Here is a 144179-nt window from a genome sequence, read left to right as displayed (position 1 = left end):
CTTACGGTCGATAATACCCGGAAGTGGTCGATAATACCCTGCGTATATTATTGAATAACACCGAAGGTTATCTCAAGGTCATAACACGTCTGTGCATCCAGTTGGTCAATTAATATGGCTCGTCAATGAGGCTATCGGATCATCGATGTTTGAGCAGTATGTGACAGTGCAACTCTCGGATGCAGTGAATTTACCCTTAAACGGTCGATAATACCCCAGTGTGCTCTAGTTAAGGAAAATCAAACGCATTATGTAATAAATATCTTTGTTTTCAACTCCAGCAGGATTAGCTGCGATAACGTTGCTCTGGACGACGGACGGACATTTTCTGACAGATGGTCGTCAGAGAGCAGTGTGGCAGGGTATGAATATTCGTTCTACATTAGGATTTGATCATTATAGGATCCTGCTTATATATCTTGATTTGTGATTTGATAAACATGAAACCATTTGTGGAAAAAAAATACCCATAGCAATAAAATATTCCACACATTTATAAAAAAGTATATGAGCTGCACTTCTCTTCGTTGCGTGTGTTGTGATTATTTCACTCATTTTTATTTCCTTAAACCAGACAAAAAAGAATGTTTGGTGCGAAAATGGTCTTACATTATTTTGATGGGTACACAGATGCAATTTTTGATGTTCAAACAACAGTAAAAAAGAAACACTGTCTGTAAATTATATGATTGTACTGATATAGCACATTACTCTGTAACAACTTTAAAAAAATAATAAGCTTTCATCAATGTTTGAATATGATTTCATCTTTTTTATGAAAACCAACTTTAATCAAGAAATGTAATTTTTGCTGAACACCAAAGAATGCTTCTTAATAATATTTGGCGATTTATTTAATCTAATAAGTGTCTTTGAATACATGTACTTGACATTCTATATAGAGTGCTTTATGAATATCTGACACATAATGATTATATATGTTGAATTGAAAGGACGGACTTCCATGGCTATGAGAGTATAGCCTCATTTATCGTTCTCGATCAAAGACAAGGGTCAATAAAAGTTAGTACTGTAACAATTGATTTTAAAATATTTATTGCTAAACTAACAACTTATTTATTTCTTCTCTCGATAAACATATATAATAGAAGATTAGAAATACAATGAAAACATACATATCTCTATAATAATACAATATGTGTCGCTATCCAAATCTGTTGCTGGAATTAATAAACGTTCGCAAATATCTAACGATGAAGGTCCACGGTAAGATGCAGGTTTCAAAGCAAAATTGTTTCTAAATTGAATTCACCAGTAAGAAGTTAAAATTTTGCATAAGACTATCTATTCATTTATAAAAAGATGACAATATACAAAGTAGAGATAGACATCGTGTATACTTACGAAATGTTAAAATTGTGAATAAAATGGTTGAGAAGGATCATAGGATGAACCCAAACAAAAAATACAACAAAAATCAAGAACATAATTATATTGATATTTAGTATCTCACTTCATTTTCATATTGTTACCAAAGTTTATAAATGAAAATCATTCAAAAATAACTTGTTATTTACACTTTGAATATCTACGCCCCTGATGTAATGTAACCAGCATCGGCATCATTTTTTTACGCTTGCAACCAAAACTCAAAAATATGTTACTAGGAGGAAGAGAATTTTTATATCATATATCAAAACATTGAAATTTTACAATAGGTACAAACAGCAATGATTAAGAAATAAAAAAAAACAGGTAATTGTTCCAAGAAAAATGAGTCTTTAGAAAGTCAATAATCCTGTTTTCTCATGTCCCTGTATTGTTTTATGTTTTACCACATATAAAATGACTACCTGGTAATTTGAGATCCCACTTTCGCTATATCTTACCCTACAACAATGTACATGCATCTATTGTTGATACATTATAGAGCCAACAACATTAAACCATAATAAATCAAAACCAAATGCAATATGCCATATGATATATCGGACAAGACCAATTAGTGCTTTTGTTTGTTTTTGTTTAACGTCCTATTAACAGCCAGGGTCATTTAAGGATGTGCCAGGTTTTGGAGGTGGAGGAAAGCCAGAGTACCCGGAGAAAAACCACCGGCCTACAGTCAGTACCTGGCAACTGCCCCACGTAGGTTTCGAACTCGCAACCCAGAGGTGGAGGTCTAGTGTTAAAGTGTCGGGACACCTTAACCACTCGGCCACTGCGGCCCCTCACCAATTAGCGCAGAAGTCACACATTGTACATGTCAATCAAAACATAGACAGGAATTCTCTACATAATACCACTACATATATATGTATATACAAACACTTATTACCAAAATATGAATGGAATGTTTAAGATATAAAAAAAAATGGTTATTCACAAAAAAAGAGATTAATATTTAAAGATAATGAGATAAATTACGTATGTGGTATATACAGTAACAAAAAAACATTATCACAATAAAAAATGAGTGGCAAAATAGTATACGATATGTGAACATTCTTTTATAATGAAGTCTTAAATAAATATATGTTCCTAGAGAATATGAGGGTAAAAGATATGTAATAATATAAACATATAAGCATATACATGTATGTACAAAATAAAATGAATTATAATTTATAGTCCAAAGAAAATACAGTGGTGTCCCCATCACTGGGACAATATGACACAAATTCTTAACCCACAGTACATATAATAGTTATATGATTAGGAATTAGTAAGTCCCTGTGATAACTTTGTATTCATTTAAGCATTGAGGTTGATTTTTTTTTTATTTTCATCGGGGTATATGAAAAGAATTTTTTTTGCAAACTTTGTAAGAATCCGCGTCAATGCTTATAATTAATTTCAGTTGATTGATTTTTTCTAATTCAAAACATGTTTTATGTACAATTTTAAGGGTTTTATTTGGGATTCTTTTTCTCAGATCAATACGCAACGTCAATTGTCGTATTGTGACGTCACATTTTTCACGCCATTCTCAGAATTTCTTTCATAGAAGAATGAAAAGAATTTTTCGACCAATCACATTTGAATATTTACCATGAAAACAAAGAAAAATTAATTATAACATGATGCTTACAGGTTACAAGTTTGATAACTAGGTGGTACCAGGTAAACTCTGCTGGTAGACTGAACGTCCCCTAAAGTTACTGTTATCCTGGATGCCACTTTGAAATTTTAAAAAATAATGGCACAACGGTTCAGAATATCTACATAATCTCATGATCTATTGGTCTCTTTATGATTTCCCAGACCTTCCATGTGGATTTTGTCCCCTATTACATCACTTAAACGTCCTAGAAGGAGAAAAAAACATATGTATGTTGTATTTCTATAATCTCATATGTTAACAACTTTACACAATAATCGACATGTGTTATCAGAGATCTTGCAATTGGATAGTATATGATAACAAACATACAAATTTAGAGGTATTCCAACGAACTGTCACAAGATCATATATTTCTTCATGATACAAGGCATTTAAATAAATGCTGAGACAAACCGTATTTGAACACAATGTTTGTTGTGAAAATAAATCTATTGCTACTTTTCGGTCCATCATAAAAGCAAAAAGGATTCTCTATTTTAATCCTTATACAATGCCGAAAAATCACAATATTTAGAAAATGGTTGAATCTAAACACTTAACACTTTCAGTTTCCACAGAAAAAATACCGTGAATATCTAAACAACATAGTGCCTACGGGTAAATAAAACATTGTTATGATAGGCATGAAGTGATTTTACTAACAAAAGAAATAAAATTTCAACAAGAATACTGGGAATTGCTAAAGCAATACATATCCACTGCTGCATTTCTTGCATACAAACGTACAAGATGGACGGAGAGGAAACATATCGTTCCCCTAATTTCTCCAGTAGGGGATTAATAAAACAAAACATGAAAAAAAGTTAAAAACAAAACAAAACAAAACAGCCAGATAGAGAAGCACTAATTTAGCTGTTGTTGTCCCTTTTCATAGCAATACATTCTGTTTTCTAAAAATAGATTGATGAAAGGTATGTCAGGCAAAGCAAGACACTAAAGATATCACTTTTGTGACAGAATAACACCAGCATACTACAATCAGTAACTACCATCGGTAACTGCCATCGGTAACTGCCATCAATAACTGCCATCGGTAACTACCATAGGTAACTGCCATCGGTAACTACCATCGGTAACTACCATCGGTAACTGACATCAGTAACTACCATCGGTAACTGCCATCAGAGATTGATGTATTGTTGATCGTCCAATACTATTTGCAGATTCTTAATTTGTTTAGAGTTTTGTGTCATCCAAAGCAAACCTGAACTGTGCAATTGTAAGAAGGTTTGTAATCTTCAGGGTATCTGTGATCACCTTGTAGAAAAAATCAGGCGACTGGAAATGAAAATAAAATTAAACAATTACATTTCTTCGCTGAGATCAATGTAATATCGTAATGACAAAATACAATATTGGTAGATGAATCTAGGATAAGTTTGTATCATTCATCTTGATAATAATTTTGAAAGAGTTTAACAAAATTTTAGCAGACTTTCATGAGATACAATATACTGTATAGTCAGTAATATTTGTGGGACATTTAATTTCGCTATGTCTGCTGTCATTAAATATAGCCTGAAAATAAATACACAGCCAATATCTATATGCATTGAAAGGTATAGAAGTGTTTACTGAATAATGTTTACAAGGTATGATTGTGTGAAATTTAATGCCTGAAGACTAGATCCAACAGGGACAGCCATGAAACATAATTAGCACCGTGAAATTTAATACACAGTGAACATTGACATATACAAAAGCATACAGGATAAACACTTTTGAGCAAAGACAAGGTTAATCAAGTTCTGATAGTAGACTAAATTTCCATCACATTTATAAATAGTTATTAGTTCAATATTATCAAAAATAAAATGCCCGAAACATTGTTATTGTCTTCAAGATAATATGTCTATTCTGAATAATAAATCAAGCTTTAAAAGGTAAATCTGCTGGACTTACTTAAGTCATAAATAACTTTTGTTCTTGTCTTTAAGTGTTCATTGCCTGTGAGTGTTCATTGCCTGTGAGTGTTCATTGCCTGTGAGTATTCATTGTCTGTAAGTGTTCATTGTCTGTCAGTGTTCATTGTCTTTAAGTAGTCATTGTCTTTAAGTATTCATTGCCTGTCAGTTTCATTGTCTTTAAGTAGTCATTGTCTTTAAGTATTCATTGCCTGTGAGTAGTCATTGTCTGTAAGTGTTCATTGTCTGTCAGTGTTCATTGTCTGTCAGTATTCATTGTCTTTAAGTGTTCATTGTCTTTAAGTATTCATTGTCTGTGAGTGTTCATTGTCTGTAAGTGTTCATTGCCTGTTAGTGTTCATTACCTGTGAGTGTTCATTGTCTTTAAGTATTCATTGTCTTTAAGTGTTCATTATCTTTAAGTGTTCATTGTCTGTAAGTGTTCATTGTCTGTAAGTGTTCATTGTCTGTAAGTGTTCATTGTCTGTAATTATAAGTGTTCATTGTCTTTAAGTGTTCATTATCTTTAAGTGTTCATTGCCTGTGAGTATTCTTGTCTATAAGTGTTCATTATCTAACAGTTCATGATACACAAGGAAGGTTTATAAACTTGCAAATGTTCATTCATTGAAAGTCAGTCATTGAAAATATCGTGAAAGTAGTATTGGCCTACTGTATAAATTTAAATCAAATTTAATCTGAAGTCAGTCATTTGAAGTATAGTGAAAGCAGTACATGGCTAATCTGAAGTCAGTCATTGAAAGTATAGTAAAGGTAGTATATGGGGCTACTGTATAAAAGATCAAATTTAATCTGAAGTCAGTTATTGAAAATATAGTAAAAGTAGTATGGGGCTACTGTATAAATTCAGATCAATCTAATTGGTTAACTATATGATGTCAAAATGTTAGTAATCCTAACATTACTTTGTTAATCAGTGGAAGTATTTCCATTGTAGACATTACCTACCTCAGATTTGAGTAACATCATGAACGCTATTTCTACACCCGTCATCTTTTTCAATTGCTGCCTGTAAAAATCAAAATTACATATATGGATGAATCGACTAAGTACCATACATATTTTTCTCTGTAAATATTAAATATTTAGGTGTACAAGTATTTACAGAAAGCTGATCACATCCATTAATATTAAAGTTCCTGATATTTCAGGATATGGCCCAGTGACAAATGTTTTGTGAATTCACGAAAGAATAACAATTTTAGGCCCATTTTGATTCTACTGACTTCCCTTCCACACTTTTGACTCCAGTAGCATCAATGATGAGACCTAGAAGGAAAGACACTTCCATTTGCACTTTTCCAGAATAAAACAATTACTGCATCTATGAATACATTAATTTGTAAAGGTGCTTATCTCTTTCATGTCTTTTGAACAATTCTTATCTTAGATATACAACCTGTCACCCTTGTTGTACAGTATATCATCACTAATGGCAGAATTAATGATGAACAATTGCATTTACATGTGTATGAAAGCATTGTATTCATGCATCAGGGGGGCAACATGAAATTGATCATTTTAGGTAGATATATACCATCAAACCTGTTATAAAGGACACCTCTATATAAAGGACATTTGTTTATAAAGTACAGACTTATCAGACCCATTCCATGCAATTTACCATATGATTTACCTCTGTATAAAGGACACTTGTCTATAAAAACACTTTTTATCTGTCCCTTAGGTGTCCTTTATATACAGGTTTGACACTAGCATGATACATGACTATGAATATGTTTTGTGAACAATTTTACTCACAAAATTTTTATTGAAATTATTTTTTTTTTATATAAAACATTTTTTTTTGTTTTAATTATTCATTTCACATTTATTAATAGGAATATGGCAACAGACTACTCTTATGTAAGCTTTCTCCTTGTAAAATTGTATATTATAAAGGCCTCTCTGTCGGGCTATATTTGAATGTAAAATTTAAACAAGACAGAAATTTTAAAGATCATAACTGGCATTCCATCATAGGATCTCCAAACTCTAGACGGAATCTCTATAACCACCCGGGCTACCACAAGGACATCGGAAATAAACTGCAACTTCAATCAAGTTTATTACATTTTCTTACATCATTTTAGCTAATTTGAATCAATTCAGCAATAACTTCAATCCAAATACTAATGATTTGCTATGGTTACGCCAACAATGTTATAGAATTTCATGGCGAGACACTTGATGGGGGGGGGGCCTGGTAACCTCAAGGTCAGTTGGACATCACAACAAATGATAAACAAGAGACCTATAGCTAGCTAAAGTAGGCATGGTTAATTATTTTATCAAAGTCAGCTTGGTGGGGAAAACAATTCAGCATCAGTGGTCCTTCAAGCAAGTTTGGATAAGTACTTCCCCAAAGGTGAACCATAGTGGTCCAATTAAACTGATTAAGTATAGTGTACTCTTTACCCTTTCACCCCTACTGACCATATTGGACTTCAAATGATGAATGAATGGCAGAGTCCACTAAAGTGTTTTAGGGTTGAAAGGGTAAAATTACTCAGCAAATGGTAAAAATTATGAGAATTTTGCACTTGCCAAACAGGCCATGGAGGTTGTCACCAATATTCACTTGCCCAAAACCAAACCCTGGCCCTGGGTTTTTTCTTGCCTGGTCAGTAATCCTCAGTAGTTTCATTATACAATGTATGTCTCTTCACTCATAAAAAGCAACATATGTTACCAACAATCACATCTTATCAATACAAGGTCATTAAAGGTCGGTGTCTACATGGATGGGTCAAACTTAAGGTCTATTTTATGGTGACATTTCACTGAAGTCATATTTCAGGCACTTCTCTCTCTATCTATCAGGTATACTAACACATGCTATAGCAAGATTTTTTTTCAAATGTGCATCCCTTTCACTGCTGAGCATTAAGCCGAGAGCATCAAGTACTGATTTTAATGGTAGTAACCATAACCATTATAACTCATAGGGGCAAACGCTCAACTCAAAGGCCAAAAGGCAAAGCAGTACCATGGGAGACATTAGGAAGAAAGAAGTTTTTTTTAGATAGATAAGATAAAAAAAAATTCAGTCACCTCCCACTAATCATGCAATGGGGATAACAGGTACAATTGGTTTCCTGTTACAATGGAAATAGCTGTGATGTCACACTTTAATGTTGATGTACATTCTTTGCATATTTGTCACACCAGCAAGAACTTACGGAGATAGGCTGTGCTTTGCCATCCATTTTTCAACATCTTGTTCTTTCCACTTTTTTACCAACTCTACTGTTGTCATGGAGACTTGACTGCCACCAGCTGGCGGCGATGTGCTATACACAGGTTCAACCACGAGATCCTGGGCAACCTGAAGAGGTCAATAGGTCAAAGAATTAATTAGATTATGAATAAAGGGGACTGACAGATTCACAAGACCATATAGATAAGGCCATATTTCAATACATATTAAAACAGCTTTTTTTCTGATGGCTTTCTGGGCCTTTAATGGGCCCCATTCCCATATTTAAGCCAAATTACCAATCTACATTTTACTCCTAAAATAGTCTTTCCTAATTCACTAATTTTCATCCCACCAATGCATGATCTTTATAGGTTCCATGTCAGATTGATCTTTTCTCTACTTTTCCCTTCCTCTAAGTCTTACTAATCTGTGTAAATTCAGAAACAGCCCTCTAGTACTTTTCAAACAAGGGGAACCTATATATAAAATTTAAGATTAAGTGATAATGGCTGTCTGTTGTTTTCGGATTGGTCCCAAAATGCAACACCAGGGACCAAGGGGAACCTACATATGAAATTTGAGAAAGATCTCTTCAGTACCTTCTGTAAAATAGCGATAACAAACATCAATTGTCAAAATACAAGATGGCTGCCTGTCGGGCAGGTTGTTTTCTTATTGGTCTCAAAATCCAATATGCATAACTATGGGCACCAAGGGGAACCTACATATGAAATTTGCAGAAAGATCCCTTCAGTACCTTCTGTAAAATAGCGATAACAAACTTCAATTGTCAAAATCCAAGATGGCTGCCTGTCGGCCATGTTGTTTTCCGATTGGTCTCAAAATGCAATATGCATAACTAGGCACCAAGGGGAACCTACATGTGGAATTTGAGAAAGATCCCTTCAGCACTTTCTTAGAAATAGCGATAACAAGTTTCAATTGTCAAAATCTAAGATGGCTGCCTGTCGGCCATGTTTTTTTACGATTAGTCTCAAAATGCAATATGCATAACTAGGCACCAAGGGGAACCTACATATGAAAATTTGAGAAAGATCCCTTCATTACTTTCTGAGAAATAGCGATAACAAACTTCAATTGTCAAAATCCAAGATGGCTGCCTGTCGGCCATGTTGTTTTCCGATTGGTCTCAAAATGCAATATGCATAACTAGGCACCGAGGGGAACCTACCAATGAATTTGAGAAAGATCCCTTCATTACTTTCTGAGAAATGGCGATAACAAACTTCAATTGTCAAAATCCAAGATGGCTGCCTGTCGGCCATGTTGTTTTCCGATTGGTCTCAAAATGCAATATGCATAACTAGGCACCAAGGGAAACCTACATATGAACTTGCAGAAAGATCCCTTCATAACTTTATGAGAAATAGCGATAACAAACTTCAATTGTCAAAATCCAAGATGGCTGCCTGTCGGCCATGTTGTTTTCCGATTGGTCTCAAAATGCAATATGCATAAGTAGGCACAGAGGAAAACCTACATATGAACTTGCAGAAAGATCCCTTCATTACTTTCTGAGAAATGGCGATAACAAACTTCAATTGTCAAAATCCAAGATGGCTGCCTGTCGGCCATGTTGTTTTCCGATTGGTCTCAAAATGCAATATGCATAACTAGGCACCAAGGGAAACATATATATGAAATTTGCAGAAAGATCCCTTCAGTACTTTCTGAGAAATAGTGATAACAAACTTCAATTGTCAAAATACAAGATGGCTGCCTGTCGGCCATGTTGTTTTCCGATTGGTCTCAAAATGCAATATGCATAACTAGGCACCAAGGGGAACCCACATCTGAATTTGCAGAAAGATCCCTTCTGTATTTTCTGAGAAATAGCGATAACAAGTTTCAATTGTCAAAATCTAAGATGGCTGCCTGTCGGCCATGTTTTTTTACGATTAGTCTCAAAATGCAATATGCATAACTAGGCACCAAGGGGAACCTACATATGAAAATTTGAGAAAGATCCCTTCATTACTTTCTGAGAAATAGCGATAACAAACTTCAATTGTCAAAATCCAAGATGGCTGCCTGTCGGCCATGTTGTTTTCCGATTGGTCTCAAAATGCAATATGCATAACTAGGCACCGAGGGGAACCTACCAATGAATTTGAGAAAGATCCCTTCATTACTTTCTGAGAAATGGCGATAACAAACTTCAATTGTCAAAATCCAAGATGGCTGCCTGTCGGCCATGTTGTTTTCCGATTGGTCTCAAAATGCAATATGCATAACTAGGCACCAAGGGAAACCTATATATGAAATTTGCAGAAAGATCCCTTCAGTACTTTCTGAGAAATAGTGATAACAAACTTCAATTGTCAAAATACAAGATGGCTGCCTGTCGGCCATGTTGTTTTCCGATTGGTCTCAAAATGCAATATGCATAACTAGGCACCAAAGGGAACCGACATATGAATTTGCAGAAAGATCCCTTCTGTATTTTCTGAGAAATAGCGATAACAAGTTTCAATTGTCAAAATCTAAGATGGCTGCCTGTCGGCCATGTTTTTTTACGATTAGTCTCAAAATGCAATATGCATAACTAGGCACCAAGGGGAACCTACATATGAAAATTTGAGAAAGATCCCTTCAGTACTTTCTGAGAAATAGTGATAACAAACTTCAATTGTCAAAATACAAGATGGCTGCCTGTCGGCCATGTTGTTTTCCGATTGGTCTCAAAATGCAATATGCATAACTAGGCACCAAGGGGAACCGACATATGAATTTGCAGAAAGATCCCTTCTGTATTTTCTGAGAAATAGCGATAACAAGTTTCAATTGTCAAAATCCAAGATGGCTGCCTGTCGGCCATGTTGTTTTCCGATTGGTCTCAAAATGCAATATGCATAACTAGGCACCAAGGGGAACCTGTATATGAAATTTGAGAAAGATCCCTTCATTACTTTCTGAGATATAGCGATAACAAGAATTGTTTATGGACGGAGGGACGGACGGATGGAGTGACGGACGGACGGACGGACGGACGGACGGACGGAGGGAGGGAGGGACGGACGGACGGACCACGGACCACGGACCACGGACGCAGGGCGATATGAATAGCCCACCATCTGATGATTGTGGGCTAAAAAAAATGGATATATATGTATTATATACTTACAGGAGCACTGGCAACAACTGAGGCTGACTCTGGGATGATAACACTATCAACCATATCCTTGCTTAGCTTCGATGAGATTTCTTTCACTAGACCCTCCATGCGGGACTCAAACGAATACTTTCCCCCAAAATCAAAGAAAAGCTTGGCACCACAGATGAACCCCAGCCAGCCATCTGGTTTGTAGTTAAGTTCCATTTTAAGCGGAATCACCTTTTTCTTCTTTTGAAAAGCATATTCAGCCTCTGAAAAATTAAACATCAGTAAAAATGCTATACCGCACTAACAACAACACATTTTAAGAGTTGTCCCCCTTTATATGAATCACTACCTCGCTATCTCTGACCATCAGCGTCTAGAGCGCTGCATCTCTAACTGTCATTGTCTCAGAGCCTCTAGATCATTGTGTCTCCGACTGTCGGTGTCTCAGAGCCTCTAGATCACTGTGTCTCCGACTGTCAGCGTCTCAGAGCCTCTAGATCATTGTGTCTCTGACTGTCGGTGTCTCAGAGTCTCTAGATCACTGTGTCTCTGACTGTCAGTGTCTTAGGGCCTCTAGATCACTGTGTCTCTGACTGTCAGTGTCTTAGAGTCTCTAGATCAACGTGTCTCTGACCGTCAGTGTCTTAGAGTCTCTAGATCACTGTGTCTCTGACTGTCAGTGTCTTAGGGCCTCTAGATCACTGTGTCTCTAACGGTCAGTGTCTTAGAGTCTCTAAATCACTGTGTCTCTGACTGTCAGTGTCTTAGGGCCTTTAGATCAACGTGTCTCTGACCGTCAGTGTCTTAGAGCCTCTAGATCACTGTGTCTCTGACCGTCAGTGTCTTAGGGCCTTTAGATCATTGTGTCTCTGACTGTCAGTGTCTTAGGGCCTTTAGATCATTGTGTCTCTGACCGTCAGTGTCTTAGGGCCTTTAGATCATTGTGTCTCTGACCGTCAGTGTCTTAGGGCCTCTTGATCAGTGTGTCTCTGACCGTCAGTGTCTTAGAGCCTCTAGACCAGTGTGTCTCTGACCGTCAGTGTCTTAGAGCCTCTAGACCACTGTGTCTCTGACCGTCAGTGTCTTAGAGTCTCTAGATCAACGTGTCTCTGACCGTCAGTGTCTTAGAGTCTCTAGATCAACGTGTCTCTGACCGTCAGTGTCTTAGAGTCTCTAGATCACTTTGTCTTGGACCGTCAGTGTCATTCTGGTCCAACATTTACTCTTCTTCTGTGGACCTGTCAGACTGTTTAGCAACTTACAATTGTAATATAATTAACTGAATTCAAATTAGATATTCTGTATTCTGAGAAAAACAACAATTCTGCCGATTCTGATACAAATTTGTTCAATGTGAACATACCAGCTCTACAGTTGTCACTGTCTTTGTATTTCTGTGAGTAGCAAACAAGGACAATCTCAGCATTTTCCACAGCACGAGCCATAGCATCTAGTGTGGACCCCTCCATGTCATCAATGTCCATCCATACTTTGAATCCGTTAACTCGTAGACCATCACGGACCTTTTTCAACATGTTCTGGTGACCCCACTGGTAACTGATCATAATGTGGCCTTCAGATTTCACTTCTTGGAGACCATTTGTAGGAACATGGACAGGACTTTGCTTGGGTGACATTAGTTTTATACCTGTGGACATCACAAACAGGATTGGTTAAAAAATAATCTTACTTAACGTTCCGATATTTTTGTAGCATGTTCAGTCTCTCAAATTTGTAACATTCTGATTCAATTTACATGTTTTCAACAGATACCTTTCTGAAACAAAGCTAAATTTGGTTTGTTTGTTTTTGTTTAACGTCCTATTAACAGCCAGGGTCATTTAAGGACGTGCCAGGTTTCGGAGGTGGAGAAAAGCCAGAGTACCCGGAGAAAAACCACCGGCCTACGGTTAGTACCTGGCAACTGCCCCATGTAGGTTTCGAACTCGCAACCCAGAGGTGGAGGGCTAGTGATAAAGTGTCGGGACACCTTAACCACTCTGCCACCACGGCCCCTTGTAAAAAAACAAAGCTAAAATACTGGCAATATATATTTGAGAAATAATTATGGCTGTGAAACATGTATGCTCTAAACCCTGCTTTGTTGTTTGGTTGATCACCCCATGAATAGCAAGGTTAATATTGAGGAAGTGTCTGCTTGTAGTAGTTGGTGACTACCTCACTAAACAACATATGGGAGACCCAACGTAGCAATTAGGGTAAGGTGTCTTGCCAAGGGACACAACCAGGACAGCACAGACCAACCCATTTCTCAGTTTTCTGAGAAACAAACACTACCCTTGGTAAGGAGTGTGGAAAGGCCACCTCAGATCTTCACCTGAGATTATGTGGTCAGTGCTCTAACTGACTAAGCCATCATTGCCCCCAGCTGTTTTAACAACAAGAGGCCCAATGGGCCTTAACGGTCACCTGATATTTCAGTTAATCTGATTGACCCTTTTTGGCCCCACCCATCAGGCCAAGGGGTCAGTTAAGCCAACATGTACATATCATTAAGCTGTCATCCCATGCCATTGTCAAAAATGCAATTTCCCTATATAAACTATAGCAAAGTTTACCCTCTCCCAAGGGGCAAACGTGCGACCCCAGGGTCATTAAATTCACAAAATTTAAGTAAAGCACCATGAGACCCTTTCATCTATGAAAAGTATTTGATTCTACCACATCTCAAGTAGAGAAGAAGATTTTTGAAATTTCAGCCAATTTGACCCTTTTTAGCCCCGCCCATCAGCCCCTGGGGGTCAGTCAGGGCCAACATGTGCATACCATATAATTCATAATTTTGGTTGACCATCAGCCATAGAAGCTTTCTGCTAAATTTCATTGAGTTTGGTTAAGCGGTTTTGGAGAAGAAGTCGAAAATGTAAATTGTTTACGGACGGACGACGACGGACAAAATGCGATTAGAATAGGTCACTTGAGACTTCGTCTCAGGTGACCTAACAATGGAGCCTAAGTCATCCAAAAACATGGCACTAATCGATATTTGACACTATCTATCTAACAAATCGTATGATAACCAAATTTGTTACGGATGTAGATGGGTGCAAGGACAAGGAGCATATCAAACAGTTTTCACATCAAGGCTCTGTACAACATACCTATGTCTTTGTAGAGTTCTGACTCTGCCAATCTTTCTCTCATTGTCCATAGAGCCCCATTGCAGATTTTCCTCACTTCTTTATCCGGAGAATGCTGGAGGCGTATGAAAGTGTCCACTGGCTTATACTCATCATCCTGAACCATATCTTTCTGGTTCTCCTTGTCAAATGACAGGGTCCACATGGCCCCTACAGCCTCTGATGGAAAGAAAAATTTGATGCCAGGTCAACTCCTGAGAACCCAACAGGCTCTAAAGTGAAGATACGTTTGATGTCAGGACAAAAATACCTTGATACCAACATCTGAGCATTTATTTATGTCAATACCGCAGTAACTAGATGACGGTTCGTTACTCTAGCACCAATTTATTCTTAACAATGATTAAGTCGATAATTATCATAAACTTCTCAAAAATCTGATAAATGATTTCTCATGAATTTGATAGTCCTCAACACTTTTAATGTAAAGGATTTTTTTATACCTCACTGTTACAGGACAACGGCCGTCACTCTCGGCCAGTACATACCTCACTGTTACAGGACACCATCACTCTCGGTCAGTATATACCTCACTGTTACAGGACACCATCACTCTCGGCCAGTACATACCTCACTGTTACAGGACACCATCACTCTCGGTCAGTACATACCTCACTGTTACAGGACACCGTCACTCTCGGCCAGTACATACCTCACTGTTACAGGACACCATCACTCTCGGTCAGTACATACCTCACTGTTACAGGACACCATCACTCTCGGCCAGTACATACCTCACTGTTACAGGACACCATCACTCTTGGTCAGTACATACCTCACTGTTACGTACAGGACACAGTCATTCTCGGCCAGTACATACCTCACTGTTACAGGACACCGTCACTCTCGGTCAGTACATACCTCACTGTTACAGGACGCCATCACTCTCGGCCAGTACATACCTCACTGTTACAGGACACCATCACTCTCGGTCAGTACATACCTCACTGTTACAGGACACAGTCATTCTCGGCCAGTACATACCTCACTGTTACAGGACACCGTCACTCTCGGTCAGTACATACCTCACTGTTACAGGACACCATCACTCTCGGCCAGTACATACCTCACTGTTACAGGACACCATCACTCTCGGCCAGTACATACCTCACTGTTACAGGACACCATCACTCTCGGTCAGTACATACCTCACTGTTACAGGACACCATCACTCTCGGCCAGTACATACCTCACTGTTACAGGACACCATCACTCTCGGTCAGTACATACCTCACTGTTACAGGACACCATCACTCTCGGCCAGTACATACCTCACTGTTACAGGACACCATCACTCTCGGCCAGTACATACCTCACTGTTACAGGACACCATCACTCTCGGTCAGTACATACCTCACTGTTACAGGACACCATCACTCTCGGCCAGTACATACCTCACTGTTACAGGACACCATCACTCTCGGCCAGTACATACCTCACTGATACAGGACACCATCACTGTCGGTCAGTACATACCTCACTGTTACAGGACACCATCTTGGCCAGTACATACCTCACTGTTACAGGACACCATCACTCTCGGCCAGTACATACCTCACTGTTACAGGACACCATCACTCTCGGCCAGTACACAGCATACCTCACTGTTACAGGACACCATCACTCTCGGTCAGTACATACCTCACTGTTACAGAACACCATCACTCTCGGCCAGTACATACCTCACTGTTACTGGACACCATCACTCTCGGTCAGTATATACCTCACTGTTACAGGACACCATCACTCTCGGTCAGTACATACCTCACTGATACAGGACACCATCACTCTCGGCCAGTACATACCTCACTGTTACAGGACACCATCACTCTCGGTCAGTACATACCTCACTGTTACAGGACACCATCACTGTCGGTCAGTACATACCTCACTGTTACAGAACACCATCACTGTCGGTCAGTACATACCTCACTGTTACAGAACACCATCACTGTCGGTCAGTTCATACCTCACTGTTACAGAACACCATCACTGTCGGTCAGTACATACCTCACTGTTACTGGACACCATCACTCTCGGTCAGTACATACCTTACTGTTACAGGACACCATCACTGTCGGTCAGTACATACCTCACTGTTACAGGACACCATCTTGGCCAGTACATACCTCACTGTTACAGGACACCATCACTGTCGGTCAGTACATACCTCACTGTTACAGGACACCATCACTGTCGGTCAGTACATACCTCACTGTTACAGGACACCATCACTCTCGGTCAGTACATACCTCACTGTTACAGGACACCATCACTGTCGGTCAGTACATACCTCACTGTTACAGGACACCATCACTGTCGGTCAGTACATACCTCACTGATACAGGACACCATCACTCTTGGTCAGTACATACCTCACTGTTACAGGACACCATCACTCTCGGTCTACATACCTCACTGTTACAGGACACCATCACTCTCGGCCAGTACATACCTCACTGTTACAGGACACCGTCACTCTCGGCCAGTACATACCTCACTGTTACAGGACACCATCACTCTTGGTCAGTACATACCTCACTGATACAGGACACCATCACTCTCGGTCAGTATATACCTCACTGTTACAGGACACTGTCACTCTCGGTCAGTACATACCACACTGTTACAGGACACCATCACTCTCGGCCAGTACATACCTCACTGTTACAGGACACCATCACTCTCGGCCAGTACATACCTCACTGTTACAGGACACCATCACTCTCGGTCAGTACATACCTCACTGTTACAGAACACCATCACTGTCGGTCAGTACATACCTCATTGTTACAGGACACCATCACTCTCGGCCAGTACATACCTCACTGTTACAGGACACCATCACTCTCGGCCAGTACATACCTCACTGATACAGGACACCATCACTGTCGGTCAGTACATACCTCACTGTTACAGGACACCATCTTGGCCAGTACATACCTCACTGTTACAGGACACCATCACTCTCGGCCAGTACATACCTCACTGTTACAGGACACCATCACTCTCGGCCAGTACACAGCATACCTCACTGTTACAGGACACCATCACTCTCGGTCAGTACATACCTCACTGTTACAGAACACCATCACTCTCGGCCAGTACATACCTCACTGTTACTGGACACCATCACTCTCGGTCAGTATATACCTCACTGTTACAGGACACCATCACTCTCGGTCAGTACATACCTCACTGATACAGGACACCATCACTCTCGGCCAGTACATACCTCACTGTTACAGGACACCATCACTCTCGGTCAGTACATACCTCACTGTTACAGGACACCATCACTGTCGGTCAGTACATACCTCACTGTTACAGAACACCATCACTGTCGGTCAGTACATACCTCACTGTTACAGAACACCATCACTGTCGGTCAGTTCATACCTCACTGTTACAGAACACCATCACTGTCGGTCAGTACATACCTCACTGTTACTGGACACCATCACTCTCGGCCAGTACATACCTTACTGTTACAGGACACCATCACTGTCGGTCAGTACATACCTCACTGTTACAGGACACCATCTTGGCCAGTACATACCTCACTGTTACAGGACACCATCACTGTCGGTCAGTACATACCTCACTGTTACAGGACACCATCACTGTCGGTCAGTACATACCTCACTGTTACAGGACACCATCACTCTCGGTCAGTACATACCTCACTGTTACAGGACACCATCACTGTCGGTCAGTACATACCTCACTGTTACAGGACACCATCACTGTCGGTCAGTACATACCTCACTGATACAGGACACCATCACTCTTGGTCAGTACATACCTCACTGTTACAGGACACCATCACTCTCGGTCTACATACCTCACTGTTACAGGACACCATCACTCTCGGCCAGTACATACCTCACTGTTACAGGACACCGTCACTCTCGGCCAGTACATACCTCACTGTTACAGGACACCATCACTCTTGGTCAGTACATACCTCACTGATACAGGACACCATCACTCTCGGTCAGTACATACCTCACTGTTACAGGACACTGTCACTCTCGGTCAGTACATACCACACTGTTACAGGACACCATCACTCTCGGCCAGTACATACCTCACTGTTACAGGACACCATCACTCTCGGTCAGTACATACCTCACTGTTACAGGACACCATCACTCTCGGCCAGTACATACCTCACTGTTACAGGACACCATCACTCTCGGTCAGCACATACCTCACTGATACAGGACACTGTCACTCTCGGTCAGTACATACCACACTGTTACAGGACACCATCACTCTCGGCCAGTACATACCTCACTGTTACAGGACACCATCACTCTCGGCCAGTACATACCTCACTGTTACAGGACACCATCACTCTCGGTCAGTACATACCTCACTGTTACAGAACACCATCACTGTCGGTCAGTACATACCTCACTGTTACAGGACACCATCACTCTCGGCCAGTACATACCTCACTGTTACAGGACACCATCACTCTCGGTCAGTAGATACCTCACTGTTACAGGACACCATCACTCTCGGCCAGTACATACCTCACTGTTACAGGACACCATCACTCTCGGTCAGTACATACCTCACTGTTACAGGACACCATCACTCTCGGCCAGTACATACCTCACTGTTACAGGACACCATCACTCTCGGTCAGCACATACCTCACTGATACAGGACACCATCACTCTCGGTCAGCACATACCTCACTGTTACAGGACACCATCACTCTCGGTCAGTACATACCTCACTGTTACAGGACACCATCACTCTCGGTCAGTACATACCTCACTGTTACAGGACAACGGCCGTCACTCTCGGTCAGTACATACCTCACTGATACAGGACGCCATCACTCTCGGTCAGTACATACCTCACTGTTACTGGACACCATCACTCTCGGCCAGTACATACCTCACTGTTACAGGACACCGTCACTCTCGGCCAGTACATACCTCACTATTACAGGACACCATCTTGGCCAGTACCTACCTCACTGTTACAGGACACCATCACTCTCGGCCAGTACATACCTCACTGTTACAGGACACCATCTTGGCCAGTACATACCTCACTGTTACAGGACACCATCACTCTCGGTCAGTACATACCACACTGTTACAGGACACCATCTTGGCCAGTACATACCACACTGTTACAGGACACCATCACTCTCGGTCAGTACATACCTCACTGTTACAGGACACCATCACTCTCGGCCAGTACATACCTCACTGTTCCTTGACACCATCTCGGCCAGTACATACCTCTTTGTTCCTTGACATCTTCACTCTCGGCCAGTTTGACGAGTGGGGGAAGCACTCCTTGTTCTACTAGAGCTCTTTTATTGGCATCATTCCTTGCGATTCTTTTTACGGCTAAAAATAGTGTATATTTACTTTCACATTAGCAGTATGTTACCTTAAGTGAGCTTAGCATAAAAGTTGTATTCAATATCAGGTGATCTTGATGCATAGAAGCTTTAAAAGACCTTGATGAAATCAAAAGATGAATTTATTGTTGATAAAGAGAACTTCATAATTGTATATAATTATCATATATATTAGTTCAACTATTAATATAATGAAATAAGAAATATTATGCAAATATTGAATTTAGGAATGCACTTTTTTTTTCTTACATCCATATGGCAAATCTAGATTGACACATTGCAGAACCTGGCAATTCAGTAGATAGTCATTTAGTCTGACAATTATGATAAGTTTTCTAGAGCTTTTCCAACAAGAATTCCACGGAAGTGGAGGTGTCGCCTGTGTATGCGAATAACTAAAGGGTCATAACTCTTTAAAATTAGGACTTGAAAAAATAAATGGCTATAACTCTTTTAAAAACTTGCGAAAGACTTCCCATGAAATTTTGAATTAATTCCAGTAATTAAAGGGCCATAACTCTTTAAAACTAGGACTTGAATAAAAAAAAAACAATAACAAACTTGTCCACAGTATTATGGTAACGAACATTCTATTTTCGCAAAAAAAATTAAAGGGCTATAACTCTTTTAAAAAGGTCCGAATAAATTTGGTTAACGAACTTGTCCACAGTATTATGGTAATGAACCTTCCCATGCAGTTTCAAATTAATCCAGTAATAATTATTCAAGTTATTGAGTGGAAACCATTTTCGCAAAAAATTAAAGGGCCATAACTCTTTTAAAATGTTGCGAATAAATTTGGTTAACGAACTTGTCCACAGTATTATGGTAACGAACCTTCCCATGAAGTTTCAAATTAATCCTGTAATAATTATTCAAGTTATTGAGTGGAAACCATTTTCGCAAAAAATTAAAGGGCTATAACTCTTTTAAAAAGGTGCGAATAATTTTGGTTATTGAACTTGTCCGAGCTATCATGGTAATGAACCTTCCCATGAAGTTTCGAATTAATCTGTTCTAAACTACTAAAGTTATCGCACGAAAACCATTTTCCGGACGACGCCGACGCCGAAAAGTAATACCTATATGTCTCCTTTCTCAAAGGCGACACAAAAACTATTAAGATGTTACTATAGCTATTAATCACTGTAAATGTGCTAGTGTCTCTGATATTGACAGACACTTACATACAGGTGTTATACAATGCTACAAAGTGTTCCCTGTTAAGTGGAAAGGTCGAGAAAGGAGGGATTGTGTTTATAATAGCATTCATAGACATGAATTATAGGATCATGAATACCATGTACATGTCAAAGCTTGCTTGCATGTATAATTTTCAATTAAAGTTTGTAATTATCTTTGCTAAATTATAAAATGTGATGAAATTATTTTGATATGCCATTTAAATTTGTTGGTGGGGTTTATTATATCCATGATCACACTTGACACATATTTAGTTTATGTGTAAATTAAACAATCTGATTTTTGTTTTTGTTCTATTATTATTTTTTCTGCAAATTAAATTCAAGAAAGAGGCGCCCCAATTGGCCTTTATAACAATAAGCTGACTATAAAGACGAAGTGCTCGCCTAGTAAACATACTCAGTAGCAGTATATTGGTACCAAGAACAATTCTGCAATATATATACTGTACTGCAAGTATGGAAATTTACATGAGGGAGAAATTTTAATGCTAAATACGCAGACGTAAAGACCAATAGTTCAGGCAGATTTCTCTCATGTTTATTGTTTTGTGATAAGTATTTAGAACACGTCTACAGTATATATGTTGTCCCAAAAATACCAATACATGTCAACACATCGACTTGGGATCAAATTCCTAGTGGGTTTCATCTAAATCTAATTGATAGAAATGAAGAATAAGTTTGAAATGTCTGTTAACTTGATGAAAACTTGATTGAAAGTTTGAGCCAAATCCAACACCAGTTATAAACTTGAGAAGTTTGAAATATCAATTGAAGTTTATGGACAGTGCAGTGCAAGACAGAAAATGACAGGTCAGATGACCTTAACAGTACCTGAGTTTTTACCCGAGTGAGAACTGAATATTTATGGTATTTTATTATAAACATACTTCTAGCTAGTTCCTGGGGGCTCCATCCAAATATTCTCCTATTTTTCTCCTTCATAACACGTGTCAGACTGTTCTTGAGAAACTTCATTACACCTTCGTCTGTTCGAATGATCTCGCTCTCCTGTTCATTCACAATATCTGCCAGTGATGCTACGGCTGATAGTCGGTACTTCTCAATGGGCGAGTTTAAATACGGCTTCAACAAATCAACAAATCCTTGGCTATGCAGCTTTTCAATATTTTTGTCTTGCATAGCTATGTTGTGAATGATTGACAAAGGACTGCCGATTACGATTTTAATGCGATTGGCCTGAAACAGACAGAAAAATAATGATAGAAATACTAATAATAGAATATGCCGTGACCTCCAAACTAAAGTTTAGTGGTTAGGACAACATCATTAAAGAAAAATAAATTATTACGAGATTCTTGTTTCATACAGTTCAGCAATTAGCATCTATGGAACTGATGTACAGTGAAACCTGTCTAAATAACCCTGGTATCCTGAGAGATCAAGAACTGTGTGTAGTTAATAGAAAGGATGAGCTGTTCTTATTAATTTGGTATGGTTTATTTTGTTTAAGGTCCTATTAACAGCCAGGATCATTTAAGGATGTGCCAGGTTTTTGGAGGTGGCCATGGAGGACAGCAGAAGTACCTGGCGAAAAATCACCGACCTACGGTCAGTACCTGGCAACTGCCCCATGTAGGTTTCAAACTCGGAACCCAGAGGTGGAGGGCTAGTGATAATTAAAGTGTGCCGATTTCTCATTAAAAGGTTTTTGCCCAGTAAAACAGACTCTATGATATATATGCCTTAATTTTGTTGTCTAGAGGTTAATATAAAATAAAAAACCAAATAAACATATCTGTACAAACACAATAGATATCTACTTGAAGTTGATATCAATTTTTAACAAAATCAATATTTTTTTGTTGTTGTTGTGTATTTTATCAACATTCTGGTCAACTTTATACATCAAATTTTTGTTAAGTACTCATGTTTAGGAAGGGCTATTTTGTGTAACCGGTACACTTTTTCCACTATTTTAAAATTGATGATTTTGTAAAATGAAGAAAGGCACAAGATTACAAGATTGGACTGCAGGGGCTTATTTGTGGATAAATCTGATTAATTTATATGGTAATAGATAGATGAATGTCAGACTTAACATTAAATGTATAGGGCTACCAGAGACAGATTCAAACAGCAGTATTCTTAATTATCATAATTTATATTTGCAAATGATTTCTGATCAAGATTACAATTTATAGTTATAGGTCTGTATCAGGGCTTTTTCTCATTGGTTTTGGATGGGGCCTTTTTGTCTCATTTTGGGAAGAAAATTGGTTAACTGGAAAAGATTTTTTCAGCAGTAGAATAAGATTGCAAATTTTCGGAATTAAGCTCAAATATGAAATAATTTCAGTTAGGAATGGGACGCATTAACGGCCCCAAAAAGTCTTGTTTATTGATGATATCAATGAGTTGATCACTTACGCCTATTTTTTCTCCACTCAGATGAGGCTCTGTCCATTTCTTTAAACCCTCTGCAAGACAACCAAGAAACTCTGGATGATCCACGAGGATGTCAGCCCTCTCTATTTCATTGTCCGAAAAATTAGTCAATATCCCAAACGAATTCAACAATGGTGTACACATCACCATATCCAATGTGCCATCCTCATTCTCATATCCCTGTTTCAGTATATAAACCACCATATCACAAAATTGTGTTACTGCGCCCTCTGCCACCATGAGTCGATAATAATCCATTTTAAACTTATTTTGGACATTTAAAGGACAACCTTTCAATCTGAAATGATAAAGGAACGAGTTGTTTGATATTCTCCTGTATGTTGGGTTAATCTTCCCTGTTTCTGCATCCACCAAGAGACTTTTGTCATGTAATGGACCCCAGGTATGTTTTGCATCTTCAAAAGTCTTCTGAATTTTTTCTTTCATTTCTTCCTCTGTTAATGGTTTCGTTTTCTCTTTTTCTTTTTCCTTTGCATCCAAGTCTTCTGCAACAGATTTCTCTGTACTATCTGTCCCTTCTTTTGTTGTATCTGCCATTTTCTCTTTATCTTGATTACCCGGCTGAATCGTAATCTCCGACCTACCCTCTTCTCTTTCCTGCATAAACATTTCTGTTTTTTTATCAGTTTGAATATTATTAGGATTTTCTAGATGTGAACTTTGATCAGTTCTAACGTTTTCCTTGTTGATTAAAATTGGACTATCTTCTGTCTGATTTTTTTCCTCAGCTACACTATTTTTTGAGTGGTGTTTTGCTGTGATTTGACCGTTGACCTTTAGGTTGCTGTTAGACGTGGCTATCACAGCAGTGGTCGCAGATGATGATCCACAACCCATAAGTCTTCATTTCAGTCTATCTTCTGTAAAATAAAATCAAGACGTAAGTATACATATAATTATGAAAGTACATTAACATACATGAACAGTTGTCAGGTCTGTGTATATATATATATATATACAGTAGTCCCCCGTTAAACCGCCACCTTTTGTCCAGGGCCGATTTTGGCGGTATAACGGAGGTGGCGGTACAACGGGGTTTCAGTAGGACGGCAATACATTATAAGTATACATTTTGGATGAGTCCCGGCATATTCTCTGATATCTCGTTTCTGTCCCAAGCTGAGTAGCTAGGGTGCGTGTTTTCTTTGGTGTGTCCATTTCAATAATGAAAAGCAAACTGGACAAACAACCACAAAACACATTCAAATATTTCAGGTGAGTAGTATTTACTTTGTACTCGAGGAAACTTACCTGTATACACCTGTATGTGTGGATTATACACGCATGACCGACGACTCGATGGACACGTGAGTGACAGCAAAAACGTAAACAATGGCGATAATTTCGGGGGATATGGCAGTTTGGTATTTGAAATTAGTTGGCGGATGGCGATATGCGGGGAATGGCGATATTAACAGGGTTTTATATAGCAGGGAAATCCGTTCCTAACAAAATTGTGGCGGTATGCGGGGTGGCATTTGAAACGGGGGGCGGTATACCGGGGGACTACTGTATGTGTATATATATATATATAGGATAATAACTATGTAAAACTTCATGCCTTCATGATCCTGTATATTCCCATCACACATACACTGTACCTATATATATGCAAGTGATATATGTCTGCTACAGTGACATACATGTATTCTTATGATAAAATGATAGTAGTCTTCATGTATAGGTATTTCTAGCTGATTTCATCATATGAATATTTAGACTAATTTTATCAAATAAGACTGTACCGGATACATGCCCCTTAGCTATGCTACTCCAATAATGTTAGAGGTTTTACACGGCAAGATACTTTTGACAGGCGCCGTGTAACAGTCAGCAAAATCATATCCGATAGAAAAAGGGCCGACCAGCGGCCTCTTATGTTACAGGATTAGCCCCTATGCCAGTACTATACATTAATCAGTATACCTTGTACATCATAACTGCCAAATTGGTTGAGCTCACTGGTAAGTTATTTCTCACAGGTTCCAGACTAACAACAAATACATTGTACACAAATAAAATATACACAATAGAAAGTATACATGTGCATTGGTTTCCTCGTTTTGATTGTTGCTTTGTAACTGACAAAAAGTTCTTGAATTTCCCAATGACTGTCTGACTTATATCTAAAAAGATTAACATGTTGATACTGTTGATTTAAAAATACATGAAAGGGATGAAGAAGTTTGGTTATCCCTCTCAAATCAAATATATAACACGTGAAAAGAAGCCCAAACCCCCCCCCAAAAAATAAACAAACAAAAAAACCAGCAATTCCACACACTCTAACGAGCTTAATTGAAAACCATGAACAACGAAATCATAACTGTTTTACTGGTGACGTAGTCTATCTCTATCACACGCCGCCTCGAAACTGCACTTGGATGACATTATTTACTTAAGCACCTTCTCTCGTTGTAGTAGTGTGCAGTCTGATTTCAAATGAACTTTGTGCCTGGAAAGGATTACTTAAATCTGCTTACCTCAACAATTTAGTAAATTTAGCTCCTCCGAACTATATTTATGTAAATACCATGACTACCCCTGTATATATTCTGTGCATTACAAACGTTTCACTGACTACGTATACGTGTTGAACGGAAAGGTGCGTTCGATTATGTACATTCGGGTGTGTTCGGTTAGCAACTTCTCTGATCTGGGACGTTTTCATTTTATGTGCTTGAATTCGTGTTGTTTTCAGGCGAGCCTTGACAAAGACTTTCAAGACCTATATTTACATGTGCAGGTTCTTCAAGACATATGCATGAATAAACTTTTTTATTTTACAAAATTTCCAAATACCTATTGCGCCGGGTATCCCCGCCACCGTTTTACTATTTATGCCCATTTAGCGACATCACTTGAAGTTTGAATAGGCGATAGGCCTACAAATTGTATCACTTGAACGACTAAGTGATATCACTTAAATAAAACTTTTATGTGATCATTTATAAATGTGTTCACAAAACAGAAAACGTTTTATTATCCCTCTTTGTTTTTCTATGTGAGATATCATTTATATCCGTTTAATAAGTGATATCTCTTAAAAGTTTTCAATAAGTGATATCACTTTCAGTGTTCAATAAGTGATACACCTATATCTTAAAAGTTTTCAATAAGTGATATCTCTTAAATTTTTTCAGTAAGTGGTATTACTTAAAAGTTTTCAATAAGTGATATATCTTAAAAGTTTTCAAAAAGTGGTATTACTTAAAAATTTTCAATAAGTGATATCTCTTAAAAGTTTTCAATAAATGATATCACTTACAAGTTTTCAATAAGTGATATCACTTAAACGAATAAGTGTTATTGATCTCTTAATTAGTTGTAAGTGTCATTACCTATTTAAACTTCTGAGTGATACCACTAAGTCAAATTTTGAATGATATCACTTAATTAATAAGATCACCTAGTCATTAAAGATATATTACTCAGGAATAAAAGTAAAACGACGTCCCATAGACGGCCCTGGGTAATTGACATTTATCTTAGTTGATGACATGACGACCCTGGATAATGGACATGTATTCTTAGTTCATGACATGTCCACCCTGATTATGGAATATAATCTTAGTTCATGACATGACGACCTAAGGTAAAGGACATGTATTCTTAGTTCCCTGGATAATGGACATGTATTCTTAGTTCATGACATGTCCACCCTGATTATGGAATATAATCTTAGTTCATGACATGACGACCCATGGTAAAGGACATGTATTCTTAGTTCATGACATGACGTCTCTGGGTAAAGGACATGTATTCTTAGTTCATGACATGTCCACCCTGATTATGGAATATATTCTTAGTTCATGACATGACGACCCATGGTAAAGGACACGTCTCTGGGTAAAGGACATGTATTCTTAGTTCATGACATGTCCACCCTGATTATGGAATATATTCTTAGTTCATGACATGACGACCCATGGTAAAGGACATGTATTCTTAGTTCATGACATGACGACTCTGGGTAATGGACATGTATTCTTAGTTCATGACATGACGACCCATGGTAAAGGACATGTATTCTTAGTTCATGACATGACGACTCTGGGTAAAGGATATGTATTCTTAGTTTATGACATGAGGACCCTTGCCAAAATTAAAGCTGACAAACATAAAATGTTCTTAGAGCCTTTTCATAAATCTATGAAGATCCTATTTATGTACCACAGATTGGACTTGCATCAAGTCTCTGCAATCTGCAACACCTCATTATGAATACAGAGTAATTACAAACTATTAGTGCAAATTTTAAAAGGAAAGAAATATTTCTAAATTATTTCTAAATTAACTTGTAAAGATCACTTTAAACATAAAATGTCGCCAACATTCTCAATATTGCAGCAGCTAAAAGATCTTAAGAAGACATGTCCTTTTTCAATTCCTTTATTTCATATTTTCACAATACATGATATAATTATAAACATGTATCAATTGTAATAAAAATTAAAACTAATAATGATGACTTATGTATTAAAATTCATGAAACTACTACTGTATTTTAATGATATATGTATACATATATCTATATAATGATATAAAACAATTTTCATCTGACTGTAAGCACCAGATAATTAAAACCAGTATTTAAAATGCAGTAGACTTTCATAGAACAACTCATGTCTCTTAATTTGTATAATATTATGACTATAGTCTTAATTTTAACACATGTATAGCTAATATTTGTACAACATGTACATGTATATATTGCCTAGATGTTGATGAAGATGTACCATATATGGTATATGATCCGTCATACTGTATAATGTAAAAAAAAAAAAATATATATATAATATATATATACTGCATTTTAATATAGCCTGAATTATATGAATTTGTTGGTGTGTATTTAACTATTTTTCTTTATCCAACATAGACACAGACAGTTACTAAAGAATCAATTTCTAGTTTTAGAATTAAAGCAAACATACATATTTAACAAAAATATTAAAAATAATTAAAATGTTCAAAGAAAAAAAATTCAAATACATAAAAACTGTATGTTTTATCAAAACACATATCAATCGATTGTACTCTTTAACAAAACATATCAATCAATACATTGCAACTCCATGCACATTATACTTATATTAATTATATATCAGCTTTTAGATTTTGCAAATCAGAAAACTTGGAATCATAATTACATACCATAACTTCTTGTGTATCTTTTAGATTGTCTGCACAAGCTTAAGCCAAAATAACAGTTTTATGAATTAGAGCTTGCAGATAGTGCGCTCGGCACCTTACCAAGGGGGTGGCCAAGGGGCATGGGTTATCTATTATGTAATTAATTTTACACCATTACAGGACCCCCACTGTACATATATACCTTGCCTTTTTTTTTTTAATTTTGGGTATCAGACATAGCTGACACAGTTACAGGTATTGCCTTGAAATATAAACATATTTCTAAATCATGAGAATAAAATGACCTTGGATTTTTAAGAAATATTCTGTAGTCCGCAGTTTTATGGTGTTTGAGAAACATTTTTTCAGAAACCTGGCCGCTTCATCAGATATATAACCTGCAAAAGTTATTTTTGATGTTTTAAATTATATGGGAATTGACACAGGAAATTACATGCATCATCTTTAACATTTCTACTTGTATACTTAGCATTTTTATATTTAAGTGTTTTACATATTTGAACTAAAGAATGGGGCCAGATTTCATTGATAAAATAGTGACCACTATACACTGTACATGTATGCAAATTAAACTAATTGGCTCTACGTACTCCAAAAATGTTTAGAGGTTTAATTAATCTACACAGCAAGATATTTTTGACTGTCTGATTTAAATAAATACTCGTAGTGCAGTCAACAGATAAATTTAATAGTATCAATCATTAAATATCCAACCAATGTTTATCATGTTAATGTTTTCTCATTTTATGAATGGCTAAAATATTGTCACATGGTTCCAGACAAAAAGTCATGGTTGAATACATGTAGCTACATGCATAAATTGTTTCTAAAAATAGATTACTTATGAATTACTGCCCCTTGGTATTGTCTGACAGTGTCAAATATTACTTGCCATCTGATTCTATTAGTGACCAATGTTAAACTGGATGACTGTATGATATTCATATTAATCCCAAAATCTCAATTCTAAAACCATTTTGTACTGTATTGTTATAATCAAATTTAAACATTAGTGAGTGCAAAAAAAAAAAAAAAACTTTTGCTTCACTTACTAATGTAGCAGTCGAAACATGTAAACAACTGCAGGAATACATTTTTGGAAGAAACACCGTGTTGGACTCACTCTTGTTATACTTATTACCTGGATTTTATGTGAGACCTCGGTATCTACTAGGATCCACGCGTACGGCTGTTTCATCAAGATCAGTACCGAATTCTACCTAGAGGGACGTTGTGTCTCCACCCCCCGTAGTAATGTAGCAGATGTACAGCTACAAAATGTACTACTGAATAATTATTCATCACTGAAACTGTTTTTAACAGAACTAGTATTGCACTTTTCTCACTCAGTGCTATGACTTGGTTTTATTAACTTTCTTTCCTTTTCCCGGATAACTTTGAATGTAACTATCACAAAGTTCGGGAGCAGTCACTTGTTCTTTCGTTTGCAGTCTGGCATGCATTTTGAGGTGAGCTTGTAGACTTTTATTTTCACTAAGACCCTTACCACAAATGTCACACTTGAATGGCTTTTCTCCGGTGTGGACCCGGCGATGCCGCTGCAGATTGCCTATTTGGGTAAATGTTTTCTGACAGACATCACATTCATATGGCTTTTCCCCTTTGTGGACTCGAAGGTGTGCTTGTAAACTGCCACCTGCACTAAATCCTTTTCCACAGGTATCACACTTGTACGGTCGTTCCCCAGTATGTGTCCTCAGATGGACTTGTAACGTACCATTCACAGCGAAGCCTTTCCCGCATACACCACATTTGTAAGGTTTTTCTCCTGTATGAGTTCTTCTATGGTTTTGCAGATGTTCTCGAACAAAAAACACTTTTTCACAGATATCACACATATATGGTCTCTCACCTGTGTGTTTACGATAATGCACATGTAGGTGTCCCACCTGAGCAAACTCATTTCCACATACGTCACATCGGTATGGCTTATCTCCTGTATGGATTCTAGTGTGTCTCTGCAAGTCACCTTTCTGACAAAAAGCCTTCCCACACACTTCACATTTGAATGGTTTTTCACCTGTATGAATTCGCATATGTCTATGATAATCTCCAGACAGACCAAATCCTTTACCACAAAAATAACAATTATATGGTTTTTCTCCTGTGTGACCTCGGATGTGTTTCATTAATTTCTTCGAATGGTTAAATTCTTTACCACAGACATAACAATTGTATAAGGCTTTATCCTTATGGGTTTGTAAATGTATTTGTAAATTGTCCATCAAATCAAATTTCTCACCACAGAAACCACATCCAAAGTGTTCACCTGTTTCCATCTGAAGTGATGTAGAATATTTGTCTGCATCAGCTGAAAAATTTATGGACGAGTCCTCTTCATCATGTAAAGTGTCGTGAGGATCTTCCCACTCTTGGTCTGATGAAATCTCATCCTGTTCATCCACAGTCCTTATGTACATGTCATCCATCTCCTCGTGGTTGTCCAGGTCCATCATCTGTCCATGGTTTACAGTTAAGTTAGTAAAGCTCTCTGTTTTATAAAAGTTAGTAGTGACCTACCGGCCATCCAGATCCATCATTCGTCCATGTTATACAAGTTAGTAGTGGCCTACCAGCTGTCCAGATCCATCATTCGTCCATGTTATAAAAGTTAGAAGTGGCCTACCAGCTGTCCAGATCCATCATTTGTCCATGTTATAAAAGTTAGTAGTGGCCTACAAGCCGTCCAGATCTATCATTCGTCCATGTTATACAAGTCATCAGTGGCCAGCTACTGGCCATCCACATCCATCAGGTATCCTTGTTATTCCAGTCAGTAGTGGTCTTATTACACAGTAGTCTCTGAAACATAGAAAATTCAATCAGTTCAGCAGGAACAATAGAACCATGAATTTTAGTAATCAAATATTTTAGTCCTTTTCCTCTTAGACTTTATATACTCAAATTTTGAATACCCAGTATATATATCAGTAATAAATGTATGGGGCAAAGAAGTAATTCAAACAGTGTAAACAATAAGGTTTGTTAAATTTTCGAGGCAATCCGCCCCTTTATCAAAACACAAAAAATCACAAATACAATCACATAATATATATAAGAAGTACTGGAAATACAATAAAATACAATAAGAATAATATCAGTAATAAATGTATATACATGTATGAGACTCATCAATATTTTGGAAATTATTTTCTGGAGTCATCTGAACAAGAGGCCTAATAGGTCTGTATCGCTCCTCTGATATTCACTTCTTCCACAGGGGTTAATCCAGGATTTGGGGGATACTACCCATTATGAAATTTAAGGGAAATGAAGGGCCGCAGTTTTTTCTTGATGGGAAATTTGTTTTTATTCAAAGGAGAAAACACCAACAGTGGGTAAAACTACAAAATTTCGGTAGTACCATTACCTGAGTATCTTGATTCCTGGCCATATAGTTAATCATAACACAACATAAGTCATTTGAATATTTTGACAAATATATGACCTCTGTGATCCTGACTGTAGGTCAAGGCCACTTATTTAACAAAATTTGTGTTGCTCCTTTCAAGGACCCTACAAGTCATATATCATGATTACTAGGCCTTTTGCTTCCTGAGATGAAGTCATTAGAATGTTTTAAACACATATGACCCCTGTGATCTTGAATATGGGTCAAGGTCATTTATTTTTTGCAAACTTTGTGTGGCTCTTCCCAGGAACCTACAAGCCATATATCATGATTCTGTGCCTTTTGGTTTGTGAGAAGAAGCCATTTAAATGTTTTTTAACAAATCATTCGATTATTGGTGACGTCAATAACAATTGCTGCTTGGGTCAAAGTTCGAATTCTTGACCAATCAATAGACCACTAGTGGTATAGAACATATATCTATCCAACAGTCGGCACATTTATACAATGGCTTGAGAGTGGAATAGCACAGCGTATTGTGCATTTGTGGTAGAAATATAATTAATGAATGATGACCACAGTGCCACAGGGTTGTGTTTACGTTGTTACTTTTAATTGATACAAATGTAGTATATGAGGTACATGTTTAATGCATCGTAGCTATAAATATAGAATGTCTAGATGTTTCTTTTTCAACACACAATGTCACCCAAAATTATAGATATATATATATGTGTGTCTCTGTTCCATGCATGTATCGTATATAATAATAATTAATCAATATACAGATATTCATCGCAAGTTTTATATACATGTCCCTGAGCTTGGATCTTCACTCAGAGCCACTTGATCGACTGTGACCAGTGACATATATGTACGTATGATAGGACGATCCGTCGATCGATCGATAATTTCACTTGTCAAGTTGTCGTTTACACGAATATACATTTTTACCTACGACAAGCAGGCTTTAGTATATAAATTCCAAATTAAATCAACATTGCATTTAATACGTAACAATACGTACCTCTGATGTACGTCGTCGCACTGAGAGGACAGTTCGCTAAAAACAAGCTTAGTATACTAGAGCGATAGTCTGTAGACAAGTGTAGTGAATGCAAACCACAAAGGGAATATTGCCGGAACTTATGGGGAGACCACTCTGAAGGGAAAAGACTACAGCTAAAGTCAGGATATTGTAACCGGACTGGGGCCTGTTCGTTTATGCAGACAAACCGGTTCGTCAGTTTTATAATGTAATATTTAAAGCATACATCTTGACGGACCTGTAAATGTTAATACAGGCCTTGGTAGTCTTTGTTAAGGCTCGTCTGAAAACAATATAAAATCATCAGGTCCGTCTTTATTTCATAAACGAACAACACCGGTCCAACTGGTCCGTCCGTTTGGACCACGAAAACGGCCCTGGTCATGGAAGATATGTGTTATACGTCCCGTTTACTTATCTACTTATCAAAAAGGAAACATTTGTTTTTAGCCATCTGATGATGGTGGGCTTTTCAAATCACCCTGCGTCCGTGGTCCGTCCCTCCGTCCCTCCGTCCGTCCCTCCGTCCGTCCGTAAACAATTCTTGTTATCGCTTATCCTCAGAAATTACTGAAGAGATCTTTCTCAGATTTCATATTAGGGTTCCCCTTGGTGCCTAGTTATGCATATTGCATTTTGGGACCGATCGGAAAACAACATGGCCGACAGGCAGCCATCTTGGATTTTGACAATTGAAGATTGTTATCGCTATTTCTGAGAATGTACTGAAGGGATCTTTCTCAAATTTCATATGTAGGTTCCCAGTGGTGCCTAGTTATGCATATAACATTTTGGGACCGATCGGAAAACAACATGGCCGACAGGCAGCCATCTTGGATTTTGACAATTAAAGTTTGTTATCACTATTTCTGAAGAAGTACTGAAGGGATCCTTCTCAAATTTCAAATGTAGGTTCTCCTTGGTGTCTAGTTATGCATATTGTATTTTGGGACCGATCGGAAAACAACATGGCCGACAGGCAGCCATCTTTGATTTTGACAATTGAAGATTGTTATCGCTATTTCTGAGGAAGAACTGAAGGGGTCTTTCTCAAATTTCATATTTAGGTTCTCCTTGGTGCCTAGTTATGCATATTGCATTTTAGGGCCGATCAAAAAACAACATGGCCGACAGGCAGCCATCTTTGATTTTGACAATTGAAGATTGTTATCGCTATTTCTGAGGAAGAACAGAAGGGGTCTTTCTCAAATTTCATATTTAGGTTCCCCTGGATGCCTAGTTATGCATATTGCATTTTGGGACCGATCGGAAAACAAGATGGCCGACAGGCAGCCATCTTGGATTTTGACAATTGAAGATTGTTATCGCTATTTCTGAGAATGTACTGAAGGGATCTTTCTCAAATTTCATATTTAGGTTCCCCTTCGTGCCTAGTTATGCATATTGCATTTTGGGACCGATCGGAAAACAACATGGCAGACAGGCAGCCATCTTTGATTTTTACAATTGAAGTTTGTTATCGAGACTTCTCAGAAAGAAATGAAGGGATCTTTCTCAATTTTCATATGTAGGTTCTCCTTGGTCCGTCGTATTGCATTTTTGGACTAATCTGAAAACATTGTCGACAGACAACCATTATCGCCAAATCTCAAATTTCATATTTAAGTTTCCCTTGTTTAAAAAGCACCGGAGGAATGTTTCTCAATTTATACAGATTAGTAAGAGGAAGGGAAAAAAAAGAGAAAAGATCAATCTGACATGGAACCTATGAAGATCATTCAATGGTGGGCGCCAATATCCCTCTGGGATCTCTTGTTTATAATGTAATTGAAACTTCATTATTTCAACTATGACAATACATATATATTTACATTATGTGCCGCATTTGCCTAACATACATTTGTATGTCGTTAGTAAACTTAATTGCATTCATGAGACTGTATACTTCAATTTATCCATTTGTTGCAGGTTAAAACAATGACCGCCAGTTACTTTCGGCCTAGAGAGCTTTCGAATGCTAGCAGTTATTTACATGATTTGGTGACTTCATTTTTTTTATTATTAAATTTAGCTCTCATAACTTGTGTTGCTTTATGTTTGTAGTGGTTTATGTAGATAAATGCTAGCATTCGAAAGTTCTCTAGGTCGAAAGTAACTGGCGGCCATTGTTTTAACCTACAGCAAATGGAGCTGTATTCCTCCACTGACCGAATCACTATATATTGAAGAATACAGTCTCATGAATACAATAAAGTTTACTAACGACATATATAGTCAAATGCAACAAAGAATGTTAATATTTAAGCATTGAACAGCTTTCAGTTGGCATTCATATTGACTATGAATGCCAACTGAATGCCATTCAATGCTTATATTTACCATCTGCGATTTTTTATTTGTCGTGCGATTTGTTTTTTGAAATTTTCAAATTCAAATTTCAGTTGGCAGTTCATAAGCTGGTGAACTCGCAACTGAATTGGTAGGGTTATATAGTGGCAGTGCCATACAATGGTAAATATATGCTTGTAAACGCATGATCTCAATATAACTATGTCGATTAACGCTATAATGTCCCTGTTCAGATAATTGAGAATTTCACTGGTGTAGTGTAATGCTGTTAGCTCTTGAGCATTCATCTACAAATTGGTGCACATCATCAGTACCTAAAGTAGCAGCTATGCATTCTCAATTTAATTCTTGTCAGTTTTTACGGGTAACGGGGTATTATTGTTAGGCATCATTAGGCTTAATTCTAGTCATATTTGAAAGGAAAATCATGAAAACAATTCTAAACCAGATGAAATACTCATTATAATCAACAAACGTTTGCACAGAATGTTCCTATTATCTTTCCAATGGAACCTACCTAGATGTGGTATACCTTTTTGAAGTTGACATGTGTAACACGTTTCTGTAGAAAATTCAGAATATGTCTAAAGGCTATGAGAGTGCATACCTATTTGTGTTACATATATACTTCAAGAAGCTCGATGAAATTAACAATGCATGTTTATGTTTAACAGGAAGAAACAATGAAGTCCCCGTCAATACTAGAAAGTTCCAGAGAAACAAAAGTTAAGGAGAAAACAATCACAATTTCCGTAAACTCCCTTGCTTCCGACTGAAATGGAAAAGTGTCAAAGCCTTGCTGTTTCTACCAAGGACTGCTTTGAATAATGTGGTTGAGGATGAAAATGGAACGGAACAAGAACAACCTAATGAAACTGTCACCTTGGATAAAATCCAAACCTTGCTCCATTATTGCCTATCTTAGCTAGCTCGCTATGACGCAGCGTCCATCGCCCGTCAACATTTCGTTTAAATCGCTGATAGTCCTAAACTACTGAATGGGACTCGATGAAATTTGGTCTAGAGTATCATTACGCAACGGAGATCCAATTTTGTTTAAACGATCAGTATGGCTCTCTTTGGGAAGGAGAGAGGGGCCCATTTGGTTTGAACCATCGTTGGCAGAGGCAGCGAAAAAGTAGGAAAATGATTATAATACAAATTAAATGAAAGTAATTTCCTATAATGAAATATCCAGGTGAATTATACAGGCCCTTTACGCCTCTTGTTTGTTCTATTACTGTGACTGCGAACACTTATCACAATACAATGAAATGAAGTAACAGAAACTGGATCTTCCAAATCATATTCAATTTCATTTTAATGTTTCAAAGCTATTTATTACTTTCGTACCTACATGTATGGACTTGCCTTAGTTTTTTTCATAATATTTGTGTATTCAGTAATGTGTTTTAGACAAACGCTTAATATCATGTGTTGAACAATTTAAAAGCATTAAAATAGTCATGCTCACTATTAAGTAGTTGTAGCGACATTTAGGTTAATATTATTAGCGGTACATACATGCATTTTTACTATAATTGTTGTGACGAGGTTAGCAATACATATACATTTACTATTACTTAGTCGTACTGTCCGAAACTCCAGGTTAGAGGTCAATGTCACTTGGTCCAGGGGTTAAAGGTCAGGGTCAAATTTTGTATTTTATCGATGATAAACACTTTGTCATGACTTCATGAAGCAAAGTTATATTTAGTAGGTATACATTTCAGTGGGAAGTCAACTGACCACGTGTCAAGGTCACTGGTTCAAAGGTCTTAAGTTCAAGGACAAATTAAGTGGACATTGACTGTTAGGTGGGGTTGGGTATTAAAGGTTTAAGTAAAACAAATAAAAAAAAGGTACACTACCAATATCTATAGTTACACAAGGCCAGCAAATATGAAAGTGGAAGGAAAGAAATCCCATGAAGCACATTTATTGTCTGTACTTTGCTTCCTTACGATTGTTTTTGAAGTTTGAATGTTAAAATTGCTTCTTGCTTATTATTGGGGATGACCACACGACGGAGCCCTTGCTGACCTGTCAATGTTCTAGTTATAGTGACAAGGTTAGCAGTTTGGTTTGGTTTGTTTTGTTTAACGTCCTATTAACAGCCAGGGTCATTTAAGGACGTGCCGGGTTTTGGAGGTGGAAGAAAGCCGGCGTATCCGGAGAAAAACCACCGGCCTACAGTCAGTACCTGGCAACTGCCCCACGTAGGTTTCAAACTCGCATCCCAGAGGTGGAGGGCTAGTGATAAAGTGTCGGGACACCTTAACCACTTTGCCACCGCGGCCCCCTCACAAAGTTAGCAGTATATATATATATTAAATCATTTAAGCGCATATTCGTCACTATTCCTCAAGTAGGAGTTGAGAAGGGGATATAATATTCGTTCGTCAGCAATTTCTTCATCTTTTAGATTAGCGTCTGGTGTCATTAATTATTAAAACCTAGCTAGAATCTTTGAAATATATGTTATCACATAAAGTGATCATGACTTGGTAATGATGTACTAAATTAGCATTACATGTACACTTATCAATGTTAAACATTCTAGCTTAGTTTAATGATAATTTTCATTCTATGAACTTGTTATTGTATGCTTGTCATATAAATGAAATTTTATCCAGAAAAGAATGTACAACATTAATGTACATGTGTAAGTTTGTGATGTGAAGACTGCATTCAGAACATCTTTTTAGCCCACCGTCATCAGATGATGGGCTAATCAAATCGCCCTGCGTCCGTCCATCTGTAAACAATTCTTGTCATCGCTATTTCTCGGAACGTACAGAAGGGATCTTTCTCAAATTTCATATGTAGGTTCCCCTTGGTTCCTAGTTGTGCATATTGTATTTTGGGACCCATTGGAAAATAACATGGCTGACAGGCGGCCATCTTGCATTTTGACAATTGAAGTTTGTTATCGCTATTTTTCAGAAAATGCTGAAGGGATCTTTCTCAAAGTTCATATGTAAGTTTCCCTTGATCCCTAGTTGTGTATATTGCATTTTGTGACCGATCGGAAAACAACATGGTCGACAGGCGGCCATCTTTAATTTTGACAAAGTTTATTATCGCTATTTCTCAGAGAGAACTGAAGGCCTCTTTCTAAAATTTCATACATTTTTTTTAATGTAAGTTCCCTCTTGGTCCCTAGTTATGCATATTGCATTTTGGGGCTGATCGGAAAACAACATGGCCGACAGACGGCCATTTTGGATTTTGAAAAGTGAAGTTTGTTACTGCTAGTTCTCAAATTCATATGTTAGTTCCCACTGATCCCTTGTTATGCATATTCCTGTATAGGACCAACCTGACAACAATATGGCGAACATGCGGCCAGCTTGGATTTTGACAATTGAAACTTCATTAACAATTTCTTCAAGTACTATAAATGGCTATTATGGGTTTTTCTTGAATTTGAATGTAGATGTTCCCCTTGCATTGGTCTCCAGTTATGCATGCAAGTCTGATTGAAAGAACTAAATGGGTGAAAAAGAGTATGGCCATCTTGGATTTTGACACTTGCAGGTTGCTCCTGCTATATGTAGTTATATAAAGTTAATAAATGCTTTGAAGGAGGATTGAAATGAGGGAAAAGTAGAGGAAAGATCAGTCTTTCATTTGACTAGTATGGATCATTCAATGCTGGGCGCCAATATCCCTCCAGGATCGATATCTCTTGGTCAGGAAAAGTTGACAGACAGACAATGGACACTGCACCATTAAACATGTTCACCAGCCATGCTGGTGAGCTAATAAATGAATCATTAACACATTGTAGTAATCGTAATTAATTTACTGTAGCTTCTGAAGGAAAGGTACACATTTGGTTATATTTTGTTCGAATTCATATTCATTTGAAAATGAACAAGACGCCCATGGGTGTTAACGGTCACCTGAGATTTGAAATATTTCAGTTAATTCAATTGACTTGTTTTGGCCCAACCCATCAGTTTAAGGGGTCAGTCAGGGCCAACATGTACATATACCAACAAACTGTCATCCCATGCTGAAAATGTTTACCAAGTTAGAATGAATTCCAATAGAAATCCAACAAATAATATTCAAAAATGTGATTTCCTAATACTGTATAAACTATAGTAAAGTTTACCCCCACCCCAGGTGCAAACGTGAGACCCCAGGGTCATGAAATTCACAATTTTGGTAAAGCACCTTAAGACCCTTCCTTCTATGAAGAGTGTTTGATTCCACGATATCTGAGAGTAGAGCTGAAGATTTTTGAAGTTTTAGTCAATTTGAGCCTTTTTGGTCCCGCCCCTCAGGCCCATTAGGGATGGGGACCATGCATATAATTAACAATTTTAGTTGACCTTTAGCCATAGAAGCTCCCTACCAAATTTCATTGAATTTGGTTCAGTGGTTTTTGAGAAGTTGAAAATGCAAATTGTTTACGGACGCACAACGACGGACAAAAGGCGATTAGAATAGGTCACTTGAAACTTCTTCTCAGGTGAACTAAAAACTGGTCAGAATCACATACCCATCTAAATAAAATTCTTCGAACATTTGAACTCAAACAACCCTAAATGCATATGCTACCAATCTCTGATCAACATTTCTCTTCTACTAATCTTTACAAATTATACAATGACAAAAGTTACTAGTAGGTTTGAAATTTTACAATCTAAATTCTACGGGTCTTTAAATTACAAAATTAAATTGTGTAGTGATAAGAATTGGCTCAGAACTCATAAGTATCAATACAGCTACTGAATCCTACTTTAATAATCACGTATGTATTTCTTAAAAAAATGATTTTCACAATTAAAAAATTAACCTGTAACATTCCTTGTGTGTAAAACACAAATGTATCTATTATATTCTAATCAGTATTATGTAATCCTTCTTGAGAAACTCTTTCATTTTCGAAGTGTATTTTTGATTTATGATGTCTCTTGTAACTTGATGGATCACTGAATGTTTTACAGCATGTTTCACATGTGTACGCTTTCTGCTCGGTATGTGAAGCTGAATGTATGACTAACTTAACCTTGGAATAAAATATCTTGTCACAATCTTCGCACTGATATTGCTTCTCATCAGAATTTTTCTCTGGAGTACTAGCATGAGTAACAAGGTGCCTTTTCAGCTTTGAATTCCAGTCAAATGTTTTACCACAGACTTCGCACGAATGCATTTTTTTCTCTAGGTCATTATTGTGACTCTGCCTATGCATACTGAGGAAACCCGCCAGACGAAATCCTTTCCCACATATTTCACATTTATAGGGTTTTTCGCCTGTATGCATGCGAAGGTGTTCACCTAGACTGCTGAATGTTTTACACGATTTACCGCAGAGGTTACATTTATGACGATCCTCCTCTGTATGAATTTTCATATGACGATCTAGATTTCCTTTAGTCGTAAAAAGTTTGTCACAGATAGAACACAGGTTGCTCTTTTCACCGTGTATTTTTATGTGGGTATTTAGAGTAGACTTGTCAATAAACCCTTTACTACATATGTCACAAACAAATGGTTTCTCTCCAGTATGACTTCTGATGTGTATCTGAAGTTCTGATTCCCAAATATATGATTTACTACAAATGTTGCATTTGTGTGGCTTTTGGTCAGAGTGAGTCTGCAAGTGTCGGTCTAACTGGCGTTGTCGTGCAAAGCATTTTCCGCAGATCTCGCAGGCATTGTTCTTGACATCAGTGTGAAGTTGTACATGGCGTTTTAAAGCAAATGCTGTTTTAAATGCTTTTCCACAGAAATCGCACTCTTTGTTCTTGATTTCAGCATGTAGCTTTCGATGTCGTTGTAAGGCAGATGGGTCATCAAATGTTTTCCCACAGATTTCACACTTAATTGATGAACCGTAATGTGTTTGATAATGACGATCAAATAGATCACTTTGCATGAAGCTCCTTCCGCATATGTCACACTGATAAGGATACTCGCTAGTTTCCATATAGTCGTTCATCACTGGGTTATCACCATCTACTGGAGTTGAACTGGTGTCTGTTGGTTCTTTAGAATCCATCTGAAGTTTTTGTCTGGATATCTCTATTTCAAATTAAATAGATTAAATTATCATGAACTTAATAATGGCATTGCTCGGTTCCATTTGGAGTCATAATGTTTAAAATCCATAAAACCCACACCCTGAAGAGTTCTCTGATGTTAGTGGTATATATGCTGGTACATATATATTCTGGCATGGCATTACACTCTCTATTGCTGGTGGGAACATGTGTAGCATTTTTAAGTCTTTACGTTACTAATTTTTCTTTTATACAGTATGTCAGAACTGATGACGAGTTTTGTTCGCTGCGAGAGATGCTCTGATCCAGGTCTCCACCAATGCATTCAATTCCTCAAAATGAAGCATCTAGCTAAAGCGGTCCAAATTCTGCAAACACAAATTTCATCACCCATTAAAATTTAAATATCTTAACTACAAAAGGGAAATAAATGTATATCAACAAGAAAACTAAGTGAATACGTCCTCTGCAAATAGGTCAAAATGTAGGTCAGAATTACCTACTTTTGATACATGACACATAACACACTGCCTGTAGGGTGTATATTTTGGTTAATTTTACCAGAAAGGTTAATTTTGAAAGTTTTCATCAGCATTGTGTGGTCAAGTGTATATTTCATTAGACCCTTGAGAGTATGTTTTTGACTCCCAAAAATGAGTGTTGACTCTTGGGATTGAAGGAACATGTCTATTTAACACATGTTTTGACCCTTCAGATTCCCAAGAAATAGTCATTTGACTTCTGAAATTGCTAAAAGTCAAGGGTCAACTGGCCATGGATGCCCTAGCCTGTGTTTTACAAGAGAAAACGTAAAATTATCAAATAAGTTTTGAAACAATTCAATTTTCAAACTGGCAATTATGTCTGATCCCATTTGTATATTTGCAAACAGAATATATATGATTAAATCAAATGAAGATGTTCAAATATACATGATATATATATATTTGTGGAAAAAAAGCTATACTCAGTACTATATCTGATAATGATTTATTGAAAGGGTTGTCTCCCTTGTTCTTGTTTGACTTTTATGTTATATTGATTACTTCCCTTGAGTGAGATCTTACAGCTGGTATTGTAAAGGAAGAAATGCAAATCTAGCTTACTGATCATTTCGGTAATCCATGTCTTATTGCCAAATCCAGATATCATGGGTGCAATAATTATTTTCTACTTTTAGTTACATGCAGCACAGCTACCATATGGTTGACTTGGAATTCATAAAGTAGATAAACATGTAAGCTAACAAAGATGTATTGTCGGTCTGTTTATAAGATTATTACACAACTGCACCGCGTCAAACGGCATATTACCTTCAATATATTGTGCATGGAAAATCGTCAAAATAGTTCTGCCTCCGGGATGAAACTTCGCACTGGAAAACCAAATCGGAACACCTCGCCTCCGTCGCTGTAGTTTCGTTGAAAATTACGAGGGGGCTCCGATTGCGGAATAAAAGGACCTACTAAATTGCGGATTTGTATTAATGACAATGTTTTGTTGTGAAAGATCTTCACAATTTCGAATTCTGTGCTAACAGATGGTGCTAACAGGTGTAGGTTCCCATCGGTCCCTCGTTGAACAAATTCAATTTAGATTTTGACCAGAAAAAAATGCCGACAGGCGTTGATATCTGATTTTGAGAATTAAAATGTGTTATCGCATATATATATCTTAAAAAGTACTCGAGGGATATGTTTCTCAAACTTCACATATAGTTTCCAATTTTTCATGTTATCAGATTAGTAAGAGAAAAAAACGAAAGAAAGGAAAAATAGAGAGAAAATCAATCTGACATAGAACAAAAATAGATATTTCAATGGACGGCGCCAAGATCCCTCTGGGATCTCTAGTTTGAATATTCCGTCGTCCATTTCATAAGAGCATGGTCGCTAGTTTACTGATACCGCCATATGACTTGTTCAACCAGAGACATATATGTCTCTGGTTCAACACTCAGTTAACGTCATGTTGTTATGATGTATGTGTGTCAGACTGTGTGACAGATTTTAAATCGTCCCTACGTTGATGTAAAAAAAAAAACACTATCTGATCGGCGTCTGTGTTTTTTTGCCTTGTCAAGCTTCAGTTGTATCAGAAAGACCCTTACGGACCCAAGATCAACGAACCAAGCTTTAAAGTGAAAAAAACCGCTCCTTTTACAGTAACACATAATACTTTAGGGAAAATATCGCCTTAACTCAGGTTTAGTTTTGTCTATTTTGTTTTTAGCGTCCTATAAACAGCCAGGGTCATATAAGGACGTGCTAGGCTTTGGAGGTAGAGGAAAGCAGGAGTACCCGGACGAAAAGCACCGACCCTAATATAATGTGACCGAGCCAAACGGAGTCAGAGAAAATAACGTACTACCTTCTAGAAAGGCATGGTTTAAATCATGGAAATAAAAAGAGGCTTAATATTAAGGAGCAGTGATCACGGAACAATCTTCTTCGAGATCACATATAAGCCCTTTGCTAATAACGAAACGCCCGAATTATTTTTAACTACAACAAAGGAAATACTGATAAACTGAGATAGGAACTCATGATCAATCAACTGGGATAACACTCCGCCAGGCAACGGAGACACATATCGACTAACTATAGAATCTGTAATTTACTAACTCAATCTATGGATAGGGATATTCCAAGAAGTTCACTACACAACAACTCTGCCAATTAAGAAACCATTGAATCAAAAAAAGTGTAAAAAAAAAAAAGAAAAAAAAAAAAAAAAAAAAAGATATACAAAGAGTATACAAGAACGATGACCAAAGTCAAATCCCTAGTCAAGAATAATAATAATAATAAAAAAAATTGCTCAATAGCGAAAGAAGTTAAGACAAATCCCAAAAAAGTTCTGGAAGTATGCAAGCTCCAAGTCCAAATCTACAAAAAAAATGTAGGTCGGGTACATATATATCGGAACTGCATGTACAGAAAAGGATATAGGCAATGCACTGACTGACTTTTTCTCATCAGTATTTTTTACGAATAAACCAGATGAAATTTCAAGATTATGCGAAAAGGAAATTAAAATTATTTTGTGAACAGGGAAATTACAAAGGAAGAAGTACTAAAAGTCCTGTTGAATTTAAACTCATAAAGATCCTACAAGGCATAAATTAAACTCAGTTAGCACAGGAAAAACTGAAGTTGTTATCCTCCCCCATTTTGATTATATAACGCAGAAAAAGAAATACTTGAAGGGTCAAACTATCTTGGTATACTCTCTAATTTAAATTGTCAATTTTCTTAAGAAGGGAAAATAGTTGAAAAAGCATTGAAATCAGTTTTTGATGTTCATTAAAATTTAGGAAACATATCACTGCTGTAGAACATTAACAATTAAAGATATTTAATGCACTGATCATAGCTGTTGTCATGTATTCATCAGAAATTTTGGGATTTGTAAACACAGATATTATAGGGAAAAAATACAGCAATTTTCAATGTTTAAGGTAAGCTAGGGAGCTACCCAAGAAATATTTAAATTAAATGTAGAATAATAGAATGCTAGTATTCTGGCATCAGTTGATTACTTTTAGTAATACAGGTAGTATTTATAAGCTAATGTATGTATATTTACATTTCAAGAAAAATGAATTTTGCCATTTAAATTACTCACATAAAATATTCTATCCCAAACTGGCCTGAACTATGGCTGGAACTATATCAAACGGACATGTACAAATAGGCCTGTGAAAAGTAGACAAAATCAATGCATCAAATTATACAAAACTGTTGAACGATATCATTAATTAATCCTCTAGAGGGCAGAGATATTTCATAGTTAAGATACAAGGGTATATATATACAATTATAACATGTTTTCATTGATCATATACGGCGCAAACGCAAAGTAACTTTCCATCGTTCGTCCGTTGACCATAACTTCGATTTTGCATTGATTACATGTGGCAAATTGTTCCAGTTCTTTTTAATGTTTAAAAGGAATGACTACTGGTTGTATTAAAATTGTCTAATAACTATTTCTGAAGCAGATATGATTGATTATTACTAACGTAGTGTTGCTATATATAGAACATAACTAGCAAGACCAAAGGTTAGCTCTAGAGTTGCCGATTGATTAAGCTGAATCACGTGACTGGCGGAGTAACGTATACAAACAGTGCAGCGCGTGTGGGAAGTATATATTTTGCTTGATCAGTGTGGTTTCCAGTCAAGGAACGTGGATTACATTATATATAATTCCATTTTTTTGGCAGTCGGATTAATTATAGAAAGAGAAAGGACGGTCTGATGGTTTATATACATATCAAAGCAAACTTCGCATATATTTATATATGATATGTAAGCTGTCAAAGGTTGTTTGTTTTTTAATCGTTAGAATTACATTCACGACGGCTGAATCATAATTTTGTGTTCATCAATAGTTCTGTGACAGTTTTGAAGATGAGGTGTGGACTGTCATGTTTGAATACCGGAGACATTGGTAAGTACTTGTACGTACATGTATGCTGTCTGCCTAGCGGCTCTGATGTAAACAAATAATACCACTCATTCTCGATAAAATGATGTAGTTAAGACTTCACCTAAAACAGCAATACGACAAAGTATCTGATTTACAAAGAGAGTTAAATCAAGTTTTAACACATTTAGACATTTATATATTATAATTTTAAATTGTTCTAATTGTTTTGTATATATCTATAAAATATTGTGATTAAAGCTTATGATATTGTGTATAATATACATGTATATTATTTAATGTACTATGGCGATGCTACCCAAACTGTGACACCCTTTTTATTGAAGAATAAGTATTATATCATACTCTGTATTATATATATTATTTTGAAATAGTACTACTGAGTATATTGTCTTTGCATTCCATTTTGTGAGATAGAGACATCCATGTTTATTTTCACAGTGCCCTTTTAGTGCATCTAGAATTTTAGCTGGAAAGAGTATCCAAAATCAGAATCATACTTCCATAAAGTCAGTTTACGAAAATAACCGACAATGATTTATGTTATTGTTTTCATTACAAAAGACGTTCCATTACTATTAAATTTTTGTTTCAATTTTAATGATATAGCCGTCCAGATATATAAACAATGTTATTTTTCCTGTTTTGAAATACGACATATAAGCACAATAATTTCCGCACGTTTTTAATTAATTTCCTCTTTTTCTTGAAATGGAGTTGATGTAACAAACGATACGATCGATTACAAGTATATAGCCGACAGAGGAACACGGAGGCAAAAAATCCAAACAAATCCAATCCTGCTACACGCACAATTCTTATTTCGAATATATATATACATACACGTATTGAGTAATAAGAAAAAAATGCTACCTCAGACATTCGAAAAGAGTCACATTTTGGAAAAAGTCAAGATTTTCGAACCCTTACATTAACAATATCAATTAACTTTTGCTAAATACCATCGTCGAGTCTATACACACATTTAACTTCTTTAATCTGTAGCTTTCATCAATGACGGCCTTTTCTTGGTGGCATATATTCATTGTGTCTGAGGGGCCGCGGTGGCAGAGTGGTTAAGGTGTCCCGACACTTTATCATTAGCCCTCCACCTCTCGGTTACGAGTTCGAAACCTACGTGGGGCATTTGCCAGGTACTGACCGTAGGCCGGTGGTTTTTCTCCGGGTACTCCGGCTTTCCTCCACCTCCAAACCTGACACGTCCTTAAATGACACTGGCTGTTGATAGGACGTTAAACAAAAACAAACAAACAAATCATTGTGTCTGTCTATATATTTCTCCTTAATTGTTACATGTGGACACTTTAACTCTAATCACTATAGCACTGAAGAATAAGTTGTGAAAGATGGAAATTACGCTGTTTGAATTAACACATATTGTTGAGAATAGCTGAAACAAGGAAAACCCCTCTCCTTAATATAGTAACATGTGGTGTTATTTATAATCAGCGTATACAGCAAGAGTTTTCTCCCTTTAATCGTCTCGCGACCATGTAACTGAAATTTTATGGAAAACACCTCTCCTATAAATATATACTGTAACTAAAAATATAGAAACATGCCACTAGTCTAAAATGATAATATTGGTAATGAAAACAACTGATAAGTTAATACAAAATATTTTGATAATTTGAATAAGTAAGTAGGCCTACCTCTCATCGCTGTTGTCATGCCGTAATGTTTGAATTATCATAGAGATATATAACATTATAACAGGCTCTGGATACAAGTTTGTTAATTAAAACCAAAAGTTTCACGATATGAAAGACACATTTTACAATATACATCACAAGAGCATGGAAATTATATATAGACTAGTTCGAAATGCTTATGATAATGACAAATTAGTTGTTTTAGTAAAATAAACATGACACGGAAAATAAAACCAAATGATAAGATGATCCATCGAATTCATGCATGCAGTAGTTTTACGTCACTGACGGAGAAAAGAACAAACGAAAACAACAAATTATATGTATATACTATCGTACTAGAAGTTCTGGTTGTACGAGGTGACTATAAAAAATAATTACAGAAGAAAATTACCAACAATTCGATTTCACTTAAAATCAAAATACATAAAAAACATATATCACAGGCGTCTGCTTCTGGTTAAATACTAACCAGAAGCAGACGCCTGTGCATGTATATACTTATAATGTATGGTATAACAAACGAAAGGGGAATTTACGTTTGGTAAATGAGCCCCCTCATCTCGATTTTAGAACTGTCTCGCTAAGGCTTAATATTGATATTGTCTCTTTACCACCTTGTTATCCTTGAATGTAGACTATATTATATGATTTCTTCTTCTTCTTCTTCTTCTTCTTCTTCTTCTTCTTCTTCTTCTTCTTCTTCTTTAGGGTTAAACCTAGCCTTCCATACTTATGTCTTCATTATCTTTCAGTTCCCTTAAAGGAAGTTCAAAATGTTGCATTGATTGGCGCTTCTCTTGTACATGTGGATTCCAATCTACAATATGTAAATGAGACCAACAAACCTATCGAAGCAAACTTCACGTTTCCCCTGGATACTTGCAGCGCCGTGTACCGGTTTGAGGCACAAATCGATGGCCGACTGATAATTGCAGAATGCCAAGAGAAAGCACAGGTACATGTATTATAGTACGCGATGATTTATCGGAGGTACGTCGTTCATCGACGTCAGTACGATACAGCAGTTGATATACAGTGTCAAAGTATTTCGCACTAGCTCTGTTGTAATATAGAACCTATTGGGTTTTTGGCCAGATCAAATAAAATATATTATAGTGAAGTGAAAAATTAAATGTAAAATATCTGCCGATTTCATGCAGATTTTGTTTATCACATAACCATTTTTCCTTTTTATTTATTTATTTATTTATTTATTTATTCATTCATTTATTTATTTATTTAAAAAAACGAGGAGAGGATATTTTGATTGACATTGACATGAAATACAAAACTTATACAACTTACCATGCATATGTTGATTCAATGGCTTATCCCTCTGAAGTCCGAAATATGCTAAACTATATTATGACGGCACAGTGTATTATAATATCGATAAAGCAACATGAATGTATGGCAAATTTCTGTACTTTGGCAACATGCATGTACCGCTTCTTCGTTATTTTCAACTGATATAACCAAAGCTGGCTACATATGTTGGTTTGCTATATAAAAAAAATCAAACAAATCCTATAAATTCTTTAGAAATGACATATTCCGGTTTCAGGCCCGCGATACCTATGACAAGGCTATTCAGAGTGGTCACACGGCGGTACTCCTAGAGGAACATCAGGATACGAACGATGTGTTTGTGTGTCGTATCGGTAACCTTCCAGCCCTACAAAAAGCCCTGGTGAAGATATGTTATGTATCTGAACTACCTCATGACCCAAGTGGAGCACTTAGGTTTACACTTCCTACTGTCCTGAATCCACGATATGGGGTGGAACACAACACAGGTATGTGATTCCGGGATCCTATAACTGGGGACCACAATAAGGGATTAGCAGAATGGTGCATGGGGATGTTCCGTAGGCAGGGGTATCTCAACCCGAGCCTGAGAATTTGGCAAGCACGTTTTTGGCAACTTAATACGAATCTTACCCCTTCTGTTGAGATTCCCCTGTCTGGCCCACAAGGGGAAAAGATTATATCAATCCCATCCCTAACTATTGGATTACCATGTGAAGTATTTGGGAATAGATATTGGTTCTCTGGAATCGCATGCAAGTGATAGAACCCTATAAATCAAGGGAGAACATTCTTAAACACATGCTATATGCTTCAATAATTTAAGAAAGAGAACTGAACAAAAGTTATGTCAACTTATTGAAGCCCTCTCCTCAACAGATACATATCAACAATGTAACAGCTTCAAAACATCTAAATTGCACATGCTATAAACAAACATTAGAAGGAGTTCAGGAGAAAAGAGGACTACGGGAGTACAACGAAGACCAATAAAATAGAATTTCCAATGCCATATCATACTATCATACATACACATGTATATATATGACCGAATCACTGTAAATAGAGAATACATGGTCAGTGTCTTAAAATATAAGCTGTATTTTGGCGAGGGTAAAGAAAGACAAAAGTGGCGAGCCTTGGCGAGCCACTTTTGTCTTTCTGTCCCGAGCCAAAAATACAGCTTATATTTTAAGACACTGACCATGTATTCTATTTATCCTGCAACAGTCATAAAAATAATCATCAATAATAATCATTTTGAAGTGAAACGGTGTCAAAAATGACAGAAATATGTTCGCCTTTTAAACGTAGTTTCACTTTGAAGTAGGTCAGTCGAACTGACGCACGTGCTAAGATTCCAAAATACAGCTGTTTTCCGTCACTGCCGTATACAGCAAAAATATAGACGGCGAGTGTATTCCGACAATGCGGTGGCAGTTGCAGGATAAATTGTAGTATACAGTCTCTTATGGCATAAAATTCCTCTCTGATCTTTCTCTTCTGGTCTTTTCATCTCTCCTCTTTCCGAATTTCCCCATTTTTCATTTATTCAAGTATTACATTGCTCACTTACGTATTCTCCCACTTGCTGCCGTTTACTCAATGTGTCATAAAAGGAAACGGATTAATATAAGTCTTATACTTGTTTCCGAATCCTATTCACATTATGATTGTATGATTGTGTATTGTATATGTATGAATTGAATGAATAAAATAAAGTTTATATTAAAGTGAAAAAATAGTTTGATTCCATGTGAAAGTAAGAATAAAGTTATAATAATAAAAAAAAACTCGACGACTGACTTTCAAGCGCTTTCGCAGCTCTTGCTGCTCATCAGGAAAGTGTTTATTTTGAAAAGACAACTTAATGACGTCATAAATAATGTGACGTCAAAATGGTATACATGTACAACGTTTCAAAACAAGCTAAAATTGTGGCGCCATTTTACACATTTATAACAATTTTTCTATGGCCTGTTGAGGCTTGGTTTTAATATTTTTATAATTTGGTCCTCTTTCTTTTCTTATAAAACCGTGTCAGTCGAATGTAATTGGTATAAAGGTATCACATTAAAATGATCACCGGCACAATCATGAATATGCTTATTAACATGTAAATTTCGCAACGAGTCGGTCTTAGTTTGTTGCCTATGTACAGTCATTCTTGTTCTAAGTTCATTACTAGTTTGACAAATATAAAAATCACCACAATTGGAACAGATAACGGCATATATAACACATTTTGATTTACAATTCATATTAGCTTTTACTGTAAAATCTAAGCCATTTTTGAAATTATACGTATCACATTCAATAATAATAGGGCAAGTAGCACATCGAGGTGTCTTACATTTTGATACCCCGGGACTTAAACCAGAATTATCAAACCTAGAACGTGTTAACATTTGCTTCAAATTTGTAGGTTGCCGTCTACTATGTAAAATAGTGTGGTTATCAAAAATCTTTTTCATACGGCTGCTACTTTGCTTTAACTCCTAACATTTGTTTTTTATCAATGAATACACATTGAAATTCCGTGGATTAACAGTTGAAACAAAAGGAATCAATCTTGTGTTACATTTTTCTGTGCGTACACGGGATGTAAACGGCCCCTTTTCAATAGCCTTTCTTATACCATGTTCTATCACCTCAACTGGATAGCATTGAGCTTTAAGATATTGTTTCAACTGACTAAGTCTAATATCTTGTACCTGTTTCTCGCTGACAATTGTTATAATCCTTGAGGCAAGATTAAAAGGAATATTCACCTTGGTATGTTTACTATGATTTGAATTAAAATTAAGATAATTATGTGTATCAGTAGCTTTGCAATACAAATCAGTAGAAATTTTTCCATAAGTATCTATCTGAATTAAAACATCTAAAAATGGTAACGAAGTATCGCTACACTCCATGGTATAACGAATTGATGGGTGAAGAGTATTCAACATTTGACGAAATTCATCTACGACCTTACCAGGAGGCCATATTATAAAACAATTATCAAGAAACCTTAAAAAGTTATTCTTGACATATTCAGTAAAAGTTTCTCCAAACGTAGTTTCAATTTTAGAATAAAGAGTTTCCTCTAGATATCCTAAAACTAAAGTAGCATATGTAGGGGCAACTTTAGTACCCATAGCAGTACCTTTGATCTGCTGGAAAAATCCTTTGTCAAAGTAACAAGCATTACGTTTCAAAACAATCTCCAAAGCTTTAAGTATGAAATCATTACTAAAGCGGGAATCAATCTTTTCCCTTTTCTTATTTAGCCAATATTTAACAGCCTCTATACCAAGTTCATGTGGAATATTAGTGTATAGACTTACCACATCAAAAGAAACCAGTTTACATCTATGCTGAACCTGCCTAGGTAAACGACTAAGAAAATCAAAATCGTCTTTTATATAGCTATTTACACATTTACATAATGGTTTCAGTACCAAGTCCAAAAAATGACTCAAGCGTTGGGTTGCACTATTAGGTCCACCAACTATAGGTCTAAATTTCATATCTGTAGGATTTTCCACCTCAATATAAGTACTATTCTGCTCTTCTATAGCTTTACCTATAATTGAACTTTTGTGAATTTTGGGGAGACCATAGAAAAAACTAGTTTTATGCATAAAATTAACAAGATAATCTTTTTCTTTTTCGTGTAAACATGCGTCATACTTTTGTATAAGACTATTGATAATTTTACGAGTTTCAGTATCAAAATCGTCGCTGGTTGTTGTGTAAAAATTAACATCATTCAGCATACTATGTATATGTTCACTGTAGAAATCTGTATTCATCACAACTACGGCGCTACCTTTATCTGCTTCTTTAATAATAATGGAAGAGTCATTTTTTAAAGTTTCAATGGCACATTTCTGTTTATAAGATAAATTACTTTTAATATGTTTCGGATTGTTGTTTTCCAAAGGAAATCTCTTTAGAGTATCAATAGTATCTTCTAAATATTTATCTGAACTTTTTGGTGACTTATATTTTGATTTGTTATAAATCAAATTATCGTTCTCAATGATACAACTTTCTCCTTCTTCATTGCAAAATTTTTCACAAATTCTAAGATTTCTACAGAATTTAAAAATATCTGTAGTAAGTTCCTCATTATTGCATTTAGATGGAGTTGGACAAAATTTCAGACCTTTAGATAATACATCAATTTCATCTATAGATAATTTTCTTTTAGATAAATTGATAACTTTAGGAAGAACTTTTTCTATCTTACTTGTTGTAGCATCGTCTGTCTTTTTTCGCCTTTCTTTGGCTTCAATCCTCCTCCTTTGTTTGGAATTTTTGCGGCACGGTGGAGTTTTGTTCGTAAAATATTCTTCTTCGGTGTTGTAGTTATATTCAAAGATCGAGGAGGAGTCCGTACATGTATAAATATTTACATTCTGTGTTGCATTTGCCTATATGTCGTTAGTGAACCAAATTGTATTCATGAGACTGTATACTACAATTTACAGTGATTCGGTCAGTGTAGGAATACAGCTCCAGGTGTTGTAGGTTAAACAATGGCCGCTAGTTACTTTCGGCCTAGAGGGCTTTCAAATGCTAGCATTTATTTACAGGAGCCACAACGAAAAATAAAGCAACGTAACAAGCTACGAGAGTATAATTTTATAATTAAGAATAATGTAGTCAACACGAAATTACTTTAAGCGTCATTCTTGACCTTTACGAAATTATCAAATTGTCAATGTCGTCACACTCACAGGGGCTCGTTTCCGAATGTTCAGAAATGGAAGACACGACAACATTAAAAGTCAAGTATTTATAAAAGAAATCTTGTAAAAAATTGGGAGTATCGACATAGTTTCCGGTTGTGTATGTATTCTTGATTTTAGTTTTGTGGTTATTCACTGATTAATGTCAAACCCTACTTTACAACATCGAGCCCCTGTGAAGTTGAAAATGGTCTGCTAAGTTAGCGACACTGATGTGACCGGTCAGACTTGAATCTGTTCCGAACGAAATGTCCTTAGAATCGTTTTCACCTACTGTAAAGACGCCTTTCATTAAGAATTTAAGAGCTGGTATTCATGAGACTGTATACTACAATTTACAGTGATTCGATCAGAGTAGGAATACAGCCCCAGGTGTTGCAGGTCAAAACAATGGCCGCCAGTTACTTTCGGCCTGGAAAGGTTTCGAATGCTAGCATTTATAATCCACAACAACAAAATAAAGCAACTTCACAAGTTATGAGAGTAATATTTTATAGTTAAAACAAAATGTAGTCAACACAAAATAACTATAAGCGCCGTTCTTGATCTAGGAATTATCAAATTGTCATGTCAATGTCGTCACACTTACAGGGGTTCGTTTCCGAATTTTCAGAAATGCAAGACACGACAACATTAAAAGTCCAATATTTACATATATAAAAAAAATCTTGTGAAAAATCGGGAGTATCGACATGGGTTCCGGTTGTGTATGTTGTATATTGGATTTTAGTTTTGTGGTTATTCACTGATGTCAAAGGCATACCTTACAAAATCGAGCCCCTGTGAAGTTGAAAATCCTCTGCTAAGATGTGACTGGTTAGACTTGAATCTGTTTCGAACGAAATACAAATGTATCCTTGGAATCGTTTTCACCTACTGTCAAGAACTGATATTCTTCTGAAAATAACGTAAATCCAGTCGATAGAAACTTAGGTGTTTCCGAGGAATCGAGTCTATCCTGTGCAATGCCCGTTCAACGCCACGCCGCATCACTTCTAAATGCTAACCGTATAGCATTGCGCCGAAAAACGGCTTGGATTTTAAACAACCAGAAATTATGCAATTTTGAATAATTTGACGATATCTACAAACGTATATGAAATAGAAAATAAAGTCTTTGTGCAAAACTATTGTATGTGTTTGCTATTAATAACGTCATGAGGGACTATATTATTCCTTCTGGAAATTTCGGCTGTTCCGGTATTTGAACTAGATGACGTCAGTGATAGGGTAAGCGGAAAATTCAAACGCGTCATAATCTACAGTAAATAAAAAAAAAATCTTTATGAATGTAAATATAAGCATTGAACTGTTACCAAATGGTAGTATACAGTCGATATGAATACAATTTGGGTGACAGATAAATATTTCATGTCACGACATTCTATTTATCTGTTATCCAAATTGTATTCATATCGACTGTATACTACCATTTGGTAACAGATCAATGCTTTTAAATATATGTGACTGCCTGGCACTTTCTAGCTATACGTACACGCCTGCCGCATCATCATCAATTTTACAAAAAGTTATGTTTTATAATACATGTATCTCAATATCTCGCATAAAAACTCGAGCTGTTATGAAATAAATAGATATATAGATAATCTTGTATTATTTTCTTCAAGAATTGTAATTAGTGTAATTGACATCTGGAAATATAGAAGATAGATTTATAGATACATGGAAGGGTTTTATTGGGTATATGGGAGAGGGCACTCGCGTATCGATTACTCAGCATTTACATACGAATGTCCTCCCCGATATACCAAATTAGAACCCTCAATACCGTATACCCGAGTCCTAATCAGTGTACCTAATCAGGAAGCATATACAATGTTATACTTTTGCGCTTAGCAAAAGAAGGTGTAAAAAGAGACCCGTAAGAGCTATTGTTGACCAGTTATGTTTAAAGTAATGAGACTGTGTAAACAAAAAGACTTTTATAAAATATGTGATAATTACATATAACAAACTTTGTTAATCCAGATATGTTGTTGATATAAATTTCTTGTAATTGTTCTTTTGCAGACCCGGTCGATAACCGTACAGATGTCATCTGCATCAACCCCGGAAGTTACGCAATGAGTCTAGATATCACCGTCCAGAGCCAGCAAGTTATTTCGAGCATCGTTTCGGAGAAAGATCAATTCAAGCTTTCCTCTGCCAATAACGAGCACGTGTGGAAAGTAGGTCATTCTCTTTTAACCTCTTTATAACTGCATGTTGATATATATATTTAGAGGACATTTCTTATCTGCGCTTTCCTTCTGCATGTTCATTGGTTTCCCCTCTTTTGGTGTCTCCCTGGACCTTTTGTCCCTCACTGTTGCCAGGTCAGGAAATATGTCCCTCACTGTAATTTCATTAAGAAATGTGATCCTGAAACTTCCACAATATGATGATAATACACCAGTTTATCAAGAGCTTCTTGGGCAACACCCAGGTCCCTGCCCCGTTTTCTTTTTAGTACACATTAAATAGTTAACCCTGAAAACTTCATTCAGAGAAAAATAAGCATGCCCCCCCCCCCCCCCCCCCCCCCACACACACACACACACACACACACACACACACACACAGACCCCCGCCTTATTTTCTTGACCCTAGAACAGTTAATCATGGAAAATAATATCATGAAGATAAAACAAAAAACTAAAAACAAAAACTTGGAAAACATGGTCCAGAAACTCCCATAATTTTATAATACACCACTTTGTCGAGAGCTTCTGGGGACCTTGGCGGCCCCCAGACCCCCGCCTTGTTTCCTTTGTTACGTACATCCTAGACAGTTTAGCATGAAGGAAAAATTAGATTAAAAATAAAATAAAATAAAAAACAAAAAACACACTGAAAATATAGATAATATATACCATAGATCACTTTCTCAGAATGCAGGTTTTTCCCCCACTTCTTAAATAGCTTTTGGGGGCCTGGGCGGCCATGATATGTCTAACGCTTCCCCCCTGGGGTTCTGGAGAACGATTGCAATATTTCCTATTTCCCGTTTTCTCACTAGGATATCAGTTAGATATCCTTATATCCGTGGACTAAATCATGTACAATTTGGAAAATATATTTATGAAATGTCATATTTTTTTCTATTCTGATAAATAATCTTTTCCCATTGTAACTCCTGACTGACTAATCAACATTAGTTATCGATCGCCATTTTATTATTTTAGGTGTGGTTACGACTTTTTGAGATAATCATTACGACAAGCTGTGTTATTTGGTGTTATAAATGCGAGTTTAAACAACATTTATGGCGACATGTCGAGATGTAAACTTCATTTATGTTAATGATGCTAATTGAAGTCTGTCGATCGTTTCTGTCTCTTCATTTACTGTACCTCTTTGAAAACGTAATAAATACTTTTTTTATTACACTCAAAGAAATATGTAACTTTGTTTGCTGATTTTTCTATCCTTAGGCTAGCGTTCAGTTTAGCCCAGGAACCAAGGTTGATCATGATATTACCATAATGATCAAGTACGCGGATATGCATCAGCCACAAGCGATAGTGGAATGTGGGGTCAAAGGTCAAAGTGAGTTGTAAAATAATTTTTATTTTATTAAAAAAGGGCGTAATGTCCTTTTGTATATCTCACTATCATTAACATACATATATCAATGCGTGGTCGTTATAAAAAAGGAAGAGACAAAAAAACAGAAAAGTAGTAAGATATACGTATAGTCAATGGGCGGAGCTGTATTAGGTTAAGTATTATCTATGTTTAGATGGCTAAGGATTGTTCGTTTATCTATATTCTCGCGCGTAGATTTGTATTATAGGGATATATATATATTTTTTTTTAATATAGCGATATAATACTTATAGAGGTATACATACATGTATATACATATATTGAGGTGTATCTTTATAAGAGTATTTATATATTCAAGTTGTATAACTATATCAACAATGAAAAAAACCCAGTGGATTACTTACAGAGCCGGGGCAAATCAATATTTTTAGGTATCTACATTATTTTACGACTTGTATCCATATTTATAGCAATACAATCTCTTCATTTATAAGGACATGGCTATATTTATGAGGGATATTTTTATTTATCTAGATGGAATTCTCAACATGGATACCTTGATGCTCAGCTTTTACCCAAAGATTGATCCTAAGTTTTCAACAACGGTTGGAGAATTCATTTTTATAATCGACCGGTCGGGTAAGTTTATACCATTTTAAAAAAAGAATGACTGGTTGATACATTGATGTTGACATGGACATAGCTGGAATAAAAGATAAAAATCAAATTTTTTTTCTAGTGTTAAAGGTAAAACGTCACTATTAATTTTGATTGGATAAAAATGTGTAATACAATTTTGGGAAATACATTATATCGGTGCTCCTTTTTCGGCATAGCCGTATAATATTCTTTTGGCCCAGGATATTACGCGACAGGTGGCGTTACTGGTCAAGATGAAGTATGTGATTGGTCAATGTAGCGGTAAATGCATTATGCAGACATAGAGTTAAAACGAAACGAAAAGTTAAGATTGAATGCAAGCTGAATTAGTGGATGTATCTTTTCAAATGACACATTAATGAAATTAAACTCCTCATTCAAATACAGTCATATTATCACCAAAAAATGTTTCGAACTGATATAATTTTGCTATCCGTGCTGAAACGCATTAGTTCATTAATTTATTTCAACAGCAGTTTTACATTATAACCACCAGCATTAAAACTATGCCGTTTATCTTTTTAAGATATTTCTTGTTTAAAATATCATTCATGATGTTTATCCGTAATTGAGGTAAATATTTTCTCCTAATTTTCGTAGTATCGAAAATGTTAATGATAGCATATGTCTTTTGAATATTATATTACAAATATAAACTAATATCCAAAACCAAAAATGGATGCTTATATCGCGTGTTGGAATATCCTACGACCTACAATAAGAAAAAGGAGAGAAAAACCGGATAATCATTTTGGCAATGGCACAGTTTTAGAAAGTATGTTTTAGGTAGTAGCAGATATAAAACGTCTACTCAGACTAAGAGCGGCTTCTCTTATATATTTGATTGTCGGATTATGCTCTTTCATGGCTTATGCCATGAATACACTGATATCATATTTGTAAAATGAACGATGTTTTTATCAAATTACAGGTAGTATGGCTGGTAGCAGGATCGCAAGTGCACGAGAAACACTTCTTTTGATGATAAAAAGTCTGCCAGTTGGATGTTTGTTCAACGTGTACAGCTTTGGAGACAACTTTCACATATTATTTGAAAGGTGAAAGGTCCACATTGTGTATTTGTAAAGTTTTTAATTTACGGAATATATAATAAATATTTTGAGTGTTACTACGTTACTAGTACCGATATTTTCAATAATTGTTAGCCTGAAGATATCTTGTGACACAGATAAAATAACATACATAGGAATTGAAAGAGAACACACTTCTTTTTTATAAAATACTTCATTTAAAGATTCATGATGACATACCTGTTTGTTGCCATGGTAATATTTCTTTGTCGGAACAGACGCAACATCATTTCCTATTATTGTTTAAGTTGTATTTTGGTCTCCATAGGGATTCCGCATGTAGTGTTGAGTATAACGAGGAAAACATGATGTACGCCATGGACTTTGTACAGAAGATTGAGGCTAACATGGGCGGAACGGAAATCGCGGGACCAATAAAGGATATGTATTCGAAGCCCTGCCTTCCTGGACATCCCCGTCAGGTAACATCCACTGTAGCCAACATCAGTTATTGCTGTTTATTTCAGGATGAATTAATATGTTAAAGTCAAGCGTAAACAGTACCCATCAAATAACTAGCATTGCATAATGTAGCATTCTGGTAGTTAATGTCACTACTTTGGCTACTAATATCATGTAGACATATCGGATGTTAAGGCCGAATGGACATTTAACAAACTATCATTATGGTACTGGTATTGCTCCTGACACTATGATGTGGGCATGTATATATTTAGAGATTTCAACAGGTACATGAATTATGTATCCCTGGTAAATACTACCTGCAATATACCGTTCGGCTGGAAAGAACTTCTCCTCAGATCGATCCTTTGAGGTTAGACTAGTAATTAAGCCAGAGGTCCCGGGTTCGGGTTGCGGTGGCAGAGATTTTAATGAAATTAATCATGCGACATGTTGCAATAATTATAATAATAAAAAAACAAAAAACAAAACAAAAAAAAACCCCCAAAAAACCAAAAAAACGATGATTATATTTCAGGTAATTTTATTGACGGATGGAGACGTGTGGAATGTCGGTGAAGTTGTGAGCCTCGTTCAGAGAAACAACAACACCACAAGGTAGCGTATTATTCCTTGGTTGGTTAATTCCGTTTTAGTGGCAAGGTTTCCTCTCTGGTGGTTTTATTTTTCTCTATTTTTGAACATTAGATGAAGTACTACTGTAAACGTGGAAACTTACGCAAGGGGGGGGGGGGGGGGGGGGGGGGGGTTACGTTGATTACGCGGAGTTCTTTTGATCGTATAGTTTATGTATTGTCGTACAAAGAACCAATAAAGATAATTCAATTTCCAAGATCACGTAAAAGTTTAGATAGGGCCAACTGTTCATGCATGCTCTAACGATTACATATGTTTATTTTAATTGAGATAGGAATATCTGAATTTTTGTTTTCTTTATTTGATTACAACCCGCCTCGTTGTTTTGCTTCTAATATTTCATCAGGATGTTTTCTGTGGGGATCGGCGAAGGCGCGTCCACGGCATTGGTGAAAGGGCTGGCCAGAGCAGGAAAAGGCCGGGCTGAGTTTGTGAAGGGAAATGACAGATTGCAGACAAAGGTAGTCAACCAAACACCATCCTCGATTCTCCAGGGTTAACTTCTTTCTCTCACTCTGCCCCTTGGCATATACCATGTCACAATAGAAGGAACACGAGTTGCTACTTTATTGGTGTCAGGCAAAATCCTAGCAAATCGCTTTAGCCGATGCATTTCCTTTGAATAGCACATAAAGGGACAACCAAATGCAAAGCTAATCAGTAAACGATCCCCCGAGATTCGTTTCGTGTATAAATCAAATGATCAAATTTTGGATTATCTACAAGGCAGCGGTGATTGAGCCATTGATTTTATAATGACATAACCGGGATGCAGAGAATAGGTGAGCCTTGTTTTAAAACCAAAAACGGGTCCTACAATGTTTTAGATATAGATAGATAGTTTGTAACCCATGGAGTATCGAGGATAAATCTTTACACAAAATGTTTTTATCTACTTACTATCGTTTCATTTCTAAATAACGTCTTACCGGTTAAGAAGTTCTCGTGGAATGACATTTGTCACTTTCGAAGAAGAAATAAAATGTAATTCATTAATGAACAATGTCAGATCTCCTGGACCCAATTGTTCAAAAGGTGATCAGGTTAATGGCAGTTTAACAACAATTTTAAAATCCTGATGATATCCTTCCTGGTAAAACGAACGTGACAACATTTTATGAAACTATCGTACTCGTCAGTCTCTTCCTACTTGTCCATTTCAAGGAATGAAGTATAGTGGAATCAAGTGATTGGGCTAACATCGCACTGTATAATGACATATTTGACGATTTCATTTTTCCCATTTTAGATTTGCCATTTATAGATAGTAACATTCCATAATTAATCTTATCAAACAAGGTAGGTGAATTTAGAACAATTGGGCCACTGTGCTCGTTTGTTATTAAGTATTACCATTAAGTATCGCGTAACTGTTTCTGTATCTATGAGGAGTAGCTGTCGAAGGTTTGTCATTGTAATCCCCTTTGTATCATGCACATATTGCTCTGATATTACGAATACATTATAATCTGTTGCATATGCACTTTCCTTTACAGGTAGTTTCACTTCTAAAGAGTGCAATGCAGTCTGTAGTTACCAACGTACAGGTTGACTTGGAACTTCCACCGGAGGTGTCGGGAACGATAATCCCGCATGTATGTCCGTCGATATTCAGTGGGGAGGAGCTGATAATGTATGCTGTGCTGAACGGATCAGAATCGATGGTATATTCACTGAAAACTGGTCATCAACTTAATTCCATCATATTTGATGTATTGTTTAGAGGATTCATATTCGGATCAGAATCTATTTTAGCTGTTATTATCAAGATTGATTTAAATCAACTGGCAGATAGACTCATATAACATCGAATACATAATCTTAATCAAGAATATTTGGTGTCATGAAATTTGAATTGCTCATTTCTATTGCAAGTTTTGTAATCAAGTCTTGATATTTCGTCTTCTTATGAAACGTATTAAACGGTAATGTAATGTCACTTGCATTTACATATAGCTTTTTAAAATCATTTATAATAAGAGATTATCATATACATGTACCAGCGATTGTGTGATGAATACTCGAAGAATAACAACGAAGAAAGCACGCGTATAGCAAGGTTTTGTTTGGCTTCATAGGATACCATATACGGGAATATCATTTTGCGAGGTACTTTTCAAAACCAAACATTTGAGCACAAACTAGCGTTCGAGGGACACCGTCAAGACCAACAGCTGGACACATCCCTGCCTGTTCACAGACTCGCAGCTAAAGCACTCATACGGGAACTGCAGGACGAGGAATCGGCAGGTATGAAAACTACCAGTTCAGTATTGAATGATATGATATCCATAAACATTTATTTTTAAATTAACTACATGTATGTGCTCACAAAATAAAGGTGAATTAATTTGACAATTTCAAGTGTCATAATTGGTAGGAGAGGACTTCCTTTGAAAGAAATGTATTTTCCGACGTATCCCTTATTTCTAAATTTCTTTAAGCTTTTATCAAATACCAGAAGCGAATATCGAAATGTGAGCGAACAAAAACGTGTGCAAAATAAGAACAACGTATTAATTTATATATAGAGAGCTTCGTTCCAGAAAGTAAAGCGTCTTCTTCCATGCAAATCTAAATCAAATCTTTGCAATGTAGAACTGTAGTAGTCGAATGGGGAAAAAACAAATTGAATGAACTCATGATTTTTCAATCATCGTTCTCATCAATCTGCATAAGGAATCAGTATTTTTAGATTTGTTTTCTGTCAGACACGACATCTTTGACACCAACAATAATTATTCATTATGGATGTCACTTGTACAATGTTTCATGTTTCAGATAACAAAACTGACAACAAAAATAAAATTTTACTCGCAAGTATGGCTTCAAATGTCATCTCCAAGTACACATCCTTTGTCGGAGTCGACAAAAACAGCAAAGTGCAACTTCCGGAACAGGTCAGTACGATCTCTAACTAAAAGAGGTAAAACTACGTACATTGTACGTAGAAAATTAATTACAAAATGCGCAGTACAATTTTACGTGCGTGATTGTTTTTACATTTTCGACTTCTTCCGGACAACCAAGATGCCCGGGGTCATGTTATTGGTCCATGGGCATGCTGAGATGAAGGGCTTCCAAAATCGATAAAACTAATGACCTTGACCAACTTTCAAAGATACAGGGGCCAAATGTGTTAAAATCTTTTCTATAACCAATAGGCCGTTGGAAATGGTATTAGACTTTTTTTTTTTTTTTTTTATGCTCAGATATAGGCTCATAGATATATCTTAATATTATATGTATATAGTCCAACTTCTCATTCATATTTCATTACCATACTTTTACATTTCTCGTTATACATATACAAACGTGGTGTTCATAATTTCATCCTCGAAAGTAATAATCTCTGTCTCTCTCATTGTCTCTCTCTCTGTCTCTCTCTCTGTGTCTCTCTCTGTGTCTCTCTGTCTCTCTCTGTCTCTCTCTCTGTCTCTCTCTGTCTCTGTCTCTCTCTGTCTCTGTCTGTCTCTCTCTCTCTCTCTCTCTCCTTCAAACACACACACACACACACCCTTGCACACACGTACCCTTAAAACAGAAGCAGAAACTCTATACTAACGGCAGCATACTTGCATATACGTGCTTGTTTATACACAGACCCACACAAAAATAGAGAATACTCACAGTAAAAACACCATCACCATCAGTACGCACGCAGCGTATATATCACCAATACGCCCTTTTCATGTAAACATAATACTTTCATTTACCCATCTTTACACATAGATTAGGCTTATTGCATACTGGGATCAAGGTTATCAATTGTACAAATGAATGACTTTGACCTTCTTTCAAGGTCAAAATGTTTCAAATTGTTGATGTTATTTATAGTCTCTCAATAAGATTTCCAAGGTCATGACATTGACTACGCAAAGTGATCAAAAGAACAAGCCTTTATATACTTTCAATGTTACAGGGATATATGTACTAAATCAAGGCATTTTTAAATCTGAAAACATCCTCTATCAGTATACTTCAGAGCTCAGATGAGAAAAAAGGTTTATATTGCAACTCGGAACTGTTTGTGAATCCAATATCCACACTCGGACGATTAATGTGAAATAATTTTTTTTTTTTTCATAACCTGTTAAATGCCTGTGAAACTATACAGTGCCGTCAAAACTGCCTTTTTTAAAAATCCTATTTTTAATTATTGTTGTGCCATTCAATAAAAGAAAATTATCAAAGGTAAGCGCTTTTTCAGTAACCAACTCGTACACTTTCTGTGAATTATTAATAATAAAAAATATATATATATACAAGGAGATACTCAACCATAAACCAAGCATTGCGACTTTCTTTTATGTGACATTTATCTGTAGCAAACAAACGTCATAAATTCGGAGCCAATAATTAATAAATTTTGTGTTGTTAGGCCTGTTCCCTCAGTATCAACCATATATCATTATTGGCGATATATGTCGATCTTAATTGATGAGTGTTAGCACGCAAAGATAATTGGTTTTTATGCACAGTGAATTACTGAACATAACAAACATTCTAAACATTTTCGTGTATATATATTAAGTTGATATTCATATATGTTTCAGACAGCATGCCATTTATGTAAATTAGAAAATTCTGAGATAGTTGAGTTAATTTTAGTTATGTTTACGGTTAGCTTAAACATGATGTCAACAATCCCAAATATTCATAAAATTTTAATTCGTGTTAGAATACATTACTTTGACTTTATAATGTCTAAATGTTCTATATCCAGTGTTCGTCTCTTTGTAGAGTTTTCTCCAAATAAAAGAAGTATGCTATGGGATGTTTGGTGCAAGTGGCGGTGGGATGCCTCCTCCGTCACATGGAGTTTTCGGAGCCAAGCCGGTTTTCCAGTTTGGAGCTAGTAGGGGCATGGGTGCACAAACTGGGGGTATGTTCGGCGCAAAACCTTGCGGTTTGCAATCTGGTAGCTTTGGAAGTAGTAGCGGATTTTCAGGACAGTCAATGCAAGCACCGAATCTGTTTAACCCAACATTTGGAGCACAACAGCAGCAGCAAGGTCAAACACCTAGCTCACAGTCTAATATGTTTGGAAGGTTACGTACCCCCACAGACAAATATGTTCGGAGGTAGAGCACCACTACAGCCAAATTTGTTTGGAAGCCAACCCGGAGTACCCCAACAGCAACAAGCGTTCGGAATGTTCGGAGGTATATATACTCTTTTTAAACGAACATTAATGTTCGGTTATTGCCATCAAGAACTGGACTCAGAAATATGACTATATTTGGTAGCCACATTCACCAATACGCCATCTACTGTCTGTTTCAATGAAATATGGCTGCCCCCATTGCCTTACGCTTCAAATAATTTACTGGCAAAAACATCTTCGTTTTATGTAGTAGTTTTACCGAAAATGTTGAAATGTATTCAGTAGATGTTTTCAAGATGCATACGATTTGAGAAATACATAACTCTAGCGAAATGTGAAGACTAAATGAACCTGAACTTTGCGAATAACTCCAGGTCAATATATTTATGTAAACAAATATTGCGCAGGCGCATTCGTCTCCGGATGTTTAGAAAGTTTTGCTCTTCCGTGTTCATTCCAAAACGGCTGACATTATAGCATAGGTCTGCAAATATGTCCGCGATTTACTTAAATGTGTAATATATATATTCTAGAATGTTACATCATTATCAACTAGATGAGTATTTCTATAATTTAGAGAAAAATATATATCAATAACGGCATACGAGACGATACATTGTATCATACTATACAATGTAGGTTACTGTACATGTTTGCGAGAAAGGTAGATACTAGGTGGCATTTGTGGTCAGGGTGACTGGTCATAGCGTTAACATTGTCATCGATTTCCACATTCCATTTTCCTTTGACGAAAACGACCAATAAATCAAATGCAAATGATAATATCTTGTTGCCATGTGCACGGGATTGGTTGTTGTAGGCAATACTTGGAACGTATTTACTGTTGTAAGGGAGGTAACTGCAAGATTACGGAAATCAAACGTTAAACCAATCTGATTGGTCGATTCTTCCATGACTTTGGCAATGGGTTTACAATCGAAGTGACAGATAACTACGGCAATATTCAGATGATATCAACAATAACATTTTTAGATACGTGTGGTCGGCAGTTGTCATGTTTAAAATGAACAATTATATAGCTTGTTTTTATTTCGGCAAAGTCGAGAATATTTACTGAAACGGACCACAGGTGAAGCAGACTTGGAAATACCGAAACGAAGAAAAATGGGGCTTAATTATAATATAAATTAGCATTATTTTCAGAGAATTGACCCACATATATGTTTTCCAATGCCTAATTGTATCATATGTAAAATATTAGTGGTTTACGAATTTTAAATTAATTTTTCATTTGCGAACCGCGGCCCGATTGTCGTTAGAATTGAATTACCGAAATGGCCGATAGTGGACCCAAATCGATATTTTTACGAGAGAATGGACCCAATATAGGATCTATTAATCTTTGGTGTGTGTATAGAGACCATATATGCATTTTTTTCCTTTACCTGGAAGTATTTTGAAAGAATTTGCAAAATACCGAATTCACGATCAAATTTTCGATTGTGACGAACTACTGAGACGGTGTTAAGTTCATGTTAAGTCAATCTGATTGAAATCAGCTGTTACATAGATAGATAGATATCTTTTTTTCCTCCAATTGCATGAAGATTACAGAACATATTAACAGGAAAACAATAAATTAAGAAATGAATAATTAATATGAAAGAAATTGAATCCGCCATCGCTTTAGTATTGCGATAGCCTAATAAATCTATTCCGTTGAGCGTTTCTTTTACATTTACATTTATATATTATAGTATTTCAAATAAATATTTGGTCATTTTGGCGATACTGATGGAATTCAGCAACATAAATTGTTCCCACGCATCATCGTCTATTTCAATAGTACCCCGGCTTCCTAGGATCACCTTTGTCATGCTAGTCTCGTCGAGGTCGGCAAACATGACATAATTTGCGGTTCCCAGGACATTGACGACGTTGTCTAGTAGCGAATCTCTAGTTTCCTGTAGTTTACAGCACTGAATAATAAAATGAGCTATAACGTTACTGCCACGCTGTCCACACAATTTGCAAACAACTATTTCTTTAACATGGAGATATGAGAGTTTAATCATCTCGTATGTACATATGGCTAAGTTTGCTATGCAATACGCCTACGTAATTTTTTTTCAAAGACGGAAAACGGAAATCCGGATTTTCTAAAAACAAATGCAAAAAGACTTGTGATATTCACTTAATTTGATTCAGCCATTAATTGTTATTTGTAGTTTTATAACTTCTGAAATAGTGTGATCGATTCTCTATATAATATTGCTGTGGAACTTGTGTATTTTTCAAACAAATTCATTTTGATAATTTGTTAATTTAGAACGTTCATCAAGTCATGATCAAGACTTGAAATTCTCGCTACACCATACTTCAAACACGGAGTAATCAATGAATTGATCAATTGAAAATTCAAGTCAAGCAAATGAGTTAATATTTACCTAAATAATTTTTCAATATACAACACATGTTCAGATGACTATTTGTGCCATGCTGTTACAAGATTTCAGTTACAATTCTAAAAGTCAAGCAAATGAGTTAATATTTACCTAAATAATTTTTCAATATACAACATATGTTCAGATGACTATTTGTGCCATGCTGTTACACGATTTCAGTTACAATTCTAAAATTGAATTAGTATGTAAATATATGTTATCCTGTCAATATCCACAAAGCGAGTGTAGTCTACTGTACTCAGTCATGCCGGTAGATAGCGGTACATATACGTACTGCTTACATCTAGTGCTTACTTGTGTGAACTATAAATCAATAACAAAATGGTTCATATATTTCTATATATGACTTCACAAATTATGCGGTGTCTGAAGATCTGAATGAAGTGAATAAACGATGTATAAAATTATTTTTTTGAAATATTCAAGTCATAGATCATTCTTTTTTTTTTTAATACTGATTTCAGGTCCATTTTGGTAATTCAACTATAACGGCAATTAAAATACTTCTCGTTTTTTTTTAGATACCTGGTCCAAAGGACCAAGGTGAGCTTATGCCATACCGTGGCGTCCGTCGTCCGTCGTCTGTCGTCCGTCCGTCCGTCCGTCCGTCAACAATTGACTTCTTCTTCATAACCACTGATCAGAATTTGACCAAATTTGGTCAGAAGCATCCCTATGGGTAGGGGACTAAAATTGTACAAATGATGGGGCTGACCCCCCAGGGGCCTGAGGGGCGGGGCCAAAATGGGTCAATTTGGCTATATTGATATAAACGACTTCTTCTCTGAAACCGCGCACAGGATATTGCTCCTATTTGTCTGGAAGCATCACTATGGGGTGGGGATTCAAAATTGTACAAATGGTGGTGCTGACCCCCTAGGGGCCTGAGGGGCGGGGCAAAAATGGGTCAATATAGCTATATTGATATTAACGACTTCTTCTCTGGAACCAAGCAATGAATATCACTCATATTTGCCTGGTAGCATTACTTTGGGGTGGGGATTCAAAATTGTACAAATGATGGGGCTGACCCCCCCAGGGGCCTGAGGGGCGGGGCCAAAATGGGTCAATTTGGCTATATTGACATAAAAGACTTCTTCTCTGAAACCGCGCAAAGGATATTGCTCCTATTTGTCTGGAAGCATCACTATGGGTAGGGGACTCAAAATTGTACAAATGATGGGGCTGACCCCCCAGGGGCCTGAGGGGCGGGGCCAAAAGTGCTCAATTTGGCTATATTTATATAAACGACTTCTTCTCTGAAACCGCGCACAGGATATTGCTCCTATTTGTCTGGAAGCATCACTATGGGGTGGGGATTCAAAATTGTACAAATGGTGGTGCTGACCCCCTAGGGGCCTGAGGGGCGGGGCAAAAATGGGTCAAAATAGCTATATTGATATTAACGACTTCTTCTCTGGAACCAAGCAATGGATATCACTCATATTTGCCCGGTAGCATTACTTTTGGGTGTGGATTCAAAATTGTACAAATGATGGGACTGACCCCCTAGGGGCCTGAGGGGCGGGGCCAAAATGGGTCAATATAGCTATATTGATAATACTGACTTCTTCTCTGAAACCGAGCAATGGAAATCGCTCATATTTGCCTGGTAACATTACTTTTGGGTGGGGATTCAAAATTGTACAAATGATGGGGCTGACCCCCAGGGGGCTGAAGGGCGGGGCCAAATGTGGTCAATTGGGCTATATTGATATAAATAACTTCTTCTCTGAAACCGAGCATAGGATATTGCTCATATTTGCCTGGTAGCAACACTACGGGGTGAGGATTCAAAATTGTACAAATGGTGTGACTGACCCCCGGGGGCCTGAGGGGCGGGGCAAAGAGTGGTCAATTTGGCTAAATTGATATAAACAACTTCTCCTCTGAAACGAAGCAATATATATTGCTCAATTTTGACTGTTAGAATCCCTTTGGGGTAGGGATTCAAAATTGTACAAATGGTGGGGTCTACCTCCCTGGGGGCTGAGGGGCGGGACCAAAAGGGGTCATTTCGGCTAAATTGATATAAACAACATCTTCTCTGAAACTAAGCAATGGATATCACTCATATTTGCCTGGTAGCAACCCCCTAGGGTAGGGATTCAAAATTGTACAAATGACAGGGCTGACCCCAGGGGACCTAAGAGGCGGGGCCAAATGGGGTTATTTTGGCAGAAATGATATAAACAACTTTTTCTCTGAAACAAAGCAATGGATATCTTTAATATGTGACTGGTAGCATTCCCTTGGGTTACGGATTTAAAATTGTACAAATGATGGGGCCGGCCCCCTGGAGGCTGAGGGGCTGAGCCAAAAGGGGTCAATTTTGCTAAATTAATATGAACAACTTCTCTGAAACAGCTCATATTTGACTATTAGCATCCTATCGGGGTAGGGATTCAAAATTGTATAAAGGAAGGAGCTGACGCCACAGGGGTAGAGGTCAGGGTCAAAAGGGGTCAATTGGTCTAAACAAGATCTTCTCTGAAACTAAGCAATGAATATCACTCACATTTGTGTGGTAGCATCCCTATGGGGTCGCGCCAAAAGTCAGTTTCATTTCATGGATTAATGCACCTTTTGGCATTTTTAGTATTAAAATAAAACTAATGTACATGTACCCATATAAAATGCTTATGATATATATTGATATAGCAATACCAGCGACAAATATACTTAAGCATCATTCTTGTTTCATATCTCATGAAACCAGGTGAGCGATACAGGCCCTCTGGGCCTCTTGTTTTTTTAAGCCGGAAAACGGAAATCCGGATTATCTAAAAACAAATGCAAAAATACTTGTGATATTCACTTAATTTGATTCAGCCATTAATTGTTATTTGTAGTTTTATAACTTCTGAAATAGTGTGATCGATTCTCTATATAATATTGCTGTGGAACTTGTGTATTTTTCAAACAAATTCATTTTGATAATTTGTTAATTTAGAACGTTCATCAAGTCATGATCAAGACTTGAAATTCTCACTACACCATACTTCAAACACGGAGTAATCAATGAATTGATAAACTGAAAATACAACAAATGTTCAGATGACTATTTGTGCCATGCTGTTACACGATTTCAGTTACAATTCTAAAATTGAATTAGTATGTAAATATATGTTATCCTGTCAATATCCACAAAGCGAGTGTAGTTTACTGTACTCGAAGTCATGCCAGTAGATAGCGGTACATATACTTACTGCTTACATCTAGTGCTTACTTGTGTGAACTATAAATCAATAACAAAATGGTTCATATATTTCTATATATGACTTCACAAATTATGTGGTGTCTGAAGATCTGAATGAAGTGAATAAACAATGTATTACATAATTCTTTTGAAATATTCAAGTCATAGATCATTCTCTTAAAAATATTGATTTCAAGTCCATTTTGGTAATTTTACTATGACGGCAATCAGGCCTAGAATGGCGAATAAACCCCTAATATTTTACATATGATTAATTTTGACATTGGAGAGCATATAATTGTGTCCATTCTCTAAAGCACTGGTAGAATGTACAGAATAGAGCTTCATAAATATATTCTCAAAATTACTAATTACCCCGGTAAATATAACATTTTACATAAACCTCCCATGACTGATGATTAAACTTGCAAATCTCCTGTGTCATTCCAATTTTGATATGTGTAAATATATACACGTACTGTATATATATAGTTATAGATATGGAATGCTTCACAATTTGCATACAGTTATGGTATATTAATATTATAACACCCCCAAAAATGTTCTCACCACATAAAGGTGTGATTTGTGCAATTACATTGCTGAACTGTGTGGTTCAGTATGATTGGATGATCAACATAAGGAAAAGGACAATAAATAGGGAATGTGTCGTCCCATCGAATGGACTGTAATCTTTGTGATCAGGTTTGAAGTTGAAAACGAAGCTTGAAGTTTTCTTTTCCTGTTTGCTGAATTATTCGATGAAGATAGTCTTTATATGGTTGTTATCACATTGTTTACAATACTGTAATTATACCAGAAGTTTATCTTCTCATATACAGATTTATTAACATCAAATGATTCCTGAACAAAAGGAGTCAGGTTTTTTTTGTTTTGAAGTACCATAAATGCTTGAGTACAGTTTCAATAGGATACATTCTTAATTCGGGCCTTGATTAGCAGCTCTGGTTTTGGTTTTCAGTAATTCTTTATGTGTGTTTCATCATATTAAGTTGAAATACAACTATGTATGCCAAACTAACGATGGAACTAGCCTAAATATAGTGCATATTAGAAGTTGGCATCAATAAGGTCACAGAGTCCTGGCTGTATTATAACTGATGATGACTTCCCGAAAGAAAGAAGACATATTTTATTTTCATCGATCCAAGATAGATCAACAAACTTCCAATTTCAATTAGGACCTTACAGAAACATGCATGTGTACAATCAAATCAGAACAGCTGCAAACATTTCAAATTATTTGCAATTAATTCCTAAACCGATATCAGTAAATTTATCAACTTAAAACTTAGAAGATTACTGATTTTGCATTAAACAATAATGTTCGTTTACAGTACTTCCAGTACTTTGATTATGTATGAACTTAATTTATAGTAAAATATTGATAGCCTGTACCATATTCAACTGTATGAGGTATGACTATAACACTGTTTTAATTGTGGAAACATATCTTCTATATGTAACGTTGCTTGAGGAATAGGCTTTACGATACAAGCATTTACAAATGTACAGGTAAAAGGTAAACGTTAGTGAACACTAGAGAATTCTGAAGAATACAGATTAATTCATATCCAGATTTTTCAAAAACAAATCAATAACGCACTGTGCGATCAGTTCACACTCGGCATGTACATGTATTGATAAAAATTCTGCTAAAACTATATATACGACTTATTTTGATATTTATTTAGCAAAACCTCTCCAGCCTTCTCAGACGCTTCCAGAGAGAACTAAGCTCATCCTTTTGCAGACATTTGAGGGTTCATGGGCACTTAATGAAGATCTCGCTAGTGTCCTAGGAACTGCATGTGGAAATCTTCAGCAGATTTCACCGATTCAGGTAAAACTAATCTAAAATAACCATGCCATGTCCGTCTGTAGACGAATGTCCTTAATGAATACTCCATACTATTTACCAAACTTTCACGAATCGTGGAACATGATTAGAACGTGATTAGATTTCCCTCCTGTTCCCCTTTTATATTCCTTACTCTATTGGATTCCTTAGACATGAGACACGAGATCAGTGCATAAAGAAGTTGTGCAAGAAGCCGATTCGTACCGATTCTGTTCTTGTTTTAGCAAGAAATGTCTGACAGTATTTATTGCGTTGCTAGTGATGTTATATTCGTATTTATTATAGTCTCCTAAAACTTGAGGAAGGAGGACTATAGTTTTCCTCTCCGTCCGTCTTATAATTACGTATTACGTATTCAGTTTAGCGTATTTATTCATTGAAGGATTTTCATCAAACTTCACAATGTTAAAGGAATATTATATCTCGGACAAGTTAGAGTTTTAGGGTTATTGGGTCAAGGTAAAGGTCACCGTTACTACTTTAAAAAAATCCTTGAAAGCGTTCAAGAGTTTTCATTAATTGCAGGATTTTGTTTAAACTTCGTACAATTATACACCATAATATCTTTGAATAGCGTTGCTTTCTTATGTTAGTATCAAATTATGTTTTGGTAGCGAGAGATAAGGTCAAGTTGCAACATTTCTGGTTGCTCTGTACCTTTTAAGAAATCTTTTTAATGACTTTAATACCTATTGTATGCATCAAAATATTTTCCCTGTGGTCAGTTTGGACAAGCAAAAACCCACCTAAATATAACATATTGAGGGATTTAGAAGTGAGGGATGAATGGATAATAGCTTTAATTATTCGATAAATACGCAAAAGTGTACGGTGTTCACCAAAAATGTTTGCAGGTAACGTAATTTTACGACCTTTTTAGGACCTACTTTCAAGGTCACAGTTCAAATAGGCCAAACATCTTTAAACAACTTCTTCTCAATAACCAAGAGTCCCATGGAGTTGATATTGAGTCAGTGGTATGCTTGGGTAAAGGGCTACTAAGTTTGTTAAATGAATGACCTTGACCTACATTCAAGGTCACAGGAGTCAAAAAGTCTTTTCAACAACCAAGAGGCCCAGAGAACTGAAAAATTCTACATCTGTAGCATGGTGGGATGAAAGAGCTTTCAAGTTTGTTCAAATGAATGACCTTGGTCTACGCTTAAGGCAACAAGGGTCAAATGTGTTAGAATATTTAAACAATGATTTGTGATAGCCAGGAGACCCCGAGACCTGGTGTTTGGCCAATGGTATGCTGGAATGAAGTATTGCATTTTTTTTTTTTTACATGAATGTACATAACCTACTCTGATATTTGAATAAAGAGGTAATCTGCTAAGTATCGGCATAAATGACCTAGATCAACTTCAAAGTCTAGAAGCTCTAGAAGCAGGTGAGCGATATAGGCCCATTGGGCCTCTAGTTGAATTTCACGGGGCTAATATTTCGCTGTTGTTCCAGTCAGAATTTCGCTCAACCATGCCTGTAGAATTCTGCAGCAAACACTTCAGTGTATATATAAATAGCTCGGTATTTATTTTTGCGCTGTGTTTGATGATCGCGAATACAACGAAATTAAATTCCCCGGTAAAATTACAACTATACTGTACATCTGTCATGCTCATTATCCTTAATTTCTTTTATTCAAATACTTAACCTCTTTATACATAACAGCATGTTTATATTCGAGTATCAATGTCGTCGATGAAGCAGAGGACGCTTAATCTCCATGAACACGTTGTTCTCTATGTACTTGCTCAAGGGTCTCCTTGAGCATCTACATTATTTGCTCGTAATTTCGCCGATTTTGAGTACCAATTTCCTTTTAATGTGAGTATAGTTATCTTAAAGTAACAAATAGATTTATAAATTAATAAATAAATATGTTTCAGAACCAAACTGTATGGGCTACCTGTCTAGCACTGGCCTGGCTTCACCTAAAGGAATCGCTCAACAAAGACGAATGGGTGATGATAGAAAGTAAAGCTATTTTGTGGTTAAAACAACAAGGACTAACTAACGAGGAAGTGGACAATTTGTTTTCAAACGCGCAAAATGTTATGATAAGCCTGTAAGAGAGATCACGAGACTGAATGTTGACTTCATTTATAAATATCCCTCAAATGATATTTGTTCATTTTATTCACTAGTGTTATTATGTTTGCAAGTACTGTGGCAAAAGGTAGCACTCCATTCGGCTGTATTTTCTGATAATGGATGGCCACTGTTATCCCATTAACGTGTTCGAAGGAGATGAAGAAGTTATTATTAATGAAGAAAAGTTTGATTTTATTTATACTAAAAATAGTACCGCTTTACTTTCCTACTACAAATATGTATTTGATATGTTATAACCATTAATATCAAGAAAACGATTAACACTCTGTAAAATTTGCCAATATTTTGTTTTCCGTCAAATTTGCCAATATTTTGTTTTCCGTCACTGTCCTGTTGTTTTATATACTGGATCCTATCTATTTATAATTTGTTTTAAGCCATTTTTTCATTTCTTAATCTGTGATATTTGCATCCTATGTTTATGTATAGTTGTGTGTTCACTTTTTGTTAATATTAGTCTTCACATTTGTAAATTTGTGCTTTCCCATTGTTTCCTTTGATTTAAAATTGATGCTTTTGTTGCGCATTGGTTTTCTATTGTTTTGTTTTGAAAAATTCTCGGAGATTAATTCATATTTTGTGAAAAGTAGGCAAATGATTTAATTTCATGACTTCAACTCGTCAAAGTGTTGTGTTTGTAAATGATGAATAGGATACAGCTTGATTTCTCCAATGTGAGCGGAGGGACCGAAACAGATATATTCTTTGAGAGGTTTGAATCGAGTTTGATACGTAGTAGTTATATAGGTCCATATTCACTGAAATTGACAACATCGTTTTGCTGTGTAATACCTTAATGCCTAATAAAATCACTTACACTTGATGATATTGTCAAATTGTGGACGTTAGGCCGGTAACGTCTCGTACAGGGCGTGTTTTTTCATCAAATTCGCCAATGCCTGTTATGGAACAGATGATACTTTACGCGTGGTGGTTTCCAGCATTTATTTTGTCAACACCAATGCACAAATTGCTGTAGATGTTCTACAGGTAACCTTATTTAAATCAATATGTATTTTGTCACTGTCAATATGATTTTTATCTCTCGTTTTTATCTATCAGCGAACATTATGTGCACAAATTGCTGTAGATGCTCTACAGATATCTTGATGTATTATTAATGTAAATTATTATGTATTTTGTCATTGTGTATATATTTTTCATCTCTCGTTTATATATTTCAGCGAACATTATGTGCACGAATTGCTGTGGATGGTCAATATATATCGTTACACATGGCGCTAATAGATATGGACCGTGCGTTAGAAATCCGTGTCAAGTCCCTGTGTATCGTTATATGCATTTTCTTTCATCGACTGCTATCGGTGAAGATTATATATTTATATTTATATATAAGAGTTAACTAGATTATTGTTTTGAAGTTACGGGGAAAAATAATTTAAAAAATCAAAATCAACATACATACAAAACAAGAAGCCCGAGTTTCCTTCCAATAAACTGTGAATATTTTTTCTCTGTTATTGGCTGATTACATTACTTTTCAATCCATTGAAAATGAAAAAAAAGAACAATAACAACCAAGATTAAATTGAAGTATAGAGGCACTTACCTTTACTTTTTCCATATTTGTTAATTTTGTACTTTCCCATTGTTTCCTTTGATTTAAAATTGATGCTTTTGTTGCGCATTGGTTTTCTATTGTTTTGTTAGGTCATCTGACCCAAAGGGTCAGGATGACCTATAGTCATCATGCTTCGTCCGTCGTCGTGCGCCGTGCGCCGTGCGCCGTCTGCCGTCCGCCGTCCGCCGTCCGCCGTGCGTAAACTTTTCACATTTTAAACTTCTTCTCAAGTTCCACCAGTGGGATTGAGCTGAAACTTGCCTGAAATGATGCTGGGATGGTCCTGACCAAGTGTTGTTAATTTTCGGGTCGGTCCGAAATCCAAGATGGCCGCAATTGCCGCCATTTTGAAAACACATTTGAAACTTCTTCTCAAGTTCCACTGGTGAGATTGAGCTGAAACGATCCTGGGATGGTCCTGAGGAAGTGTTGTTATTTTTCAGGTCGGTCAGAAATCTAAGATGGCCGCCATGGCAACCATCTTGAAAAACACATTTTAAACTTCTTCTCCAGTTCCACTGGTGTGATTGAGCTGGAAATTGGTGAGGATGTTACGGAAGGAGAGCCAATAAAGTGTTGTTATTTTTCGGCTTCTTAAAAACTTTGACATGGCAGCCACGGCAGCCATTTTGTAACATGATTGCGCAATCATTGTTCTTCTGAACAACACCTATTTCAAACTTCTTCTCAAATTCCATCAGTGGGATTCAGCTCTTACTAAGCAGAAATGATCCTGAGATGGTCTTGACCAAGTGTTGTTATTTTTCAAGTCGGTCAGAAATCCAAGATGGCCGCCATGGCAACCATCTTGAAAAACACATTTTAAACTTCTTCTCCAGTTCCACTGGTGCGATTGAGCTGAAAATTGGTGAGGATGTTAAGGAAGGAGAGCCAATAAAGTGTTGTTATTTTTTCGGCCTCGTAAAAACTTTGACATTGCAGCCACGGCAGCCATTTTGTAAAATGATTGCGCAATCATGGTTCTTCTAAACAACACCTATATCAAACTTCTTCTCAAATTCCACCAGTGGTTACTTACCAGAAATGATTTTGTGATGGTCCTGTTCAAGTGTTGTTATTTTTCAAGTCGGTCAGAAATCCAAGATGGCCGCCATGGCAACCATCTTGAAAAACACGTTTTAAACTTCTTCTCCAGTTCCACTGGTGCGATTGAGCTGGAAATTGGTGAGGATGTTAAGGAAGGAGAGGCAACAAAGTGTGGTTATTTTTTGGCTTCGTAAAAGCTTCGACATGGTAGCCACGGCGGCCATTTTGTAACATGATTGCGCAATCATGGTTTTTAGGTCATCTGACCCGAAGGTTGAGGATGACCTATAGTCATCATGCTTCGTCCGTCGTCGTGCGCCGTGCGCCGTCCGCCGTGCGTAAACTTTTCACATTTCAATCTTCTTCTCAAGTTCCACCAGTCGGATTAAGCTGAAACTTGCCTGAAATGATCCTGAGATGGTCCTGACCAAGTGTTGTTATTTTTTGGGTCAGTCTGAAATCCAAGATGGCCGTGATAGCCGCCATTTTGAAAACACATTTTAAACTTCTTCTCAAGTTCCACCAGTGCTGCTGGGCTGAAACTTGCCAGAAATGATCCTGAGATGATCCCGACCAAGTGTTGTTATTTTTTGGGTCGACCCAAAATCCAAGATGGCCGCCATAGCCGCCATCTTGAAAAACACATTTTAAACTTCTTCTCAAGTTCCACCAGTGCTGTTGGGCTGAAACTTACCAGAAATGATCCTGAGATGATCCCGACCAAGTGTTGTTATTTTTCGGGTCGGTCCGAAATCCAAGATGGCCGCCATAGCCGCCATCTTGAAAAACACATTTTAAACTTCTTCTCAAGTTCTACCAGTGCTGTTGGGCTGAAACTTTCCAGAAATGATCCTGAGATGATCCCCACCAAGTGTTGTTATTTTTCGGGTCGATCCGAAATCCAAGATGGCCGCCATAGCCGCCATCTTGAAAAACACATTTTAAACTTCTTCTCAAGTTCCACCAGTGCTGTTGGGCTGAAACTGGCCAAAAATGATCCTGAGATGATCCCGACCAAGTGTTGTTATTTTTCGGGTCGGTCCGAAATCCAAGATGGCCGCCATAGCCGCCATCTTGAAAAACACATTTTAAACTTCTTGTCAAGTTCCACCAGTGCTATTGAGCTGAAACTTGCCTGAAATGATCCTGATATGATCCCGACCAAGTGTTGTTATTTTTCGGGTCAGTCCGAAATCCAAGATGGCCGCCATAGCCGCCATCTTGAAAAACACATTTTAAACTTCTTCTCAAGTTCCACCAGTGCTGTTTGGCTGAAACTTGCCTGGAATTATCCTGATATGATCCCGACCAAGTGTTGTTATTTTTCGGGTCGGTCCGAAATCCAAGATGGCCACCATAACCACCATCTTGAAAAACACATTTTAAACTTCTTCTCAAGTTCCACCAGTACTGTTTGGCTGAAACTTGCCTGAAATGTTCCTGAGATGAGTCTGACCAAGTGTTGTTATTTTTTGGATTGGTCTGAAATCCAAGATGGCCGCCATGTCCGCCATCTTGAAAAACACATTTTAAACTTCTTCTCCAGTTCCATTGGTGCCGTTGAGCTGGAAATGGGTGAGGATGTCGAGGAAGGCGAGCCAACATAGTGTTGTTATTTTTTTGGCCTCGTAAAAACTTTGACATGGCAGCAATGGCGGCCATTTTGTAACATGATTGCGCAATCATGGTTTTCCTGAACAACACCTATTTCAAACTTCTTCTCAAATTCCACCGGTGGGATTCAGCTCTAACTTACCAGAAATGATCCTGAGATGGTCCTTACCAAGTGTTGTTATTTATCGGGTCGGTCAGAAATCCAAGATGGCCACCATGGCAGCCATCTTGAAAAACACATTTTAAACTTCTTCTCCAGTTCCACTGGTGCCATTGAGCTGGAAATTGGTGAGGATGTTAAGGAAGGAGGGCCAACAAAGTGTTGTTATTTTTTCGGCCTCATAAAAACTTTGACATGGCAGCAATGGCGGCCATTTTGTAACATGATTGCGCAATCATGGTTTTCCTGAACAACATCTATTTCAACCTTCTTCTCAAATTCCACCGGTGGGATTCAGCTCTGACTTAACAGATATTATCCTTAGATGGTCCAGACCAAGTGTTGTTATTTATTGGGTCGGTCAGAAATCCAAGATGGCCACCATGGCCAACAGTGCCACTATATACTTGCTAGAGAGAATACATACTACAATAATATAAGGGTTTAAATTTAGAGTCAGATGACCGTTAAGGCCCCTGGGCCTCTTGTTCCTGAACAACACCTATTTCAAACTTCTTCTCAAATTCCATCAGTGGGATTCAGCTGTAACTTACCAGAAATGATCCTGAGATGGTTCTGGCCAAGTGTTGTTATTTATTGGATCGGTCAGAAATCCAAGATGGCCACCATGGCCAACAGTGCCACTATATACTTGCTACAGAGAATACATACTACAATAATAGAAGGTTTTTAATTTAGAGTCAGATGACCGTTAAGGCCCCTGGGCCTCTTGTGAAAAATTCTCGGAGATTAATTCATATTTTGTGAAAAGTAGGCAAATGATTTCATTTCATGACTTCAACTCGTCAAAGTGTTGTGTTTGTAAATGATGACTAGGATACAGCTTGATTTCTCCAATGTGAGTGCGAAGGACCGAAACAGATATATTCTTTGAGAGGTTTGAATCGAGTTTGATACGTAGTAGTTATTTAGGTCCATATTCACTGAAATTGACAACATCTTTTTGCTGTGTAATACCTTAATGTCTAATAAAATCACTTACACTTGATGATATTGTCAAATTGTGGACGTTAGGCCGGTAACGTCTCGTACAGGGCGTGTGTTTTTTCATCAAATTCGCCAATGCCTCCTATGGAACAGATGATACTTTACGCGTGGTGGTTTCCAGCATTTATTTTGTCAACACCAATGCACAAATTGCTGTAGATGTTCTACATGTAACTTATTTAAATCAATATGTATTTTGTCACTGTCAATATGATTTTTATCTCTCGTTTTTATCTATCAGCGAACATTATGTGCACAAATTGCTGTAGATGTTCTACAGATATCTTGATGTATTATTAATGTAAATTATTATGTATTTTGTCATTGTGTATATATTTTTCATCTCTCGTTTATATATATCAGCGAACATTATGTGCACGAATTGCTGTGGATGGTCAATATATATCGTTACACATGGAGCTAATAGATATGGACCGTGCGTTAGAAATCCGTGTCAAGTCCCTGTGTATCGTTATATGCATTTTCTTTCATCGACTGCTATCGGTGAAGATTATATATTTATATTTATATATAAGAGTTAACTAGATTATTGTTTTGAAGTTACGGGGAAAAATAATTTAAAAAATCAAAATCAACATACATACAAAACAAGAAGCCCGAGTTTCCTTCCAATAAACTGTGAATATTTTTTCTCTGTTATTGGCTGATTACATTACTTTTCAATCCATTGAAAATGAAAAAAAAGAACAATAACAACTAAGATTAAATTGAAGTATAGAGGCACTTACCTTTACTTTTTCCATATTTGTTAATTTTGTACTTTCCCATTGTTTCCTTTGATTTAAAATTGATGCTTTTGTTGCGCATTGGTTTTCTATTGTTAGCTCACCTGGACCGAAGGTCCGGTGAGCTTATGCCATGGTGCAGCGTCCGTCGTCCGTCCGTCGTCCGCCGTCCGTCCGTCAACATTTGCTTCAAATCGCTACTAGTCAAAAAGTTCTTATTGGATTTTGACCAAATTTGGTCAGAAACATCCTTGGCAGAAGGGGATCAGATTTTGCATAAATGGTGACTCTGACCCCCAAGGGGCCTGAGGGGCGGGGCCCAATAGGGGAAATTGAGGCAATTCCTTTAAATCGCTACTAGTCATAAAGTTATGAATGGATTTGAACCTGATTTGGTCAGAAACATCCTTTGGGGAAGGGGAACAGATTTTGCATAAATGGTGACTCTGACCCCCAAGGGGCCAAAGGGGCGGGGCCTAATAGGGAAATAGAGGTAATTCCTTCAAATCGCTACTAGTCATAAAGTTATGAATGGATTTGAACCCAATTTGGTCAGAAACATCCTTTGGGGAAGGGGAACAGATTTTGCATAAATGGTGACTCTGACCCCCAAGGGGCCAAAGGGGCGGGGCCTAATAGGGAAATAGAGGTAATTCCTTCAAATCGCTACTAGTCATAAAGTTATGAATGGATTTGAACCCAATTTGGTCAGAAACATCCTTTAGGAAAGGGGAACAGATTTTGCATAAATGGTGACTCTGACCCCACAGGGGCCTGAGGGGCGGGGCCCAATAGGGGAAATTGAGGCAATTCCTTTAAATCGCTACTAGTCATAAAGTTATGAATGGATTTGAACCCAATTTGGTCAGAAACATCCTTTGGGGAAGGGGAACAGATTTTGCATAAATGGTGACTCTGACCCCCAAGGGGCCAAAGGGGCGGGGCCTAATAGGGAAATAGAGGTAATTCCTTCAAATCGCTACTTGTCATAAAGTTATGAATGGATTTGAACCCAATTTAGTCAGAAGCATTCTTTGGGGAAGGGGAACAGATTTTGCATAAATGGTGACTTTGACCACCAAGGGGCCAAAGGGGCGGGGCCCCATATGGGAAATAGAGGTAATTCCTTTAAATCGCTACTAGTCATAAAGTTATGAATGGATTTGAACCCAATTTAGTAAGAAACATCCTTTGGGGAAGGGGAACAGATTTTGCATAAATGGTGACTCTGACCCCTAAGGGGGCAAAGGGGCGGGGCCTAATGGGGAAATAGAGGTAATTCCTTCAAATCGCTACTAGTCATAAAGGTATGAATGGATTTGAACCCAATTTGGTAAGAAACATTCTTATGTGAAGGGGAACAGATTTTGCATAAATGGTTACTCTGACCCCCAAAGGACCAAAGGGGCGGGGCCTAATGGGGAAACAGAGGTAATATCTATAAATCGCTACTAGTCATAAAATTATGAAAAGATTTGAACCGAATTTGATCAAAAACATCATTGGGGGAAGGGGAACAGATTTTGCATAAATGGTGACTCTGACCCCCAAGGGGCCAAAGGGGCGGGGCCTAATGGGGAAATAGAGGTAATTCCTTAAAATCGCTACTAGTCATAAAGTTATGAATGGATTTGAACCCAATTTGGTCAGAAACATCCTTTAGGAAAGGGGAACAGATTTTGCATAAATGGTGACTCTGACCCCCAAGGGGCCAAAGGGGCGGGGCCTAATGCGGAAATAGAGGTAATTCCTTCAAATCGCTACTAGTCATAAAGTTATGAATGGATTTGAACCCAATTTGGTAAGAAACATTCTTGGGGGAAGGGGAACAGATTTTGCATAAATGGTGACTCTGACCCCCGAGGGGCAAAAGGGGCGGGGCCCCATATGGGAAATAGAGGTAATTCCTTTAAATCACTACTAGTCATAAAGTTATAAATGCATGTTGTAAACTCAGAGAGTCTGGACTTCATTATTTCTTTGAAGCAGTTGGGATCCCCACGCTATAACCATAAATAGCATTGTTTGAGGTTAACAAACAAAAGGAATTGAACATGAACATTATTTTGACATTTGGTCAAATCCAACCAGGTGAGCGATACAGGCCCCATGGGCCTCTTGTTTTGTTAGGTCATCTGACCCAAAGGGTCAGGATGACCTATAGTCATCATGCTTCGTCCGTCGTCGTGCGCCGTGCGCCGTGCGCCGTCTGCCGTGCGCCGTGCGCCGTCCGCCGTGCGTAAACTTTTCACATTTTAAACTTCTTCTCAAGTTCCACCAGTGGGATTGAGCTGAAACTTGCCTGAAATGATGCTGGGATGGTCCTGACCAAGTGTTATTAATTTTCGGGTCGGTCCGAAATCCAAGATGGCCGCAATTGCCGCCATTTTGAAAACACATTTGAAACTTCTTCTCAAGTTCCACTGGTGAGATTGAGCTGAAACTTGCCTGAAATGATCCTGGGATGGTCCTGAGGAAGTGTTGTTATTTTTCAGGTCGGTCAGAAATCCAAGATGGCCGCCATGGCAACCATCTTGAAAAACACATTTTAAACTTCTTCTCCAGTTCCACTGGTGTGATTGAGCTGGAAATTGGTGAGGATGTTAAGGAAGGAGAGCCAATAAAGTGTTGTTATTTTTCGGCTTCTTAAAATCTTTGACATGGCAGCCACGGCAGCCATTTTGTAACATGATTGCGCAATCATTGTTCTTCTGAACAACACCTATTTCAAACTTCTTCTCAAATTCCATCAGTGGGATTCTGCTTTAACTAACCAGAAATGATCCTGAGATGGTCCTGACCAAGTGTTGTTATTTTTCAAGTCGGTCAGAAATCCAAGATGGCCGCCATGGCAACCATCTTGAAAAACACGTTTTAAACTTCTTCTCCAGTTCCACTGGTGCGATTGAGCTGGAAATTGGTGAGGATGTTAAGGAAGGAGAGGCAACAAAGTGTTGTTATTTTTCAGCCTCTTAAAAACTTTGACACGGCAGCCACGGCAGCCATTTGTAACATGATTGCGCAATCATTGTTCTTCTGAACAACACCTATATCAAACTTCTTCTCAAATTCCACCAGTGGGATTCAGCTCTTACTAAGCAGAAATGATCCTGAGATGGTCTTTACCAAGTGTTGTTATTTATCGGGTCGGTCAGAAATCCAAGATGGCCGCCATGGCAACCATCTTGAAAAACACATTTTAAACTTCTTCTCCAGTTCCACTGGTGCGATTGAGCTGAAAATTGGTGAGGATGTTAAGGAAGGAGAGCCAATAAAGTGTTGTTATTTTTTCGGCCTCGTAAAAACTTTGACATTGCAGCCACGGCAGCCATTTTGTAAAATGATTGCGCAATCATGGTTCTTCTAAACAACACCTATATCAAACTTCTTCTCAAATTCCACCAGTGGGATTGAGCTCTTACTTACCAGAAATGATTTTGTGATGGTCCTGTTCAAGTGTTGTTATTTTTCAAGTCGGTCAGAAATCCAAGATGGCCGCCATGGCAACCATCTTGAAAAACACGTTTTAAACTTCTTCTCCAGTTCCACTGGTGCGATTGAGCTGGAAATTGGTGAGGATGTTAAGGAAGGAGAGGCAACAAAGTGTGGTTATTTTTTGGCTTCGTAAAAGCTTCGACATGGTAGCCACGGCGGCCATTTTGTAACATGATTGCGCAATCATGGTTTTTAGGTCATCTGACCCGAAGGGTCAGGATGACCTATAGTCATCATGCTTCGTCCGTCGTCGTGCGCCGTGCGTCGTGCGCCGTGCGCCGTGCGCCGTGCGCCGTGCGTAAACTTTTCACATTTCAATCTTCTTCTCAAGTTCCACCAGTGGGATTAAGCTGAAACTTGCCTGAAATGATCCTGAGATGGTCCTGACCAAGTGTTGTTATTTTTCGGGTCAGTCCGAAATCCAAGATGGCCGCCATAGCCGCCATTTTGAAAACACATTTTAAACTTCTTCTCAAGTTCCACCAGTGCTATTGAGCTGAAACTTGCCTGAAATGATCCTGAGATGATCCCGACCAAGTGTTGTTATTTTTCGGGTTGGTTCGAAATCCAAGATGGCCGCCAAAGCCGCCATCTTGAAAAACACATTTTAAACTTCTTCTCAAGTTCCACCAGTGCTTTCGAGCTGAAACTTGCCTGAAATGATCCTGAGATGATCCTGACCAAGTGTTGTTATTTTTCGGGTCGGTCCGAAATCCAAGATGGCCGCCATAGCCGCCATCTTGAAAAACACATTTTAAACTTCTTCTCAAGTTCCACCAGTGCTATTGAGCTGAAACTTGCCTGAAATGATCCTGATATGATCCCGACCAAGTGTTGTTATTTTTCGGGTCGGTCCAAAATCCAAGATAGCCGCCATAGCCGCCATCTTGAAAAACACATTTTAAACTTCTTCTCAAGTTCCACCAGTGCTGTTGGGCTGAAACTTGCCAGAAATGATCCTGAGATTATCCCGACCAAGTGTTGTTATTTTTCGGGTCGATCCAAAATCCAAGATGGCCGCCATAGCCGCCATCTTGAAAAACATATTTTAAACTTCTTCTCAAGTTCCACAATTGCTATTGAGCTGAAACTTGCCTGAAATGATCCTGATATGATCGTGACCAAGTGTTGTTATTTTTCGGGTTGGTCCGAAATCCAAGGTGGCCGCCATAGGCGCCATCTTGAAAAGCACATTTTAAACTTTTCTCAAGTTCCAGCAGTGCTATTGAGCTGAAACTTGCCTGAAATGATCCTAAAATGATCGTGACCAAGTGTTGTTATTTTTCGGGTTGGTCCGAAATCCAAGATGGCCGCCATAGGCGCCATCTTGAAAAGCACATTTTAAACTTTTCTCAAGTTCCAGCAGTGCTGTTGGGCTGAAACTTGCCTGAAATGTTCCTGAGATGATCCCGACCAAGTGTTGTTATTTTTTTAGATTGGTCTGAAATGCAAGATGGCCGCCATATCCGCCATCTTAAAAAACACATTTTAAACTTCTTCTCCAGTTCCACTGGTGCCAATGAGCTCGAAATTGGTGAGGATGTTAAGGAAGGAGTGCCAACAAAGTGTTGTTATTTTTTCGGCCTTGTAAAAACTTTGGCATGGCAGCAATGGCGGCCATTTTGTAACATGATTGCGCAATCATGGTTTTCCTGAACAACACCTATTTCAAACTTCTTCTCAAATTCCACCGGTGGGATTCAGCTCTAGCTAACTTACCAGAAATGATCCTTAGATGGTCCAGACCAAGTGTTATTATTTAATGCGTCGGTCAGATATCCAAGATGGCCACCATGGCCAACAGTGCCACTATATACTTGCTACAGAGAATGCATACTACAATAATATAAGGGTTTTAATTTAGAGTCAGATGACCGTTAAGGCCCCTGGGCCTCTTGTTCCTGAACAACACCTATTTCAAACTTCTTCTCAAATTCCATCAGTGGGATTCAGCTGTAACTTACCAGAAATGATCCTGAGATGGTTCAGGCCAAGTGTTGTTATTTATTGGATCGGTCAGAAATCCAAGATGGCCACCATGGCCAACAGTGCCACTATATACTTGCTACAGAGAATACATACTACAATAATAGAAGGTTTTTAATTTAGAGTCAGATGACCGTTAAGGCCCCTGGGCCTCTTGTGAAAAATTCTCGGAGATTAATTCATATTTTGTGAAAAGTAGGCAAATGATTTCATTTCATGACTTCAACTCGTCAAAGTGTTGTGTTTGTAAATGATGACTAGGATACAGCTTGATTTCTCCAATGTGAGTGCGAAGGACCGAAACAGAAATATTCTTTGAGAGGTTTGAATCGAGTTTGATACGTAGTAGTTATTTAGGTCCATATTCACTGAAATTGACAACATCTTTTTGCTGTGTAATACCTTAATGTCTAATAAAATCACTTACACTTGATGATATTGTCAAATTGTGGACGTTAGGCCGGTAACGTCTCGTACAGGGCGTGTGTTTTTTCATCAAATTCGCCAATGCCTCCTATGGAACAGATGATACTTTACGCGTGGTGGTTTCCAGCATTTATTTTGTCAACACCAATGCACAAATTGCTGTAGATGTTCTACATGTAACTTATTTAAATCAATATGTATTTTGTCACTGTCAATATGATTTTTATCTCTCGTTTTTATCTATCAGCGAACATTATGTGCACAAATTGCTGTAGATGTTCTACAGATATCTTGATGTATTATTAATGTAAATTATGATGTATTTTGTCATTGTGTATATATTTTTCATCTCTCGTTTATATATATCAGCGAACATTATGTGCACGAATTGCTGTGGATGGTCAATATATATCGTTACACATGGAGCTAATAGATATGGACCGTGCGTTAGAAATCCGTGTCAAGTCCCTGTGTATCGTTATATGCATTTTCTTTCATCGACTGCTATCGGTGAAGATTATATATTTATATTTATATATAAGAGTTAACTAGATTATTGTTTTGAAGTTACGGGGGAAAATAATTTAAAAAATCAAAATCAACATACATACAAAACCAGAAGCCCGAGTTTCCTTCCAATAAACTGTGAATATTTTTTCTCTGTTATTGGCTGATTACATTACTTTTCAATCCATTGAAAATGAAAAAAAAAGAACAATAACAACCAAGATTAAATTGAAGTATAGAGGCACTTACCTTAACTTTTTCCATATTTGTTAATTCTGTACTTTATTTGTTTTGTATCATTGTAGTGCTCACGTGATACTGTATTGATTTACTGGTATGGCTATAACTCAGTGATGTGTATTACGTCACAAGGAGCATGCCTATTGAAAGATTATTTCCACCAATATCGAAATATGATAACAATGTTCTTATATTATCTATATTCATTTTCCATAAAGGTCAAAATAGTCTAATAACATTGTTAGATAGATTCATTTATCAGAGAAAACATGTGTTTTACAAATATTCCCATATTCGTTGATTAATTAGAAAATGTCCTTATGCCCCTTGAGAAGAAATCGATAACCAATCAACTGGTTTATTTTCAAGGCCACAAAATGGCAGTAACTTTTTCATTGTGTCATGTCATATTCTAAGAGTGCACGGAGCGAACTTCATTAACCTGGTCAAATCTTTCATATAATTATTACGCATGCTTTACAAACATAAAACAGATTTTTTTTATACATGTATATGCTATCAGTTTCAAAAATAAATTTGAATATCTTTTTCATTTTTCAAATTCTTATATATTACTGTTGTAATGACCAGTCACACATACATTTTATATATATAGGGTCTAGTAAGTAATAACGACGGTAAGGTCCAATATAGGGGCCGCGGTGGCCGAGTGGTTAAGGTGTACCGACACTTTAACACTAGCCCTCCACCACTGGGTGGGGCAGTTGCCAGGTACTGACCGTAGGCCGGTGGTTTTCTCCGGGTACTCCGGCTTTCCTCCACCTCCAAAACCTGGCACGTCCTTAAATGACCCTGGCTGTTTCATTTCATTTCAACAAATTTTATTGACATATATGTACAGGTGTTATTTACAAGGTCAATTGGATTGAATAACAGGCAGGGCCTAAATAAATTCTCTCCATATTATAGGTGGACAAATAGTGAAAAAGTGGAAAATTTAATTCGGATAATTGAAATGGAATTATATATACTTACAATTAACAAACAGTAAATTTACACATATTGAGAGGGAGATAACTCTTATAGGCTATACATATATCTAATTAATTTTGGACATACACATACAGATACACATACATACAGACACACATACAAACAAAACATACATTTGTATTTATAAGGTATGACAGATTAAATTAGCACATATCAACATAATTATATGTATGTAATAGTAGCACAGTTATTCAGTAAACAGTTTGGCAGATAGACCAAATGTCCGTATACAAAATTTTGCATAAGTCATATCTACCAAGCTGTGGTTTTTTAGAGTAAAAATTTCACTACATCATACATGTACCTGTAATCATAAAAGAAATAGGGAAATACTGCATTAATGATACATTGAAATGTACATAGAGGAAAATTAAAATAATATGAAGTGATGGCAAGTTAAATTTTATTCAAGTGAAAATACATGTACATTCACAGCAGTGTTCAACTGAATTCAGACTCTAACAGGGGTTATAATAGTTTAATTACTAGACTGTCCATTTAATATGTATAACATTATCAATTTCTAAATATATTTGATATAATGGCATCATGTAATTTATATTTTGTATAAGTTGAAACGATTTGATTTACCTATATAATAATGAATCTGGTGTAGCATCAGTTTATTTGTATTTCCATCACAGTTCGAGCATCCATTTACTAGGGTTTCCATAGAAGTATGATTATGGTTAGCAGCACAGTTATCAAGAAAGTTAAAAAGATTATTACGCAGGTCATTGTGTAGTGGGCATTCTTGAAAAAAATGGGATACTGTTTCTAAATGGTTTGTACATGTACATTCTGGGCTGTCTTTTAGGTGGTCATTATGCAAATCAAAATTTAGGTCGCTACATTTATTTCTGAATTGTGTTAGAACTATATTTGCTCGTCTATCGCCTTCATTTTTAAACATTTTAACCGATTCCATTTCATGGATTTTGTTTTTGTCTAACTGTAGCATGAAATTTTGAAGTGTATTCGATTCTAGGAGAGTTTTATCATTAGTATTAGCAGTGCGGCACATAGATGGGATGAAGCTATCGAAGTAGTTATTTGTTCTGCATATAGGTGGATTAAAAAGTCTAGTTTGTCGAAGAGGATAAGGGTTGTCATCAGGATTGTTAATAAGGGGAGTTAATATGTCTTGTAAGTATTGCGGTGCTAGCTCATGTGTCAATTTGTACAACATTATATATTTGTGTTTTTCTCGTCTGGCAGCCAGAGCTTCCCAACCAAGTTCGATGTAAAGTTTGTTGTGTGTAGTTCCTGAACGAAGGCCTGTAATGATTCTTGCTGCTTCAAGTTGGACAGATTCTAATAGATCTTTGGTTGTTGTGTGCAGTTGTCCCAAACAATGTCAGCATATTCTAGTAAAGGTCTGATAAATGCAGTATAGATTGATATTAGTGCTTTGCGATTGACTTTAGTTTTAATGTAGCGAAGGATGTTGAGTCTATTGTAGGCCTTTTTGTAAATATTTTGAATATGTTGTTTCCATGATGCATCTTCTGTTAGGGTAAGTCCTAAATGTGTGTGTGTTGTAGTGTCAGTAATTTGGCTGTTTTCAAATGTTATAGTAGGGTGGTTTGTGTTTTGTTTCCTTGAGAATATAACTGATTTAGTTTTATTTGGGTTGAATTTAATATCCCAAGTATTTGCCCATTCACTCATGTTGGTAAGATCAGTTGTTAGTGCTTGTGCTGCTAGTGCTTGGTCTTCATCTATGATTACATAAAGTGAGGTGTCATCTGCAAACAGCTTGATATTAGTAGAAATATTTTCAGTTATGTCATTAATGTAAAGAAGAAAAAGAAGAGGCCCAAGAACAGATCCCTGGGGTACACGATCAAAGGCCTCACTAACATCACAAAATACAAATCTTAACTCCTTACCCTGATCCATGTTACTAACAATTTCATTATAAATAATTCTACCATGTTTGCTATGTAACGCCAGTTTTGATTGATTTAAAACCATGTATTATTTTCCAATAACCCACGCTCGTGCCAATAATACACGGTCGTGAGTCACGGCTTTTACAATTTTATATATCTAAAATTCACCAGTTTTATGAAAGGTTACTATAGCCGAGTGGGCTAATGGGTTAGTCTTACAATAAATTTTTATCAAGACGCGAGTTCGTATCCTACGGAGGCTCCCTTTTTTATCTTTTTTTTTTTTATCCTTTTTTTTTTAATTTTCAAAATCAAAGCCATATGATAGATGCTCTTGATCGTAGTACTGTATTGCCTGTACATTTCATCAACAAATAATGCAATACTCAAAAAATAAATTACAAGGTTTTCTCGGGGTTTCTTTTCTGTTTTTCTATTAGAAAGAGGTCGATCTCAGAACTAAACAGTACATGGTAGAATAGAAATAATCAACTTTGACTCGTGTATTGTTGCAGGATATACAACTCGGACTCGGATATTTTGCAATTTTAATTAATAACTCAGGCCTGCGGCCTTCGTTATTAATTTAACTTGCAAAATATCCTCGTCCTCGTTGTATATTCTGCAACAATACACGAATCATCGTTAATTATTTCTTAAATAATAATTGATTTACTGTAGAATCACCAGGTATAAAACCAGACTGATGTTCTGTTAAGATGGAATTCTCAACAAGGTAGTTATAAAGATACTTGAAAACATTTTTTTCCATTATTTTGCTGAAGCAGGATGTAATTGAGATCGGTCTATAATTTAAGACATCATTAGTTGATCCATTTCCTTTGTATATAGCATTAATGTTTGCTTGTTTCCAGCTGTTTGGTACTGTGCCTGATTCCAGAGATTTGTTAAATAGTAATGCTAGGGGAATTTTTAGAGAAGAACTAAGTTTGTTAACAACTTTGGGAATAACACCATCAGGACCTGGTGGTTTGTTAGTGTTAAGAATGTTTAGTTGGTCAGATACATCCTGTTCGGTGATATGGCTATTTGTTAGTGAAAATGGTGTAAAGGGTTGTGCTGTTTGAGGTAATTCTAGGTCAGGGGATGATGTAGATATTCTAGTGAAATGACTATTTAAAATTTCAGCTTATTCAATTGGATGATGGAATATCTGATTATTAGATTCAAGAGGGGGAATGGAAGAGGATTTGTTTGTAAAGTTAGTGATGGATTTAGCTATCTTCCACCATTTATCTGGTGGGATATTATTATCATTAAGAGAGTTTTCTAAAAAAAAAAATTATATAATTTGATTTTGCTTCACGAATCAGGTCAATAGTTTCATTTCTGAGAATGCGGAATCTGTGCCAGTAATGAGGTGTATTATTTATCTTCGCTTTTTTATGAATTCTGTTACGCTGTCTCATCTTTAATCTAATATTGATGTTCATTCATGGTTTATCATTTGGCCTAATGGTTATGACTTTTTTTGGAATAAAGTTGTTTATTTGTTCCGATAGACAGTTAATTATAGAAGTATTACATGTATATAATTCAGCGTCCTGATTTTGTGATAAGTTTAACGAGTCAACATTTAAGATAGCGTTATTCATACTTTCAAAATCAGCTTCATCATATTTCAACATGTTTTTTTTTATAGCTTACTTGTTTGAATATATTGAAAGATATGGTGGCATGAACTGACGAGTGGTCACTACAAAATAGTGGTGATATAAAGGTATTCTTAACAATGGTTGCATTATTTGTAAATATAAAATCAATTGAAGTTCCGCTATTGGGTGTTATCCGTGTAGGCTCATTGATAAGACTTGATAAATTATGCTTAATAAGAATTCTTGATAAGTGGTCATTTAGAGGTCTATTTATCATGTCTATATTAATGTCACCTGTAAGTACAACATCCAATGATGTATCAGTAGCTCTTGTAAGTGTTTCATCTAGTTTGCTCCAATAGTTAACATTGCTATCTGGTGGTCTATCTATACAACCAAGAAGAAATTTGTGATTATTAACTTGTACTTCTGTCCATAGCGACTCTTCATCATTCCTCTGTAAGTCATCTCTTCTTTTCATAATGATATTATTTTTATAATATATGATAACCCCACCCCCTGGACCAGTAGTTCTATCTTTTCTATGTGGTGTAGTATAGGAGTGTAATTGTACATCAGTACCGTTTATCAGTGGATTTAGATGGGATTCACTTAGACAAATGATATCAGTATTATCAAGTTCAGATTCAATTAGGGACGTTTTGTTTCTGACAGATCGTACATTAAGATGAACCATGTTAAGATTGAGCATCGAGCCAGGATTGCTTTCAATGTCAGCACAGAGAAGAAGAATAATCAAATGTGATACTAGGTAAAATGATAAGTTATTATAGCAATCAGATGATAACATAAATTTGCAGTTAGTATTACAGAAGCCATTATATAGATAATTTAGATAATATGGACCAGATACTTTTTTTTACATTTTTACACCCTGGCTGTTAATAGGACGTTAAGCAAAAAACAATAAAGGTACTGGGTCCTAACGAACAGATGTTCGCTGGATGCGTATCGCTAGAAATAGATAATTTGTCAAGTAGTAATAACGACGAATTTTCGAAGCAATTTACCCCTTCATCAAGACTCAAGTAAATTATAAACTATCACATATGGACATAGAACATGGAACAGTTACACTTTAGTAGCTAAACAGCGAGTGAAAACGACCCCCTCGGTCGCCGAGAGCCTATTGTAATCAATTAGAAATCATCTTAGGTGGTGTACAGATGGTAAAAATAAGTAAATAAATAAATAAATAGTATAACTAAAAGGTTCAACTAAATAACATCGTGAGCTGAATCGATGTGATAGCAGCGCGTACTATATAGTAAATATTTAAGGATTCTACCTCATTTTGACAGCGTATACGGTAGTATGTCCGCAGTTGGCAACGAGCATTTCCTTTGTGCTCCATAAGATATGTTCGCTGCCAAATGCAGGCATACTACCGTATACGCAGTCAAAATGAGGTACAAGCCTTATATTTACATCAAACAAATCGTTTAAATACAGTACGGAAAAAAAAAAAATTTAGGGTGTGTTGCGACGTTGGTAACAACGGTAGCCGTGGTTGCTAAGATAATATAATTCCAGTGAAACTACGTAAAGACACTAATATTGCTAACAAAATTAAAAGAAATAACTCAACATTTTTGTGAAATACTGTTTACGTGTTTGATTAATCGATATATTCACAATCCACATTTTCCGTATCACATTAACTATGGTTGTCAAGCACAGCGTGTATTGACACAGATTTAGTAGTGACGTGGTCGACTGTTCTATATGAACTGTACCCTTCAGCCATTTGTTGTTAGCTTACCTCGTGGAGAAGTTAAATATGCACCCATTTCCACAATATTCAATTCATTTTTGATAAAATACTCACTAGACGTTAGCTTTTTGTGCAGCGATCATCGAGTAACAGGAGAAAACGCCTAAAATTGCGTTGATCAGTCCTTTCAAAATTGCGCCGTCTAATTGACGATCCGATAATGGCACAAATAGACGACGTCATAATTTTGTTACCGATTCCTGCGCTTATAATCCGCTGAGCCTTATTTCCACTGCGTATATGCTAATTATTCGCAGTCCGAGTTTACCGAGCTGAAGAAGGGAGAAATTTAAATAGATATAGCTGTAAATACCACTGTACCGGTCAAATGAAAACTCGAGCTTCAGGCCTACGTTTGATGTTGCGAACGTTCCATTCAAACGACTATGATTAGGAATAGTGACTGAACACTTTTATAGTGCATTTATGGTTTTTGTCCCACTGATATATAAAAAAAATTCACAACAGGGGTAGATAAAAAAATTAGCCTCTCCCGAATATGACCCGTCCCACTAATATGTATACATATATGTATATCCTTGACAGTCTCGGGAGAGGCTAATTTTTTATCTGACAATTATATTTTGTGACGTAGGTCCGCGCCTACCCCGTGATTTTACCATCATTAAATTCTATTCCATACGACCCAAACCTCAGGCTACTCGACCTTTCTTTGACCTTTTCTCGCCCAGTTACGCTAATGCTGATAGCCGGCAAATATCGAAAACGTGGCCATGTTATTTTTTCAATGACAGTCGACAATGAAAAGAACAAACAATAGTAAAAACTGTACGTGGTCAAAGACCAGAGGTTGGCCAAACAGATTTGTTGGTGGTCAGAAACGACCAATCGGAGGCTTCGAAAGTGGTGTAAACAAAAGCAGTAACACACTATATGTACTGTTCCGAAGTTTATCACGTGGCATAACAGTTGTGAAAGTTGAGAAAATTAAGTATTTATATATTTTGCCAATATTCACCAATAATTCCCAACAGGTTTCCTTTGATCCTACTGCAATGGCGAGGTGTATCTTGGCATATTGTATGTTGGGTTGTATAAAACTAAAAATTGGCGTAACTTGTCTATATACTGTGTTGTTCAATTAAAGGTTTGTAATTTATTTTTATATGCGAATTGGTGTTATTCATAACCAGTGTTAGGATTTCCCTATTAGAAGAGTGGAAATCAAGAATACCAAAAGTCCAGACGGAGTCACAGATTTTAGTTGTTTTCATTATTATGTGCTTACGCAGAACCTAACTGCAAGCACATGGATTGAGCAAGATTGAATTGATACATAACATACCCAAATTGATTTTATTATACGTTTTATTACCATCAGCTGCCGTCACAATGGTGCCATATCTGCAAATAAAAAATATCAACTTTAACATAAATAACTATGTCATAGTCAATTATTTCACAATGAGACAGAGAGACAGAGAGACAGAGAGAGAGACAGAGAGAGACAGAGAGAGAGACAGTGACAGAGAGAGAGAGAGAGAGAGAGAGAGACACACACACTCACACACACACACACACACACACACACACTCACCCTCACAGACACACCCGCACACACACACACACACACACACACACACACACACCCGCACACACCCACACACACACACACATACCTTTTATACATTTCCGCAATGGCATTTGCCATCGACGCAGTGTTTTTGACGGTTGCAAATCCAGTCGGTATAGGCCACGCATTCCGCTTTAGTGCTACAAGCTACAACACAGACAACAGTTGATAAATCCCGAATGAAGAGCACCAGTATATATGTGGTATTCGTCGGTTATTTACCAGAGTGTAGACCCTTTAAGTCTTGTATTGATAGTACTCAGCCATTATCCATGGCACATGAATAAGATATATCACAATTTATTCTTTTCACCACAGGTATATAATTAATTTTCCATTGTTTGTACGCAGAATGCGGCTTTCTGATCGGTTGAGATTTTTTTTCCATACCACTATGAAAAAATTCCGAGAATGGCGAAAAATGTGACAACGCGGATTCATACAGTTTGCAAACAAAATTTTTTCATACCCCTATGACACTAAAAAAACAATTAACATCAAAGCTTATAATTAATTTTTGAAAATAATTTTCTAATTTAAAACATGCTTTATGTACAATTTTACTGGTTTTATATGGGATTCTTTTTCTCAAATCAATACGCAACCTCAATTGTCGTATTGTGACGTCACATTTTTCGCGCCATTCTCGGAATTTCTTTCATAGAAGAACGAAAAGAATTTTTCGACCAATCACATTTGAGTATTTACCATGAAAACAAAGAAAAATTAATTATACCCCGATGAAACTAAAAAAAATGATATCAATGCTTATAATTAATTGTGTTAGTTGCTAACTTATTATTATTTTATCCTATATTTTAACAAGGTGTGTCCAGATCCATTTGCTTTTTATGAACTTGGGAAAAGAATTGATATAAGCTTTAAGCTTGTTTTCTGATCCCAAATTATAAAAATATATGTACAATTGTATATTTGAATGAATGTTGTATAAAAATATTGTTAAACTAAACTAACTTCATATCCTTGTAGATATTCGTGAATCGCTCCAAACAGGGCGTCACGGGCAATGATTTCAAATGAAAAGTGATCTATCTGCATTTCGTTATCATGCAACACGCTAATTATATTCATTTTGTAAAGTACATTGTACAAATATTTCTACCAAATAAGGATTAGCCAAAAATTAACCCATTCGACTCGTTTTTGTTGTAAAATTTATTTAGCTCAGAGGTTTAATAGTCTCAATTTGTCAAGTAGCTGTATTATACAAGCGTATTGACTCTTTATATGAACAAAACAAGTGAAAACAGTTTGGAAACTTCGTTTCACGTGCTGATTTTCCACATATTACAGCAGTTAAATATTAATATGCCTGAAAAAGTGTCCCCGTTTCATTTCCGTAAAGTATGTGTTTTTTGCCATCTATTCACATGAAATTATTTTAACTTAACACGAAATATTGTTTTTGATGTTATTTGATTTTTTTTTTAACATAAAAAGCTAAAAAAACAAACAAATAAAATCGACTGAAATTTGCGGAGCAGAAGGACACGGTAAACGATGGTGCATTGGCGGATAAGGTTGTTCCGTTAATTAATAATCTTTTCGTATAAAGTCATCAAAAGATAAAAAGACACTGTTCTTTATGGGTTTTTTTTTTACAAATCACCCTTATGTAAAGATATGAATTGAATGGATTTTTTTTTTCATTTTCATGGCGGTTGTGAATAGCAACAGCTTTCTACATATTTTCCGAAAAATCAATATTGATGCAATGAGGCACCCTCTTATATTCGCTATGAACAATGGGAGAGATTCTCTAAGAACATATTTTCAAGTGAAGAATTTGACAACCTTGTCTATTATTGCACTACAACATAATACGTACTGTGATCGGCGGTCAGTTCGCACGTGCATATTCCCTGTACACATGCCGGATGGGTAACACGATCACAATGAGTGACAGTACATCCACTTACATTTGTACCCGTGCACGACTCGGAATAGACATACACTGAAATAAAACCAGATAGGTCGTATGAAACATTAGTACATCACATGACATAATACTGACTTCCGATTGGCTACACACATGGGTACTGTGAGGTGATATTAGTGCCTGCTTCTCCGGCACAATGATCAAATATTTGGCGCGAGATTGAAGGGTAAGCTATTGTGACGTCACTTCTACTGTTGTGCTGGACGATTAAGATGAATATGGCTGAAACTAATGACAGGCCATCCTCCAGTGGTGAAATATCCAGTTGAATATTGAAATTAGCAAAACAAAATGTAAATGTGGTGTACTTTAAATACAACGATAATGTATAATTAGAACTTTTGTTTCATATATTGTCATAGTTTCATTATACAGATAGCATGATTCAGGAGATTTTCATTAAAGGGTTGAAAATATTGAGATATACCTTCTCGACTGACGCATTCCAACGGGCACAGGGACTTGAGAATTAGTTACAGTCTACATGTATTTGGACCTCCCCTAGTGTGTATAGCAATTTTTCTTACTCTCGGACCTAGTCGATCATAAAATTTTGAGACGTTTTGGGGGGCTAAAGCTCGTATATATGACCATCGGGAATGTCATTTTTGCCAAATTTTAATCAAGCCCCCCAAAAACGTCTCAAAATTTTATGATCGACTAGGTCCGAGAGTAAGAAAAATTGATCCCATTAATTAGGTACATTATAAAGGAATTTGAAGTTGGAAGACAAACAATGAAAACCAGACACCAATCTACTATATTCAGTAAGTAGTTAAGTAGATAACGTATGCTATCCTAGATATTCCAGAGTTTACATTCATTTAGCTCTCAACACCCCTGGAACATGGCCAGGTAGCATAGACGGCACATGCATAGTTGTATTTGTTTGTGTCAGGATAAATACCTGACCAATCGCTGTGTTTCTTTTTTTTACCGAAGTTCAAAGTCAGTCAGTTTGGCGTTATGGTAACCTTGAAATTCGGTAGGATCAAGCGAGTCTTTCTGCTCCATCCACACAATATCGGTATGAAATTGAACGTAAGCAATGAAGTATCGAGGGTACTGTCACATAGATAAAGCTTGATAGTGGTGAAGCCGTTTGCCAAACTTCTTTCTTTCTTCGTGCTGTTTGATAAGTATTCAAGTATTACTAGTATGACGATAAATTCCATAATTCAAGAGAGCGAAATTGAACGTAAATCATGGAATATCGAGGATGAAGACATTTAGATATCAACCTAGTAGCGATTGAAGCCCTGGCCTCTCTGAAATATTGCTAGGGAATAAGAATAATTTTGCTTGTGAAAAATAAAAATAAAAATAATGAACATACACTCCATTCAGTGTAATCAAGTTCTACTGAATCATAACAGCAGGAGAATTTGAAAACATGTAATATTAAAATTGAAGTAATAACTATATCGACATTTAATCCTATCGGGCCATAGTGTGCCCAATATGGATCCTTCAAATGTAGATCAAATTCAGCATCCGCAACTGTGAACACACTTAGGTACATATAATTTCAACTAAGTTCATGGGAATGTGAAATGAAGGTCAAATCAAGCATCTGCAACATGTATGCTAATGCTGTTGAGAAGACATTTACCTGAAAATTGTTTTACCTTAAAAAAAAATTCAAAACAGTAAAGTCTCAAATAAGCAAACATTAGAAAACGTGAAGAAGACAAGAAAAGCCATTCCAAATATGAGGACATAACGCATGAGCATTATCGGACTGAACTGTAGACCACTGAAGATACTTTCATCAAAACTTATTTTCACAAACTGGACCCATAGTCCATACCATGTCATTGTTAGACCTCACATTAAGGTCACAATATTCTGAATTAACTGTTAGACCACCGACGAAACCTGCACCGAAACTAAAAAAGAAAAAAAGAAAAGAAAAAGAAACTAAAATTCGGACTTAATCTGAACTGTAGACCACTGAAAAAGTCTACACCAAAACTTTACTCTTAACCATTTATTGACAGACAGAAGAAAGGATAAGTGGGCGGACGAACGCAAGTGGTGTACTAAAATACGTTAGTAGAAATTTGATGGCCTCATTATTAAGGCATGCATTCGTTGGTGCTAATAGAGACCAACCAACCAATTGTTTTCCCATAGACTGTTAACGTTTTGGAGTATTTCATTCAAATTCTTGAATTCAATATCACAATTATGGTTTATAACAAAAGTTTAGGGTCTGATATAACACCTAATCAAAAAAAAAAGTTGGGTCCTTCAGCTCAAATTTTCTCCAGGGTAGCCATTTTGAAAATAGGTGAATTTCGCAGTAAAAATTCTCAAAAATCTTAAATGTTTACCTGTTTATTATAATTACCTGAACTTTTGGGAAAAAAATCAATCGGACTTAGGAAATTAATATCAACATTTCTTATTGATAGTTACCTATCAGGCTACATATCTATTTTCTCACTTCATAACATACTGGCCAATCAGTGGCTGCCCGACATTTTATCCTTGGCTCAACTTTCTATACACAGGGGCCGGGCTGTTTCAAAAATATTTTTTTTTCAATTGGTTGGTTGTTCCCTAATAGAGCTTTTGTTCCTAAGTATTTTAGAAAATATCAAAACTAAGTATATGTACCATCTCGCCTTTTGTTTAAATAAATAAAATTAAAATAAAATGCATATCTCACCTGTCACAATTGCCAAGACTAGTGAAAACAATAAGACCTTCATCTTGAATCACCAAACGTAAAGTGAAGGAATGATTGATAAGACGTTTCTTTTATTGGAGATATTTATGGTTATCTAAGTACTTAAAAGGACATCAGTGTCATAGGGACTTGACACAAATTCCCAACCAAGGATCATATATATATATATAACATAATTATAATACGTATCTGAACCGTAAGTTGTTGGTTTATGCCAAGTCCCTGTGATTAGTGTGGCCACGTTCGTGACTTGCAAGTCCACCGTAATCTTATCTTTCCCTAAATGTATATTAAATCGTGTTTCCTTTAAACAAAAGGCACAGGTGGGCATCTAAATTTGTATTCAATTCCATTTCGTCATGCCAATTATTTTTTGAAGTATATATTTCATTGAACGTTTTTACTTCTGGGCTATTTCAACTCCCCATCAAGATTTTGACTAATTTTGACCTATTTTGAAATAGCTGTACGACATTTTTATTAATTATTTACTCTGAATTTGTATTGAAATGTGCTAATATCTACAATGTATCAAAAAAGATTCAGAAATGTCTATTCTACAGAACAGTGGGTATATCTTTTGTCAGTTCAGCAGCAATGCCCATATATTTCCTTGTCCCAATGGTATACGACGTACAGGTGTTATGATATCCCTATGACCAGTAATTGGATCTGGTAATTATAATGAAAGACATTTATTATATGATTAAGTGGAATGGACTTACTTTTCCTTTAACAATTTGCATTGATCAGCAGGATTCTAAATGGAAGTTAGAAAAATCTAAACTGGTATAGATCTATGTAGAGTCGAGACAGACGCCAGACAGAAACAGAACAACCGATTATTGAAATTAATATTTTCATTGTTTGGTTATTTCCAAATTAGTTCATTTTCACCAGTAAGTCATTAATAATCTTCGTTAATATACGAGCAAACAAAAATTGAAGGATTCATTCATAACCCCTACCTCTTTCCCTAACCTAGCAAATCAGGTTCTAGTTATTTGTTTATCGACATAATGAAGCCAATTTTGTCATAATCAACCCAAACGTCTTTTGTCCAAAGCTGAAGGTGATTCGGTGCAACACTTTTAAGTTTTGCAAGTCCTCACGGGTACATGGCTCATAACAGGACGATGAGTAAAACAATGTGCAATTTAGAGACTCATGCTGGCCCGTTGTCTCTATCTAGAATATCAAAATTATAAATAAAATTGAGCTCTATACCATTTTGGTCTCTATGATGTTTCAAACTGGGGTGTAATATTCTAGTATTAAGAGGAGCAATTCTTAACAAAAAACGTAGGGGTTGGTGGCAAGTCCAAGAGTCTCAAAGCTATGTTTTTTCTATCATGTTTTGAAAAATCCATTTTCTTCCTGGAAGCCATTTGTAACGAACCTTTACCGATAAGACGAAACTTGGACTTTCATGTTCACGACATCTGTACACTTCACATTGCTTATTTACTGGCCATTACGATTGTTCACAGTATCTAGAAAATGTTAGTAGCAAACAAAACAGCTTGGTAGTTAAATTGAATTAATGCCATTGTAACTTACGCAGCCGTGTTATTGTCTTTCTGACAGATGTTTATCCGAAGAACGTTGTAGGCGACATGCGATTCTTGTTGATATTACTCATTCAGAACTCGGCAAGTAGACCTCGCGTATGGCGAGCCGAGTTATCATTTATTCATGGAGATCCAGTAATCAGCCAACTTATATCAGATAATTTTTATGATAAATAAGATATCTTTTTTATATATATTTTTCTTTATAAGATATCGTATATATCATATATTTTATAAAAGATATTTATAAGATATTTAATAAACCAAGGACAAATGTCCCTGTATCAACATGCAAGATATCTTATATAATAAATAAGCTATATGATAAATAAGATATCTTAAATACCGGTAATTTTGTGAAATACTGGACGAACATTGCTCAATGAATAAATGACAACTTGGCTTGCCATACTCGCACCATCACCTCGGACTCGATGAGGAAGCGTCCGTTTTTCACCGAGAAACATCATTACCTTTTTTGCAGTCGGTTGTAATACTGACAGTATATGAATGAACAGCTTACAAATTATGAATTAAAAAGAATGAAAATCAACAGCAAACACTGAAATTGTATTAATACAGGCCGATTGGGCGTCCTATATTGGATATGCTGAGACAAACCTAAACCTACGTTCAAGTCTAGTACCAAATTATTTAACAAGTCCATCAACTGTGTATATATCCCTCTTTATGGAAAATAGCGAATGTTACACCACTTTTTAAGAAAGGCGATAAAACTACTGTTTCAAATTATAGACCTATAACTTTGATAAGCATTGTTGGCAAACTAATGGAAAGGTGTATTTTCAAACAAGTTTACAATTTTTTAGAGATATTTTTTTTTTTACAAATTGTCAATCAGGCTTCACACCTTGGGATTCTGCAACAAATCAATTGCTAGACATTACAAATGATATTGGGAGGGCTTTAGACGCGGGTAAAGAAATTATTGCTGTACTTTGTGATATAAGTAAAGCCTTTGATCGTGTTTGGCACAGGGTCTTATCCATAAATCGAAAGAATCAGGCATATCTGGGAAATTACTAGCTTGGTGCGAAAATTATTTATCTGGCAGAAGTCAAAAGGTTGTAATAAATGGTCTTTCTTCGGAAACTCAAGATATCAAAGCAGGTGTACCTTAGGTTCAATCTTAGGACCTCTTTTCTTCCTCGTATACATAAATGATATTGTGAATGACATAAATTGTGAAATAAAATAATTTGCTGATGAAACCGCCTTGTATATAAAAGTTGAAAATCGCTTTCTCGCTATCAATACTATCAATAATAGATCTTTCGAAAATACATATATGGGCAAATACATTTTTGTAAGTGGTTAGTCAAATTCAATCCCGATAAGACAGAATCGTTATTAATAAGCAGAAAAACTATACCAGGAATCTATGATCCTATTACTATGAACAATATAAATGTAACTAGTGTAAAATCTCATAAACACTTAGGGGTATTAATATATGACGATGGTACATGGTATAAACATTATATATTGAAAAAAGTATCACCAAGACTAGCAGTATTAAGAAATTTAAAAAACATCCTTGATAGGATTTCTCTCCAAACAATATATTTTGCTTTTATTAGACCTATTTTGGAATATTCTGATATTGTCTGGGATAATTTACCAAATTACTTGTATCAAAGTTTTGAAAATATTCAAATAGAAGCAGCAAGAATAGTTACAGGTGCTACAAAATTGTCTAGTGTAAATCTATTGTATAAAGATGTGGGCTGGGAAAAATTATCTAAAAGACGGGAAAATCACAAAATTGTACAGTTTCATAAAATGTATCACCAGAAAACTCCAATTTATCTGTCAGATCTTATTCCAGGTAAAGTATCAGATAGTCATAGGCATAATACACGAAATTCAAATAATTTACTCTCAATTAATTGCAGAACTCAGTTTTACAAAATCTCATTCTTAAATTCCTCAATACAGTTATGGTATGCTTTACCAGTTGACATTCGAGAAAATCCGTCTGTCAGTATAATTAAAGGCTTTTTACAAAAGGACAAACTAATAATCCCCATTTATTTTAACATTGGAAATAGAAATCTTCAAATCTTACAAGATTAAGGCTCAAATGTAGTAATCTTAAACAATATTTATACATAAGAAATTTAGAGGAAAGTCCATTATGTTCTTGTGGATGAGTAGGAAGTACTTACCATTTTTTACTATCGTGTGACAAGTACAACATTATCAGACAAAATACCTTATTTCAATTAGATAATACTAACAGAAAAAAAACTTTGCTATGGGGAAATGATACTTATTCTTGACAGTACAAAATTATATTAAGCTAAGTAAACGTTTTAGCTCATATTTTTGAACCCATTATGTCACCTATCGAATGTATAATGACATACATTTATACGTAGCTCTATAAGGTAATTTTATTTACTGGCGTCACTGTCGTTTACTTCTACTATTAATTCTATTCACCACATGTATATATGTCTATTGGTTTTAATTGTAACCAATAAATATTATTAGTTCATTCCATATTGATGTAAGGTGTTCCAGTTCCGAAGATTTATATTTGCCTTTGTATGTACATGGGAAAGGAATTAATATAAGCTCTAAGCTTGTTTTCCCATCCTATAAAAATATTTGTATATGTTTTGACTATTTTGATTAATGAATAAATATTGTTTAAACTAAGTCTAGTACCATTTTTTTGGTAAAAATATTATTCACAAGGATTGTAGCTGCTACTACATGTACCATTGATCCAAGCCTCTCATTTAATGAGAAATTATCAAAAGATTAATTATCATTTGACTCTTTGAAAGCATGCCAATGCATTTCCCCCAATAAATTGGTGACCCATCATCCCAGCATTCTAATGGCATACATACCAACCTTTAAGCAACCCAAGAGTAGTAATGTTATAGTATAGCGTCAATAATTGACCCTATACTATAACATTACTACTCTTGGGTTGCTTAAAGATTTTTAACAAATTTGACCCCTGTGACCGCAAAAGTAGAAAATATGATATTAAGTAATAGTGGTATAGTATAGGGTCAATAATTGACCCTATACTATAACATTACTACTCTTGGGTTGCTTAAAGTGGTAATATTAGTATGAGTAATGTTTATCAATACCTAATTTCAGCAGTGCATTTTTGGGCCATGTATCAGGAAGCTTAAGTGAATTTCTGCTGGCAGAACGACATATTCTACAGTTGATAACACTTAAAAAGAAGTTTTAATATCTCTGTTTTTTCAAGATTATAAGTGCTATCCTGGATTTTCAACAGAAATAATAAAAAAAACACTTTGTAATCAAAAATTCTGGATCATTTTTGGTAATTGTTCCTCTAGTAGAACTTCAAAATTTTTTATTTACAATTCATTTATCAATATCTATAATTTATTTATTATTATTAACAATCCATTTATCAATATTAATCATTTATTTATCAATATTAATCATTCATTTATCAATATTAACAATTCATTTATCAATATTATGACTCATTTATCGATATCAATATTCATTTATTAATAATTCATTTATGAATATTAACAATTCATTTATCAATATTAATAATTCATATATTAATATTAACGATTCATGTATCAATATTGACAATTCATTATCAATATTACCAATTCATTTATCGTTATTAATAATTCATTTATTAATAATAATTCATGTATCAATATTAACAATTCATTTTTCAATACTAACAATGTATTCATCGATTTTAATCATTCATTTATCGATATGAATAATTCATTATCACTTTTAACAATTCATTTATCAATATTATGACTCATTTATCGATAGTAATAATTCATTTATGAATATTAACAATTAATTTATCAATATTATGACTCATTTATCGATATTAATAATTCATTTATTATTATTCATTTATGAATATTAACAATTCATTTATCAATATTATGACTCATTTATCGATAATAATAATTCATTGATCGATATCAATAATTTATTTATTATTAACAATTCATTTATCAATATTAATAATTCATTGATCGATATCCATAATTCATTTATTAATCTATTTTTCAATATTAACAATTCATTTATCAATATTATGACTCATTTATTGATATTAAAAATCTAATAATTCATCTATCAATATCAATAATTCATTTATCAATATAAATTATTCATCTATCAATATCAATAATTCATTTATCAATATCAATAATTCATTTATAAACATCAATAATTCATTTATCAATATCAATAATTCATTTATTCATATGATAATCAACAAATTATTACCTATGGATATTAAGAAATACAATTTATCTATTTATAAAAGTATTGATAAATGAATTACAAACATCAATAAATGCCTTTTTTTCCACAAAGGCCTGCCATAATTGTGAATTTTGTTTACACTTGCTGGATGGGGATGAATGAAACAGATGGCTATAGGTCCCCCTGGCTCCTTGAGGCAGGTAAGCTAAAAATAACAACACTGTAACTCACATTTTACTTGTTTATAAGACAATAGAGACTGTCCTCTTCTCCAGGAAGTCAGCAAAAGGCAATTCCAGTATGATACAAATGTAGGATACATACAGGAGATATCAGTAATTGTACTGGCTTCATCATAACAAAAAAAAAGCAAAGGAATTTGTTTATCTGTCATATATAAATATTAAATACGTACATATTACAAAGACATGTTCACACAGTCACTCTCGAGATATTTGATGATAATTACAAATGTACATGGTTATGAACTGATCATGTTATTTCCAATTAAGATTGTGATACAAGTTAATTATTATTTTTCATTTCTGGCATAATTTTGTTCATAACCACATAATACTTAACAATCTTCTCACTTCTGAGTTTTAACCTTATGTACGACGCTCCTGTTTCACAGGAAGCTGAGAAATGGATCAGTCTGTGTTGTCTTGGTTGTACAAGTCCATGGGTAAGACACTTTACGATAATTGCTATGGATGGCATGCGACGGGCCTCCCGTTTATTGTTTCGGTGAGGTAGTCACCAACTACTACAAGGAGACCCTGCCTCAGAATGACCCTGGCTGTTCACTGAGGCAACAAACCCAGCAAACAAACACTTGTATTTCTATACCCAATAATAAAAGTAGGAGCATCTCCATTAGAACTTCATGTAAAGATTGACAGCACATTAAATTATCTTTTCATCTTAAATACTTATCAAATCTTTTTTTTAAATCATTTCTTTTTTCAAATAAAATTAGATCTACTATTTCATGTGATATCAGGGATATTGTAACAATTGTAACAGTAGTTACAATATCCCTGATGCTGTAAAATAATTTTAAAGTCAAATCATCTCCAGTGTGCGAAGACTTTCCAAAGTAGAGATCTCGGTTTTCCAGTCATGATAGTGTGCTTTGTGTATTAATAGCGTATTAATTCGAGTGCCTTTTCCCCAAGTTAATGCGAGACGTGACTTTTCGAACATTAAGAAGCATTACAGCATTACTCCTGAGAAATAACATCTCAATTGTGTCCATCATTCATCATCTTTACATAACTCTCACATGTTTCATTTTTAAAGCAATTTTATCAAAATAAAAAATGCAGCCTCTTGAAATTTTAAAATGAATTATATATATAATGTGTTTTCTCCTTGGTGTGACAAAAGAGTTTTAGTAAGATTTAGGTATTTATCCATACACACATCACTGATTTAGAATTGACTTTTAAGAGAAGAAGGTACTGATGATAAATCTCGACTTTGGAGGACAAACATGTTAGTGACATAATTAACTACAAGCAGCATTATACATTACTATGGAATATGGTGACGGTTGGGCTGTATGTCATTCAAGTCATTATTGACATTATGCAGAAGACCTATTTTGGTTATATAAACATATAACACACACTGACCAGACACTTAAACAGTTGTGTGTCTTTGCTGCTCGCAAGAACAAGGTTTGTCAATGGAACTACATGTAGAGGAAGGATGCCTAAGCCAAAAAAAAACATATTTGTTGCTTTATAATCATCAACTTTGTACAAGGGGAAAGATAATAATGAAAAGTAACTAAAACTGATTTTTATATTTCCATTGAATTCCTCAAATTTTGATCATTTAGTTATCATACACATGTATCCTATATATTGAATAATATCTTCTAAATTTCCTCATGATTACAGTACAAGTAATTCAATGTTTATACAGATTTTGAAATTTTAAAAGAAAGAAAAAAACTAGTGTACTTTCAGACATAATATAAAAGTACAAAGATGTGTATATAAATTAGATCATATTAGCTTATTTGTTTTGTGTAATATTTCATCAAATATTAAAATCCATACATGGTCTCATTGCAAAAAGATTGTTTTGTTCTTTTATGAATTTCAGGTAAAAAATCTTTTCACCAAGGAATTATCTCTAGATTTATAAATTATCATTCATCTTCTTTGTTGATGTCTAATTTCTCAGTTTTCTCTATCGTATTCTCAATTGCAGCGTCAGAAATATTTATCAGATTATTGCACAAGTTATCTCCCTTGTCACTGGAATTATTTCCTGAGTCCGTAGGCTCTGCCATTTCCTCTATTGCACTTAAATCCTCACTGTTACTGGTTTCAGTTGCACAGTCTGTGATTTCTGATGAAACATCACTCTTTTCCTCTGAATTTTCCATTTTTTCTGTTACAGTCTCGTTTTCGGAAGATTTTTCCTCAGATTTTGGGAGATCTTTTTCATTTCTCTTCATCTGATTTGTTGGCAGTTCCATCACATTTGCTTCCTTGAAATTACAAAATGAAAAAGAAACTAGAATTATGTCAATGTGACATAAAAACTGCTCATAATCACATGGATTTACATTTTCAGAACTTTCATATAATTCTGCCTCTCGGTACACACAATGCATGTAAAAACACCTTTCCAACATCAAACATTTGGTATACTGGTTCTCAAGAGGATTCAAAGCAAGTCAGCTTTAAAAATCACACTTTATCTCCAGCAAGAACTGGCTCTCAGCTGAAGCAATATTTATCCTCCTTCAAGTTCAAACAAATGCTGCAGACCAAATTTTACAGAATTTTTTCATTAAAATCATATGGGCACAATTAGGGACCAAAGGAAACTTCAAATGAGGTTTGAGAAAACCCTTCACATACTTCTCAAGAAATCACAATACAATACAATGTACTTCAAAATGAAATGAAATGTGAACAACTAGGGACCAAGGGAAACTTACATATTAAGCTTGAGAAAATTCCTTCTGGTACTTCTCAAGAAATAACTATAACAACCTTCATCTGTCAAAATCAAAGATTGTGGCAAATAAGATTTATGGATCAGACCCAAAATCAAATGGGAACATGGAAAATAATCCTTCAAGTACTTCTCAAGAAATGGCAATCAACAAGGATTGTTAATTAACCTACAATCATCCCAGTACCAATTTTGAATACCTTTGTTTTTTTGTGTTCTTCAAGACCAGCAAGTTCATTAAACATGTTGACAGCATTCATTAGGACATCTTTGAGATCTTGCCTGGAAGTACGATCTGATGCCAGCTCACCTCGCTGTGATAAAAAAAAAACATTTTCACTTCAAAGATATCTTTACCTACTTTGACATAAATAGCCACTACATTAAGTAAATTTCATCCACACATTATAAAAGCATATGAGAGATGGGTTCATTGTTTTTCAAAATTGGTTATAATGCCATCCTCATGATTAATGTATGAAATATTTCCATTGGTCCATTAATTCCTCTGTCTCTCTCCTTTAAAACATTTTCTAACAGTCTCACAGAAACAGTGTCAAACATCTTTCAATATGTTTAGAATCAAATTTCTTTAACAAGGCATCCCAGACAATACAATTCCCCTCATTCCAACAACTGATCACTAATGTTAATCTATTAAGGTTTTGTTTGTTTGCTTGGTGGGTTTATCGCCTGATTGAACAGCCAGACTCATTTTGAGTTGAGATCTATTTGTAGTAGTTGGTGACTAACTCACTGAACAACATAACAGAGGCTCATCGCATGCCGTTCCAAACAATTTGTTAATCTATTAAGGTTTTGTTTGTTTGCTTGGTGGGTTTATCGCTCGATTGAACAGCCAGACTCATTTTGAGTTGAGATATATTTGTAGTAGTTGGTGACTACCTCACTGAACAACATAACAGAGGCCAATCGCATGCTGTTCCGAACAATTTGAGTACAGTGTCTCCCTAATAGACCCAACATAGTCACCACTGACAGGTCCATTTCTCAGCTTCCGGAGAAACACAGGTGTCAGAAAAAGTTATAACTCGGAAGTTAGAAACACAAATTATGATGGGTAGGGGTGTCGAACCACTCACCTCAGATCAATACCTGAGGTTACATCAATGAAGCTCTCACTGACTGAGCTATTGCAGCCCCTATTTAGTGTATTAAAGCCTCTATTTTGACCCAAGGTGATTAAAATACAAATAAGTACAAGAGATTATGGTTCTATGAAGTTTTAGGAGATTAGGATCATTACATATAATGAAATTGGTAGAATGAGGATGTTGGAAGTCCATTTATAGTATCTTCAGTGTTGAAAGTAAAGGTGGTCCGATGGTCCGAGGCTATAGAAAACCTGGTCGGTCTTTGTAAAATTTCAAAGTGTTGGCCCCATTGGCTATGAAAAGTTTGAGCCCTGACATACATTACAATTCATGAAAACAACATTCCATTATTTTCTGACAAATGATCATATGAAATCAGAGCTTACAATAGAGTTTATTTTACCCATAACAGTGCGTTATTACTGGATGATGCAAGCATTTGCATGACAGTTATGCTACTTTCAACAATGTTTTAAAAAATTGGTCTATCGAATTGAAGTTCGTAGAGTGAGGACGTCAAAAATGTATATAAAGTACCTTTGACCTCAATAATTAAATATTGACCCTACAGGATTGAAATACAAACTGTAACCAGGGATGATGGCTATGATTTACTTTATTAAGTTACAGTACAATTGGAACAATAATGAAGCCAGTAGAGCGTGTACATGCATGTACAAGCTTATCCCTATATCATCTCACCGACTTATTGTGAGTTTGGTTTGTTTAGTTTAACGTCCTATTTACAGCCAGGGTCATTTAAGGATGTGCTAGGGTTTGGAGGTGGAGGAAAGCCAGAGTACCTGGAGAAAAACCACCGACCTATGGTCAGTACCTGGCAACTGCCCCATATAGGTTTCGAACTCATAACCCAGAGGTGGAGGGCTAGTGATAAAGTGTCGGGAGACCTTAACCATTCGGGGCCCCGTAGCCCCTCTTATTGTGGGGGAGAATAAAGCAATGCGAGCTGGGGCATCAGGGCTCCCATAGACACATATCCCTATTCCCTACATCTGGTTGATAAAATAAATCTTTCCTGGGGTGTGTGAGTTATATTGCATTAAAGTGTTTCATATTGAACGTCAAGTGTGACCTTTCACCTTTAACCTTGACCATGACCACCAAAATTGAATCGGTGTAGAATTTCAAACTGTGATGTGAATTTGAACTAATCTGTCCAAGAGGTCAAGGGATATCATGTACAAAAGCTTTTTTAAAAAATTCCATAGTGGTCAAGTATGACCTTTGACCTTTATTGATGATCACCAAAATCTAATTGGGTGTAAAAATTTCATGATGTGATCTTATGGAGTGAATATGAACTAAATCTGTCTATGAGTTCCAAAGATATCTTGTACACAAGTTTATCAAAGACAAGATTGATAGCTGCAGACACACATACACAAACAAAGTGATTAATTAGTTGGTAGTATAAGCATACCTACCACAGCACGTTTTGTAGGGTCCACTCCTTCCTCTAATAGAACATACAACATTTCCTCATTGTCTCGGTCAACAGCCCAGTGTAACGCCGTCCAGCCGTTCTGAAAGGGGACACAACTTCAAAAATCAACAGAACACTGAGATAAAATAAGAAATAAAAAATATTTTTTTGCTACAATCACTTCTGCAGTTTTAATGCAGTTTTGATGAAAAACATGCCAAACTTTTCAAAACGAAATCTTGTCTTCAATTGGTATGAAATAGAGTGATTGAATGCAAATAAAGACATTATTTTTACATAATGCATAGTCTAAGTTTTTTTAATATGTGAAATTCAATACGATCAATTACTAATTTTTTGTGTACGTACAGTTCCGTATGCGTTGATATCACAGCCATTGTTTGTAAATGCTAAGGCAACTTCAGGATGGTTGTGGTAGGCGGCAAACATGAGACCAGTGAAATCGGCCTGTGTAAAAAGCACAGTCAATTAGTGATAGATTAATCATTTCTCTCCCAGTTTAGGCCGATATAAAACAAATGAAGATCCACGTTTTTATTGGTATCGACCAGGTCCAGATGTAAACAATGCAATTCATACTCACCGTTCATTCTGAATCATATTTTAATCAATTTATTTTTTAATTCATAGTAATACAGAGAAAGCAAGTGGAAATTTCTTTAAATCTTTACCTTTTCTTTTGAGAAAATAAAGATGCTACTAATTCAGTTGAATTGGACCATCAAGTTTCCTCTTTGGGTACATTTAATAACTTTTGAAACTAAACTTGCCAGATGGACCAATGATGCTGAAACTGTATTTCTGACCCTGTGGTGGTGCTAATTATCAGTTTCCAGCATTGTAAATTCTTGCTCCATCACTTTACACAAAGAATGAGAATGCTTTGGATTCTAATAAACTTACATATAATTCATTATGTCTAGAAGAACTTGTATATATTATTTTATAATCTTAGCTTATATATTGCATCTCGAAAACCTTTGGCAATTAAAAGCAAAAAAATGCAAAATCAAACTACAGATAACTGTATTTTGAAATATATTATTACTAGTATCACAAGTGGTGGGCCAATGACTGAAAATAATTGGAAATTAGGGAATAAATAAAATACTGATGAAGATTTGGAAAGGCAATTCATCGAAAATTTCTGGAAGTTTTCTTAAATTTTTGGCGTCATGTATTTTTCTAACATAACAAACTAAGAAGTAGTTGATTTTATATTTTACAGATATACTCATTGGTTGTTTACAAGCAATTAAGGAGTATCGTACAAACCTCTCCCAAGTCACTACTTTTAGCATTTACATCAGACCCCGCATCTATGAGAATGTTAGCTATCCCTCCAAGCCTTTCCTCATGGTAGTCCTGAGACCTTGCTGTTTCATGTAATGCTGTTCGCTCATCCTTTGAAAAACAAAACAGAATTTTTCTCAACATTAATTCCAGGCATAAAATCTATTTTGTCAGTTTACTACCTAGTACTTGAACTGTTATAAACAAGCAGACATCATGTCTGCATGATCAGATTTAGAAATTCCTGAAAGCTAATAAATGAGTTTCATAATTATTAAGAGCTCTGTTTTGTTGTGTTTTCTCTAAACATTACTAAATTTTGTTATCTCTCTATATATAATACAGTCCATTTTGATCTATCGGAATTACTTCCCTTTTCTCTCCCTCGATCTATGTACAATACAATTCGTAATTTCATACCCCGCCTACAGTACGATCCGACACAACAACTATTCATATCCCACCTACAGTACGCTCCAACACGATAACTATTCATACTCTGCCTACAGTACGTTCCAACACAACAACTATTCATACCCCGCCTACAGTACGATCCGACACGACAACTATTTATACCCCGCCTATAGTACGCTCTGACATTATAACTATTCATACCTCGCCTACAGTACGCTCTGACACGACAACTATTTATACCCCGCCTACAGTACGATCCGACACGATAACTATTCATACCTCGCCTACAGTAGCTCCGACACGACAACTTTTCATACCTCACCTACAGTACGCTCCGACATTATAACTATTTATACCCCTCCTACAGTACGATTCGACACGACAACTATTCATACCTCACCTACAGTTCGTTCCAGCACAACAACTATTCATACCCCGCCTAGGCATCTACAGTACGCCCCGACAGGACGAATTTTCATACCAAGTCTACACAACTCTCTGGCAGGGTTTCCAATGATTACCCTTGTCAGAAATTGTTCGTTCTTCATCCAGAGCTACATTTTTTTCAGATATTAAACATAAGATACATACCTTATTTTTTGTGTTGACATCTGCACCTTGTCAGAAATTGTTCGTTCTTCATATATTAAACATAAGATACATACCTTATTTTTTGTGTTGACATCTGCACCTTGCTTCACTAGCACTTGGACAGCTTCGAGATGTCCCCAATAACTTGCACAATGAAGAGGTGTCCAGCCATTCTGTCATAGACAATCAATAGTTTAACACACTTGATTATCTAAAGTTTAACCACTCACAGGGATTTTGCTGTGTATTCTGTCTTAATATTGGAAAAATTTATCTGAAAATTAGGAAAATAGCATCTGAATTTTGATGACTTTACTTTACTGGTTCCAAATTGGCATCATCATCAGAATTCAAAATTTGAACTCTGAGCCTTTGTTGTCAATTTCGGTGGTGCACGTTTCTGATTGGGAATTTAGGTCGAATTTGGAAAGTAAACAAAACTGATCATGAGCTTCAATTGAAAATGGGGTCTTATTTACCAATACAATTTTTGCACCAATGTAATAGTATTTACTCAGCAATTAGCATACTTGGTTTTGCTAAAGCAATACATGTCCCCTATACCTGCCCCCGCTAACAATAGTAAATTGAACTTGTCTAAAATATATTATGGTCCTTTATCATTGTGTGAAGTTAGATCAATATCCCGTAAGGAAAAAAGCTACTAGAGGGCTTTGGCACTGTGTACATACCTACACACATACATATGAGAAATCCGATAGTCCCCCATTTTCTCCCATTGGAAACTGATAAAATTCAATATTTTTGACAGTGCACTTTAAAATGACGCTAAATTGCCCCATCATCTGTGGATATTATTTATAGGACCTCTACTGTTAGGAAGATGTCATACCACTAAATAAACTATTACAGTGAAATACAAGGGTGACTGGTCTGACCTTGTCCTGTGTGTTGATCTCAGATCCAGCGTCTATCAGTGTTTTCATGATATCAGAGTGACCTTTCATAGCAGCGTGGTGGATTGGCAGGTTTCCTCTCTGAAAATTATACCAGTATATTTTTAACCCCATTCCTTATTTTGAATACATATCTTTTTTTTTAGATGTTGTCATTTCATTTAAAAACATAATCATTTGGTAACTTAAAATGCTGTGGGCATATTTAAAAAGGTTGATGCAGAATGATTTTTTAACGTTCTAATTGGAAACCTGGCTGCAGGCTAGGATAGAAAGCAGAGTTCTCTATTTTTTTTTATTTTAATCTTACTAAGAAAGCTCTGTATATGACTTGGTATCCTGCTGAAATCTAGATGACGAAATTTATACTTGTAAAACACAAATATCTACAAAAATATAATATGCATATATTTATCCCTCCGAAATTATTCACAAAATTAAACTTATCATCTCGCAAGAAATACTTACATCAATTTCACATTCCACAAATTAATAACATCGTACATCTTACATCATCTTTTATGACCAATTTTGATACTTACATTATCTTTCACGTTCACATTACAATTAGCATCTAACAGCATCTGTACAATTGCTGGCTTCCCTTGAGATGCCACGTGGATAGGACAGCAATCATGCTGAAAAGTAAAAAGGGAACGTTACTTGTAAACTACTTTTAATTATTGATACCTATGTATCTAAAATAGAATATATATCTATACACCAACAATAGACAGATGGTAGTTACAGTGATGTGGTATAGTTACAGTAGACACGTTGTATCTATAGACATATATATATACATCTATCTAACCATGATAGCAAATATCTTTGGACAGTTAAGTGGAAACATGATGTACTCTTTGTTGGAGTTATAATTATCATCTGCTGGAATCAAATGCACAGGTGCTGGACATACAAAAATATACACATGAGTATGTTTATCATATCCTAACTGGTGTGGTTTGGTATTGCACAGATAATAATAAACTGTTGTAAGTTTAATATTATGGAACTCAAAGAGCTAATGATAAAAGGATTTACCATCAATAACTCCTACAAATATTACTTTACATAAAAGAATGATCCAAACTCACTGTGTAGGAAACCCAATTGACATCAATGTCACCATCGGATAGAAATTTCCGGACTTTATCTGCATGACCAAATCCACATGCTTCCCAGAATGCCTCCTGTTTTGATGCTGCTTGTCCCATGATGAAGATGTCTAGATCTTTAGCAGTATAAGTTGACCATGCCTTGCACTTGCCTTACATAGTTGATGAAATCTGGCATTATATGGTAATATTTCAAAATTATTTAAAAACTACCAGACATTATATCATTCCTCTAGGCAAATGAAATCTTATTTGTGTAAGTACCTGACATTGTATCATTCCTATAGCCAAATGAAATCTTATTTGTGTATTATCATGAGTGCACATGTGATCAGGATTTTAAAGTCAATGATCATAATATAGGTATACGTAGTCAGGGTGGTTATTTTGTTTTTTGCTTTGTACATGTAAGAGACATTTATTTAAATCTTGTTCTGTATGACCTTTTAGGCAAAAATTTAACATAAAACATTTTAGTTTATATAATTTGTAATGACAGTAGATCTAGGGCTGATCATGATTCTACACACCTTAATCATTCAAGGCTGGCCTGCATTGTCCACATTAATATTAACAATATTACCTTGCAGGTCTTTTTCTCACTGGTTTAGGATGGGGCCTTTGGTCTCATTTTGGTGAATTGGGAAAAAAATTTAAGGAGAAAACTGCATATTTTTTTAATCTTTCTTAAATATGAAAAAAAATTCAATTTGGAATATTAGGGTCCCCAAAAATCCCTAAGAAAAAGCCCTGCCTCAACCCCCAGCCCACTCTTGTTTCTCACAGCATATCTCCTTACACCCAGTACACCATGAGCATCTGCCCAACTGATAAAGACTGGCCGATGTATATGTATACACCTACTGTCTCAGAGTTGCCAGGGGAGGAATTGAAGTTTAACATGCATGTCCTGTTTGAAATTGCGTTATTGTTTTGCACTACAAGGTACAATTATACACACTTACATCCAATCACCACAGTAATGTAGTGATAAATCTACATGCGAGGCCTTAGTCCTGTACATATAATTTATGATCGTAATAGGACTCGGAATTTCTGGAAATTCTAAAATCTAACATTGTGGGGTCCATTGTTTTACAGTTAGAAAGGACGCATGAAAATAAATTCATGTAGATTGTTTTTTTTGCCATTTGTTAACTCAGTCATTTCGAACTTTCCTCGCGTGCGCCTTCTAAGCCCAGGGACTTAATCGATCAAATCTTGGAGATTTTTTAGATCTCTTATTCAGTAAATATAACTTGAATTGAGTAAGAAGAAAAAGAACATTGGTCTTTCTTTACTGAGTCTACAACCATATAAGTTGTATTTAATGTAAAAATGGTATGTATAGATAAACATGATAAAATCTTAGAATATAGCATCGTGTAAATGTAAAATAGGGCCCAGTCCTAGTACTTACATCCGACTTTGGCGATGCTGCAGTCTAGATTCTACAAGAGAGTAAAAAAAAAAGTACCGGAAGTAGTATACTAAACACGAAGTCATGCCCGGACAAACAGATTCCGATTCGTTTTGTTCACTAATTCCCGAATCGATCACAACTGTCGTCTTTGCCATACTTAGGGTATTTATTTTCATCCGGATGTTTTCCATCCATCCATACCTTACCATCTCCATTTATTTATGAAAACAAGGGACAAACATTGACATGTAAGCCCACAGGCGCTTGCATGCATAGAAAATGAGAATTAAAAAAAATGATATCAGTGGTACTGTACGTGTACTGTGTAAAAGTACCTTACAGAGTACACATACCACTGTCATATGAAAAAAAATGAAAATCACATTTTCTATACAAGCGCCTGTGGTAAGCCCCCCTGTCCGACAAAACATTTGACAAGAAAAATAAAATAGAACGGTTGGTTTAAGAGATAAAATGTTTCTTACATAAGAAAAAAAGCATGGTTATATTGAAATGAATAAGATTAACACGCGAGAGTACTGGAATCACCACCACCAGCTAATCAATCGATTGACCAATCTGACCAGTTTATTTTCCAGTCAAGGGCCGGACAAGACGTGGGTATATATATATTATATAGATCACAAACGGGATTAATTAGTACAAAAGAAATGTTTAAAAAATTTTACGTTGGACGTAATATGAACTGTATCACGTGCAAAAACATATTTCAGTAAATGCATAAAAATATACCCTTCTTACGCCAAGTATAGCAATAGCAATATAGCAATAGCAGTCATCGGTCTTCATATAAGCGTGTCCGCTTCTTGACCACCTGTTTTTATCATTCTATTAGTGACAGTACGCATGTTCAATCCTGTATCAAGTATAGTAGATTCCTCATTTAAAATATGGTAGTTCAAATTTCCCCAATACGGTCATCAAATATCATTCATAAAAAACGAATTGGTGCTCAGTTTCATATTTAGACTATTAACACACCATCTGTATCTAGGGTCACTATCTTTATATATTGTACATGTATAAACTGTATAGGTAGTAGGTGTTATACAGAATATTTGGCGGGTCGCTGTTTAACTAGTACACGTAGCAGGATGGGTGGAACTTGATCTCCTTGTTAGTCCAGTGCTTGTTGAGGTTGCTTTTAAATGAGTTGATTGATGGTGAATTGACAACTGACGACGGTAAACTGTTCCAGTCATCAACAACTCTGGCTGGGAATAATTTTTTTCTGATGCTTAGCATTGTGTGTGGTTTTGCCAGTTTCTTATTGTGTCCTCTTGTCCTGCCTTCTCCAGTTATTTGTAATAGATCCTCTGAAGTCACATCCATCCCATTAAGGATTCTGAATACCTGAATCATGTCGTATCTTTTCCGCCTGTACTGGAGTGATGGGAGCCCGAGGTGACGGAGTCTTTCTGGATAAGAGAGATGAGATATATTCCTGACCAGTTTAGTAGCTCTCCTTTGGACATTCTCAATTGCTACAATGTCTTTTTTTAACTGCGGGCTCCAGACTATGACAGCATATTCAAGTCGGGGTCTTACGAGAGATTTAAACAGGGTTGTTAACATGAATTTATCCAAATTTCCAAATGATCTTTTGATGATGCCTAGCATGCGACTAGCTTTCTTGACACTGGATGCGACTTGTGCACTGAATTTTAGTTTTGCGTCAAATAAAATACCCAGATCTTTTTCTTCAGAGTTTCCTTGAATTTCCTGATCTTTCAGTTTATATTTGGTTTTCTTATTGTTTTGGCCAAAGTGTAAACTAGAATATTTTGAGGGGTTGAATTTGATCTGCCTTTTGTCTGACCACAACTGTAGTTTGTCTAAATCTTCTTGGATGATGGTTGGGTCTTGCTCCGAATCACTAAGGCCGTATACTTTCGTATCATCTGCAAATAGTTTGACAGTGGATATTGTACCGTTAGGAATGTCGTTAATGAAGATAAGAAAGAGTACCGGCCCGAGTACGCTCCCTTGTGGAACTCCGCTTCGCACGTCTGTCCAGCTTGATGATTGACCTTTGACCTTGACCCTTTGCCGACGGTTGCTAAGAAACGCTGATATCCATGACAACAGTGCACCACTTATTCCCAATGACTTTAGTTTTAATTCAAGGCGCTTATGGGGAACTGTGTCGAATGTTTTCTGGAAGTCAAGGTAGATTATATCCATACATTTTTTGGAGTCCAGAACTTTGGTAATTTCGTCTAGAACTTCTAATAACTTGAGTGTTGTTGATCGTCCCTTTCTGAATCCATACTGGGAGCATGACAGTTTGTTGTTGGTCTCAAGATATTCCATGATCTCATCTCTGATAAATGATTCAAGTATCTTTACTATAATGCTAGTCAGGTTTATTGGTCTGTAGTTGGACGGCTGTTTTTTATTTCCTTTTTTATAAATAGCAGTGATATTGGCCTCTCTCCAATCTTGTGGCAAAATTCCCCATTCAATGACTTATTGAAAAGGATAGATAATGGCTTACCTATACTAGCCCTCAGTTCATAGATCACTTTAGGGTGTAAATCGTCTGGTCCCTGTGATTTTGTGGTGTTGATATTTTCTAGTTTCTTGATTACCTTTTCTGGACTGATTTCTAAATTCTCTAGGACAGCAGCTGTTGGGTCAAGATTTGGAGTTGTTGGTAGGTTATCAAGATCCTCTACTGTAAATATGTCGCTAAAGCATTCATTCAGCACTTCAGCTTTCTCTTTATTGTCTGTCGCTGTGTTCCTGTCTGTTTGTTCCAAGGAAGCTATTCCTACCTTTGATTTTGTTTTGGTGTGTACATACTTCCAGAAGCTTTTTTGGATGTTTTTTTAAGTCGCTGGCAATCTTTTTTTCAAATTCTTTCTTTGATTGTCTTTGTGTCGAGGTGGCGATGTTTCTGGCTTTTCTGTATTGTTCGTATGTTTCTTGGTTCTTGGTCCTCAGGTACTTATTCCAACATTTACGTTTCATTTTTAGGGCATCAATTGTAGTGCCGTTCATCCACTGGGACCTAGCTCGTCTTGGTTTACCTCTACTAACTGGTATATTTGTAATAATCAATTCTTTAATTTTATCCTTCAAGATAGCCCAAGATTCACATGCTCCTTTACTGTGAAGTACTGCTTCCCAATTGATCTCAGCAAGTACTCTGTTCATGTTGTCATAGTTACCCTTGTACAGACAGTACCTCGGTTCTTGATTTTCAGTTGAATTAGGAGTGTACAGCTGGAGGTCAAATGAAATTACTACATGATCACTTTTACCTAGTGGAGGCTTGTGTGAAATATTGCTAACCAGACCTTCCTCATTTGATATGATGAGATCAAGTAATGTTGGCTCATTTCCATGGCGATATCTTGTGTTTTCAGTGACATGTTGGTAGAGGAAACTGTCTTTCAGGCATTCTAAGAAATCATAGCCAGGTGAATTTAATGGATCTGTTGTTGTTTCCAGTTGCCAGTTTATATTCCTATAGTTCAAATCGCCCATTATTATGAGGTGGCTTGCAATTCCGGTTGCATCTTTTATTACAGAATGTAGCCTTTTGGAGTTATCTTCTGAACTGGAGGGGCTTCTATAAATACAGCCAATCAGGAGTTTATCCACACTTTTTAGTTTCACTTTGCATCAAATCATTTCATTGAATTGCATATCCATGAGATTGTCTTCTAACTCTGCCTCAAGTTCTGATTTTATGTACAACAAAACTACTCTACCTTCCGTTGTGGAGTTTAAAAACAAATCAAAACCTTCTAGGGCAAATTCACATGGGTCTAGATCACCTGAATTGTTTTTTGGAAGAACTTCTGTTAAGGATATAATTGATGGTTTCTCTTCTTCAATTGCATGTAGAAGTTCGTTCCTTGTGTTTAACAGGGTATCCACATTACTGTATAAGACTCTGTGAGTGTGTGCTTTATCTACAGTGACTGTGCTGTTAAAACCAATTTCCTATTGTTCTCCTATAAGATCCATGTTCTCTATCACAGATTGGTTTCCATATATCAGTGTTGGTTCTTCGCTTCCTCCTTCAATTGAATCGCATGTATCTTCTGTTTCGCACTCGCTGTCATTCAATATTTGTGAGTCGTGTAGAGTATTTTGAGTGAAGACGTCGTTATAGTGTTTATCATACATACATGTACATGTATATATGTACATTTTCAGTGATCAGTCTACAATTTATTTTAATGGGTCCTTTTCAATTCAATTGTTAAAACAATCAATCAATATTCTTTTATTCCTCTTTTAAAGAGAGTACAAATACAATGTAGTAAATACTATTTACAAAGACGTTTGTAGATCAATGTTCATTATTCATTTCCGTTTATAACAGACATTTTCTTTCATTATTGGAAATATATTTTCGAAGCCATGTACAAGAATGACGCGCAATCATTCTGAAATGAGTTACAATGCTCATCATTATCAAATACACAGTCTTTGATTTTGCCTTTGAACATAGTCTGTACAAGAATTTCATTTTCCATGTTACTAACAGCTAGATATGGAGGTATACCATATTCATTTAAAATTTTGTCTTTGAACACATCTCTCAGGGCGTAGGTAACCTTACAGGAAGTCAGGTAATGTCTGATTATATCCGATCGGAGTTCACCACATTTATCACAATGTTCTGAAACTGTTGTGTGTAAGGGAACACATGTTAACATTTTACATATATACATTTTCACATTCGGTTTAATTTTAGAATTGTCTAGAAGTGGATACGGTCTGTACGACGTGTTGTGTACATACTGAAATCGTTTAAAATCACTGTCGGAGTTCATTCTCTGTCGTAGTAATTTTTCTTCTTTCACGTCTGTAGCGTTTTTAACTAACGTTTCCATGTCCATTTGTTAGGAAAATGGTGTTTGTCTATATACTCGGTCAAGTACTGTGTTAATCCATATGTATCAAGTATGTTAAGGATATCGGGTATGAACCCGCCTTGTATTCTTTCTTGATCAAAATTACGGAATAGTCTCCGGATGAATATTTCTTTTGATATTGTATTCGGATTAGAGCTGGCCAGGAATTGCAGGAAATACAGTTTACGTTTATCAATTTCTGATGTGATTCTTCGTAGGCCTAACATAGATTCACACATGTCCGATCTTGTTGACGGTCGAAGATTTAGAATCAGTTTCACAGCGTAGTGCTGGAACACTAATAGCTTCTGTATATCACCTTTTGACATGTTTGTCCATGTCTCACATCCATAGAGTACAGCCGGTAGTACCACTGTTCGGTATAATTTCACTATGTTTAATGGGTTGCTATGTAGGCAATCCGTGCCCATTCTTGTAATCGCGTTAATCATGTTACGTCCCTTTGTACATGCTTTGATGTCAATCAGTAGGCCTGTATATTTTTCATTTTATCATAGAATTAGTAATATCAGTGCAATTCAATAATAGTTGAAAGCAAATATACATGGTGATGCATTTTTTACTGTACATTATAATCTAGTGCGGTGAGAACTTTCAATTTAAAATATATATTGACAAGGCCAAACCATAATTTATTTGTATAAATATTTGTTTCTTTTGAAAATCATGTAAAAACCTTTGTAAATGTATTTCATATTTTTTACTAGCTATCTGGATTGAATAAAAGGGTGTTCCCTTGAAATTGTAATCAACAATGTTTTAAAACATAAATGGCTCGGGTTGGTATGGTGTAGACTTCCCATCATCAGAGACGTGTATAACTGATATACACGACGTCTCTGCAATCATCAACCATTGGCGAGTGCGTCTTCGGCAGGGGACACAACTCCTGCATGCCTCCACACGGCTCAATCATGGACCATGGCGGTGTGAAGCAGCACGTAGTGGTCAAGGGTCACTATTTATAGTAGGACGAAACTCGTATCTTTATAAAATCCATAATGCTGTCGAAATCACTTGTAAATTCAGATAAGAATTGTTCTTTTCAAGAGAGAACACATTTATTTTGGCATATCGGGCAACACATTATAGTGTTAGGCCGGTGCGATATATCTCGTGACAACGCCCTCCATATCGGTCGTTTTGATTGGTTCAAGCTGGCGGTGTGTCGGGTCGCTATGACTCTGATCCTTGACACATTAACCTAGATCAGGATCACCGTTTAGTACACGTGAGTGTGTTATGTAAATACATCATTGTGTCCCACAAGCCTAGATATGTTTGTTATTTGTCCCCCTCTTGTACATAAACCAGATCAAGTCACAACAGAAAGGTATGGCATTTGCACGTCTCTTGGTATATATAGGTTATTAGGTATATATATCAAACGCTAATTATAACTTACTGATTATGAAATTTTACTTTTATATCTATACTCAGGGACATATAATAATTATACGTCCCTGGTATACTTCTGCGGATTAATTAAAAGTATATTGTGCGAAAAAAATGATTACATACCTGTCAAACCAGCTGTTTCAGTAACTTAACAATCTCCAGTAGATTTTTTTTATCTCGAACTGGATTTATTTTAAATACATGTGGTAAAATAAAATAGTTAATCATCTTATCTTTTTAGTTTAAAAACTGTTCCCTGCATCAAAACTTAGGGGATTGCAATACACAAGGTTGTAGTAAAACGTTTATGAAGGAAAAATTATTGAGTTTAGCCAAACCATAAATTAATCTCCTGTTTTATGCTAATTTTCCAGTCTTCGGCTATCGACAGGTATATAAATGATGAATTAAATCATCTTTTTTTATATGTTGACTAAACCAATTCTTCAGAATAGTGTTTTTGTATGTTTTATTATTGTTTTTTTTTTCTCTTTTCTTATATTCATATTTGATATCAAATTCAAGACTATATACATGTATCTGCATAATGTGTTTTTGTCTAGTCCATATCAGTATTAACATATACATATACGGTACACACATCAGCACTAGCTCTATCAAACAAAATGTCGTAAATAATTGAAGTTTAGAACGTAAATATTAATCAAAGAACGACAATCATTATAAACTACGTGTTTACATAGATATATGAAACCAGTTGTAAACATCTTAAGATCTGAAGACAAAACAATGTATATGACCACGTGACAAAACAACTGACCACAACATACTATGTCGACATAAATAAACGGCCACAACAACCTGTGTTTGTCATGAGAACACTGGATATATAAAGATTTGAACTCTTGAACTCGGCGGGAATGTTGGTTTACAGTGGACTACCGATTTCCCCCGAGTCGGCCGATTTTTACCCCTGGCATTTCCTTTGACCTCATTAGGAATCTACGATGGCTCAGAAATGACGGATGAAATAGAGGGCTAACACTATTAGGTTTTCCTTTTCAATATTAATGTCCCCGCCATGATTTTTTTTCGGGTTGTCAATTAAGTGGACAGACATTTTCAGTTTTTTTGCTTTGTTTTAACACTCGATACATGTACACCTCTCCTGTATTTTATCAATATTCCTTAACTTATTTTTCCATCAGAGAGGCATTGTAGAATTTAAGGAGTATGCTTTAGCTGAAGTTGTTTCTTGAAATACAATAATGCCTATGGAAAAATTTAAGTGAAACCGGGGACAGATTTAATCTTCAACTTGATTACCTCTTGTTAAACCCCGTTAATGCGTGTAAAATGTCTGCAAGATCGACGCCTTCGTCGCCAAAATGTGTCCCAGTAACTTTTGCTGATAGGGCATGGAGCTTACCGCGATACTTTTTCTGTGACGATTTACTCCACTCGGGCCTATAATATATACATTGTATATATATTAACAAAGGAAAATGGGAAAGAAATATACTAAAAAGAAATAAACGTTAGTCCTATCCCAGATGATATTGAACAGATTTTTAAATTTTAGCAATTTCATATTTACGGAATGTAATTGCTTGTTTGCTGGGCTTCTCGCCAGGTTCAATTTGAGGCGGTATATCATTGTAGTAGTTGGTGACTACCTCACTGAATGATATACGGGAGGCACGTCACATATCATCTAGAGCAATTTAAGTAAAGTGCCTTGCCCAAGGACACAACCACGGCAGAACAGACCAGCCTGTTTCTTAACTTCCCGAGAAACACAAACTGACACGAATAGGGAGCGTTGTCACCACGCAATTTGTAATAACGACGCAATTTGTAATAAAAAATTCGAAGTCTTTTTTTACCGGATAAATTGTCATCAGATGGAAAGATGATCTTCACTTGGTACATGTTTCGACATGACATTTGAAAAGTTATTACAAATTGCGTCGAGTTGCATGTGCACATCAACGCAATTTGTATTAACTTTTCAAATGTCATTATAAGTAATAAATAAGTATTTTTCCAATATAAATAGGCCGAAACATGTACCAAGTGAAGATTATCTTTCCATCTGATGACAATTTATCCGGTAAAAAAAGACTTTGAATTTTTTATTACAAATTGCGTCGTTATTACAAATTGCGTGGTGACAGTTCCACGCAACTCGAGATCTGCACATGAGCAGATGAGGTTACGTGGTCGCGCTCTAACAGAATGCGCTATCGTGCGTCCTCGGAAAATAAATGGTCATTTATCGGTGACGGAGTTGGGCCAATGGCAACGAAATATTCACGAGAATATAAATACTGCCAATTGATGACAACCATAAGATGTACATCATTACACACAACCTGTGTAACACACAATGTATAAGCATTATCTCATGTTTCTTTATAATATTTTCCTGACGATTAATTACATTGTGTGGTTCTCCAATGCTAACCTGCTGTTACCAATAAAAGTTCATAATTATATGAACACTCAAAATTTGCGGAAAGCGTACAAACCCTTAAAAATACCTTGAGTTTAAAATTCTGTCAAGGATGTAGGCCATAGATTATACGGCTGTGCTGCCCGACGATATCTTACGTCAAGGTGACCTGTTTAGTGTGTTTTTAAATGGAATATTTGGTCGCATTTTTATATATGGCATATATGTAAATAGCATGCTTTTCATATGAATTTGCACCTATAAATAAACTGACACATCCGTGTGTGACGCGTGAGTGATCGTGTTTTATAATGCGGTTTATGACAGTTACGTATGACGACGAACAATAAACGAAACTTTAATTCCGTGTTTATTCTGATGATCAAAACACGGTTTAAATTTTGATTTGAAATGTTATGACAGCATCGACATGATCAAAACAGTCCATCAATGTCGACCCAGAGTTGTCGTTCTTTACACTCACTTCCGCTGGTAGAGTGGTCTTGTGTTCGATCTCTCTTACATTGTGCTTGCCCAGAACAAAATGGTTACGAATTCACTTCGGGCAAATATGGAAACAGAAATTATCATTTCAATTTTAAGCTATACCATATTGCCAAATTATAGTTTCACTAAATGTACGATTCGTCATAATTTGCATCTCCTAAACCACAGGAGCATGCGCATTTGTTACTGTCTAAAGGAGAAACTCACTTACACACATATATATAATGTATACTGCAATTACCACGTTCTCATGTTCCTGTGATAAAAACTAAGATAGATCCTTACACGCATAGACTTAGCCCGAGTTTCCTCTGGCCCTTATGGTGTCAGGGTCAGAGGAAACTTGGGCTAACAGATTCTCAAGTCCCTGTGTTCAAAATGACACCACCGTTATAAATTCCTACTATTACACAATCAGTTGAAATCGATCTTAATCACCATGTAACTAACATATATAGATATATGTATCTATGATATATAGCCTACAAGGTCATTGGATGTGTTGACCGACCTAGTTTCTGACACGTATAGACAAGAGATACCTCGTGGTTTTGTAAATAAACATCCGCTTCTCCAGGTCAACAGTGACCCTGACCAACGTATTTATCATATCTGTATACAAATTCTAGTGCACATTCTGGTTGACCTTAACGGTATAGACCAATTCAATTATCTAGGGATGCTTTTCAATTATAATGGTAAATTTTATGTTACCCAAAAGCATGTGGCTGAACAGGGCAATAAAGCATATTACGCTATATATAATAAGTTCAAAAATCATGATTTCAACATTAATACCCAATGTTCTGTGTTTGACACATATGTAAATAGCATACTTAGTTACAGTGCCGAGGTATGGGGTTTCCACAAAGCCTTAGATATTGAAAAGATACATATTAATTTTTGTAAAAAAGTACTTGGTGTGAAAAAAAGTACATGTAATAATTTAGTATATTGTGAACTCGGAAGATTACCATTGTCAACATTCAGAAAACTTCGTATAATTAAGTACTGGTTGAAACTGAGAAATTCATATAATTGTATATTAAGAAATTGCTATGAGGAAAGGATAAGATCAAATGACAGTTGGATTTTAAACATAAGAGCAGAATTAGATAAATTAGGATTATCTTATCTTTGGAACAATATAACATGCAATGATAGGAAAGCTTATAAAATTATTGAAAATAGATTTTACGACGTTTATCGTCAAGAACTTTTATCAAACATACAAGCAATTCCAAAGGGTTTTCTATACCGACATCTTATCGATAATTTTACACTACAATTTTATTTAACTAAACCTATTAGTAGTTCTTACCAAAAGAATATAGCACGTATTAGACTTAGTTCACACAATTTAAATATTGAACAAGGACGGTATAGAAACCGTCCTAGAGATCATAGGATATGTGAAGTATGCAATTCTAATGATGTTGAGGATGAATTTCATTTTCTTCTAAGGTGTAACTGTTATACTGATTTAAGGCAAAAGTACATTAAGTCATATTATTACAGACGTCCCAGTGTTTTTAAGTTGATCCTTCTATTAAATACCCGGAATATTGGAGAATTAAATAAGTTAGGCAAATATATATCTTTGTGTTTTAAGCGCCGAAATAATTATATCTAATTTTGCCTCAAGATAGGTTGATACAAACATATCAGACCTGTACTTTCATTTAAATTTTATATCAGTTTAAAAGACATGTCGAATGGTTGAGATTGTATAATTATAGGATAAAAGGTATATATCAGTGTACTTCCTGTCTACAAATCAGTGGTCCTTATAAAGCTAATATGTAAAATCGTATATGTATATACTTAAAGTAAGGATTGGCACTATTTACCGTTTCTATAGTACTAGTATACTATATCATGCTTGTATTATCAATGAAACATATTGTATACTATATTACTTTATTATGCATTTATGATAAATGTATATGAATATTATCTATACTTAATAAATATGTCAGCGTTCATATAGATTTTATCCTGGGGCTTATATCGAGGATTTGTATGAATAATTTCTTTTAAAAAATCCTGAAAATTTTGTGGTCAACGTAGTGAATGTTAAAATATCAGTGCATAAACACTGTGATTATCATTTAATATGAATTTAAGTAAATGTAATGCATTGTGCTATTTTTTAATGATATACCATGTAATGTGTTCTTCTACATCAAGATATATATATTCTTGATTGATATAATGATATGATTGTCCATCACTATCTGTACTATTGTATTATTGTATATGTATATGTCTACTCTCCAATGTGTCTCGTAACACAAGGAAATAAAATAATCTGAATCTGAATCTAAGGTTAATCCGAGACCAGCGAATTACAGGTATTATTTTGAAGAAAGATTAGACGGTGTTATATGGAGCGGATTATCGCTACGTATACGTGTGCGTTTAACCCGCGGTCAGTCCGTCGATTACTTCGTGTCCGACACGCCACTCCGACCAATGCAGTACGGTTCATGAAACATGGAACGCGAGTTGAGGATTCGTGTCTGGTCCCTGTGGTCGAGGAAACATTTCATATATTGTATAAGTGATGTTTATTGTAAAACCTATGCAATAATCTGGTCTTTCTCTCCATTAAACAAGAGTTGTTGCCCTTTCTTCAACGTTTGTTTCTTTTTGTTTCTTTATCCCAGACTTGCTGTATCTTGGAGATATTTAGACAGCGATGTTAGGTCCAGACGCATCTCCCAAATCCACGTCCTCCGCCTCTTACGATATGCATATTACAAATGCCCTACACCTCAATTTAAATCAGACAGTGTAATTCCTTTGACCTTGTGACCTTGTACTGCAGGCAGGTACATTTCAAATGGTTTCTAGACTAATCAGTTGTATACTATCCGTAAAGTTACATATTTAGTGAACCTTCGATTGTCCACAAAGACGCCTATAGACACGAGTTCCAAACTCCACATGCGAAAATGAATCAATGTAAAGGCCATGTGCCTTTCCCTCTTGAATGAAGATGTAGGATATCTCGAATATGGACCAGATCAAGCTCGCGCCATGTCCTTCTCTGAACATTACATTTGTATATGTTAGTTTTGGACAAGTTCCATACCTAATGTATTTAACATATATATACTGCACCATGCTCTTGTTTAGAGATAGCGCCGACCTATACTCTTCTAGCTGGTGGAATTCTGCCAATACTGTATAATGGCATCCATTCCAATTTGTATATTATTATAACGCGGGCCCCCGGGTCAGTTACTATAAGTATTTTAAAACAAGCTAAATTCTAATACTAGATTATCTCCCCTAGTTTGAAGATCAAAATCATAAAGCTCAATTATATTTATAATATTAATATTCTATAGAGAAAGGGGGCCAGTCTACATTGGTTGCCGCGCATGGCCGCTAGCTATATAGTCAATTAATATGAATGAAATCCGTTCCCTATATATTATATACTTTTACACAGAAATGGGTTATAGACCATCTCCTGTCTATTTTTTGTTTGTTTGTTTTTGTTTAACGTCCTATTAACAGTCAGGGTCATTTAAGGACATACCAGGTTTTGGAGGCAAGCCGGAGTACCCGGAGAAAAACCACCGGCCTACGGTCAGTACCTGGCAACTGCCCCACGTAGGTTTCGAACTCGCGACCCACAGGTGGAGGGCTAGTGATAAAGTGTTTACATACAGTGGATGAGTGAGTAAACTTTATTGCAAATAAGTAGGGCGGTTTCTCCCTTTTTCTATTTTGAGTTTGGAGGGGGTGTTTGGTAATCCAACCCACAGACTTCTATCTCAATCTGCTATAGGGAAATCCACGTTAGTCGCCTCATACGTCATCTCGTTGAACAGCGAATGTCATTATGTCGTTATAACATGTACGATTCAGTGGAGAAGTAGAGAAAATCATCACAAATTTCTTGTTCATGTCTGTAAACATGTATATAGCTTTAAAAACTTCGGCAAGATACTGATTAACCACTTAAGATTTAACTGTCAGTAATCTAGGCCAGAGTAGATAACGGCCGTTATATCTACTGGAGACCCACACGTAGTTATGACTGAGATTAATTATCAGCTGAAGGCGGAGGCTTTATACCACTTTAAATCTCTCTTCTTCTAGCATTACATCACACACAAGCGAGTGTATAAAAGAAAGAAAGAAAGAAAGAACCTGTTAGTCTTTTGTTGTGATATCATCATCAAAATAACTATTTCGCACTTTAAAGGGTTAATCAGTCAGGTGAAACGTGATCGCGCGTTAATCATTCTTCCGGATCGTCTCGTGCGATGACGTACCCTCGTACCATGTACATTGGTACATGTACAAACTGGGAAATGAGTCGTCGAAACGACGTATCTGTGTATATATGTTAAAGATTTGCTAATACTAGTTACATGTTTTGCATGCAAGGACACCAAAGGAATGGTGAAGGAGGGATGAAAGTTTAGAAGGGTTGAAAAGAGTGAAGTGGAAGATATATAGTTTGGGGTTCCGGAGGTGGAATGTGAGTGCTGAAAGTCCTCGCAACAGCCAGCTAGGGTCATATGAGGACATATTATCTTAAAGGTATAGTTCAATGAATTTATGTGGAAAGATATAGCGAGTGAGGCGTAGGATTTGAAGTGAGCGAGGTGTAGGATATGTAGCGAGTAAGACGAAAGTACTTCGTGAACGGATACACGCGATATGTCATTTCCATATGGGATAGGAATATGACGAATATTTTAATAGTGGCGTGATATATCATCAGCTGATCATCAATCACCATAGTAACACACAACTGATCATCATTGGATGTTTCCACAGGAAGTTTATGACCATGTAGTAAATACAAAATTGTGTACTTGCTTCAGGATTAAATTATGACTAAAGATTAGACGGTTGTTGGGGAGCGCGGTGTTATATGGAGCGGATTATCGCTACGTATACGTGTGCGTTTAACCCGCGGTCAGTCCGTAGATCACTTCGTGTCCGGCACGAACTCGAGAGGATCCGACCAATGCAGTACGGTTCATCAGAGACTTGTATATCAGGTATATACGTCTCTGGGTTCATGAAACATGGAACGCGAGTTGAGGATTCGTGTCTGGTCCCTGTGGTCGAGGAAGCACTTCATAAACTGTATAAGTGATTTATATTGTAAAACCTATGCAATAATCTGGTCTTTCGCTCCATTAAACAAGAGTTGTTGCCCTTTCTTCAACGTTTGTTTCTTTTTGTTTCTTTATCCCAGATTATGCTGTATCTTGGAGGTATTTAGACAGTGATGTTAGATCCAGACGCATCTTCCAAATCCACGTCCTCCGCCTCTTACGATGTGCATATTACAAATGCCCTACACCTAAATTTAAATCAGACAGTGTAATTCCTTTGACCTTGTGACCTTGTACTGCAGGCAGGTACATTTCAAATGGTTTCTAGACTAATCAGTTGTATACTATCCGTAAAGTTACATATTTAGTGAACCTTCGATTGTCCACAAAGACGCCTATAGACACGAGTTCCAAACTCCACATGCGAAAATGAATCAATGTAAAGGCCATGTGCCTTCCCCTCTTGAATGAAGATGTAGGATATCTCGAATATGGACCAGATCAAGCTCGCGCCATGTCCTTCTCTGAACATTACATTTGTATATGTTAGTTTTGAACAAGTTCCATACCTAATGTATTTAACATACACTGCACCATTCTCTTGTTTAGAGATAGCGCCGACCTATACTCTTCTAGCTGGTGGAATTCTGCCAATACTGTATAATATGGCATCCATTCCAATTTGTATATTATTATAACGCGGGCCCCCGGGTCAGTTACTATAAGTATTTTAAAACAAGCTAAATTCTAATACTAGATTATCTCCCCTAGTTTGAAGATCAAAATCATAAAGCTCAATTATATTTATAATATTAATATTCTAGAGAAAGGGGGCCAGTCTACATTGGTTGCCGCGCATGGCCGCTAGCTATATAGTCAATTAATATGAATGAAATCCGTTCCCTATATATTATATACTTTTACACAGAAATGGGTTATAGACCATCTCCTGTCTATTTTTTGTTTGTTTGTTTTTTGTTTAACGGCCTATTAACAGTCAGGGTCATTTAAGGACATACCAGGTTTTGGAGGAAAGCCGGAGTACCCGGAGAAAAACCACCGGCCTACGGTCAGTACGTACCTGGCAACTGCCCCACGTAGGTTTCGAACTCGCGACCCACAGGTGGAGGGCTAGTGATAAAGTGTTTACATACATGTACAGTGGATGAGTGAGTAAACTTTATTGCAAATAAGTAGGGCGGTTTCTCCCTTTTTCTATTTTGAGTTGGGAGGGGGTGTTTGGTAATCCAACCCACAGACTTCTATCTCAATCTGCTATAGGGAAATCCACGTTAGTCGCCTCATACGTCATCTCGTTGAACAGCGAATGTCATTATGTCGTTATAACATGTACGATTCCGTGGAGAAGTAGAGAAAATCATCACAAATTTCTTGTTCATGTCTGTAAACATGTATATAGCTTTAAAAACTTCGGCAAGATACTGATTAACCACTTAAGATTTAACTGTCAGTAATCTAGGCCAGAGTAGATAACGGCCGTTATATCTACTGGAGACCCACACGTAGTGATGACTGAGATTAATTATCAGCTGAAGGCGGAGGCTTTATACCACTTTAAATCTCTCTTCTTCTAGCATTACATCACACACAAGCGAGTGTATAAAAGAAAGAAAGAAAGAAAGAAAGAACCTGTTAGTCTTTTGTTGTGATATCATCATCAAAATAACTATTTCGCACTTTAAAGGGTTAATCAGTCAGGTGAAACGTGATCGCGCGTTAATCATTCTTCCGGATCGTCTCGTGCGATGACGTACCCTCGTACCATGTACATTGGTACATGTACAAACTGGGAAATGAGTCGTCGAAACGACGTATCTGTGTATATATGTTAAAGATTTGCTAATACTAGTTACATGTTTTGCATGCAAGGACACCAAAGGAATGGTGAAGGAGGGATGAAAGTTTAGAAGGGTTGAAAAGAGTGAAGTGGAAGATATATAGTTTGGGGTTCCGGAGGTGGAATGTGAGTGCTGAAAGTCCTCGCAACAGCCAGCTAGGGTCATATGAGGACATATTATCTTAAAGGTATAGTTCAATGAATTTATGTGGAAAGATATAGCGAGTGAGGCGTAGGATTTGAAGTGAGCGAGGTGTAGGATATGTAGCGAGTAAGACGAAAGTACTTCGTGAACGGATACACGCGATATGTCATTTCCATATGGGATAGGAATATGACGAATATTTTAATAGTGGCGTGATATATCATCAGCTGATCATCGTCTTATCAATCACCATAGTAACACACAACTGATCATCATTGGATGTTTCCACAGGAAGTTTATGACCATGTAGTAAATACAAAATTGTGTACTTGCTTCAATTATATCAATCGATACTATATGAATGTAAAAATGACATTAGGATCATCGTAGGTTATGTTGTTGATACCAGAATATTGATCTGTATAATACATTATTTATAAGAACTTCTGGGTGTACAGAATGACAGTACACATTTTCATTGCAATTCTCTGCAAATGAAAAAAAAAATAGAAATTGAAATAGCAGTGTGTTTTTGTGCAGCGAACAGTTTAATCTTCTGCTATCGGCCCTCGGAATTGTTTGTTTGTTTGTTTAGTAATTAGTTAAACTAAATTTATGAATAGAATATTTCAATAAATTTGAATCAAAATACATCCCTCTCTCACTTTCTCTCTCTCCGAATATAATTGTTAATGTTTCAAATGTCATGTCATCTTGTACCAAAATTGTAAAAAAAATCATGATAATTTGGAAAGGCAGATATATATAGATATATGTCTTATTGATACAAATAAAATATGTTTGAATCAATTGCAATTCTCTAGAATCTATCCCTATCTTGTTACGTTTTCCTCCGACTGAGTCAAATATATCGTATACAAGTCTCTGATTTTCATTGGAAAGCATTACAGAATTTAAGGGGGAAATCTGCCTTTACTTCTCTAATGTTTCCCTGGGTGTGTGCTAATTTTAAGAGCACTATATACTCTTGACAAATTATAGTGCAGTAAACACAAATACGGGAAGCTGATCTGGGTGTACTCTTGCCTACGGGTAACTGACCTTTCTTCACAGTACGCTAAATTACCCTGTTACGTCAGCCCTCATATAACTACGCGCGGTAACGCTGTTACGTCATTGTCATTGGCTGTTTCGTCTACATATGAGAACCATTCCGGCGTGTATCGGCTGGAGGCACTAGGCCTACTACCATCTGCGTTTTATTAATACAGACAGCACGTTGTTTCCCTTTGTCTTGTCATCCAATCCGACGTACAGACATGTACATGTACATGATGAGGCGACCGATGTGGAGGGGGTGGAGGGTACATGTTTATTGAAATTTAAGTCACGTTTTTGCATTAAAATCACGTATGTTCCGTCGTCTGGCATGGTATTTTGACGACTTTTAAAATCAAGAAGTATATATGCAATTACAAAAAATAATCTGTTGTGTAAAAATAGAGACTGGGCATATAGCATTTATTACGTTGGTATACCAAACCCGTGTGAGAGATCATAAGTTCGAGTCTTAGCAAGGTACGTGTTGAAAGGTTGGTGTTCGTATACAGTTTTAGACCTTTTTCGGAGATTTTTTTTCCCTATCGGTATTAGGGATTTATAAGAGCTGAGTGAGCAGTTATATTTGTTACTCTTTAATTGTATGTCTGTGCCAATTATGGTTACCAGGTGACGGTTCAGATTGGCACGGGGTTACAAAATTATCTATATAACATTGTCAGACATTACATAACGCCCCATGAGTGAAATTTCTCCAAACCTGCCGCCGCATGGACACAATGGACACCGTAAAGTATAGTATACGTATCACCTTTGTTTACCTCTATAGACCTCTCTCACCTGTCACTTGTGATACACACCTGTCTCACCTGTGTTAATCAGTAATACTATGTCGTTTCCTCGCGTCTACCTGGGAATGCTCAGTCTCTGCTCTAGGCTTGTTGGAAAACGTAACTAATCACTTGTAAATGGCGGGAAAAAATCCAGAGAAAATGATGTACTCTCCCATAACTTGATGGCAAAGGCTCTATGACACTGACAAAAACTTAGCACGTTTTAATTGATACTATATAATTTGTAGTGAAAAAAATAATTATGAAACTTTTCCTTTGAATATTACGCGAGATATGCGATTTTTGTATGTCAAAATCGGTAAGTAATTAATTATCATCGGTAAGGTAATAATGATTGGGAGGAAAACAATTGTCAATATCTCCTTAACGATTATGTCAGTGAAAAAAATGTAGGCTGAATTATCTGAAGTACGTCTCTGTCTCGGATCAGGGACGTTAATCATACAATCTATACACAGTGCTTTCTCTCTTTATACGATGGACGGGGAAAAAAGCAGAAGAAATCAACAACTAGCAATCAAGTAAACAAACAAAGAAAATACCGAAAACAAAACAAGATAATTCCTGTAGGATAATTTTTCTCTCCGCACACGCGCGTCACAAGCAATACACATTCGGACACATTTGGAACAGAACCAGGCGACACACGTCAAATCTGCACGTGCATAGAATAATTTCTGCATGTATCCCAGACTCCCACGCTGTCTGTCTAGAAATTCCCCAATCTCGGTCTAATTTGATCGTCGGTTGCATATCACTGTAAGCATGACCGAGTGAATAGATCTGAATCTGTATAGATATCGTTCTGGCGTTCGTAATCTGGGGTTGTGGAGGGGGAGCAGCTTGATTTCTGTGGTCCCCCATCCAAGTGAAACTATAGTTTTTTTTAAATTTATATACATGCATATATTAATTCAATGTACGTCCATGTATAAGTATAGGAATGTGTATTGCAGTCTTACTCGATTAGCATTGTTTTCGTTATTTTTATTTTATATATAAATATGCATGTTGGGTATATAACAGACATATATATATGTCTCTGGTATATATTAGTGGTCACAGACTTATTATAATTCCGTCAATGAAATCAAATTTATAGCGAAGCCGCACCTGTCAATCCACACTGCCCTGTAGTAAACTATGCCAAAATACGTTACATATGTTATATCTAAGAAAATAACTTAAATTTAATAAAAAATGGAAATTAACTGTTATTCACTGTCCCTTGGTACAGATATGATAACTATTCATTGTATTATAACAGTATATTTGAAGACAATAATGATCAGTTTCAACACGGATATAATAAAAAAAATCTTTTAAGGGTAGAACCTAGCTACATATATGTACCAGTGCAAACGGTATGCCAATGTGTCTAGAAAGGCGTTTTATTTCCAACAGGGATTGGATTGAGCTCGTAACCATGTGAGCATATCTGTATAAAGCTTACCTGCGGTTTGTTTTGATTCTCTTTGTATATATACAACCCCGTATACGGTATTTTACCTATACACACCTACATTTTTAACCAATGAAAACACGCGGATCTCGTGCCACAATATTGACGCTCTTTCTCCGACCTCTGACCTTTGACATCACATGATCGGCTGATCTGAGACGATCAGGGAAAGCACATTGACAGTTTGGCGTCAAAAATACATCGTTAGGCCAAAACTGAATTATATTTTGAAGTAGGATTGTGTACACAGGACATGTATTGACGAAACTATTATTCGAATAAGAAAAAACGTAAGTATGAAACAGGAAACAATGATGTCTGGAAAATTTCCAATGTTTTGACCGACATCTTTGATCAAATGTGAGGTTACGGTTGTCGATGGGATGTTTTGTGAAATATCTCATATTATCTGCCTAGAATTGATATATGTGATTATATTCGATTATGTTCGTATATACATGATTCAAATCGTCATAATGTTATTTATATTGGTATGTTTGAATATATAACTGGCGTTCTGGACCACACACGCTGGCACCGACCACAGGCGCTTGCATATAGAAAATATCACTTTCGATTTTTTTTTGATATGACAGCGGTATGTGTAATCTGTTAACCTGAAGGTTGGCAACTACGCCACGAGCGAAACGGCACCCCATCTCACTTCAACCGGCTAAAAAACACATTTATTCAAACTGACACGGCGCACACTATATGCGACCGTCATCAGAAAACATTCATCTTTAACCTACCGTGCCACTCAATATGAATTGTTACATCCAAAACACAATAATCCGTGAAAACATCGCCGAATTCCTCGCTCAGAACGCCATTTCTCAAACGGCTCCCTGAGCCTGTCCAGATTCTTCATTTACATACGGGGTTCAAGGGTCATGCGATTATATAATCGACTGTCACCAGGTGCACTTTTTGGGGTCATCTCGGCATACTTTATTTTACAGGTGCATGCACAGGACGTCGTTTGCGATATCACGGACTAATAAGATAGCATGTTTTAATGCCATGCAGTGATGAGATCGTCCTTTCCTTTTTTTCAACTGCATCATTTCGGTAGTTGCTGAACTTCGTTTTCAATCAAAAAGATTGCATATAACGGTGCTCAATAACTTGATCAAGACAGGGCCGGGACATTATACGTATACCATGAACAAGCAGTATCAGTTGAAATTAAATTTTTCGAAGTTAAAATTTGGATGGGGTAATAGCTGATAGTTGTTTGATATTTTGATTTTTTATTGTACTTGCCATCTATTTAGGGCTATGCCAATCTTCAATTCTTAAAAAAATTGACCCCTACATGACTAGTTAAAAATGTATACCACACACAATATCGATAAGAATAAGAGGTTGTTCTGGGTATTCTGGCGTTAGCCCTAAAATACTATAAAAGTCTGGCGTTGACACAAAATAACCACTACTTCCCCCTCAAGTATTCTCTTTTCTTTCTCATTTTAATTCAGTTTCATAATTCTGTAAGCACTTCAGCCAGTTTGATTATTATTAGTGTAGCGTTTGATGCTTACACACTCAATTAATAAGGTAATTCATCAATAACTTAAATTTTATATATGCGAGCGATGTAAAGTGGAATAAATGGATAATTGAATATTACAAAGAATACATTTTACAATGCGTTAAACTATTTGACATTGTCACTGGTGGATTTAAAGCCCCCCCCCCCCCCCCCCCCCCCCTAAAATTGTCAAAGTAAGGGTATCTTAAAAAACGAATTCCCGTATCAATCAGCGAAATAACAATATCAAATCATTAAAAACATCCCTCATATACTTGTTTTTATAAAACACACCAGGTATGAATCTATCGTGAAATACACTAGAATGCAGGATTTTGCATTAACCTGCTATTTTTCAGAGGGAGGACCGGCGGACACTCCTCCCCCCCTCCTCCCCCTGATTGTAGACACTAAAACTAAGGGGCAAACTGATGATATCGAGTGTATTAAAACCGAAATAACGTCAGAAAGTAATACTGTTTCGAAAATTTGAATAAAAAGGGGTTTAAAACAAAATGACTGAAGGAACTCAATATTTCTATAATCATACAGTGATAGATGAACTCATAAAATTTGGATTGAACTCGAAGAACTTCTAGCAAACATTAAATCTAACATTGTGGGAAATGAAAATAAATTGATGATGGATCATAGATCACAACGTACAAATCGTTTGGTAGGTCTGAAGTATGATTTTCGTATTTGACGACGACATGATATTTGTAAAATGTGCAGAAATAAATGAACAGGTCTGAAGTAAGTAATGTTGGTACACATGTATAGTTCCAGTAACCTGATGACAGTCTTATTCGTGATTCACTTTTCTTTTTGTTCGTCCAGATTTCAGTAAACTGACAAAAGTTAATCAATAAATAAGCATTTTGTTCTACCTTTGTGACAATTATTTCATTATTTAGAAAACGATAGGATAGTGACGTTCTGTGTGAATCAATATATGCCCCCCCCCCCCCCCCCCCCCCCCCCCCCCCCCCACCCCTTTCCACTTATCGAAAATCTTATTCTCGAAAGATTGCAAAATTTGCTATAATCATTTAATCATTTCATTTTTCCGAAATTTTGTTCCGAAATTTTGGCCCCCAGACCCCTCGCCAAAAAAAAATTCGGCTCCCGCCTATGGCGCTCCCATTACCACATTACCACTAAATTACTGACCCCCCCCCCCCCTTTCCAATTCCTGGATCCGCGCCTGCTGTGTACTGTCATATACGGTGCATGGTAATCAAACGTTCAAAATAACAAATAATTTATAAATCATCGTTCATCGACGAAACTCTTCAAATAATCGTAACTTAGACGAAACTCTTCAGCGAGCCGAAGCATTTTGCGGACAAAATGCATGCGGAGATGACCCCCAAAAGTACACCTGACGACTGACGATCATATAATCGCATGACCCTTGAACCCCGTATGTAAATGAAGAATCTGGACAGGCTCAGGGAGCCGTTTGAGAAATGGCGTTCTGAGCGAGGAATTCGGCGATGTTTTCACGGATTATTGTGTTTTGGATGTAACAATTCATATTGAGTGGCACGGTAGGTTAAAGATGAATGTTTTCTGATGACGGTCGCATATAGTGTGCGCCGTGTCAGTTTGAATAAATGTGTTTTTTAGCCGGTTGAAGTGAGATGGGGTGCCGTTTCGCTCGTGGCGTAGTTGCCAACCTTCAGGTTAACAGATTACACATACCGCTGTCATATCAAAAAAAAAATCGAAAGTGATATTTTCTATATGCAAGCGCCTGTGGCACCGACTAGGTCATGTCATGGGGAGGGGGTGTACCATGTCTTTGTTCGATTAAATTTATATAGGCCAAGTTCTAGAATTATCAAGTTACTAGCATCACTGGCATGCAATAATTGCGACAATGGATCTATTGCTATGTATTTACAGAATATTAAATTACGTACACGTATTATATAAACTTGTCATTTATACAGTTATAAATTTGTCGTCAGATGACTAAACTTGAAAAAAGGAGTTTAGCTTAAATTTGACAATGCTTAACTTCTCAAAACCAAAAATGTTGTCATATAGGCCTACTTGGTAGGGCTTTGTAGATAATTTAATCGATAGATATTAATGAACTTCAATATTAAAAGTTTAATTGGTATATGACATCACACTCTATTATTAGGCCTATAGTAAGATAATTGTGATGTTGACAATTAGAGGTTAGTGATTTCACCCACCTGATGCGAAGTGAATGAAATGTTAGTTGACATATATTTATTGGAGAGGAAAAAATATGTAACAGAGCGCATGATAAATTGAATTTAAATCACTGCCTCCGTTAGGGATCGAACCCGGGACCTCTGGCTTACTAGTCTTACGCTCAACCGATCGAGCTAAAGAGAAGATCTCTCTAGCCGAGAGGTATATTGCGGCTAGTATTTACCAGGGTTACATACTCCCCCTCCAGGAAATAACTCGTCCTCGAGTTTCCAGGAGTAACAGCGATGCTTGTGGAGCAATCCTGAGTATTTTCCCCGGGTCCCTACATGGGCGCCAATGTAACAGAGCGCATGATAAATTAAATTTAAATCACTACCTCCGCTAGGGATCGAACCCGGGACCTCTGGCTTACTAGTCTTACGCTCAACCGATCGAGCTAAAGAGAAGATCTCTCTAGCCGAGCGGTATATTGCGGCTAGTATTTACCAGGGTTACAAATACATGGTCAAACCCAGGTTCAAACCGGGACCTCTGAACACTAGCTGGATGCTCTACCAATTGAAACACATGGCAGTCGGCATTCATCCCAGTCCAGTTCTGCTACATTCTTCCCTCCTTTAACAAAAATCTTCGACCCTGAAGACACGCACGAGTCCTTATACCACACCTGTGGGTATTTTTTTTGGGCGTCATATGTAATAGGACAGGAATAAATGCAAAGCCAGACCGGGGTTCGAACCCTGGACCTCTGAACACTAGCCGGATGCTCTACCAATTGAGCTACCTGGTCGCCGGCGTTATCCCAGTGCAGTTCTGCTTCATATATGTGTGTATGCATTTGGAACCCAACTTAATACCCACAAAGATTGTGTAGGGTCTTGTTTGTGTCTTCGGGTGGAAGACTTTGCTGAAGGTGGGAGGAATATAGCAGAACTGGACTAAGCACTAGTGGCCAGGTAGCTCAATTGGTTATAGTGTCTGGATTCAAGTTTCAGTCTGGTGATCGCTTTTCCCTCCTCTATATCACAATAGGGGGGTAATAATTTTACTCATCCACAATGCAGATAGAGCGCTGATGACTACAATCGGTGAGATGAAGCCTATATATCTAGCTAGCAGTGGACAGGGTCATGTAGGTGATAAACCATTAAATAACTAACTAACCCATACATATAGATGCTTAACTCAACTGTCAAAGCTCCCCATGCCAGTTATTGACAGTTGAGGCTAGTACGTATACCTGTGGATTGGTACAGGTGTCCTGTATTCGGTACTTTCTCAGGGCCAGACTTGTACATGTACAGCTCCCTAGAATGGACATATAGGCACTGCATCTAAGGTGGGGTTACAATTTGGTAGTCTAGATTTTAAGTCACATCATTACAACACCATACAAGTCTAGGTAGAACCAACAACATCACATTGACCTAGGTGACTCCCAGTATCTATTGCAGCTGTTACCAAGCAATTTATCAGTATTCAGAGTTGTGGCTGTCTATATTGTTTTAGCTAGTTTATAGAAAAAAAAGAACTGTAACATTTAAGATATGTGACCATGATCATAGTGATGAGTTTGTTCAGTGCTGAAAAGCTCTGTGATAGGTTAATACATTACAGAGTAAGATATTAAATCTTGGTAAATTGACACAGAACTGATTTACTTCAGCTAGCTAAAGATCTCTTTCTAATTAGTTTGATGCCAAACATATACAGTGTATATATATATATATCTTTTATCTTTTTTTTTAAAGAAAACATTGTTGAAAGGTCTAGATGGTCTGACTTCAGAACTGCTGTTAAAACAGATACTTTTTTTATGACATGTGGATGTTTTTAAATTTATTTTGTAGAATCAAAGCTGAGATTTCATATTTCTGATGTTAATTTTTTAATCATTCACCCTTGAAAAGTGAAACTATGTCGAAATTCAAGTGTATACTGGTGGCTGACTGGCCATGTCAATGACTATATGGTCATGGTATTTTAAAGATAAAAAGCTAATAATCAGTATAGCTAAAAAAAGACAGAGATTCTGGAAATTAATTCAATTATAATCATTTTCAAGGAATAATCAATCATGATTGTCAATTGTTTCTGCAGGTCCGATTATCTATATATTAGATATTGGACCGCGTTCCTAGCACTTATTTCTTCAAGCTTAGGTAAATCCCCCTAGCAACTCGTAAAGAAAATCTACTGTAGGTTTTTTGAAAAAAAATGATTTGCTTTTAGTGAACTCATACCTATATATAGCTAAAGTGTAATGTATATTTTTCCCTCTGAAAGATAGGAGTGTACTTATATATCAATAGTAAAAATGTTGTAATGATAAAATAAAATATATTTTTCCCTCTGAAAGTAGGAGTGTACTTATATATCAATAGTAAAAATGTTGTAATGATAATGTTATTATGACAGACCTCATGCATAACCTGGAACTGTGCCAAGTGACACAGAACAAGTCCTGGCCATTCATAGTGTGCACTAGCCATGTAACAAGAAACACAGCTTTGAATACCAGACTGTGTAGTAATGCATTAAGCAATATTATCGGTGTTGGTGTTTGGGGTTTAAAAGACATGTTTGGAATTAGGCCAAGTGACCTAGTGTAAGGTATTGTTATTAAGTTGTAAACAAAGTCTCATGTTTTGGTTGAACATTCCAGTTCCTATACAGACCGCCAGGTATGTAGTATGTAGTAGTATGTTATGAGCAAAACAACAGAATGTTTCATGGAAAAAGTTTTATTTATGTGTAGTATAAAGATGAAATTATGGCTTTTTCTCACTGGTTTAGAATGGGGCCTTTTTGTCTCACTTTGAGAAAAAAATATGTTAATTGGGAAAAAAATTGGGAATTGGGAATAATTTGTTCATGATTACTTCAATGGGGAATTCGCATGGGGTCACTATTAACTGCCACACAAAAGCCTAAAAAAACAGAGTATTTATCCAACATGATTTCTAAATCCTTACAGAGATATTGATAATACTCGGTATATATTTTTTGTTTAACGAATTTTACGATATATTTCACATCAGTACAGCAGACTTGGTTAATTATTGGAATGTAAGTAATGATAAATATTGAGTCATGATCATACTGCTGTAGTGAGTCACTTTATCAAGGTGTTGGCAGGCTAAAGCCCTGGTGTTATATATAACAGCTTTTTAATTTTAGATCTATGTACATATAAATTTATAAAATCATTAATCTACATTGAGTTTATTACTGACTTGGGTACAACATGTAATGATGTATGAAGTTTTGGGTTTGTATAGAACTTTATGTCACCAGGTGGAATGATTTTCAAGATATTATACTTAAATCAGTGTTTTTGCTTGAAAAATGATAATTATTGATGTCATAATTGAAAAAGAGCGAATGTCCAGACATTTTTGCCTTTTTGTGTGCTTGTTTTATTCTTGATAAAAAAATACATACACTTTAAGGAAAGTACAAAGTTCAAAATTATTAAACAGTCACAACACTTAATGTACATGGGCTGGTTGCCAGATATCAGCTTATCACTGGATAATATGCATTCCAATTT

General features: G+C 36.3%; 5 protein-coding genes and 2 long non-coding RNA genes across 9 annotated transcripts; 1 reads left to right on the top strand and 6 right to left on the bottom strand.

The window, feature by feature from the left end:
• Nucleotides 1-2913: 2913 nt before the first annotated feature.
• LOC117316559 lies at nt 2914-26173 on the bottom strand. Of its 3 annotated transcripts, none has more exons than XM_033871203.1 (10): nt 26005-26173; nt 23483-24381; nt 21982-22291; nt 19762-19872; nt 14456-14653; nt 12697-12981; nt 11355-11596; nt 8190-8335; nt 5956-6016; nt 2914-4360 (listed from the first exon to the last, which is right to left on the bottom strand). In XM_033871203.1, exons 2-10 carry the CDS (start codon nt 24356-24358, stop codon nt 4259-4261), a joined length of 2331 nt encoding a protein of 776 aa, XP_033727094.1. In that variant the 5' UTR covers nt 24359-24381; nt 26005-26173; the 3' UTR covers nt 2914-4258. The 3 variants fall into 3 exon arrangements, with proteins under 3 accessions (XP_033727094.1, XP_033727096.1, XP_033727095.1); XM_033871205.1 differs by lacking the exon at nt 26005-26173 and adding an exon at nt 25928-25984; XM_033871204.1 differs by lacking the exon at nt 26005-26173 and adding an exon at nt 24591-25248.
• Nucleotides 26174-27917: 1744 nt separating this feature from the next.
• Nucleotides 27918-33198, bottom strand: LOC117316452 (zinc finger protein 239-like). The gene is made up of 2 exons (XM_033871040.1): nt 33079-33198; nt 27918-31501 (listed from the first exon to the last, which is right to left on the bottom strand). The coding sequence occupies exon 2, from the start codon at nt 31153-31155 to the stop codon at nt 30031-30033; it is 1125 nt and encodes a 374-aa protein (XP_033726931.1). The 5' UTR covers nt 31156-31501; nt 33079-33198; the 3' UTR covers nt 27918-30030.
• A 6511-nt stretch (nt 33199-39709) lies between these two features.
• On the bottom strand, nt 39710-42876 carry LOC117316451 (zinc finger protein 525-like). The gene is made up of 2 exons (XM_033871039.1): nt 42743-42876; nt 39710-41797 (listed from the first exon to the last, which is right to left on the bottom strand). Exon 2 carries the CDS (start codon nt 41426-41428, stop codon nt 40265-40267), a length of 1164 nt encoding a protein of 387 aa, XP_033726930.1. The 5' UTR covers nt 41429-41797; nt 42743-42876; the 3' UTR covers nt 39710-40264.
• A 2666-nt stretch (nt 42877-45542) lies between these two features.
• LOC117316448 (von Willebrand factor A domain-containing protein 5A-like) lies at nt 45543-74990 on the top strand. The gene is made up of 16 exons (XM_033871034.1): nt 45543-45884; nt 48310-48512; nt 49122-49353; nt 55639-55796; nt 57042-57156; nt 57691-57795; nt 58748-58874; nt 59176-59329; nt 59848-59927; nt 60313-60427; nt 61463-61630; nt 62045-62216; nt 62748-62866; nt 64710-65131; nt 72414-72562; nt 74473-74990. The coding sequence occupies exons 1-14, from the start codon at nt 45845-45847 to the stop codon at nt 65052-65054; spliced, it is 2133 nt and encodes a 710-aa protein (XP_033726925.1). The 5' UTR covers nt 45543-45844; the 3' UTR covers nt 65055-65131; nt 72414-72562; nt 74473-74990.
• A 169-nt stretch (nt 74991-75159) lies between these two features.
• LOC117316455 lies at nt 75160-88103 on the bottom strand. Its single transcript, XR_004529860.1, has 2 exons — nt 87519-88103; nt 75160-76268 (listed from the first exon to the last, which is right to left on the bottom strand). It is a non-coding gene; the product is annotated as an uncharacterized LOC117316455 (long non-coding RNA).
• A 7037-nt stretch (nt 88104-95140) lies between these two features.
• Nucleotides 95141-100122, bottom strand: LOC117316454. Its single transcript, XR_004529859.1, has 4 exons — nt 100058-100122; nt 97273-97398; nt 95470-95570; nt 95141-95194 (listed from the first exon to the last, which is right to left on the bottom strand). It is a non-coding gene; the product is annotated as an uncharacterized LOC117316454 (long non-coding RNA).
• Nucleotides 100123-106145: 6023 nt separating this feature from the next.
• Nucleotides 106146-117291, bottom strand: LOC117316450 (poly [ADP-ribose] polymerase tankyrase-2-like). Its single transcript, XM_033871038.1, has 10 exons — nt 117231-117291; nt 115790-115981; nt 115235-115330; nt 114675-114773; nt 113850-113948; nt 112753-112881; nt 111826-111924; nt 111458-111556; nt 109098-109211; nt 106146-108424 (listed from the first exon to the last, which is right to left on the bottom strand). Exons 2-10 carry the CDS (start codon nt 115907-115909, stop codon nt 108080-108082), a joined length of 1200 nt encoding a protein of 399 aa, XP_033726929.1. The 5' UTR covers nt 115910-115981; nt 117231-117291; the 3' UTR covers nt 106146-108079.
• Between the last annotated feature and the right edge of the window lie 26888 nt (nt 117292-144179).

The sequence above is a fragment of the Pecten maximus genome, chromosome 18 (genome assembly GCF_902652985.1).
Source record: "Pecten maximus chromosome 18, xPecMax1.1, whole genome shotgun sequence".
Classification (NCBI taxonomy): domain Eukaryota; kingdom Metazoa; phylum Mollusca; class Bivalvia; order Pectinida; family Pectinidae; genus Pecten; species Pecten maximus.
This window is presented reverse-complemented; position numbering and strand designations above follow the sequence as displayed.

Coding starts and splice junctions, on each gene's coding strand:
- LOC117316559 (XM_033871203.1), bottom strand. CDS start 24,358: ATGGGTTGTGGATCATCATCTGCGACCACTGCTGTGATAGCCACGTCT. Junction 12,982..14,455: donor AGAACTCTACAAAGACATAG/GTATGTTGTACA, acceptor TGATGTCCACAG/GTATAAAACTAATGTCACCC. Junction 4,361..5,955: donor TGATGTTACTCAAATCTGAG/GTAGGTAATGTC, acceptor TTTCATTTCCAG/TCGCCTGATTTTTTCTACAA.
- LOC117316452 (XM_033871040.1), bottom strand. CDS start 31,155: ATGATGGACCTGGACAACCACGAGGAGATGGATGACATGTACATAAGG.
- LOC117316451 (XM_033871039.1), bottom strand. CDS start 41,428: ATGGATTCTAAAGAACCAACAGACACCAGTTCAACTCCAGTAGATGGT.
- LOC117316448 (XM_033871034.1), top strand. CDS start 45,845: ATGAGGTGTGGACTGTCATGTTTGAATACCGGAGACATTG. Junction 59,330..59,847: donor TTCCTGGACATCCCCGTCAG/GTAACATCCACT, acceptor ATTATATTTCAG/GTAATTTTATTGACGGATGG. Junction 59,928..60,312: donor AGAAACAACAACACCACAAG/GTAGCGTATTAT, acceptor ATATTTCATCAG/GATGTTTTCTGTGGGGATCG.
- LOC117316450 (XM_033871038.1), bottom strand. CDS start 115,909: ATGGGACAAGCAGCATCAAAACAGGAGGCATTCTGGGAAGCATGTGGA. Junction 115,331..115,789: donor TCAATTGGGTTTCCTACACA/GTGAGTTTGGAT, acceptor TTTACTTTTCAG/CATGATTGCTGTCCTATCCA. Junction 111,557..111,825: donor ATATCAACGCATACGGAACT/GTACGTACACAA, acceptor GTCCCCTTTCAG/AACGGCTGGACGGCGTTACA.